Consider the following 144,179-nt stretch of genomic DNA (forward strand, 5'->3'; position numbering starts at 1 on the left):
GTAAGTTTATCAAACTGTAATAGAATGTTTAATAAATTACATTCGACTTTTATTTATGAATCCTAAAATATGCAAATGAAAACAAACTTACACGGAACCATGTTTTATTTCAAATTCTATATGAACTAATATTATGTGCGTTTTTTTTTTTGACACAAATAAACACCAAAAAGACATTATTTGATTGTAATGTAGATACGTCCTACATTTGAATAGTTTTAAAATTGCCGATTTCATCGCCATTACAGAATACCGCTACAATGTTAATTAACTATATTAATACAACATTTATTACAAATATTTCTAGAGTTATTACTATTCTCTAAACTACACATAAATTAATAACACATTTCATAATACTTGCAGCGCACGTCAGCTCCAAAACAACATGCGTATCTTTTATTTGTTTGGTAATAGATTAAGGAACAAAAATTACACAGAGAAAAATAATGACAACGCGATGTTCACTCGTGTTTTTCAAAGTGGTTTAATTATGAATTGAAGATTAACATTTATTGAGATTGTAATCAGGAATTTTAGTTAAGTAGTACACACTTGACAAACACGCGAGTCCATCTCGATTGGAGTGTAAATTAGATTATTTATTCCAGAACATACATTTGTTCTTTAATCAATTTATTAATGTGAACGATTTAATTAAACTCTCTTGTGATATATCGATCATAATTTCAAATAATAAGTGTTTGGAGCGTTTGATAACTTTGATATATGAGCAATAAAAGTATTGTCAATAGGAATTTTGCAATGTAAACAAACTTAAGCCTAAGAGTTAAAATGTCAAGGAGATTGTTATTATTAATTGTTGCGTTTCACTATTACGATAAAATAGTGAACTGACATTCACATGCAAATTAATTTTCATAGATTTTTCGAAAAAAATCCGCCAAAACTATTAATCATTTTCCCATAGTCTATTAAGATAAACCTAGTCTATGAAGTTAAAAAAAAAAACGCAGCGACGACGTCTACGAGTACATACACCAACATCTGTGACAATCTGTACAAATAATATTTAAAAAATCATACTAAAAAAAAAAGGTCGACATAAGAAAAATTACCTACAGAAAACAAATATGGACTCCCCAAAATATACAAGTCATCTAAACATCAATTAAAACATTATTATGAAATTGTTTATTTAATGTATAACGAACCTAAAAGAAAATTCACTTTGGATTCTACAAATACGGACATTAATAAGAGAATCTTATATTTAAATGTGTGGCTATTCGACAATAAGAATTGTATTATAATTATACAGAATTATGCAAATAAATATTATATCATTAAAGTGGAATAAGTAGACAGTTGGCCGGTAACGGGACGAAATCTTTGTTATGATAAAAGATAATGTTGTAAAGAAAATTTATATTTAACCAGCAAGAATATTAGACATAGATTACAATATATGTTGCTTAGATAATTCAAACTCGATCTGAACTGTTTCTATATATTTTTCGTTTTAAATCACAACCGTCTGTGAATAGAGCCACGCTCGTCGCTTACACTAAACAAATCTTACGCTACATACACGGTCACTCGATCACATTAACTGGCCTTAGCACTCTTCGTCTTTAGCATCTGAGTTGTTCGGAGTATTTCCTTCGTTGTCTTTGTCCTCTGAACTTTGAGTCTCATCTTTTTCCTCGATAGGGCCATGCTCGTTGCGAAGACTTGACCCTTCACAGTCGCCGGTCGGACGCAGCACGAGGTACATGAGCAAGTCGGACAGCGATATAATACCGATCACTTTGTCTTCCTCGTCTACAACTACCAAACGATGCACCTGGAGGTTACATTCATTTAATTAATCATTTAGCTCGGGTAACTTTTTAAATACATATTTAAATGGAATTTTTTTATAATATTGACATATCATATACTGTGTCAAATGCCTGTCTTCCGGAAGACTAAGAATATATCATATATTTTAAATATCTATCTGGTTGTACCATATTGCACAAGGGACATCTTATTTCCCGCGTTTAGTGGTGGAAATGTTAATACTTATTACAGTGTCTATGTCTGGGCAACGGTACATGCCATCAGGGGAGCCTATTGCCTACCTATTTCCAATAAATATATACAAAAAAATACCTCAGCGCGTACGATCCTTTCCATGACTTCGTATAACGTTTCATCGAGATTACATTTCTGAACTCCTTCGAACCATTCGTTACGATGTTCATTCGCTTTCTTCAGCGAAACGTCCAAGTTATTGTAAGTCTTCTCAGCGGCCAAATTCTAAAAAAACATCGTCATTATTATTAATTAAATTCCGCAATCTATACTTAAACTGCTGATAAACAGGCTTCAATCAGTTATTAAAAGTAAAACGTATTAGTGAAGCGAGTAAGTAAGTAAATAATAAAGCACACAATTAATATAGAATTAAAAGAGCTAATAGTTATAGCAGGTGTCATTTGTCTATTATATATTTCTATAAGTATTTGAAACGGGACATTTACCATGTTCTTTATTTTTATTTGGTGGTCTCGTGAACAAGACATTCGTAGATAATGTCGAACTATACTACACCAAATAAAAATAAAAAACATGTTAAATATCCCGTTTCAAATACTTATAGTAATAAAAATAACCATGTTGATTTAAAATCTTATTATATATTTATTTATATTTATCAGTTTTATTGCGTACAGTCATAAAAACACACACAAAATTGTGCAACTCGACATTTATTTCAACTAAACAGCGGTGGACGGGTCACATGATAAGAAACAAAAAAAAGATAAGTGGACCAAAGATATAACTGAATGGTATCTAAAACGATACAAAAGAAAGAAAGGAAGACAACGTCTCAGGTGGGAAAACGACATAAAAAGAATAGCAGGTTTTACATGGAGAAGAAAGACACAATATCGTACTTTGTGGCAAGCTTTAGGGGAGGCCTATGCTGGGAAGCAAGACAATCTTGGCGAAACTGGTGTCAAATATTAAAATTTAGTATTTAAGAAAGAAAAGTATTATGTAAGATTGTTAAATAAACGCTATTATTATTATAAACAGTGGTATTCCTTTCTTATTGTGAACTTACAATAACGTCAAATTTAGCATAAATATCCTTGAGGCGGCCTTCGGTGTCGATGAGGGGCAGAGCTGAAACTCGTCTGTTGACAAACTTCCTCAACGCTTCGATGATCGAAGTATCCTCGGTAGCTGTTTCTATGTCCTTCAAGGTCCCGATACGAACATCGCGCAACTTGCATTGCAAGTAGGACGGCTTTGGGAGCTCGTTTATCTGAAACAAACAATATATTCTTATTTAAACCTGGATGGATTACATGAGTTCCTAAATTATGTAACTTAATGGGACTATACTATAACTAAAAATATTGCCAATCTTCCGGCTTTTGATGGAATATGCCATTATTGATACCTAAGATGTAAAGTCCCGCGGTTGACGCCGAAGTTCACGTTCGCGTTTTATTTTATATTCGACCTAATTTATCGTCCTAACCCGCTCCGCAAATAGTGTATCCTTTATATTTAACGTATGTACTTTCTTATGACTGCTACTTCAAACGTATATTTTGAAATTAATTTGAAATTATCGGACGAAATATAGATACCCCGTGAAATTAATAAATTAAAATCTATTGAGTGACCTATAAAATCTTAAACTTCACCTTCTAATTGTAGTTAAAATGAATAATTATACAATTAAATGAAATATTATCTGATATTACAGGATATAAAAAAAAAAACACCTAGAAAATATTTTCAGCCTCGCGTCACTTACCCCTTGGACAACAATACGCTGACCATCTCATAAAGCTAAATTGCCAATCAGAGCTGGATCATATACAAATTAGATCGAGGGTCATATTCATTGTCTTGACTGTAGAGTGTACTTCGTCAATCTTGTCTTAGTCATTCACGAATAATTTACCTTCAGAATAGACAGACCGGACGATCTATTTGCGAGATGAGTGCAAAGCAGTTAGGCAATCTATTAAACTAATAATATTTTTTCAAATACTTGTGTATATAGGGTTGTTTCAGAACATCTTACAGTACATGTTCATAACACCGTTGTATATACAAAATAAAAACGCCACAAGCTTAAACGGGTTTTCTAATCGACACTTGGCAAAATCTTTCAGCGACGTGATTATAGATTTAAACATAACATAAGATATAGAACAAACCATACTTACATAAAGGAAAAGAAATCTGAGTATCCTTTTATGAGTGAGTATATAAAGAACGTTGCCGGTATCGGGGTCGATGACCGGCAGCCGATGTATGCGGTTCGTGATGAGCATCTTGATCGCGTCAAACAAGGAGGAATCGGGTCCGATAGACACCAGCGGCATTACGGATCCCTTCAGCACCTCTGTAAACATGAAATATAGAAAAATTAACACATCATCATTTTTATAAATGTAATTTACTTAATAGTGAATAAATTCAACGCCCAAACTAACGTTGTACCATACACAACTTTTTGTTTATGTAATATGTAGGCGGACCGACAAATGATCCACCTGATGTTAAGTGGTCACTACCGCCCTTAGACATTGGCGCTGTTAGAATATTAAAAATTCCTCACATCGCTCATTCGCCACCAACCTTGGGATCTGAGATACTGTGTGCCTGTAGTCACACTGACTCTCTCAGCCTTCAAACCGGAAAGCAACAATACCAAGTATCGCTGCTAGGCGGTTGAATAAATGATGAGTGGCTGGTACATACTAAGAAAGGCCCTACCACCAAGTGATCCGTATCTCAGCGCTTCACAACAAACAATCTAGTTTGTTCGGTGTTGTAAGTTTAAAAGCCTCGACAAATTTTACCTTTGTGTATTACAAATCTATACACCTTTTGATACTTATTGCAGATTTTTTTTCATATTAATACTAGCTTCTTCGCACGATTTCGCGTTGCTTACTTTTAGGTAACTGTGGGTATATTTCACTACAGAGTATATTTCACTACATATATTTCACTACACTGCGTATATTTCACTACAGAGTTGTAGATACTGAGATAAAAATAACCAACTCTTCAGCTTAATACTGAGTATAGATATTATCATGAAATTAAATAAATTAGTACTTTAACAAAACAATATGTGTTAAAAATAACACTATATCAGAAAGCTTGTCTAAGAAAGTTGGGACGGAATACTGATATGAAATAGATATAATATCAATCACAATAAGGTAACTACCGAACTAAATTCTTCTAGCTAATTTAAATAAATTATATATGATATTAAGTTTATTATGTATAACATGATGATTTAATCATAATAATTTATAGAAACTTAACATCACGAAAAATTACAACTTTTTCAATATATACATTTATTATATTTTAATATATGTTTCCACTTGCTCAAATTACAGCGATAAATCATTTTGATAAGTCACCTATTTCAGTATGTTGTACTCGCATCAATTTTATTGCAACGTTCGTGCTTTTGAATTAAAGAATAAAAATTTACTGCTTATAATTTATAATAATTATAAATAATCTACTTATTCTATAAGCACTATAATTACGATAACTTAATTGTACAAAGTTAGATAAATTGTATTGTTCGTGGTATAATTATAAGTGAGGCTAAGAGTTTCTTGTGTCATATTATTCTGAAGCTTTGCGCGAAATACTTTAATTTCACAAATTCAAAATGTATATTAAATTTATTCATGTAGACTCATAGAAGCACTTTTGAATCATCATTTTACAAGGTTCAATTCGACCATGTTGGGCAGACATGTTCGGATCCACGGACACAAATTAAAGTTATTGTTATTAAAATTTAAATGTAGATAAATAAAAATGTCTTATGTACAACATTACAGTTACGTACAAATGTAGTTAAAGAGGGTTGCTATCGCCATAAAAAATTTTTCTCTTGCAAATCTTAATAACTGTCATGAGTGTTTTGGAACATTTCTGCACAAATCCGTCCTATAATTGTATTCCTGCCACCTTTGATACATTAAAGATAAAATATCACGTATTAGTCGCTCGTGAGCAAATTTTATTATTTTGAAATAATGATTAAGCAAGTCATCCGCGGTCAATGCTCTAGTCCACGCAGCAAAATAATACGTTGTACCACAACGTATTAAGGAAAAACAAAGGTTAGGTGCAATCGATAATGCGATCCGAGCAAAATATTATTGCATAACAACTTACGTAATAATATGACCATTACATATTTATTGTTAACTTCTGTTCGAGAGTTGAGATAATATTTAACGTAAATTTAAGATCACGAGGCAAAATAAACATTCTTGTATTTAATTTACATTTAAATAGATAACATCGCGAGGCATATTTCGAAAATACTTCATTGGGAATTCTGTTGAAGTCAGAAATATTATATTATTTAGAGTTTACTCACCTAACTTCTATAGTAATAATATGAGCATGGACTATTCACCGTGGTATTAACAAACGTAATGTATAACCATTAGTAGGACTATAATATCAATGATTCCGTGAAGCTCTTAAGGGCATAGATTCGGGAAGTCTTGATGTTGCAGACGCATCGCATTGACGTCGCCGGTCGTCAGACAAATGTCGAGCATTCTTCTATATATCGTATTACGTTAGTGGGAGCGGAAGCGTTAGTAATAAGACCGTGCGATTACGCATTGCTAGTTTATTAAAAAAAGCGGCCAAGTACAAGTCGGACTCGCCCATGAAGGGTTCCGTAGCAGCAAGTAACAATATTTATGTTTATGAAATTTAATTTTTCATTTTTATATTTGAGTTGATTGAATGAAAAGTAAATTGCGGTTCACGATTTATGACGTATTAAAAAAAAACTACTTACTAGACATCGTTCAAAACATTTTTCTATTTTTTAATTTTGGTGGAGAAGTTTGCATGATAATGTACATTATATATATATATTTAGAACTCTATAAAGGGGATGGAAAGCTACAAATAGTTTAAAATTACAATAAATTAAAAAAGGAATTCTTAAATCGGTTACGATCTTTCGCCTCAACCTTGTTGAGTGTACAGCATAAAAATAATAATATGATAATTATTGCCATTACATATTTTGTGTTGCCACTTCTCTATATATAGTCACATAGATTTTTATTCTTTGATTACGCGATTAGAAAGCTGCATACAAGAAGTATTTAAAACATACGTCGCCACGTCTCCAGACGGTGCTCCTCCAGCTCATCCATGGTCACGTTGGGACTGGTGTAATACATTTGCAAGATCTTTATGAAGTCCGTGATCGTGAGCATGCCCACGAACCTCTGCCTCTGTGAATCCCATAGTGGCGCAGCGCGAACACCTGCGAACAAATATTCAATAACTGATTACTCTTTCTTACTTATATTAAAAAAAAAAAAAAAATCAGTACAAAAAGTTGCAATAATTTCATTTCCATAATTCTGCAAGCTTGTCTTCATAATGTTTTAAAAAATATATATTATTATTTGGAATGCGTTTTGAATGTGTGTTTATAAAATTGTCCAGTTAGTGTTTTAGACTCAGCGAAAAAAATATACCATACACGAACCGAATGGAAAAGCGATTGTGTAACAAATAACAATATACTGTGTTACGTAAATTAAAAGGCAAATGTATTTAAAAAAAAACAACGAATAACATTGTATCAATTCTTTCGTTCTATTGTATATTTTTTCGTTTGACATTAGGTATATATTTTTTTGTTGCTTTAAATAGCTTGACATCAAGAAAAGCGACAAATTTAAACTATTCAAATTATTAACATAAAACATTTGTTGGTAGAGTTCAATGACAGACACTTTTAGTTTGAATATTCAATAAAAATTATAATAGAGACGAATGAATACGTCGTTTAGCTAGTATTCAAGTTACGCACTTATTTTATCTCTTTCTGTAATTTATGATTTGACATTCGAAAGAAGAAGACGAAATATTGTTAAATTGACTACTATCTCGAATTTTATTTCGTGGTAGGGCTTTGTACCAGCCTGTCTGGACGCTCATCCCACCCACTCATCATATATTAAATATTTATTGTTAGTAGTGTTGTGTTTCGATTTGAAGGGTGATGAGCTAGTGTAACTTCAGACACGAGGGACTAATATCTTTGTTCCCATTGAAGGTGGCGCATTGGCGATGAAAAGAATGGTTAAAATTTGTTATGACGTCAGCGTGTATGGGCAGTGGTGACGATTCAGCATCAAGTGGCACTTTTGTCCGTCCAACGATATAATAAGAACAATTTTTTTTTTCCTAAGCCGATAATTTATTACTAACACGTTAACACAGTACCGAACATAATCGTAAACACGTACTAATTACTCAAACAAATAATTTGAACAGTGTTTTGTATAATAATACCAAGTGGCTTTAGTAGCTGAATAAAAAGTATATATATTTATATATATAAAGCTTAATGCAGAAATATATATATTTACTGCGATTTATATGACCGATAAAATAACATGACCATCCTTATATCAAATAATAAAAATGCAATCGTTAGGAAATAAATATACCCAATTAATATATTTGCGGAACTTCTCATTTTCTTTATAAATAAATGCACCCTTGCGAAGCCGGGGCGAGTCGCTAGTCTGATATCATTTATTTACATATCTGCGTGTCATTATTATCTTTAACAGAAACTCGTTTAAAATATAAATTATAACACTTAATTTAATTAAATTTTAATTAAATATTACGAATGAAATGAAGCCGTATAATTATTTAAATCAGTTAGTAATTAGGTTATCGGAATATAAATTATTTACTCTAAGAATTACGAATGTTACAATGTTGTTTTACTTGAGAAAAACAACAAAACAACATCGATGTTCGTAATGTATAATGTAAATAGTATGCTCGGAGACAAATATTGAACGTAAATATTATATAATATTTTGTAGTAGCGAAGGGTAATGGAGGCAAGGAAATATAGTTTAACCTTATCTTGCGTTACTTTTAATATTGAACCCGAACTAAACACTGAACAAGCCACCCCTTATATACTTATCATCCCGTTTCGATACGAAGACTGTGTTGTTTGTGTGTGTTGGTGTTATTACGAAAAAAAAGAGATAAAACTTCTTAGTACCCGTGATTGTTGGCGCATTGATGGTGTAAGAGGTAACGTATGAAACTAATGGAAAATATGATATTTTTTTCCATTGAAAGCACTAGAACTCGTCGAACAACTATGGTACAAAAACATATTGATTGACAAACAGAGGAGAAAAAGGTCCTGCGACTTTTTGTCTTTGCCTTTTTATATTTTGATATTAATTGGTTATGGTACAAAATTATATTGCATACCTGCTTAGTTTTATCAGAGCCAATGCAGACACCTGTTAAAATTGATCAGATTGTATTTATTTATCGTAATAAATGGCACAACGGTTTCCTATTGTCCTGCTCAAATGTCATATGTCATGGACCAACGAACGGATTAATATAGCGTAAAAACATTTTTCTTATCTGAATGTACAGAACGACGATCAAAATATCAATGTTGAATTTTATTATTAACGCTCTGTAGACTCAAATTTATGACATAAGTTATGTAATCACGACGCTTATCGATTCACACTATTCCAAGATAAAAATATTATCGTACTATTTCGTGTTATGTATACCTTAAACATTTGTGTTTTTAGTTAAAATATATACGTAGTTATAATATGTGTTGAGATAGTTAGATACAGTTCGATCGATCGCCATAAAAGCTGGCATACATATTTATCCACTTTATTATAACACACAATGGCAACACATCAACTTCAATACCGTTCAACCAATAGTCGTGATATTTTTTGCTAGATTTTATTTCTATTGTATAAAGTTACAAAGGGGTTTTCACTTGGCTCATATTAATGGAATTTAATCAGTCAACATATTTTGCATATTCGTTCATTCAATTGTAGGCGACATGACATTCGTAATCCCGTGGCATAATTTTAACTCGAAAAAAAAATTAATTGATTTGCGATAAATAAATAAATAAAAATCCACTAACTAATTCAATAGAAATACAGACCAAATAATAACTAATTCAATTGTTTACGTACGAAACGGTATTTGTGGTTGAAGTTGAATAATTATATTTTCATATATTTAGGATAAATATAATTTGTCTTATCCTTCCTTGCGTTTCCTAAACTTACTTTAAACACTTATTGAGAAACAATCAGTTTGTCCGTCTAACATGTAACTTGTAGATTCTACAGATCTACTATTAAATGTTCTTTTTATTTAAAACTTAATATTGATAATAATGCCTAAAATGCCTCATTAAGAAATCTATATTTTTTTAATGATTTATTAGACTAAGGCAAGACGATAAATGCCACTAATCTACGTGAAACAATATCAAAATAAAGTAGTTTTTTGCCAAAAAAATATATATTTATTAGATGTATTTGTTTACACGAAACGGGGACATACGGGCTTCGCTTAGAACATATAATATAAAGATGTAAATACTCGACACGGTTTTAATGAAATCTATCTAGATTTTTTTTTTAGATTATAATAATTTATTTCATAAAATTAACAATGTAATGTTGTATTCAGCCATTGCCAATCTCCACTGTAAAAAAAAAAGGACATAATCGCAATCATTTTAAAAAAAAAAAGTTTCCCCTTCCTTGAGACAAACACAAAATCAATTATGATCAATTAGTAGATATCAAATAAAATAAAGGGGATTATTATCACAAAATCATATTATTGCAACACCGTAAGAAACAATACCAACCATTAAAGAAGCAGTGGAGAATGCAATTTAAATATTTAAATAGAAAAGTAAAAAATGAAATCTTTAAACCAATAGAAATACCAGATTCTTTTACTATTTATCATATGTAAAAACTTCCAAGAAAATTGGCATAAGATTTAGGAGAACATAGGTTAAAATCATGTTCTATATTTGTATTTTCTTATACAAATTAATATTTATTCTTTTTAAGATACTTAGTCTATAAAGCCAACATATATCGTATAAAATAGTATGGAACGACGAACACCTTAAATTCCACGGGAACTGGCGTATTGTTTCTTACGGAGTCAGCGTACGATGAGATCGAATGAGAGCTGTGACAACATAAACCATAAGATAACTCGTTTTGTATACCTTTCGCATTGCTTCAAATATAATTCACAATTTGAAAATAAATTCGCTTTGTCATAATTTATATACAGCGTATAAAATACCATTTTATAAATAAGTAACACATTCGCAATAATACCATCGCTGATTCGAGCGTTTGTGTGCGTTTAGCTTTATTATTAAAGCTTAAAATAATTAACATTTCATTTAAATTTAAACGCAAGCAGAGATTCGAAATTTAATATTTGCCGAGTTTATTGATATAAAAAATAAATATATTGATGAAATTATACGCTTCAATGTTTAATTGAAGTATCCTTGACCTTAGGATATATATTAACCCGCCAATTTTTACTAAATAAAGTCTATATATTTCATTTAAAACTTAAATTAATTATACTTAAAATTTTAATATTAATTATGGCTCCTTAAATATGCATTAGTCAATTAAGGTTTAAAATGGTGACAAAATGGAAGAAATATGAGTGGGAATATGAATATTATTATATACGTATGAAATATATCAAAGAAAACTACAATAATTATTAATATATCGTGCTGTGACAATGTTCTTGACCGATGAAAATCCCCTAAAACTACAATTAATAAGATAAACCACAAGCAATTTGGCATGGCTGTTTAAGCACGGTTAGAAATCGATTGAAGACGTCTCGTGCCTTAGACGATCGATTAAAACCATCTACATCAACCATTCAAGTCGCAAATTTAGTATGAGAAGAAACTCCGCCCAAAAAAACATTCAATATATATGTCGCTGGTTGAACGGTGCCGTTTAATAAAATGGCTTTGCTTTTAATTAAAAGGTTAATTTAATTAGTTGGCTTACATATGCATTAGATGGACTATCAAAGTGTCACTACTTCGAGGATCGTACACGATTATCTTGATTTGTGAACAATCAACGTATTTAATTCGGCCACCTAATATTACGTGATCACCAACGCCCATAGACATTGTTGCTGTAAGAAATACTAACCGTTCCTCACATCGCCAATCCGCCACCAACCTTGGTAACTAAGATGTTATGTACATTATTAAAATATGTTCACCGCTTTGATTTCCACGCTTCCTTACAGTCATACTAAACGTACAAAAACCATCAAGGAAATAAAGCGAGAATAATTATACAGATCTGTCCCAAAGCGACCTTTATATGTTGCCAAATTTAAAGAGATTACAGAAGACCAATTTTACAGCCCAAAGTTATAGAGGTTACGTCGTCAGATTTTGATTTTGATTTGAAAAATAAATTCCATTCCTAACAAACTAAATTGATATTTAGCCCCGTTTTTTACATTTAGTACCGCTCTAATACATAGAAAATATGTGTACGTGTATAAATTGATCCGTCATTGTAGTAAAATTTATGCGAACGCTGTTCGAATATAACATCACATACGAATACCACTTAACTTCCCAAGAAAGATATCCTCTGTACAAACTTCTAGGAAATGAATAAAAGTTGTAAGTTGATTTTCATCTTCAACTCTTATTTTATTACACGTTTAAAAAGAATTAGGTTCCAAATAATATCTCATTGATTACCTCAAGTTTGTGTTAACTGATTCTGTAGATCAGATCATAGGAATGTACAAAATAAATTTAACTTTACTTAGACCTGATCTAAAAAAATATTTTCTTAAAAGAACTTGTACAAAAGTCTAGCATACGTCTCTCGCCTACTTTGTTATACCTATCGTATAAAACGATTATGTATATAGGTACTTGAGATTCTTAGATCCAGTTTCGAAGAATACGAATTCTCTGCTGAATAAAATACACCGACAGGTACATTTCAATTCATCTCTATCGTATTTGATGCCTCTATAAAGTATTACAAGTGCGGAGAATAAATATAAGCTTCTTATCAACTGAATATATATTAACATATATAAATATTTCCAACAATTGTATGTGTAAATATTTATCGCATCAATTTTTATAGTAAAATAAATTGATACGTCCGCAAAATATAAATAAACATCGCTCTGAAACGAATTTCTTAATATATATGACGTCAAGCTCGACCTATTTCAATACAGATCATACATTTCGTTAAACATTCGTAATCACAGTTCGTATCACTCGATAATTAATTTGGTGTATTTTAAATTTATTTCAAATCGCTTTTATTATTTTAAAAATTTTCGGTAAACGTATTTATGTCCATAAAAAACTTTAAACAAATTGCAACCTAAGGGATTAAGAACCGAAGTCGTTCTATCATAACAGTTTTCACTTACTATATAATAAATCATGTTACTATAAGTAACATTATTAATCCTTTCAACTAAAAAAATAACACGAACAGATTAAAACTTAAACACGACATGTTTTTAATGCATTAATCTTCATGAACCTTAATAAATGGCAAAGTCAAATAAATCATATCGCTTTGAAAAATCATAACATTAAGTCATACACATACCCACGCAATCGGGCCCGATTGCCGGCGATACGAAAAAGGTTCTACGAAAGTACGAACCTCTCATATAGTGACCCTGCAAGCTCACAAGATGTGGCTGTAGTTTTATAAATACTTTTAAGTAGTAGTAAGCTACAGTAAACATCACTTGGCGAACCAATAAACAAACAATGTTGCCAAACATTAAATCGCATTCGTATAAACAATCTGCATTAAATCTTACTGACCGTTATAAACTAGAGCGAAGAAAGCCTTCTTCACGAGCAGCTGGGTGTCGAAGACCACCAGTTTAGCGGACGTTGGGATGAGATCGTAGCATTTGTGGAACTTGAAAAACTTCACGAATATCTGCGACTCATCTTCCTCTGAAAAACGATAAATATAATAAACATAAGTAGAATGAAATAAAATAGTTACAAGTAAGCGTAAAATTATTTATTATTAAAACGTTTATTTAAATGCGATAAGGACAACCATGCCTTTAAGTTTTCCTTGTAGTTTTTTACGGCTTTAAATATATAACAATAACGATAATAATAATATTAAAATAAAATTGTAGTAATACATTTGTTTTCTTCTTTATCATCTTTAACAATAAATTGAAGACATCAATTTAATTGTAATAACATTTACTATACAGGTCATACAGACTTTACCATTATGAAAACCAATATGAAATATTCAAAATAAGATTTATGTATATATTCATTAGTATACAATTTATTCATAGTTTATACAGTTGTAATCTTGAATAAAGCAAAGAAAGATAAATATTGTAAAAATACTGTAAAAATGAAATTCGATAGCTTAGTTTTTTCCTCAATTTTAATGTCACGAGGAAGTTCAGGCCAGGAAATAACATCTTAGTTTACGACAGATGCCTACACAGAAAATACTCCAACAAACATGAACATAAACGTTATTTACATACGTAAGACATTTCAAAGAATAATTTTAATAACATTTTATTTATGCCAACTACTAAATATAATCGCAATTAAATTTTATGTAATTCAATATCACATAATTATTGAACATCGACTCAAATAACTTGCAGTAATATTTTAATGAAAATATACTAAAATTGCAATCCGTTTTATATTTGGATGTTTGATTCTCAATCAAACTGAAAGGATGAAAATGATAAAAAATACGGTAATGAAACATAATATAAAATACGGTAGTTACAGGATACATTTTCTTACATTTACATATTTTATTTTCCTAGAGAACTTTTAACTAATATTATTTTATTTATTTTTTTATTTCAATAAAGCAGATATTATGACACTAACGTTTATTTTGTATTTGTTTTGTTTACAGATAGATGATTAGTCTACGAAGCGTAATTCAAAAACATCCTACTTCCAACCCTTTCGTAAATATCGAAGTCAATTGTATAGCATATAAAACGTCAATCGATTTGGTAAACTGTAGGCTAAAATTTAAATTAACTTATTAAACTTATTATGGTTATATTAGGTTATATAAAAATAAATTTCTAGTGATATTCAATAAACTTCAAAGTTAACATTGGTTCAGTCAGACGAGCCTTCCCGCATTACCAATGTGTACTGAAGCGGACTTTTGTTCGCTTTGACAGCGATATACTCGACCTATTTTAATGATACTAATAATTTAAACAAAAATAGGAAACAGTATAATATTTTCATGGTACGTGTTTCAGAGTTATCGTAGACTACCTGATTACGATTTGATACTTTGAAATTAGAAGTAATTAGAATTAGACCGCTTGACTGAAAACATTTTAATTAAATTTATAATAAACAAATTTTAGTAATATTTTGATTAACATCTCGACAATTTTGAGTTAAGCTTCTCTAAACCCTCCCAAACATACAAATATCCCATATATATACAAATATCCAATATAATCCCAAATATACAACATATCCAAAAATCAGCCTTCTCGGTTCATTTGCATTTCCAAATGTATATAATAAACGGACTAACTGCAAATAAATACATCAAATTAATCGTTTTATGCGCTGATGAACCGTTTTATAAAAATATTTTACATCTACTTAGATATTAATAAAATATTTAATCAAACAACTCAATATGCCTATATTTAACATAAAGAGTAGACACTATTTTTTCCGACCCGACTTCACACGGATGCCATTTATTAATAAAGAAAACGATAAGATATAAATATACTTTATAACACTCGGAAATAATGTAGCTCTCTTGGTAGAAAATAAATCACTTGAGTTTTTTTTTAGAATTGAGTCATTTTTTCCGGGATAAGCCTCTCCACAAAATTTTAACTCTTAATAATATTAGTATAGATTTAAATGCTTTCATAATTTGTTACAATAAATGACTTAACTGCTTAACTGATCATTGTGGAGGGTACAGGGGACATAGAGTAACTAACACTCCAACTGAATAATTGGTAATTATAAAATTCATAGACAATGCAATGCAATATGAATCGCTTTACCGGTTAGTCGAAACGATTTATTACCTACTGGTTGAAGATTTGTTGTAGAAACGATCGCGTAACTCCAAACCAATTCAAATTAAATATGAACTCTAACAAGATACAGTAAAATAACATTGAAACCCTAAATATTCTTAGTGAAAACAAAATCCGTATCGAGAACTAACTTCTAATTAAAAAAAATCCTCAAAATTCTAGCGAACCACGACCAGCGTATTGTAGCATCAAAACAAAAAACGCAACTCACAAACTCATCAATATTTGTTTTGAGATTTAGATTACAAGTTTATAAAATCTATAAACAATTATTTTTCAATCCGACGAGCTTTTCACTATCGTAAAATTTCGTTCAGAAATTTTAATTGAACTAAACAAAAATCATCGTTAACGCTATATTCGACTTTGCCGTGCGGTAAATTAATTAATTTAATTTCTTTGTTATTCCGTTGCACCAACATTTTTTCAATTATTTCGTATTATCCTATCCCAAAAATAAAATACTAGACTAAAAATCTCACTGTTTTAACTTAATTGAACAAACAATGAATTTCAAAGAATATGTTTATAAATTAATTATAATTTACTTGTACTGCAAAATAAAAGCTCACAATCATGCTTTTTAAATTATTACTTCTACATGCGCGATTGAAGAAAAACATAGAAATATTAGTTTTTTTTATCAAATTGTTTATTACGTATAGTGCCGTCTATACCTTAATTATAAACCAGCTATTGACCTTGCAGTGATTATATACTCTCATATGGAATATCGCTTTTGTATCTTGTCAACAATGGTTAACCTAATGGAAGCACGTTTCCATAATAATACACCCTCGGAACGGTTTCTAACTAATACCCTTTACAGTGTACATAATCTTGTTCGTGAGACCACTAGCGTCAAATTATACCGCCAGAACAATGTCCTATAATAAGAATCACTAATGCAGATAACGAGTATTAGGTATCCATTATGTAAGGTGAATATTTGATACTAATACCTGCTAATCCGCAAGACACTAACGGAAACAGACAGAGTCGTTCAATATATATGGATTTTTTCTTTATACTTCTAGTAGGTAGATTCAGGATAAAAAAATCTATTCTAGCACATTAAAAGATAGTAGGAGGTAGTCGGGAAACTGATTTCGAATGACAACAGTCAAATCCGATGCACGAGTCTCTTACTTACTCCGTACTTGTACAGTTACATACACACCATAAAAAACATGTATACGCAAAGCCAAAACGCGCTATAATTCTATAAGTCGTCAACAAAAACATTAATCTGCTGCAAGCACCAAGTTGCGATTTATTTAGGTATGTGGAAAGGGACCATTCAATAAATAATGTCTTATATGGGTTAAAATTTAATTAATCAGTCAATCAATGGAGCTCAAAACACGAGCACTAACACGTTGGACAACTGTCAACAACTTGACAGATCCGTTAGTTAATTATCTTAAATGACTTTATAATGAGAACATTGGCATTGCTAATTGTAGAACAGCCCACAAAAATTCACTCGTACAAATCGTTACTTCATAAATTATAGCGTTGGTTCGTACATAAGTACCTAACAGTAAATTATGTGATAATGTGAAGCCAATTAGAATCACTCTTGATATATATATATTAAATAAAACTGTTTTTATTTTTGTTCTAGATTAAATTCTAAAATTCGAATTAATTTGACATTGAGTATAACTGTTAACAGCTAATAGATGATTGCTAAATGATTGATATATCCATTAATAGCTATATTAAATGTCAACAAAGAGGGAAAAATCATCGGTCAAGGTACTTAAAATATGAAACAAAAACTAGTTAGTTAACCATTGCTTATATGAAATACTATCTACTTTAAAAAATATAAAAATATTAGATGACAGCCGGCTTGCGTTGGACTAACTCTTATTTGTAAGATTATCAATAAAACAAGTATACATTTTTAAGCATTCGTTAGATGTTTTTTCAACTAGCTTTATGTTAAAAATGTGAAAAAGCTATCGTCATGTATTTGTAACGAAATAGTATAGATAAGTGCATATCCCGGCTTTATACGTTTAATACGTATAAGGATTATTATACCACGCTATTTTTTAAGTAATGATATATACGTAAAACCAATATATTCCTCTGTACTGTGATAATTCGTCGTAGACCACGTTACGCGGAATTTGAATAAGAGTTAATTTAAATATCTCGTTATACTTCTAAAGTTACTGGTTCGAATTTAAAGGTCAATATTTATGAACGCTTAAGATATACAAACGTTTAAAATGAATACTTTGGATAGTAGAGAGAGTAAAGTCAAGTCCGTGTTGTTACTTTTCTTACTTTTTTAAATTAAACTTATTTACGATGAGTTATATCTAATAAATAAAATATTATTAAATGTTGCTTATCAATAATATTAATTTTTCGTGAAAACAAACAATCATTTAACGTCAATAATATTAGTTTGATATGATCATAATTCACTTAAAATAAATGTACGTTAAAATAACTAACACTTTTAAATAAAGTAATATTTTTTTCAGCAAATTTCACCATTTTCCTTTGACTTACATCTACAGTAATAGCCCGCACCAAATTGGTTTAGTGTCTTCACACTCCAAAAAATTATAACGATAATTTGGTGTTGCTTTTAATGCGGCACGGACATTCTCGCCCGAGTCTCTCTCTTCAAGTGAGTTTTGTCATGCCAAAATTATCATGTAGGATATTCATAATTATATCTAATATAGCAACAAGGACTGTTTCTTTTTCAGGTAACTTTGCATATTAATTTTTGATTTTTTTATATTTGACATGGCTGTGTCATCCGTCAATAGTCCGTCCAGAAAAGCGGTGATATTCAAACCTTTTTCGATCTTGTTTTTAAGCACGCCACTTGTAAATCATGGCTTTACGCGGTGAGTTCTATAAGCGCCTTCCATTACATAGGATATTAGTGGATTTTCCTTCTTTGGTCAATAACTTTATCACAACGCGATGTTCAGTTATATTAATTTATTAGTCTTCTTTGGTTCGACGTTTTTGTTGAATAATTACATGGTTAACGGATGACGGTACAGAGTTACACATTTTAAATAAATTTTCAATTAAAATTCATGCCAAGCAAGTATCCTATCTCATATTTCTCCATCTCCATCTTTCATATTTTTTTATACGGAACCAATGAACATTACAATATCGACAAAAAATATATCTATTTTAAGTGAACGCTTAATGATAAAAAATTGAAAAGCTTTGGCATTTCGATAGGATTAATTACAATTACAGCTCACGATATTAGAATCGCGCGATGGTTTGTTTATTTATTTAATTCAATATCTAAACCAAGCTCATCGACGCTAAGGTCATAATAACGTCATCTAGAACCTCGTATGACGTAACATTAAATCTAGGTGATACATATCCGAGGAGAGGAAATAGTACAGCTAAAATTATTTATAGTTAGTTGGCTTATGAATCCATAAATTTGTGCACAAGGATAACCAAAGCAACAAACGTATTTATAATTATTTATTAGGTTGCAATGAACGTCTACATATTGCAATAATTTATTTATTACCTAAAAAAATCGTAGGTTAGTATTGAAAATAAACTTAAATGGTTTTTTAGTTAAGCAATGCACGATAACAAAATAAATCATGTAAACAGTATGAGACATCGGTCTCGAATTGCCCCAAAGATAATATAACACTGATCTGTCAAGGCGAAGTCTTGTCTCAGTGTGAAATTGTTTAAGAAGATATTTAATATTATTATTGATCTTCATTCGGTGTGTGCGTCGACCACCCATTATTACTGACATTTTGTCGCTTTGTTCTCCTTGCTATAAAAACTCTTTCATTTACCACTATTGTGTTAATTGCAAGAATATAGTCATTTTGGGACTTGTAAGTTATTTTTACTATTTAGTGATACTAATAAAAACAAACTAAAAACGTTTGCATTACTGAAGCTGAAAAACGTCAAGCCGCGCGTGTAAATGACAAGACGCAGACTAAGCGTGGGAGATGTAAACAAGCCGACACCTTTTAGTAACCAGTCGGCAAGAAACGCTTTCCACGCTCGGCCGACTGCCTCGAACTCTTTGATAAGTTCGATAGAGTAGACGGACTCCTCGTCGTCTTCGACGGCGAGAGCAGGATTGTCCGAGAAGTAGTGTAGGCGCAGCATGCGCAGGGCACGGGCGGCGCATCGCCCGCCGCCACTCGGTGCGGCCCGCCGCGCCTCCCACGGCTCACTGCTAATTATAATACACGAGTGCGCGGGCCACAGCCGATGCGCCTCACCGCGCCCGATACGCACTCGTTGCGAGTCGCGACGAACTTGAAACAAGCCACGCTTGCCACTCGGCGCGCCCGCATCGGCGTCCGCGCACTGCCACCGTTTGGCGTTCCACACCGGCCGGCCTACGCCCACCCCGCTGTACTGGGGAGACGCGACTACATCGTACCCGATACTCTACTACTCTTATGTGTATATTTCACTAAGCTAAATATAGTCTGCACCTGATCCAATTATATCACGAACTCAGTGTCAGTAACTTAATCTATAATAACAATCAAATTCACACACGAGTGTACATTCAGTGTAAATATAAACAATTTCATTTTTCAATGTATAAAATGGTATCTGTTTAAATATGTTAAGTTTGGTGTATTCGAACAAACAACAATTTAATCGTGAAAAGAGCACTAGGATGCACATGGCGTGCAGATTAAAATACAAAAACATTAAAATTTTATCTCAGAATAACTAGTGAAGTGCGAAGCATTCTCATTACATAGTTGAACATTGTACAAATTATAAATACTACTATTGCAAGTCGTATGACCGCATGGCCATAGCATATTTAAACGCAAGAATTGATCTTTGTTTAATGAATTATAACAGAGCATTTGTAGTTTTCGGTACGTACATTAATACGAAATTTGACACAAAAGTACGGTTAAGTACAAATGTGGCAAATAAGTGATTAATAAAATTAAAAAAGGATCTTCCTCCTTCCGGTAATGAGATTGCCGCCGAGGTTATATTAATTGTAATATCAGACACATGTATTAACCTTCAAAGACAAGAGTCGTGACATAACACGGTAACTGGTATTAGAACTACAGCCCCAAACGTGAAATTTATATATTTTATATTTACAACTTCTGTATTTAGGAACAATCTCATTAAAGCCACGTCTAATATTGATATTGCGACATTTATTTGAGTTTGTATACATTAAATATAAAAAGAATAATTTATATCAAACCTTTCAATAACAGTAACTGGTCTTGATGTACGATGTTATAACGCATCCTAAACAAAATAATAACAACAGTTGTAATATATCAAAGCCGAAGAACTGCCAGCAAGTTATACTAATAAAATTAACCACACACTATGGCGGAATAAATAATATATCGCGTTTATCGTATCACAGTAGTCGTAAACATTACACACAATCAAACTGTCAACATGACATTTTACAACAGATAATAAAAAAGGCCGTTTTCGTTTAAAAATACACATCACAATTCACACAGCGACAATTCTGTTTGTTTTGATAACAGTCGCTAAACTAAACTTATCATTTACTCGTAATGTATGTAGGCTTTTTTTTGTTTACTGACGTAACGTTGTCGGTTCGTCTTTTTTTTTCAGAGGCCACGTATATTATATCAATGCAAATTTTAATCGTCAACAAACAACAGATATTACTATTACTTGACGAATTAAAATTTCATTGTAATATATATTCATTGACTATAGATGATTTTTAAAAAGCAACTCATCAAATGTACCAATTTAAAACATTTAGCTTTAACCTTACCAATAATAAAAAATAAATAACGGATCTCTATATAGTAAAACATACATATAAATTCAAATTTAAAATAAATTATAATGATATCTGTGCACATTGGATAAAGTAATTATGAAATTAATAAAATTATCAATGATTTAATAAATAATGTTAGAACAAACAAAGCTTAGTAGATATTTTAAAATTCTTTTGAGTATATCCAAGACGTCCAAGACACATACGATACAATAGGAAACCGAAACGTGCATCTAAGCTTAAAAGCCGAGGCCTTGGAAACAAGTTCAAGAGATGAAGGTCTCGATCAAAGACCAGATTTTAATATGCAACAAAACACGTGAATTTATTTCACGTTCATTTTATTTACATAATGATAAATCTTTTTATATTATTTAGATTAACTAATAACATTTTTATTAATGGACTTCTTTATTACATGGTTCCGGAAATATAATTACGGATAAAGTGCAATTCTTGCATTATTTATGATATTCGATGCGATACAATGACTTCTCACGTAAATCTTCTAAATTTATAATGTATGGATTACCTTTTCCAGATTATTGGTTATAATATGTTTCAATCGATTACCATGATAATTGGAATATTGTACATGTACATGTTTCGCGTTTTATACCATCGACTTAGCTGGAACTCACCGATAGATGGTGTTGCGCGTTCACTTCTATACCGTTCAAACGATCGCCATGACTATCGGTACTATATTATACGTAATAAACAAATATTTCAAGTGTAATTGTAAAGGGCTGATATTTTAGAACTTTATATCTTGTTAATCAATTTTAGCATAACTTTGAACGGAGCTTTATATTTATAACAAAACACTTAAAATTAAGGTGTCTTATTTAAATTAAATTGTTCCGTTATAGTAAAAAAAACGATATTCGTCTTTCGAATTTCTTCGACAATTTATGGATTAATTTATTATTATTAACAATATATCTGCTCAATCATGAAATTGTATTATGACGTTGTAATAAAATAAACTTGACGAATATCATACAATTTATACTTTTTACTGTCTTTACTCTTAGTCGTCTTACGCTCACTGAGACATCTTGAAAGCAATAATAAAGGGGCGTGCCTTCGTGATTGGATAGGTCTATAACTACCCTTACAATTATCTAGTATCATTCTGTATATCATCTGTCCAGTTTTACTAATCAATTTTTATATGAATAACTGTTATAAATCTCAAGATATAGGGATGATACTGCAACTGAACTAATTTATTAGGATTAGACTTTTATATGGATATGAGAATAAAATCATGTAAAAAGTTAATAATTTCAGTTCTGTCAATTATATTTAAGAATGTGTATATTTATGCATACTTTAAATGTTATAATCATTTATTATAGTTAATGTCAGATACCACTTTTTGACATTTTACAGTCAGGTTCAGAAGTGAGTTTTGGATTTTTTCTTACATAACAGCTCAACATATCAAATTTAATTGCGGCGACAATTCTCAACCTATTCTAGCAAAATGCAAAGGAGATACTATATTATACAATATTTGTTCGCAAAGCCCACAGCCTCTTTAATCCCTCGGCCACGATTCGACACGAGCGGAGATTGGTCAGAAGTAGAACTAGTGCAGTTCCCCAGGCACAATAGTTAATAAAGTAATAGCATTTTTAACTTTACTTCTTTAAAGAAAATCTTACTAGAAAAACTCAAGATCTTTTAATCGTCCTACTACTAAGAGGCATTTACTGATAATAATCAAATTATTATCAGTAAATGGAACTTGATTTTTTTAGGACGAGAGAATGCGCCACCATAGGGTAACTGGTATCGACCATAGAATATCGAACTGTAAGAAACAAAAATCTATTCTTACGCCGTAATTTCGCAGCCAAACAAGAGATTTGTAGATATGATCTTTTAGTCTTTAATTTCACTGGGTCACTTATTATTATTATCACTGGGAACACGTATCGCTACAAGGTACATCAATTAGTCAAAACTAATAATAAGCTTATATTGACTTGTTATTAAAAATATATGAAATAATTCATGTGTATGACATAGTTTATTAATCAGTACAGATTTACAGATATCGTTGATAGGTTCGGATATTATTATATTTATTCTAAATATTTAATCTTACGTAATTTTTATCGAAATGCAATCGTACGTAGACATATGAACTGTTTATGCCTGATATCTGATATCAATAAAAGGCATGGTAGATTATTTATAAAATGCATTTGTGATTTTAAAATAAGTATGAAAGATAGTATATTATATTAGCATTACTTTATCGTGCATGTGTGCGCGTATAACAATTGGCATTGTCCGATTGCTTTTGTATTGTCTGCGCTTATAAATTTCTAATAAATCAAAAAAGTAATGTTAGTAATAAAAATTACCTACACATATGCAAACAAGTGTGTCAACCTCTTTCATTATTATTTATTTATACTGAGTCGCAATATAAAACAATTGAATGCGTTCTTATATTTTAAACCAATTCGTCTACATAGTATATATTATTTAATATGTGTTCGGGCATATTTTTTACTTTTATGGGTGATTTTGCATTGGACTCACTCTCCAAGGTTCATTTAGTTTTGATTCGAAGCATAAAATCAGATATTATTTGTAAGATGAATATCCAAACATTTCGCATCCCGATATTTGTACGCACTGTGTCACAAAGTCAAAACGCAACAAATATTAGCAACTGTACAAGATTCAACACAAGGGCACGAACGCTAGATGGGCGCGTAAATTAAATACATACAGACACAAGTATTCATTCTGTGCGAAGATTTAGAATGATTGTATGTCTCTATTTTTATAGTTTAGATTAGTGTATTTAAAAAGATAAAATATTATTACTTTTTGTGGTTGAAAAATATTATTGTTGTTTAGATTAACATCTCATCAATATCGTAATGCCATACCATTTCAACGTCACCGCTCGTCAAAGAACTATTTTCGTTTTTAAATCCGTTCGGTGACCGTCTCTGTATATAAATAACCACTTCCGTCAGCATTTTGCGCGCTATAGACAATCCTTACGGAAACCATTTATAAAGACAATAATTTAAAGTATAAAAAAAATGTCCAATTGAATTGTTTTTGTATTGTCTGCGCTTACAAACGAATAAATCGAAAAAGTAAAGTGATTAATAAAAATGACCTACAAATATGTCTAGTAAATTTGTTACACATTCTCTTTCATAATTATTCATTTACTAGCGCCCTTACCAGCCCCGGCTTCGCACGTGTGCAATGCTCATACGAAATATACTACAGAATATTTTACAACATTCACAGTTTTTTAGTCATTAGAATTTATTTCTATTGATGATTTAACACTGGGTTATCTATACAGAACTACGCTTGAATTAAATTAAAACTATTGAATTGTGACAACTTCCTAACTTCTGATAGGTACTAATATAATTACTCGGTAGATACGGCAATAACTTTTGATGGACCCAAACCAGGACCATATTCGAAACTAGGACTTTTTTGTGTCTGTGTGTCGTTTGGCTGTTGGCCCTACTGGCCTTAACAGCGTCACCGAGCGTGGGTGTGAGTAATCAGCCTTGAAATTTGAGCCCTCTCGGGCTCCAAATGACGTTCGTCCAGAGGGTGTCTCTTATGAGATCGCCCCTCGGCCCAGAACGTAATCGGTGGGGTGGGGAGAGCTTCAGCTTTTAACAGCTTTTGGATCCCAACATGGAAGCTGAAAGGTACACCTATTTAGGACAATTACTATCATTACTTATTAAATTTAATTTTTTACCATCATTCCTATTTTGTTTTGTTTTTTTGTAGATTCAGTTACTACTTAGGTAATGTACAGAATTATTTTTAATTTTAGGTTTTTTATTTTTTATACTTTTATAATTGTGCCGTGCCCTAAATAAACATTTCTTCTTTCTTCATTTCTTTCATATATACCGTTGCTAATTGTAAATAAAAAAAATTATGAAACTATGTTTCTATTTATTTTACTCCATGTTTATTTATTGTTTTTCTTTAATTATCTTTAATAACATTAATCAAAGTATGATTCTTTCTTTCTCATCTGCCGGACTAATACGGCCAGATTTTCTTTTCAGATATAGCTCAATGTGACAAAATAAGAAAGAAAATTGCGGTCTCAGCGCTTTCCAAGTTAATGCTGGAGTATTATAACGTATAAACTTCTATATGTATAATCATTTGTTAAATTAAACCTTATCAAAATAATATTATCATAATCGTAGATAAGCATTGTCTTTGAATTTGTCATATCGAACTTGTAGTTTTAGAAATATTAAGAGATGTTTAAATAATCGCGTGAACAAAGGCATATTACGACGTACATACGTATGCATTGCACAATATAAGCGATAATTTACTCGGTACGGGTAGCTAGTATTAAACAAAGGCAGGGATAAAAAAATAAAATAAAATTTATTTTTTTAAATCTATAGTTTTATCTAACCTGTGTTTGAAAAAAATATTAATCTGCACTCATTGATAAAGAACTAATATCTGTAATGTACAGACGGCATTAATGGATTAAAATTTTACGTAGGTATTTCGCTATTGTCATTACAAAGTAGACATAACTACAAATAAAAAAAAATATAATCCTGTCAGTACATTAATTTTTTTTAAAGAATATACGTAGAGTACGTAATAAAAACTCAAAAACTGTATTCGAACAAATCTTCTACATTAATTTTGGACGCACAGAATTTTCAAGCCCTGGAGTGAAAAATGGAATTACATTATATACATTATATTTACATTGTATACTTTTATCAAAATAAAGTTACTCACTGAACAAAATACCATTAATTAAATGAAGTTGTGTTTCTATAGAAATATACCAACGCGACACATGCCAGTCTGATGGGTACCATACGCTCACCATTCGGTAGAACGGTGAGTGGGCAGTGGTGGCTAAAATCACTTTCGTGTAATATACACCAAAGTGATGTACACCTTTCATGGGCAATGTTTATGGACGACGTTGATAAGTTTATATTTAATGATTATTAAATCATATCGTCGTCTTACCTTATATATACAGTAGAATCCGCTTATAATGACTCCGCCTATATTGATCAACCGTTTATAGTATGACTTTCCTTATAGTGACAGTTCGCTTATTATGACCTATTTTTAATAAATTGTGTCCGGTTATAGTGACCGACATGATTATTTACACCTTCGGTAATGTTCCCGGCGACGTTCGTCACCTGGCTCATTGTTTTTAATCTGAGTAAGTAATTGCCACTCAAAGGTCGTCTGCAGATTTGTTCATAGCAATATTGAAAATGATAATTTGACCATGGCTATGTCTTCTATACACAATAGTATTAGAGACTGTTATTAAAAAAAAATTAAAAAAAACAAAAACAGACAAAAATATGAAATATATTACGTGCAAAATATATATGTATATATATTCTATATATATATTTTTTTTTTTTCACAAAACGCTTTTATTACGTCCGGTTATTGTGACGTGATTGTCAATTCCCTTCGATGTCATTATAAACGGATTCTACTGTAAATATATATATATATATATATATATTCACGGAACAACATTAAACTTTAAACGTTCTCTATGACTATATCTTTAGGATTATACGGATTTCATACAAAGGTAATAAATTCCACTTTTACTATGTTACACTGGTAAAAGTTTTTGCAGGTCCTGCTGGGTGGACATCACCCACTCATGGATTATTCTTTGACGAAACATCAATACTGCATATTGCTGTTTTACGATTAAAGGGTGATTTAAGGGATGAAACAGTGTGGAGGGTCATAATATTTTGCTCATAATATGGAGCCATCTATCATCTATGGTCCATTCGTATCATCCTTTATAAAATGGTAGAAGTCTGGAGGCAGCCTTTCTATATATTCTATCTATCTAGCATGTCATCAAATTAGACAATGTTATTAAAATACGTACTACTCGGTACTTTCGCACTTACCTATATTTTCATTGAAATCTTACGAAACGTCGTAAGTTAAAACACTTTTTAAGACTATAATCTCATTGATAACCGTCAATCAATATACTTATTTTTAGTTATGTGATATTAAACATAATAAAAAATAGTTTTCGGGTTATGTACGCAGTAAAAAGTTATAGTACATAAAACTTTACCCACATTGTACGCTTCGAGTACAAATGGTTCTAGAAATAAACACAATAATGAACAAAGTATCGGACCTATAAAAGCAGTACTAGTTATGTAATTTGTGCACTAAACATTATACGTACTAAAAGTTTACATAATTTGAGTTGATTTCATTTTAAAATACAAAGGAAAAGTCTATACAAAAACTCACCTAGGTCAGAAAGGCTGACTTTTTCCAGGAACGGGTCAGCAACCGGCAACTGAAACAAAACAATTTTATAATCATTTGATATCAATAATTAAGTTGAATAAATAATAAATTCGTCGAAGTTAAAAAATAAAAAACTTATTCTAAAAAAATACCTCTAATCTATAATTTATTTAAAGGTGATTAATTATTTTATGTGTGTGTACAAGAAAAATACCATGACAAATTAAATAGCATGACCATAAAATAGAGTCTATTCGCCTTGTTTGCGTATATTGAACTCTGCGTTTGACTAACTAAACAATAGCTTTATTGATTTTGAAATATAAGACCCAAAAAAAGTCCCAAGATTTCAAATTTTAGCATGTTCACTATTTTATTATTAGTGATTCATTAAAAAATAGGGCTGCGTATAATTGTTTTAAAAACTTTTATATCACATTTAACAAATCGAATATATTGACATATTGATCGCGCATATTTACTGGATAGAATAAATTGACTCGTTCCTTGGTAAATCGATTTCGATGCATGGGTTAAGGTCAAGAAATGTATTAACTATCGCTGTATATTATAAGCGGTTTCGTAAGCGGCTTTGCTATTTATTTCATTGTTAAAAACGAAGTATATTTTTTATACAATCCACATATAAAGTGTTTCATGATTAAACACAATAACTTTTTTTCGCGAACCATAACATGTAATAATGGATTCCTTACATTATATTGCGATTGGTTTTATAAATGATGTATTGTAAAATCGAATTGTTTTAGTTCACTTAATATATAAGAATGTTCTTGAAATACATGACTAACCACCTTCGTACAATAATAGGCAACAATGACGACATACATATAAATAATCCGTTATAATGTACATATATGACATTGTATGTAGAATGATTCGTCGTCGCGACATAAGCAAAATAAATAATTATAACATCTCCCGTTGAATAAGTTTATCAATTAACTTTGACTTATAAACTGTGAAAGTTTTCCTCATAAATTATATTGAGCGGTTTGTTTACGTATAGAAAAACGATAGAGATTAAGACTGAATACCTATGTATATATAAATTATGAGTTAAACGGATTCCATATGACTGACTACAAAATAATTTAGATATGAATTTCATAAACATAGAGATAGTACACGATTTATTCATCACACGTAGTTTTAATTATATTGAATAGTAATTTCAAGATAAATTTAATTATGCAGTTTATCTATAAGTTATTAATCAATGAGAGCAAAGGATATGACGGTCATACCTATAAATTTAGGGGTAATTAGTTAAACAACAACAGACTTCTTTCGAATGTCATAATCATAAGAATCAAGAAATCAGTGTATACACTGTAGCATGTATTTGAAACATGGATAAAAATTTGTCCACGTCTTATAGATTCTAATTAAGATAATTTTAACTAGCATGATGTTGAACTTTATTATTACAGTCAGTTATCCGACTGCCCGTTTCGTAATTTTATAGTAGGTACATTGTTTACGTGTATTCTCAAGCTAAGGATTGAGCTTAGCTTAAGAAAACTATTTTTGCGGTATAAAATTCTCATAGATCAATCGTTTTGTACAAAATATTAATTATATATAAGAACCTTCCTCGTTGATCGCTCTTTCTATAAGTGAAAACCGCATCAAAATCCGTTCCAAAATTGGCGGAGTATCTCCGCAATAGACAGAAGGAAAAAAGCTACTTTGTTTATAAATATATGTAACATTTCCCTGTATCATAGTGTATTTTAACCAAACTAATTAAAAGAAAGTAAAATAATTATTACACCACACAGATTACAAAATACCTGCCAGTAAAATGAAAAAGAAATTGACTTTCTGGGGTTTCTTTGTATTTGTTTTTAATTAAAGTAAAATCCCCTTACACTATTTTAATCGTGAAATCGTAAATCAGAAACCAAAATACAAAGCATTGTTTCCACTCTTGCAATTTCACAAGCGACGCGCTGAAGAATTTGTACCTTGATATTGTATAACATTCGTGTAAAGTTTTAATGATTCTGGTAACTCACCCCCCTCGAATCTCTAAACAATATGGCTGCATGATGGGGATCAAGGAAGGCGTCAGATGCGCGGTGGCGCGCAGTGGGAACGTTGCCGAGTGATGAGCGACGCTTCTCCGCCTCTTGTGACGCTGCCCGCCGTAAATAAGCCCCTGTTTACATTAAAATAAAATTCACCTTAAATTATAAAACATAATATGTATTATACAATTATCATATTTACATTACAAAGGCCCCGGTCAGGATGGTTTTTTTTTTGGAGATATATTACACAAACAGACCAATTTAGGACGGAAAATTAAGGTACTGAATTAAAAAAATATATTAATTATATTAAAATATTTTTGCATAATGCTGATATTATCAGAACCTCGGAGAAAATATCGCATTAAATAGTAATTGTTTTGATTTATTTACTTATTCTGACATTCTGTTGCCTTAGGGATGTTTCGATTAGAATTGCGAATTACATTTATTATAATTTCGTATATCGATTAAATCGAATTACTGTCTATTACTTTGTATGATCTCTCTACAATATGAAAAGTTCGGTAGTCGATATAAGCTACGCATGTATTTTTGTACACTTTTTATTTATTATTATAAATAAATCATTACAAAAAGATAATAATTCTAGACTTATGCCTTGGTAAGAAGGTAAGCAATCGAAAAGACAAACGCTTTGACTAGAAATTACCGATTGCTCATTGCTCAGACAAAAATCACTTGAGACTTGTTTGAAGACTTATTTGCACATGGTTACAAGTAACGAGTCATTGTAAATTACCAACTTTTCTTATTGACCCTATTATTTTATTCTTCTACGTGGTATTATAAAATAATAATATTATTTTATGTAAAAAGTTGAAATGAAAGTCGAATAATGAATTTAATTTATTCGAATATGATAATATAACGAAAAAAAAATATTTTTGACGAAAAAAATGTAATCAATTCGATTTGCTGATTCAATCGATTATCAATGCTATTGTCTACGAAATACAAGGGAAAAATATCTGCGTCAAAGATATTTTAAGCATGTCTATTTATACGAAAAATATTCTTTATTCCAATTTACTACGCCGATAGACATCTGTTAAATACCACAATAAATTAATAATACAAATGTTGTTAATATTTTGCGAAGTTACGGAACCGTTAAAAAAAATAAACGCGTTTTGTGATTACATATTTAATCATTTTTATTGCTATAATGTGAATCGGGTGGTCTTGAGTGTGTCAAGTTAAGCTGGAAACTGTTTTTTTATCTATATTAAATAAACCGACATTTTTCAAAGGTAGTTATGAATTAATGAACACGTAATGAACAGATTTATTCAATACAAATATCATCTGTCTTTCATACCATTTCTCTCAACCTAGTTAATTTACGACAATCGTCTAAAAAAATGCCTCGTAAAAGCTGCCTTCGCGTAAGCAGTTTAAAATTCTAGTCGATCAAAAAGCTCGCCGTTATATGTCTACCTTTGCGAGGCCGTGGCGGGTTGCTATTAACGACAATTGTAAGCTTTGCGCCAAATAGGAAGTGCTGCCAACTTAATTCTGTGTCTTTGAACACATTTAATAAAAGAACTATGGAGAGAAATTTTAAAAGCTTTTATAGTATACTATAACAACCTAAAGTAACTACAATATATAACACTAGAGCATTATTTAAAGATATATTTTTGATTACTACGACTTGCGTATTATTAAAAATTTAGACTGTAAACGCACTATATTTTAGTTCTGTCAAGAAACTCAAGAAAAGGTATATAATTATAATTTGTAACATAATATATAATTAAATATCAATATTTGTCCTCTATCCATTTTCATACCACCGATTGTGATGAAACTTTGATAAATTGTATGGTTCATATCTTACAAATCAATATTTTGCCGTAATATATTTGTCTTTCAATATAAACGTTCTATGTAGATCCTTATTATATCCGTGCGAAGTCAGGATGTTTAGTAAGTATAAGATTTTGATATATGTTATACACAAATTTCTCGTCTAAACTTAATTCACAACATAAAAATAGTAAGAAAATGAAACACTCGTATTAAGGTGATTATGTAGTTAATTAACACAGCAGATGTCCAAATTGGATCAAGGTAATTTGAGGAGTAATTAAATTAACACAATGTCGTTTTTCCTCGATAGTCCGGCGAGGCATTTTTACAAACTTAAACCAAACTGAAAATATTATCTAAATATAATGTTGCTAATGTCACATTTGACACACGATCACGATCGAAATACTAGATATATATATAATAATACTCTCAAATATAAAAAGCCTAACGACATCTAAATCACAAATATCCATCGCTCGATATAAAGCGAATTCAAATACTTTAAAGATATAATTGGTTGGATTGGATAATCAAATAGTCTTCGAGTTTCCAAGCCGTTGGGTATCCCGCATGCACTTTAGACGACTCATGCGTTCTCAATAAATTGTTCATAATTAAATGCCTTGTGTATACCTACATAATATGATACACAAGGTAGGTAGCGTAGTTTTAGTTAGAACCACATATACAGTTGCTAGAATCTATTGTAAACTCTCTCTTGTTAACATTTTGATTTAGTTATATCGTAATTATACTATTTCCTCATTCCGTTAGTGAACTTATAAAATTTTTTCAACACGAAAAGTGATCCCTTGCTCGTTGTCTCATCAATATGATTATCAACATCACCATTCACTTGCCCTGTCTTCATTTGTAGTCGGTGCAACTAATTACTAGTTTTGCTTGAAATGGGATTTGTTAGACTTTACGCCAAGTCTCCTTGGAATTGCTTAAAGTGGCGGGTCGTTTACCCAAACTAATGGTCACGACGCCTTAATGCTTGATGGTACAATAATAAATAAGAGTTAATTAGCTCTAATAACATCAACTGCTTAACTGCTCGATACTACGTCTGAGACTTAACTAAAGCCCCTATGGTGCAATAGACCTTCAAAGAAAATGTTCATTGTTCCCAGTACATTATTTAAGTAATACAACAAAAAGTTAAAAAAGATAAGAGCTGGACCCACTCTCCTGTTGAGGAGGAGGAGAAGAATTGGAGCTTATTCCATCGCCGAGCACGAAATAAATAGTCAGTCAGATTGATGCCATTATTAAGCAGCTTAAGCGAGTTTCAACCTGCAATCTTCGGTTAAGATATATTTGTTCTCCTCGTCATCGATAACATACAGTGTCAAGGGCTAATAGTAAACACTTCGCTTAAAATTGAGTTTTAGGTGAACGAGATGGTTATAAATATTAATTAGAAGTCAGTTTTTCAGCAACGAAGCATTGTATGCATAATGACATGTCTCGTTAAATATGCAAATAAACCCGCACCCTTGTAAATTTCATGTTTCGACGAAGGTGAATGTTTCTTAATAAATAATATCAACCATTAAAAAAAGCTAAACGTTTTTAATATATCGAGTACTCACACAGTGATCATAATTCAATCGTTTTCGATAATTTGTTGAAAACTTATATATGAGTGCATGAAAACTAAATCGATAGTACACTATGAGATCATTATTAACTACCAAAATAAAAAAGATCGGTCGGCAACCAGAGGAGAAAATCTTTTTCGTCATAGATAAATAACACCAATTTAAATTCAAGATAAGTAATATGGTAATTTCGTTTATAACTACAACTAGTAAAAAACTAAATAAGTCATTAGTAATATATGCAACCGATTGAAAGATTAAACTTTATGCACTTAAAATACAAACATTGACGCGTCAACCCGTAGTTGCCACACACCAGTAATTTTTCTTTGTTTCATACGATACAGAAATCCTCTAAAACGTTCGACGTGACGGTATTCACGTATGAGTTTCTTTGCGTTATATTTTTCTTTTATCTACACTAAAATGGTAAATTTAAAACGACAAGAAGATAATAAATATTTTTTCAATAATAATAGCGTTTAATTTATTTAATAATAATAGTGTTATTATTTTAAACATTAACGATACTCGTAATTTTGAAGTATTCATATTCAAAAAGAATCGATTTATTTAAATTCATTATGATTACAAATATAAGGTGACTACGTATACATCATCAACTCTGATACTTAGTAATTAATTTTTATGTGTTTACGCCGACAGTAGAAATAATATACTATATTCCAATGACAGAAAGCGTAGATAAATAAACCTTAGATTTACATATTCCGTGCGATTTGCTAATAGGTTTAGCTATATTACGCACTACAAATAGTTCTTGATTAAATATATCTTTGTTTATAATACAATACCAATTAACTACTTACATCCACTTTAATTTTACTTCCAAGGTTCCGATAGCAAATAACGTAATCTTTTTCACGAATTATGGATGAGCACTATGGATTATTTTACATTTCCACCAATGATGTCATTTCAATTTAAGGTCAAAGTTGTTTATATACCTTCGCTTCTGCCATTGCAATTAGACATAGCTATAAAAATATAACGTAAAAATAAAATTAATTCAAATTAAGATTGATAAGAAATCATAAAATAGACTATTCGCCGTAGTTATAAAATAAAAAATACACCCAAAAGATACCTCAAATAATCGAACTCGTTACGCTTTTAAATGTGGTTAACGTGTTAAATACTAATAGCAGGCTTGATTATTATAGTCATATATTGATTAAAAATATAAATTTTTATTTATAGATTAAATTAAGAGTTTAGTCAAATTCTGTCATACTAAAAAAAGACAAAATAATAACTAATAATAATAGGAATTATTGAGTAAATCGATTTTATTATTCTGTTACTTTACAGCCTTCGCGGTTAAGGTAATTATAAAAGGAGTGATAACGAAATAGTAGTATAACGTTTTAATAGCTATTTCCCTAAATTGGCAATCACTTACTTTATAAGATAAGGAAGAAGTGAATAGATAAATCGATCTAATCAAAGCTAATGGTTTTTTGTTTTTTTTTTTTGTATACAATTGTAATCTTTTCCGCTCTATTTTATTTCAATGTCATTTAGATTAACATAATATAAATTTATTTAATTTAAATCAATGTGGTACGATACTATTTTCCACTGATAGCATATTGACTTCACAATAATGAATTTTCTGTTGGTGTGCGTTTTTGTCATCACTGTGATTAACAATAAACAAGGTGGTCTGTCTACGAAACTATAAAAACTACACAACATACATATTTCAGATACACGATTTAACATTTCCGTATACACTGGCAACTAGAGCGAGTTTACGCTGGACGCGATGCTTATGCTTAAACAAATATGACCTTAGGCGGTAAAATAGGACATCCTATTTGACATTAATAGATATAAGACTGACTATATTATATTCAAATCCACCTTTCCAATAAAGAGGCATTAAGATCATTTAAGAATAATACTCAAATTAACATGAATACATATTACCTTCTTGAAGTATTGTTTCAAATATTTGATATGTCGCTTCGCAATCCTCAAGTACGGACCTTCTTAAGCCCTTTTGAATGTGATCTCCATCTAATGACTTGGAACGTGAACGGAATTCATCCTTTTGAGCCGTTCGATCGCTGCTGGTCGTTGGGACAGCACACGATCCTCGTCGACCTTCACTTGATTCATGACGCCAATGCCCCACTTTTTTACTAAATGTCCTGATTAACTCTTGTATAGAGTGGTGTTTATGCCTGTGACCACTCACACTAGATCCCGAGCCTCGCCTTTCGCTGGAATATGGGTGATCTTTACTACCGGAAGTACTTTCCGCTAATTTCTGAGCGAAACTTTTATTGTCAAAGCGACTTTTAAAAGGTGTATGTGATAATTTTGTACTACTTATTTCACCATATTTCTCGCACTTACTGTACTCATTCTCTTGAATATCGTCCATGACTTCATTATAAAGAGGCGATACAAAATGACGATAATCCTGACGTGGTACTTGGTAGGCGTTTGTGCACGACTGATATCGTTCCTCATCAACTCGCTTCGCTTTCGGGTCGAAGGTGTGAGAATGGTGGTTATGATGTGGAGATGGTGATCCGTGCCCTTCCATAACATCGCGGAAATAACTTGAAAAATTAGGGTATCTATCTCGAGGGCTCGATGCTGATTCTAATGGACTACCTCGGAGACTTCGATGCGTACAACTCCCACGTCTATTGATAGGAATTGCCTTTGAAGAGTTCTCATTTACAGATGAGTGGGAATCAGTCGAGCTTAATGTAGAGCACCAACTCTCAAAACTGTCATCCTTCTCTATGGGAGGCGTAGATTCTCTCGAATTATGTTTATGAAGAAAATGTGATATCCCATGCATTTTTCAATTTTTATTTACATTAATTCCCACTTAAGTTTAGTTCGTAGTTTACTTATAATCAAATACTAAGATTGCGCTGTTCCAATCGAATTCTGGTTAAACCGCTATTAATAATAAAAAAAAAATTACAACTTGAAATCGTAATTCCTACAATTTAATTAAAATTACAAACGTTGAAGTTCATATATTTTGTAATTACTGCCAACACGACTAAGTAAACATTTTGTTGACCATAATCACTATGATATAAAAACGTTGCTTAAGCGATGTATTGTGCAATAAAAACGGAAATCAAACGATATTCGGATATTTTGTATATTTTTCAAAGTTAATAGCTTACTATCGGGAGTTTTAAGGGTTCGTGAGGCATTGAATGGAAACCGGTTTATTTTTACAATGTGAGCGTTCGAAGGTCAGCGTGTCCTATTTAGGGAGTGCATTCACGTGACAAAAGGGAAATACAGCTGGTCTTGAAAATAAATGTGGATGAAGTTATCCAAAAGACAAGACGCATGCGCGTATTAGGTCACCTTGAGATCAAATCTGGCGAAAACGAGGTCACTAGCCTAATAAGGCACAGTTTTGATCCTCTCATTTGATCTTCTATAACACTGTCATTGTTTAATAAGTTTATTAAAAGTAATAAACAATAATTGACTTTTTTTGCCGGGATCATGTGTGTAAAAGGGCAAAAGCGTTCTCACGGTTCTAGTTTTTATGAATATTTCTTTTCTTTATTAGAAAATACTTGCTAACGTAGTTTTCGTCAAAGTAAAGTAACTGCGCATTGAATATTAAATTTCATAGGGTTACATTTTACGCCACTTATTCAAGAATTATTCTTGTAAGCTGAGCTCTAGGAATATAATACTGAGTGACATTTACAAGCCCGTATAATTTTAGATTTATCAAAGAACCAATACCGAATTAATAATAATAATACTGTACAAAAAGTACGAAACAAGACTACAAATTTTCGACAAGAAAAAAAAGAAAATGCCCTTTGGTTTAATACATAATATTACTCGGACGAACATATTGATTCATTTTTTATTTAGGAATTTATACGTGCAAAAATTTAATTTTAAAATATTTGCTTGTGTGTCGAATAAATAGATCCAACCAATGAAAGAGTACGACTTTTCAATCTGATCAAATAAATAACCACAAGTGCTAAATTTACATTGACAATACACGAAACAAAGAAATATCCATCAGGCCGTAATATATAAAAATCGTTAATATTTCTAAAAAATTAAAAACAATTGATGGCTCAGATTTTTAAAGTAGAAACAAAATAAATATTTTGAACATTCATATACGAATATTCGACTTGACATAGCCTGCAATATTACGTCTTTTTTTTATTTGTCATATTCCATACGAGCTATATGAAAAGTTCATTTTTACATTCGATGTATATATAAACTAATTGAAATTTATTCGTTTAGAGAATAGCCCTACCTATTTAAATCAGTTATGAATTGAACCGTTTCCTTCGTGTTACAAGTGACAAGAATCGTTAACACAAGGTCAATCGAAATCATAAACAGCAAGGGCACCAAAATATGTGTAGTAATAAAATTATATATTATGTTTTATTTATCAAGGCTAATAAATATAGCGTGATATAAAGTTCATTAACTATTCCTTTTAAAAAATCTTAGATCTATAAGAAAATATGTTAAAAACCTAGATTATTACGATAACATTCCTTTAAATATTGTTCGTTTCATTGTTTTAAAAGTGAAATATATCTTCGGGGTTCTTAGGTCACGTTTATTTTTTTTATGAAATTGCATTCTCATTTCTCTGTCATTAGTAAACAAATAACTGCATTACTCTTAACTTTCTAAGACATGACAAATTGACTAAAACTATAATTTCTAGTGTTTTGTTTATTTTTCTGAACTTTTAAACAATCTTGAAAATACGTTTGAATATATTTGTATTGAACGCTTTAACTGTTGACTTAGTTTCCCGCCAAAACATGGCCTATTTATCCTGAGGAAAACCAAAGCATTTCCTTTATGGTGTGTTCATAATATAGGTTATTTTTGTTTAGTTTGTAAAATTACAAACAATATAGGTAGAAAGAAATATTGCTCTCTGCCCTTTGTAATTAAATGTTTACAAGCAATTTCTGATTTTATTACGTTTTATTAATATTCATGAATTCAGACGTGAAGATTATCTATTATCTATGTCACCTCTACATATAACAAACAGGTACTTTTTTAATATGCTCACAAAACGCAACTTAATATCTAAAAATTAGTTTACATTTTATTTAACTATTTAATTTTAAATGGAAATGATTAAGGTTTACCTTATGAATTTAACATAAATGCAAATTGATATACGTACAAAACTATTTGTTTACTACGGCATTGCGCCAAATGATCACGAAAACATACGTGCCATGTGCACGCTCTATGCCAAAACGTAAACAGAACACAATGATCAAGAATCGACCGAACAGCGCATCCGTAAATTTATAGTCTATCAAAGAAGAACTTAGCATAACACAAGACTCTATAGCGTTGTTGATTGCCTACAGTTTTATTATCGCTGCACAATGAGCGCGACACGTCACTCACTCGCGGCGGTCGTGGGTACACTAACTTAGAGTAAAATAAATAAGCAAAGAGAGTGGGCACGAGAGGACATAAAGAGGCGATAGGCGACTTTGGCCGCGTGACGAACACGCGACTAGAGTTTTGTGAATAACTAGATTTTCGAACACTTTTACATTTATTTAATGTATCTATAGGACTGTCGGGGATTAAATATACATTTTTTGTAAAAAATTACGCATTACATATCTTTCTAGACCATTTTACTTGAACCTCATATAGTATCTAATAATGAGTTTAAATTTCTTAACTAACAATAAAACATAAAAATTCACGGCATTATTAATCACAATTATTTCACTAAGAAATTATATGTGATGAGCAGTCATAAAAATTATAATAATTTAAGAGTACGTATTTTGTTTAATAAATGAAATGGTTATATGTTGCTCTATATTCATTATTTTTACCTTAAAATATTATTACCTTAATGGATTTTAATCCAACAGCCTTAAAAGCAAAAATGAAAATAAAACCTGAGTTAGGTATTTCTTTGAACACATATTTCGTACGAATACAAAACTGTATTATATTTTCAGAAATTCGTCGATGGCCGAGAATTGTGTCGGGCCCTCTGGGTGGGTGACTACCCACTGACAAACCTACTTTCATCGAATAATAATTTGTATTGGTGGCTTCCAGTGTGAAGGGTGAGTGAAGCTGTGTTATTAATGGCACAACATAACTTATAGGTAAACAAAACCGGTATGATAGGAGGTAAGCACAAATATGTATCAACAAGTGTGCAATTAGAAATAAAATTGTTCTAGAAGTTTCATTATTATATACGAAACTACTTTCATAATAAGCGAGGTATATCTAAACAATAACAATTGTATGTAGCATAATTTTGAAGTAAACTTGCACATATAGAAACATGATAAAAAATCGATTAGCTACTATACCTGATTAAGTATGAAAAAACATCAACACCACACCAGGCATAATGGATTTCAAGTTCGTTTAAAATTGTGAAAGTAATATAACATTTTGAAATATATCTTTTGAATACGCCAAGCTTTCGTGACCCTCCTACCAAGAAAATCACAAAATAGTAGCTGTTCCGCAGGAATATATTTTCTTCTCCGATTCAAATTCGAAATACGATATCCAATTTTATAGTCATTCAACTTTGTATATTATATATATATATATATATATATATATATATATATATATATATATATATATATATATATATAAATATTTCTCTCGTTTGTCTGAAGGAATGTAGGGCAATAAAATTAAGACTAACCATTAAATTGAGGTGTGTTACATAAATTATTAACTAAAACGAAACGAATTAGCTGGTGTAGATATAGGGACGTATAAAATTTATTTGTTTTTAGATAAATCCAACTATGAATAGTATATACATATATTGTAACTATATTTATTAAGCAGAGGTAGTCAGTGGAATGATATTATGGGTTCAAACAATGGATGGCCTATCACAACCAAATTTTTATGTTCTGAATTTATTTCAGCATTCATCCCGTGTTCGTCAATGAAGGAAATCATTGCAAGAAGCCTAAGCAAACCCGTAGACCTGTCAGAAGAAGAGGAAGCCTTAACACAATAGTAAGAACTTTCCAGTTTATCCGCCCTCGCACTCATATTAATAGATCTTTTTTTTTAAATTAAGTATTAATAGTAACTCAAATTATATAAATAACCATAAAGTATACTATATATAAGAAATATTGTCAGTAACTACTGCATTATGTAAATTTACGCGCAACAAGTTGTGTACTTCTAAAGAAACACGAGATAGCTATTAATGTGCAGATTAACGTCTGCAGGACGTCTATATGAAGCTAACCTTTGACATCGAACACGCGAGTACGGAATAAATACATTATTACATTTGAAAGTGCAATAAACGTATCTACTTCATGAACAAATATAGACAAAAGATTCGTGTAAACTAAATCAACTTTTCCTAACAAAATAAGGAACATACAAAAAATAACCTACTTTCGATTTGACTTACTTTGTATAATAAAGACAATGCCAAATGTAGAAATATTAAAAATAATTAACGATAGTTTCAGTTTTGGTTAGTGAATTAAAAAATGAATTAATGTTGTGAACATTAGAACAAACTAAGTCTCAGTATACTTTCACTATTTTGAACGAATCTCTTCCGTAATCAATATAAATACTAAATAGTAGTATCTGACCGACTCTTTGGCTTAGGATCCGACTTCGCCACCTTTAGCCAAACATTTAGAAAGAAGATTTCTAGTAAGTGCAGAAATTGTACGAACTTTTAATTAACAAGTTCTTAAAAAGGCAAAAGGCAACAATATTTTGTAATGAACTTCACTTAAGAGGGTCTGAATGTAAGTATATTGTTTTTTTTTCTAATACACAGCATAAAAAGAAAGAAAAAAAATCGTATTATACAAAATTAATACATAGTACGTACGATTCCTAGAAGCTGCTTCGTATTCCTTTATAATTGAAATTTGATACACCATTTCTATATTTCTACATTCACCAGGGTTTTTTCTTCATTTTGTAATGTCTAAGAATATTTTAAGAAATATCTCGTTTTTCATTTCCAACTGAGGCCATAAAATCAAAAACCGTCGGTAAACAACGCCGTGGAACCTGGATGTTTTTAAACGCGTCTTCACTTTTTTCCAGGATAACCTGTACCGAGTTAAGCTATTCACCGCAAAAACAACTTTTATTTAATTGCCTGTATTTTTCGTATATCTTTAAAACCTATGGTTTTTCGAAAATCAGACCCTCAATGTGATCTAATGATAACTTAAATTATTGTAACTTGTTGTTGGTAAATCGCAGTATTATTTGTTTTTAACCTATTTATTTTCATTTGTTTAATTATGTAAAAATATGCTAAATTCTAGGAAGACTTTATTTTCGCTTCTAGTTATACATTACAGAGAAAAACCAAAACATATCGCGGTTGTTAAATTACTTTTACATAAAGAAACATAATAATGGACATTATTGCGTGTTATTATTTTTGACAAGTTGTAAGTTGTGAGATGACTTTAATCATCTCACCTCTGTTTATATATTCACGATAAACTAAAACAAAATAATAACATTATTTTTTTTTTAACTTATATATACGTATACACTTCTCCCCTTCGGCTTGCGCCGATGTTTGTAGCGAAATTAATCGGTTCGGCTTAGGCCAGAAATTAAAAAGTTATAATGTAGTTTTGTGTTTTAGTAATAAATATGCAATATTAGACATAAATACAGTTCGGAGAGCAATTTTTTTATAGAATAAATTTAGTTTTAGAAGAGATTCTAAAGGTGTTTTAATAACTAATGGATAGTAACGCAAAATTAGGTACAATAACCGGTTCGTATCCCACAGTTGAACAAACGCCTTCCCCCTCTTAAGAAGATAGTTTTTGAAGCTTATTTAAGTACGCTGCACTGAAGCGTTGATTGGTGGAAACACGTGTGACAGCTTTAATCACGCATGTTTTCCTTTAGCGCCGATCACGCGATTTACCATTAAAAAAATTAAACACATGGAATCAGTGATTCATGACTAACTGCGGAATTGTATTCACATATTCAAGTTGACATTCACATGTTCTAATCAGTGAGCCACCTCGGCTCCTAAGCTAATAATAAATGATATATATAATTAATTTCACGAACGCGATAACATTCTTATATAGGTACAAAGGGTTATATTGAAAATAATATTCGAAATAGGACCATCAAATAATTATATAAGACAAGTCGACGGCCACGTTTAATAAACTAATAGTTCGTAGTTTAGTTTCAAGAGTAAGTGGATATGTAATTAATCTCGTGCTTTTTAACGCCTGTAAAGCCGTTAGTCTTGCGCCTGATCCCACTTCGGTCACATCGGACTTTGAAGAGATAGGTACTAGAGAACGCACTTGTCATTCCACGCCTACTTATTCATGATAATATTTGATTCAAACTTGGCTTAGCTACTTCGACTAAAATCGGTCAGAAATACATAAATATTTTGCAAATTTAACAATTTTTTTAGCCCTGACTTATATTAAAAATAATAATTATCGTCCTATGTCTGTTTTTCCACCTGTTTTTACGAAGAAATAACTCCACTTTTTGTTCTAATATATGGTAAGCAAAATTAAAAAAATATGTATAGCTATGTAATACGTGCAAAAAAAAATTGTGCTTTTATGACTTACCTGAAGCATAATGGTGTTGCTGAGCTATCGCCCTCTGAAATGATATAAAACGATAAAATAAATTAAGAGAAAAAAAAAATAAAAAAAGCTGGTGATATGACAATGATGATGATAAAATAAAAAGTCTTAGCATGAAAATAATGTGCAATTTATCAATCTATTGAAACGCGTTGCCGACATAAAATAGATGTAACCGTGAACAATGAATAAAAAATATTCGTATATAAATAATCGTGCGAAGTACAGCATCAAATAAATTGGTACTCAAATATGTGTCCTGAACTCTAATATATAATGAAATAAAAAATAAACTAAACGACAACAATAAAATATATTATTTCCCCGACGTCGCTTCCGATGATTTAAGAATGTAAATAATGGTTACAAGGAAAAAAAAATAATAGTTAGTTGATAATAAACATGATATGAAAACGACATTTTAATATATGTATTTATACCTACCTACTACGTTTCATCGAGTCAACAGTATAAGGATTTATTGCATTATAAATACTTGTTATCTTATAAGTGCCAAAGTTTGTGTGTGGATGCTCGTTTTTAAATCACACTCGAACGGAACGAATTCTATTAAAATTATTGTATAGACGTCCGTCTCTTTTATTTTATTTCTTCACATATAAATGGGGCAGGTGATGTTACTTTAATAAGAGAAATACCCTAAATATATTTTTTATTTATTACAACATCACAAACACAAATATCTTTATATACCTAGTATAAATATTTTTTATATAAAATACCTCACATTACAACAAAACCTTACAAAATTGCGTAGCACTAATGTGCGATTACTAGATACTTTTACATAAGCTCGCTAAACGATCGTGAAAAACTAATCTTCATGATAACAAACCAAGTCGTTTTAAATATTATTAATATTATTATATTTCATAAAAACTATTTTACATAGAATAAATATCTAATAGACTTTTGGTAAATTTCTAAATATCTCTGAGACACGACCAATTAAGGTGCGAATTAAAAGCCTTCTCAGTCACATCTTATCATTACATAACTAATATTATATTATCCCTTAATGTAGTTCAATTCTAATTAATTACACTCTATCAAAGGGCCTTCAGAAATCTTTAAATTTCTTGAAATTAATAACCAGCATCTTGTACTATAAAACATTTCATCATTATCATTTCATAAATTGAAAGTTTGCGGCCTACACAGGCCGCGAACTCTTTCAATTTATTCGTATTCGATATCGTATATTGAAAAATATAATCTTCATTTTATTTAATATGACGTTGATACTAATTTCACAAGTCCTTTACTTTCATATAAAAAATAGAATATCGGAATATTCGTAATGACGTCATTAAATGTAATAAAGTTTTTTGTTTTTTTTAATAATAAGTGTATTACAAGTATTGTGTGTTCTTTTTTATTACCACCTTGGAGTTTTATGACTCGGAAACAGAAAAAAGATAAATATAAAAGGTCAAGGTTACCTAACTCCGAAAGTCGGACTATAGTATTTTTTTCTGCTCTAACAATCTATCGAAAGGAATGTCGAGAACTACAGATTAATTACTGAAGTTGTTAGTAGCTATCGCGTAGCCTCGATACAATAGCCGTACATACAAATGTTAGAACAATTTTATTATGTCTGCTCGGCTTGTACAATCTTAGTCGTATTATTATGATAATTTTACTAAGATCTATATCAATCGGACATTGAACTTTCATTAACAATAGTGTATAAATATAAATCAGATATAGACTTTAATTTTCGTTTTAATGATAACAATTGTTACCCGACTTAAACAAAAATGTGGAATCCGAAGAATGTCTATCCAATACAATGTGGTTGTTGTGGCAATTTATAGTCTAGATATTTGTAAAGCTGCACTAATTCTTTATATGAACTTTCATACATTTATGTTATAAAATAATGTAGCTTTTACAGGATAATTTCGATTAGTAGTTTCAAATACATAGTAGGAACAAAATGCCTCGGACGTTAACAATTAAAAAACATTTTCTAAATGTTTAATAATAATTGTTGATATTTACAGAAAATTTCGTTAGACCTAAATTAAGTAAGTACTTTCGTAAGCTTGGGTTGAGAGAATCAATTCTAAGATTCTATTAACAGATTTGATATTTGTATTTCTATACGAGTCGTTTGTCTCTTTTCTGAGACTCATTGGTGACACATTGATGGCTGAGCCACTGTGGCAGAATGTCACACAAGTTTATAAATTAATTACGAGCCTATTTTCGAGAGTATTAAATTATTTAAAATAGTTTATATATTTATTATTACAATATCAAAAACGAATAGGAATTGTTATATCTATACGATTGAAACATTCAGCTGAGCTAGGACACGTATTAGGCCTTTCGGAACAATTTTAGTTGTTATTACCTACATATCAGTTTATAGCTGCAAGATAACGGTGATTGGATACGTTCTTCATAATCATGTAATAATTCTTTTAGTTAAATCTTCTAGAAGAAAATATCATAAGCCGACTCATACAATTGTGATTAACTAACTATATAAATAAACCAAGTATATTGAAATTATGACCTGTCTATCATAATTTCCTTCATTGTTATAATTAAAAATGTATCGAACTATTCATTACATTTATTACAGTGTAAAAAAGGAATTAATTATAAAAATGTATTATTATTTCCTATAAAAGTAGCAGTAGTATTATAGTACTTTGTATTTTCACATGTGTACTTTAACATTAAATTTTTTGTTTTATTTGCATAGAAAGCAATTCAAAAGACTCTTTGCTATGTACAACTCTCATCAAGCCGCAAAATCTTTCTCTTTATAAGCTTTTGTTCTAAAACTTTTGAATGAACCAGCAAACATAATTCAAACTATAAAATTAAAAACTGTTTTTTTTCTTCAACTATTATAAGTAGACTTAATTAATAAAAGTACTTATTAAAAGTAAGTTTCCATACTGACTAGCATGTAAATACAAAAAATAAAAACACTAAATGTTTTTTTTTTATCATTAACCTCAAGGATAGGAGGCCTTAGCCCAGCAGTTACGACCGGCGCATGTGGCAATTGTATTATGTCTATAATGAGTAACTAAGTAAGCAAGTATTACGAGCAACTGTCAAAACCAAACAGACAATTAGAACAATTGGTTCACGTATTTCGAGAACAAAATTAATGAATTTTCGCATTGGACATTTATTAATTAGTCTGTTTATTCATTGCTAACGTCATGGCTTTGTCTTTGGCTCAAATGGAAATTAGTTGGTTTAAATTTTATAAGAAGATTTTCTACCTTGTAGTTTAGAATGAAATATTTAATTAAAAATTAACGTGGTCATTGCAAAAAGTAGCTGTTTTTAAAGTAAGAATTCTTCTCTTATATTTGACCTAAAGAGTTACGCAATAGAAACATCACAAAGCATATCTAATGATGGATGTAAGCATAATGCAATATTGCTGTAGACGTATCTAAACATCTTCAAACTTTTATCGTGACTACGAAATATTTTATCATATTTATTTTATATTTAAACTCGATAATGTAAGTATTACACAGAAAACCTAAATAACGCAATCGGTTCTGTTCTTATTTAAATACATTTGCTTATTATATACAGATACAGTTTACACGATTGCTTTCATTTACACCTAAATCAAAATCAGCGAAATCATTGTCTTATTATCTTTTACTGCGTCTTAGCTTTCTTCTTAAACAAACATAATAATTACAACATATACACGTGAGAAAAATATGTTATGAAATATTATACATGTGATTATATTGAATCTACTATTTCAAAGCAAAATTGTAACAAGTTATAGAAAAATTACATTGCAACTTAATATTCTAATGCACGCGACTCTGCTTACATCGACATATCGTTTTTCCGCCATTCCTATTCCTGGGTGTTTTTACATCTTAAATATATACTGTATTTTCTTAGATTACTATGTATATACACATTACATTAACAGCCTGTAAATTTCCCACTGCTGGGCTAAGGCCTGCTCTCCCTTTGGGGAGAAGGTTTGGAGCAAATTCCACCACGCTGCTCCAATGCCGGTTGGTGGAATACACATGTCGCAGAATTTCGTTGAAATTAGACACACGCAGGTTTCTTCACGATGTTTTCCTTCACCGCCGAGCACGAGATGAATTATAATCACAATATAAGCACATGAAAATTCAGTGGTGCTTGCCTGGGTTTGAACCCGAAATCATCGATTACGATGCACGCGTTCGAGCCACTGTGCCATCTCGGTTGATAACTGTATACCCAGCGTTTTTTATCTTTTAAGTGAGTTTAGCAATACTTTAAATGAAATTGGTTCCGCGATATTAAAAATTTTATGCATCCGAGAGCAATATCGTCAGATTATCGCTAAATTCATTACACAACGTATACATATCTGTATGTATGCGACAGGCCGTGGTTTATTAAAATGTATATCCAGGTGACATGACATTATGACGGGAACCGAAAAATAAATAAATAAGTTAAGTTAAATGGATTAAACATGGACGATGAGTTTTTTTAAACTTAATCGTGAATTGAATGTATACAGATAATTAAAATGGTCTCTTTGTAATGTAATAACAATAGTTTTTTACTAAATGCATGTGACATGATATACGGTATTCATAATAAAAATCTATCTCCAACATTCTGTGTTTGCTTGTCGTTCTGTCTGTTCCACAGCTAATCTCACTACTGGATCGACTTTACTCGCATGTTTGAAATGCTTGTTAAAAGCAAAAAAGTTAATAAAAATAATAACTTAGCTGTCCAAACAAATAAAACCCATGAATTTGTAAACAATATTAATAATAAATATATCCTAATACTAATTTTTAACAACGGATATTTTAAATGATGTTACAGATTTTTCTTAATTCGCTTTTCCTTTAATACATCAGACTGAGTCGAGATAACTCGGAAAGCACTACGATTGGTTTGACACAATTTATACGGAAATACGCAATTACCTTAATCGAAATCGATTTCAATATTTCGCAGAATCTTTGTACGTTTTCTGCATCTCTTTACTACGCCCATGCAACACACGTCTCAAGATGTTTTTATGTTCCTAAACACAAATTAAGCATATAAAAGAAATATTGGCCATCAAATTTTATCCAACAGACCACACTAGCTTACCCTTGTCTTATTTATATATCAATATAATAATATAGTTAATGTGTCGTAATGTAATGCCATACATTACGTACGTAAACAATTTTTCACCGTCTTTAAACATGATTTTTTTTCTATATTATTATATATATTTTCATATTTATCTCTATAATATAATAAACTTTCAAAGCCGACTCATGAAACTTTGTGAGATAGTGTTTTTTTTTTTTTTTGTTGTTAAGACTTTTAATTTATTATTATTATATTATATGTTCCTAAATATATTACACGCATAATAAACTGAAAAGTTTTTAGTCAAGTCATTATATACAAAAAACTACCGAGAAGAGAACAGAGAAGGCTGATTTTTGGTTATATTGTAGGGAAAAAAAAGATTACATGAAATTGTCGACCTCGGTTTCCTATGTGCGTACGCCGCCATCTTGAAAAAAGGGTTGAATTTCGTTTTTTGCGATAACTCGACTGTGCGTCGTGATACAAGAATTAAGATATGATTTCGTTTCTTCATTTACGTTCCACAATTTAGGTCCTATACATTTTTAATCTACCGGGCATAACTACTTTTAAGGACTGATTCGTTTTATTTATTTACTCATACAGATTTTCAGAGAATCTTTAAAGCTTATTCCACTACGCTGCTCCTATACTGGATGACAATCAAAAACTATTAAAGTACAATACATTATTATATAAGTACTTCTCCTTTTTAAGTGATACGACCGAAAATTCTTGGCTCATTGCCATTTTGGGCTCAGAGTGAGTCTGAGCTAGTTAACACCGAATGATTTTTTTTTATTTATAACGTTATAAATGCGATACATCAATGTTGTATCAAACATCAAAGTTGTTTAAAAACCTATTTGCTTTTCAAACAGGCGAATTTTAAATCGCGTATACGTCGCGAAAGCGTGTCCGCGCATATGATTACGATATTCACAGAAATGCTAAAATAAAATAGCGCAGTTTATTTACTAGCTTTAGAAGAATAGAGTCGATTTTTCTATCAATCATTTCGGATCTATGTACAAAGTTATTAATGAATAAGGCCATATATTTTTATCGTCATTTAAAATTTGAAAAAAGTAGACAAAGCATTATCTATAACTTTCCGCTACACAACGTTTAGTATGGTAAGTTTACTTACCTTACAATACTAAAAATGGTAAGTACATGAGCATGATTTATTTTATAGAACCTATTCATGGATAATTAGGAAATTCTTCTAAGACACCTACGAAATTAGACAGGTATAACAAATTTAAAAACAAAATACATAAATTTATAATAAATAACATACTAAAATTCCAGATTATCAAAGACGGAAGATATTTCAGAAATTTATAAAAAAATAATTACATTAAAAACACACAAACAATAATAAATTGATAACGTACACAATGTTGTTATATTGTTATAGCATATATGAGGATGAATACACCTAATTACTTTAGATAATGAACTTAAAACAAACGTGACAGTATGCTAATCTTTACCGAAGGCCTTGCTTCGAGTATACTTAACCTATTAATATAATGTGTACATATGTTATGACAAATATGCAATATAACTACCATTGTATTACAATGGCTGCACATAGCATTGTTGCACATGGAAAACTAGACAACAGAAGTCTCGCATTGAGTGTCCATACAAGTACTTGTAAAGCAATGCCATAAAATAAGAATAAAACTCGTTCTATCACTCCTAACAGACGAATCAAGGCTTTAATAAACACACGTCTCATGTTTTTATGGATTGTTTTTATTTTTATAGAAAGAGGTTTTATTAGAAAATAGTTTTAATATGATTTTAATATTCGAATGTATTGGACACATAAAAAAATAGTTACTCTATTTTTATTTCACTGTTGTAAGTTTTCAACAACAGGAATAACAGTCTAATTTACTTTCATACTGGGCTCATCGAAAATAGTCTAAACAAGATTGTAGGGTATACAATAGATCCAAAAGACATTCTCTATTGCAACACAATATAGGAAAACAACTAAAATACTGCACAAAATAATAACAATTTGTTATAAATAACGCCAGCGGAGTTTAAAGGGTTGGTTGTCAGGTATTATTCGCACAATATATTTATAAATTATAACTCATGTGTTATTCTGAAGTATAAGCTACATTTTTGTTAAGTTTCATTAAAATCCATTCATTAGATTGCGTAAAAAAGCAACAATCATCCATACATACTATCTTTCGCATTTATAATATTAGTAATGATTCATTTATGTCAATCCTTTTTTGTCATTGCGAACCAATATGGCACATAGGCATTTGTTCTAAAATTACTTATTTTTTAATCTATAAATTTTGAATTAATATATCATTGTACAATAAGATCTGTACTATGAATAAATCTATATGAATAACATTAAGAATTTAATAATTTATATGTATAATATTTTATTCTATACACGCTATTCGTTTAAAAACTAGTCGACATTTAGTAAATTCTCCTACTTCAAAGGTTATTTTTGATTGATAAGCAAAATCCTGGGCTCATTCATCCATCAAGATAATTTAAAAATAAGATAAAATACTATCCTTCATTTTGATTCTTTCATACTTTGATAACATTGAATAATGATAGCACTCAAGATTTCAATGACGACGGCATTTTTCCGTCAACCAGTAACTTCGTTTTAAATATTGTACAATGCGTATATCACATAATACAAACGTGACATACGTAAACTCAATAAAAGAAATAAAAATAATTTCAACCCGAGTTTTTTTTATTACAAAGTTATTAATTAGGCTAAGGTATACGTGTTTTTTTTGCCACTAAACAAACTTCAATTTATCGTTAAAATAATCAGATTAATTAGCCTGTTACTTTGTATCCATATACAGTTGACAAAAATGCGTGTATTGAACAACAGTTCCACGCGTAGAAATAATAAACCATATAAATATTACAACTTTATAAACAAAAAAAAATCTAAAATTTGTTATCAATTATTTTTGGTAAGAAATACATTCCGTATACTAGTAAAAGTCTATTTGAATATTATATATTCTAATTAATCTATGGGAAAAATAAAAGTGATGTAAAAGAATATAATACTAATAAAAAAATATTTTAGTTGTAACTTTACTTATTAATTGCTAAATATTAACCTAATTACGCTATTGAGTAGTATCATGTGAGGTATATCAATAATATGATAATCACTGTAATACTAACTAATTATTTCAACCTGTTTTATACTACTAATGATAAAGCAATGCACCTTTGATATGATATATAAATGTTACTTCGCAATAAATAATTTTATATGACATGTTTTGGTCTAGTTGCAATTTTAATAAGTGTTTAATTTTATCCTATATTTCGCGAAATATTTTTATGTTAATTTAAATAAGTTACGAGTCATTGTTTAAAAAATATCGTATATAAAATTGTATCATAACGAAAAGCAAATCACGCACAATTAACAATTTTCACAATTCGCTACAAAATAATTCACTTAGATATTTTAAAACGATTTTATTTAGTCCATTGACTTTACTTTTTGAATAAAGATTCTACTACACTCATCATTTTCTGTTATACCTGCAGTGGCTGCTGCGACTGGTGAGGTTGCTGCTCCTGTTGTTGTTGGTGATAATGCGCTACGAGCCTGACGCCACTTAACTCTAAGGAACGCGGATCTAGAGAACGACTACGCGGTTTTTCTGAATAAAACACGTCCTCATCTCGCTTCCCCTTTTTCCATCTAAAGTAATTTGCCATCGCCCATTCGCGCACTCACATGTTTTTCGTTAACGCTAATGGACGTATCGAAGTAAACTACACATTTTCGTTAAAGTAACGAGGTTATAACGCGAAGGCATCTCTTTTGGTACTGAGCGATAACGTTGTTGTCACGAGACGATCTTTTGTTATGCAACGCGAAGTCGGCGCACACGCCTCGACATCTGATCTTTGGTTCCGATGCGGAACTGTGGAGTATACTGCTTGCGAGACTATCAGATCACCCTTAATACAAAGACCCCCCGCACCACCGAGACTCTTGCGTACAATACAGTTACATACATTTCAACACACAGTCATCGAACTCGCTTTACTCATTTTATTCAACAACAAGCTAACCGCTCCGACGTTGCGCATGTTTTTTTTCGTATAGATTTATTAAACTATCAAAAAAATATATTAGAGCATTTTAAGCGCGATACGTCTGATTACTACCAAAAATCTAGTCTAGAAAAATGATTTATATAATTATATGTAAATGATTTAAATAATGGAAATTTTTTTCGTCTTATTGTGTTAATAATTAATTAATATTGTGTGAATGACAATTTGAACGGATCGATAAGATCACGTTGAATATTCAGGAAGTGTAGCGTCAACCTTAAAATGAAACTTAATACGAAGGTAGTCAAAATTTGCGTTGATAGTCGGTCATTCATAAGATTACTTAATGTAACTTTTATCATTACTTACTATTATGTAATAATAATACATGTGTTTTGTTCTATTTTAATAGAATATGCTTAGTAAATTATAAATATTCAGTAATTCATAAATAAATTATAATAAAACTCTTGGATTACCAATGCAAATTATTAAAATAAGTATCTCGCCAAGAGACCGCTCCCGTTAACATACGTAACCTACACGATACAAAATTTATAATAATTATTTAATCGTACTCCGTCCGTTTTTGTTTTTAATTTATTTAAAAACTATGATTTATTAAGAAAGAATACCGAAACTTATCTTTAAACACGTGATCGATCGATGTGTGCTGTCGCGTTCTATACACGTTAATAACAGCCACAAAAATCTCACACAAAATTTTGTTATATAGACTGACTGACATTTTATTATCATAATTTCTGTATATTTGAATATGGAACCATAAAAAATACATATAGACATACTATAAATTGAAAGATATTATTCAACTAGTTCAATATATCTTGAAACTGAAATTACAGCTGTTTTTTTTTAAACACATTCGTCTTTACAAATAGAATTAAACCTTGAATAAGTATGTGTATGTTTTCAACTAATTTCGATAAGTTAGATTTAGAGAGTGGGATCTGACTTCAATTCAACGACGTATTAATAGATTTATTTATACACAGATGCTCTTTTTTTAACTATGGACTTTATATTTCGTGTATTGTAAACGGTTTTATTGACGATACAAAACACAAACAAATTTATTTGCGATAAAAAAACATAACTATTCATTGTATTTAAAATGTATATTAATAACATTTTAAAGGTTTGTTTATTAAATCACAAAACAAGGAAAATTTTACGTACTAATATTTTTTATAGCATTGATTAGATTACTTGATGGTAAATGGTCACCAATACCTGTAGACATTGGCGCCGAAAAAATGTTTAACACTTCCTTACAACACCAAAGCACCACCAACCATAAGAACTAAGATATTATGTTCCTTCTTCCTGTAGTCAAATTATCTTCAAATTATACGTATAATAATAAATATTATTACGACGAAAAATTAAAAAAAGATGTTTTAATAATCAAAGGGCCGTGCTTTAAAGTGGTTGAGTTGGAGTGAATTTAGAAAAAGCTATTATGAAACACTCCTCGAGAATATAAAGGTCAGCATCGTTGCATAAAATATTGAGTTTAAAATAATTCAATTGGAAAAAAATAGTCCATCGGTAGATACGGAGATCGTCAAAACTCTTTTAAGATTATATAGTGGTAAGAATTTTCGTAATTAATTAAATTAACCATTTATTATTTTATTATATTACACAAATTATAATTCTACTCAAATATTAATTGACAAATCAAATACATAATATATATATTTATAGTGAATCCAAGTGAATAGTTGATTATAACATGAGTAAATATTACCATATCAATAAAGTACATACTTGAAATAATCTACAAACAACCACATTTAACAAATTATACAATGCAGGCTAAAACAATGATACCATGGTTTTGTAAAAAAATTTAGGTCACGTTTTTTTAATCAAAATAAAAAAAGGTATAATCATTATTCGTCTTAATCACTTTTAGTCAATATAGTTGGTTTGCAATTTAATTTAGGTGTATTTGTGTATTATAGAAGAACGCACAGGAACAATAAGGCGGTCTCTCAAACAAATACAATAAGGCGGTCAACGAGAGCATTCGTTCGTAACTTGATATATTAAAATAAAATATAAATGAACGAAGACATACAATAATCACAAACGCAGGAGGTTCCGCAAATAAATTGTCTATCGACAGTTCCAGCTTACCAAATAGAGTTAGGTACGCCTTGCAAGATATAAACTCAGATTCTTGTCAAGACTCACTTTTGCGTTTAAATATTTGACAATTTCTGTGTTTGCAAATGAAAATGCAATACTTCTAAAAGTCAACGATTATACAATATCATAGATTATTGTGAGGTAATTACAGAAAATTGTCACCAACTTATGCCTTAACACAAAATTTATCAACCCTTTGGAAAAATGCAGATAACGTATACGATATCCGCTTCTTCACATTCGGCTACCAAAATCGGTCGTATTTCAGTCCTTGGCTTACCAACCCCGTCAAACCAGTCGTGGTGTACCATCATATATTTTTAAATAAAGATAATTGTAATTTAACAATAAACAGACACCTGAGGTACGTAATTATAGGTAATTAACTAAACTTATTCCTAATAGCCTAATACACTGCATATCACTGTTTATTATACAAACGCTTTTATCATTCACAAGATCAGTTGTTTAGCAGCCAGCGGTTTAGTTGTTGTTAAAATATTAGGTCCTTGAAAAATCTATGAAAATGCAATTTTATATAAGAGAAGCATAAGATGCGCTATTTATGCCTGTGCAATACAAATCCTGGGAATCAACTCTGTGCAACCAGTGTGACGGACGCTTTCGATTTTCACACATTATTAACTTTTCATCACAAGTGATAATCCGATTTAGAATCCCCTGATTTGTGTGCCCTTCAAAAGGTTTAAGGCATCGATGCGATTTTGGTGTTGTGTTTTGTTGAATTAAATTGAAACGGTAAAAGAGCTGTTTTTTTCTTCAGGAATTGACGTGAACGTATCAGTAACGTTTTATGACTGACGCTATTTGAACGCTAATTCCAACGTGGTTTGAGATGAATCTTTTCAGACTATAGCTTTCATTTCATCTTTATCGACTGTCGTTTGCAACCGCCGATTGTTGAGTTTACAGTAGTATCAGATAAAAGCGTTATATTTTGGTTTGTTATCAAAAACGTAGTCGACATTCGCGTTCAGTACATGGTCCACAAGTATTAAATTTGCGTGTTATTTCATTCTTCATCGTGTTAGGTGCCACGACGAAGCATGTTTACAAAAATAAAGCGCAGTTTCACTTTTTCCATGGTCACAAAAAAGGAAATTAAAAAAGAAAAAAGGAAATAGGTAATCAATAACAACAGATTTTTTAAAAGAAGTAACAACCATAACAAAAAACATATTTTAAAATTCTGCGTAGAAAAATAAAGATATCTTCACACTATATCACCATTTCGTAGGTAAAGTACCTAATACTGAGCGTAATGAAAAACCCACCACATGAATAAGCAGAAACGCTTGAATAAGGTTTATTGCCCTTCACCGACCGCCACCTAAATACGATACTCACCGCTCTCCTCTTTTCAGCGTTCTCCAGCGGCACAGTTTGTCCAGGAATGGAGGCTCGGCCACGGAAGATGTCCATTACTTTAGCCATCGCACTCGGACGGCGTGATGTTGATGCGGTTACAGTGTGGTAGTACTGTATAACATAACATAATGATATAATATTTTATAGCATAAATATATATATGTCTTTTATTATCCTCGCACAACATTAAATCTCAAAATCATGATACTTTTAGAGTAAAGAAAATGGCATTAAAAACGAAAATACAGAATATAGTCGAGTTAAATAAAAACTGGTATAAAATATCTAATAAAATATGTCCAGAAATTACGATATCAAAGTTTTATGTAGACTCTTATTCGTATAGCTAGGAATACATTATGTTGGAACTTGAAACTACCCATTGCCTAATAAAATCCCAAAGTCTATTATTAATTTTATATATAAAACATCTTTACTAGCTTTTAATGAGAAAATTTTCAATGAATATATTGGGTCAACACTGGCCATAGAAATTGTAGCTGTAGGAAATATAACGTATATTAAATACGTTCTCCAAACAGGAATATGTAGTATGTATTCCTGTTTGGCGATACAACATCTGATAAATAGGTGTTACCTATCCAGATGAGCTAAACGAAACCGTACACCAAGTAAACTCTACAAAAACACAGCCCGAGTGACAAAACAAAACTCTGTGCGTATTTTATTGTATTTGATTTTTCTACATATAAATTTCTAGATGCTTTTCAAATCAAACGTACTAGTAAAAAATCATTTTAGTTTCCCAATTTGTCTACAATACTAGCTCTGTTACAGGAAAATAGCCTCTTTTTCTATACTTACATAAGTACTTTTTCCGATAAAATGAATAATTAAATGTAAACGCGATTATTTATATATATATATATATATTGTATGTGTATTGTGTATATAATCATTCGTATATCAATATATAAATAATCACGATCCATTGTTCCGATAACAACTTCAAAACATTACTTTTTTTATTTAAATTTTTACTCAGTATCCAATATATTCTCTCGATTTTATAATGTATTATATAAAACCGAGTTAATTACTCTAGTGTCGCTGCCAGGATGCGGATGAGCTGAGCCGTCCTTCGTTTTCACGGCAGGTGCACCCGACGAGCTCGGCGAGGCCTCCGGTTTATCAGACTTTACAGATTCCTTACTAGCTGTACCCGATTTTGTCATAATCTGAAAGAGAAATAATATTTTATATAAACCACTGAAACGTAAATACATTAATTAATATCAAATCCCACATATTGTACTTTATTCCGGAAATATATACGTTTAATTCTGAAACTCTCAATATTACAAAACATTTTCAGCATCATTAAATGATTCAATCAATGATTAACAATGATTCCGGATCAGGATAAAACATGTAATTTTTACTATTGGTTATCTACTTTTGTAGAACGATCGCAAAGCCAAATTACGAAAAAAAATTAGTTATTTCTGATAGCAGATCATTCATAGAAATATTTTAGACAATCTTCATTAAAGCTTGAAACGATTATGAATGAATGGAATAAGTATTAACAAATTAATATTATTATTAATTGCTTTATAGCAACGGCTTATTTTGAAAAAAGAACAAGGATAATTTTATTATATTTCTTTATTTAATAAATTTCAGTCCATCCGTCATTTGATCGCGTCTTGAGCGGCATTATTAAGTTTTAACACCGAAAGATCGTGCGAAGAATTTTAAATTTTTAAACAGCTATTTTTATCCAGGGTTTAATCACAGCTTTTAACTATAACCTCATTAACTCGGTAAAATTCCGCAATTCCTATTTTCTTGGCTTCAAAGCAGAAGATGGCGTTGCGCGCTAATAACTACGCAGGTGTTTATTGGCAAGCGATCCGTTTAAATCGCACATAGTAAACCGAATGTAGCTTTGTTACAATAATAACACTGCTCCATAAGATTTACTGTTGTTTTTCATTTCCTGAAACTAGCGAACACCCAAAATATCGAACCTAAGATTAGATTGAATTAAACCTGCACAATAACACTCAGTTTGTGTATATTTTGCCCGGTTTTAGGGTTCCGCGGTCATATTTACACTTTTAGGTTCTTTCTGTCGGTCTCTCATATAGTCGTTTTTATGTGTCTACCCTTACTAAGTTAATGAAAATATATTGTTAAGGTTTAATTAGTTAAGATTTTAATCTTTACTTAGACATTGCCGTAATGATTATTTTATATTTAGGAAGCTTACTGAGGTTTCAGTCTCATTGCGCATTTTAATATTCTGTACGGTACATTGAATAGAAAAAGCTGCTGTACTATGAACACTACGATTAAATTGTATATATGAATATATGTGTGTGAATTCTAAATACCTCAAAAAATATGTATTTTATACTTCGACACACATTACGGATACACAATTTACGGATTGATCTTTTAACCATTGGTTAATTTTTTTGAATTCACGTCATTCTGCATTAATTAACAGTTATCATATTCCAACAAATACAAATTACCTGAACCGCGGCTTTAACCTGTTGCATGATCGATGGTTGTTTCTTGGCATCTCCACGTGGACGAGACTTGAAAATATCGAACAAGGCTGGCCTGCGACTCACCCCGGAGGTTCCTAACAAACATTTTTTATATCAAATGTCAGATATTTTGTTCTCGCGCCAAGCTTATTGTTTTACATAGATAATAAATGTATGTCATGAAAGTACAGTTTATACCTTCTTAGTCATATAACACTTACCATGTATTGTTTGTTGATACATAGGATGAGCTTGACCATCGTCAGCTGAACCTCGGCGCTTACGTTCCCCGACAGACTGCGAACTTCGTGTGATCGCTGCATCCAGACGTTGATCTACAATTGATAAAATATTTACATTAACACTCAGGCTATTACTAGATACCGTTTTATTTGAATAATCGATTTCTCCATATCTCGAAGTAGTTCGTATTACATTAGTTGCATTTTGATTTCAAATTAAACATCCCATCTTAATATTATATTACTGTGTATAGTTTAATTGTAATAATACTACATAGTTATCTCAAAACGATTTAATATTAATACTTTATATTCATCCTGATAAGTTTTAATCTTTTGTGTGCTTATAAATAAATGAATACATAAGATATTGTTTCTGATAATAAATTTCTGTTTTCAAGATAACTTTTATCAAAGCGATTTGTTTAATGATTTTTTCATTAGATTCCTCATCATATATTATAATTGAAATCATAATTTATTAGAAGCAATTTATAAAGACGAACATTTATTCATATTATTCAACGATACGAAAACAGATAACGCAAATATTAAATAATGTCATTAATCTTATATAAAAATTAAAAAGTGTAACCGACACGTTTAGTGTCTAATCGCATACCGAACAATACGCAAGCGTGTTATAATTACACGCTTGAATTAAAAAAAAAACCTCTACGTACATATATATATATAAACTAATTTCATTTTTGTCGACCTAAATAAATAATCAGATATGATTTTTACTTTCGTAACTCTGACATTTCATATTATGAAAACAATATGACCATCACGTTAAAATAATTAATACAATAATTTGAAAGTATATACTAATATATGATAAATACATAAAAAACAATACGACGAATACTAAAATAAATACAGTGCTGCTGATGTAATGGCAACGTTGTTTATTTTATGCAGAGAAACGCTATGCATTATTCATTTGCATCGCGATTTGTCAAGGCAAATTCCAATCTTATTAAGTGTAAATAATAAATAAACTTTAAATTACGTAATGCTAATTAAAATCTTAATTATTCACTAACAATGTAACTGAAATAGTAATAAAACTTTAATATTTATATCATAATTTTAAACAAAAGTATAGAAAATAGTTCCACGTATGTGAAATATTTTTAATGTGACCGAAACGCATTAGCTCAGCGAACATTTACAAGTAGTTACATTAATTTTAAGCTGATAAATTCTTCAATATCCAGGATTAACATAAAATTCATGTATGAAAAATTCATCAAATTGTAACGTATTGATTGAATCGTGCAAATTTTTGCAAACCTTTAATTCGAATCGATCAAATCCAAGTTTTCTAATGCAAAAATTAGTCATTCCATGCCAGAATACGGTAGTCCATTCCATTATTAAATTTACAGAATACAAACTCTTACATATGTACCTTCAAACTCAATTCCATATTTTAAGATTCCCTAAATGCTTTAGATAACGTCGTAGGGCAAATTCATATAATAAAACTTATGACACATAATCATATATATATATATATACAATTTTATATTCATTTCTATGTATTCAGTGCCCGCTTAACTTTTTTTGGTGAGGGATATGTGCAATGAACAAAAAAAAAGTGTTTAAGAATATTTTTAATGTATTTTAAGATATAACGGTAAATCGGGTAATTTTTTGTCATAAGTTAAACATTGACATCGCCATCGTCAAGTCCCAGATAAAAAAAAATATAAATTGCAAATCTTGCCGACGACAATATCAAATCACACTTTTGGGATAAAGCTCAAGCTAGTATACTCGCCCTAAAAACGTCATTTTTGTAACCTTTTTATTTAAAAGGCTTTAAAAAAAAGATCAGTCTGATCTAATCTATGATGACTTGTTACAGACTAAAACTAAGGATATATAAAAAAATATAAACCTCTTTTTTGTCGTCTTTCGTCACTACTCCTTCGTACTTCTTTATCCTTTGTAGGTTTTTTTGGTAACTCTTTTTCTTTGCGTGCGGTTTGTGATCCCCATGTTCCAGAGCGTTCTCGTACTTTTTCCGGCTGCGGTTCCGGCTTTTTTTCTTCGATTTTTTGTGAAGTAGATTCAACTTTCGCCACCAGCTTGTCCTCTTTAACAACCTGTAAATTATTATTATTAGCATATTAGTTAATATGTTTCCCATATTTCACCTGCCTCTTATGTAGATGTTTAAACCACAGATATATATAGGTATAGCTATCTTTTGTCCATATACAGGTAGATAACACAAATTCACTATGAGTGCAAACATACAAAATTTGCTTCAAGAATAGGCGAATAAAAATAAATTACTATTAAACAAAAATTGTTTTCTGACAATTTTACATAGTAATTACCTAACTAGTTAAGAAAGTAAATTCGGTTTGATTCATTGTTCATTACAGCATTGATTTAACGCAATTAATGTTGTTTATTTTATTAACACGCAATGAAAATGAGTGCAATTTATAAATTGCAGTCATTTTCATCGTCGTGCATACATGCATAAGCGGTATGATGATTTTATCATTCTTCTTTTAAATGTAGCAAATAGTGCTACTCGCTGTGTTATCATACTGTAAGTAATCGTAAATGTTGATATAGTAGCAGAGGAATGATAATTTTTAGGATGCTTTTATTTTGCCACATTGTTCCATTGATATAATTTAAATAGAAAATAATCGTTTGTTTAGACATTTTATAAGAATTTCCCATGGATTTCCAACAAAATATAATATGAATTGTTAAAAAAAACCGGTCCAGGAACTAGAAATAAATAGAACGGAAGTGTAGCGTTCGCAACACTAAATTTCTCTTGTGTCTATTGAATGGTCTGAAAAAGTAGTACACTTGATATTCAAACAGCTGCAAAGAACAGTATATATATCTGTGGTACAGACTGTTCTTAATAAGTATACAATTTTTGATACGTGAACTTACTTGTTTAGCATCTGCCCTTTTGACCCAAATTTCCTCGGAACTGGGGAGAACTCCGTCCACTGTAGATCTTATTTCTATTAAACTACTATCAAAATAATTTTTGTCACGATGGAGATTCTGTCCTGTGAAAATAGTCCTTACACTCGGCCTTTGCTCTTCAGCTCCCTTTGTTCCAAAATGCACTGTGTGCGCATTATTAACTTGATTACGAAGTGCTTGCCTGACAATAGGCGACATCTGCTCCGTTTTTGTAACCAAGAATTTATGTTTCGCTCCCATAACAGTGCGTTTTTCAGAATCATCATCATCTGAAACATTCGCTGCGTCGCCAGAATGCACTGTTTCGTCAGCTTTTATGATCATATCTTCCTTATCTTTCTGGTTTGAAAGAGAATCGCTTATGGCTAAATAAGTGGTTTCTAAATTTGTGAGTAAAGAACCATTCGATTGTTTCGCACAATCTTTCTTTTCGTCATCTTCATCTTCTTCGCGACATTGTGATAATCTGCGTCTTTCAGTAAATGAAAATGGTGATGTAGAGTTAGAATTACGACTGGATAAATTATTACAATGATTCATAAAATAATGTTGAAAGAAACTATCAGTTTCAGGCGTGTCATTGTCACCTTGAATAATGTCTTTTAAAGCAGCTAAAGAAGTTATAGTGTTGTAATTAAGAGCGTTTACTAATTCTTCACTATCCGTGGAATTTCCAGATTCGGACTCACTATCTTCTTTATTTGCATTTTGTTGATCTTCGTCTGTAGTCATTTCGGCCTTTTCAGGCGCCATTTTTTTCTTCTTCTCATTTTTACGATCTCTCTTTTTTGATTTCTCTTTCGAATCCATTGAACAGAACCAAAGTTAATGTCGGCTACTTTTTTTACATTAGCAATTAATCACATATAGTCACATGGTAAATCTTCTCGTCCTTCACAATTTATGTGATTTCGTAACAAATTTCACAGTATTGTTCAGCGAACTTATGACGTTACGGGAAAAAAATTTTTAGAAAAACATTTTACAATTCAAAAATAAATGATTTGATTATGGTCATGATCTCCTCGCCAAATATACTCTAATATTTTATAGTATGTAGGTCCCTCCTCATCTCTTCTTTTAAGTAATCTACAAAATTAAGAAATTAAAATGACAAAAAAGATAGGATATAAAATGCGCTTATAGTCAAAACCAACGCTTAGTTTAGATACCAGTTACAATAGAAATACTTTACTATGGTTTTGGCACCACAAAATAGTAATTGCAAAAAGCTCTAGTTCACCGTGCCAAATTTCAAATCAATATCACTTGTTATTACTAATAGCTTCGACTGAAGCAAGTGAACGAATGGACAACCAAAACAGACGAACAAACGCTACAATTTCAACAAGACGAGATAATATTCTACCTGTAGATGAATGCATAAATAGGCATTGTACAAAAAATTTGATAAAATGATTCGAATTGTTTATAAAACCTTAGTTTCCATAGTCTGTTGTTATCAAGAAATGTAATATTTAAATATAAATTATCAACATGTATTTTTAAAAAAATCTATATGTTTATTTCGGTATGATTTTTTAAGTTACATTACATTTATTTTAATAAATAAAATCGATTATCGAAAAACGTATCCCACAAAGGTCGAACTAACGTCACATGATACGACATGCGTGACCCATAACAACTGAAACATTACTATATTACGTGTATGTTAATATTTAATACATATTCATGAGATAAGGCCGGCGACGGAAATAACGAGATTGTCCAACAATATTAAAATGAGTCCTAGTTTAATAACTACTTAACACCTAAGTACAAATATACATATATATGTGTCATCAAATGTGCACGACCAGTGTTACCATTTATACCGCATCATTCGTTATATACATATCTACATATTTCATCTTCACATTTCGTAATCGTCTATTGACTATTAATTCTAACAGTGACCAGAATAGTACACTTAAGATTAATGAATGGTAAATTAGCAAGGACGGTTTTATCGGCAACGGTCGGTACTATGGTCGACTGACAAACAAACATCTGCACGACGCATACCGATACACACTTAATGAGAATAGGTCAAGTTGTTTATCGTAGATTGTAATAAACATATCACAAATTAAACGAAGTGAAGACATCATTTACATCACGCATTCTCGTTTATACATATTTAAAATAACTCAATTAGACTCGTTACGTGTTTTCCGAAATTGTTTACAAGTTTAAATTTTTATATTGGCAAAAATTGTAAGCGTTATCTCTGATGTCTCTTAATTAGATCTAAAATTAAAATTGAGTAGCGTTTGTCTTAACAATGATTAATTTTATACAATGACATAAATACATTTTATAAGAATAAAAGGCTCAAATGCCTAACCTTACTTAAAATACCTAGGCTGACTAGGTTACGACCGGTCGATCGAAAAAATAATTTGAAATTAAAAAAAAATACTCAATTAATCTCAATTTGTCAAGAAATAACGTTTAAATAATTCATCCTTGTATTCATGGATTCGTACGTTCAAGTCATGTAAATAATTTTATGATTCTAATATAATAATTGTAAATGGAAAATCCTACGAATAAATATTATCTTTAAAATATAAAAAACAAATCGGAAAGCATTTTTTTTAATGCACAATATATTGCTACAGAAAGTTTATGAGTGTTATTTGTATAGTATAGGTACCCACAAAATTTTAATATTACGTAATTATTTAATATTTTCTTTGCTATCAATGTTGTACATATTACTAAGATAATTTATAAAGCAAATCGATCGCTAGTGATTTAGGTAAATTCTGTATAGTAGCAGTACATAGAAACATACTGCCAAAACATCGATGACATCACTTTCCATAAATAGTTGGATAGTCGTTCGTAAATAGATTTACATGAGCCCAATATCAATTCAATCACTTGTTACATTACTCAATAAGATTTCTTAACGTCTCTGAATACGGAAAAGATTATAATTAAGTGTAACTCATAATCAGATATCTTAACGTGATATAAGTATATCAATTACTATATGATAACATTTCTTCGATAACACTGATATTTTATTAAAATAACTTACCACTTTCAACTTGTACGTTCTATATTGGTTTCATATTCGTAACGTATGGTATTATGTGAAATGTTATAATAGGAAAATACACATTTTACATCTCTTTATACAGTATATTATATTAGTATAGTACTACTACCCACATTTTCAAATATGCACACATTAATTTTTTTCTTTTAAAAAACGTTTTATTTTTAAATCATATTTGTGTCCTGTTTATAATAAACTAAGGAACTGAAAGTACAAACCAATGTCTTCACATAAAGAGAATTAACATACAGGAACTACTTAGATCTTTACCTAAATATAGAAAATCCAAGTTATGAGTTATTATACATTGAATATTTTTTAAACCATAATTAGTAGATTTTTTATTATAATTATTTTTTTATTGTCAACTAAATTTTGAGAAAAACATTATGAATTGGCATGTTTCGAATATATATTTGTTTCACATATTATTTTGAATTTTCTTATTGATTATGCACAATAATCACTAACGCACGCGAATAAATGCAATCATTACATTGATGGGGAGACGAAGAAAAGGTACAGAACTGTTTGCCTATTTATATATAGATCTAAGCGCTAATCTCTATGTTGGAGATGTGGGACAGACATTATTCAATAGATAGAGTAGTGAATAAAGGTACAACCCGCTTCCATATGTGCATATTAAAGCTATGAAAATATATAGTCTTGAAGTTTATTAATCAAGGCAAAGTTTGAGATAAACAGTTTGACGAGTTATTAAAAAAATATTGAACTTACAGATTAAAAAAAATATATATTATAAATACACATGTAAAAAATTAAAAAACATGGCATTCCATTAATTTAGTGGCTTATGATTCATATCTCAGCCATCTCAATGGAATATAGTAAGGGAGTGAAATAACTACAACAAAATTAATGAATAAAATGGACTTCATCTTTGTAGAAATTGTTCATATTGAGAGACAAAATTTTAAAAACTATATACAATACACTTCTTTGGGGTAGACCTGACAAATAGAAATCAATATATTTTAAACAACCACGGCTATTAGATTTCTTGATAACTTTTCTATTGCAGCCTTATGCTTGCTAAATATTTGCATATATTGAATACATTATAGAAACCAAGTTTTAACCTCAATAAACCTCATAATATATTACTATAACTGCTGATCAAAATATTAAAAAAGTATTTTTTAACTTGAATCCAAAAGAAAACAACTATTTTATTTCATTTTCTGAAATTTATAAAAAGTATGTGACATATTTTTATTTTAATGAAAATCTGTTTTGAATATGCTATCTTGTAAGATAATATATGTAATTTCATTTTATATGTGATTTACACATATAAAAGCTCCATTTTCTTGAGTAGTCTGTGGTAAACTAACGAAAGAAGTAAACAAATTATCGGTCTTTTTTAAATGAGTGTATGATACGAAATAGCTAGACTACAATTTTAAAATATCAAAACCTAACCATGTTAGTAATAAATAATTATGCAATATTACTTATGTTAGTAAATAATGTCTATCCTAGTTCCTCGAATGAAATAATTTAGTAATCAAACAGATATAATATACTTAAAATATAATAAATAAATATCAAAATTTTAGCATATATAACTCCCTTATATGGCCTGTATACTTAACTTATTAAATTTTAATTTAAATCATCACATTTAATTCAACTTATATAGTATATATATTAAATATTTTATGTCAGGGATTATGGTGATAATCGATGACCACTAAGCCATATACTTTGTTAACCCTCTCGTTATATATTTTGAGCAAAAAGTTTATCTAGATTTATATAATTACACACATTTGCAACACTTTTTATTGTCATATTAGACAAAAACATAAGGATGCTTGTGTTCACAAAAATTAAACTAATGAGTTTATGACACTAAGTTAATTTATATGATGTCATTTTATAATAACTCTGTTTAAGTTTTTAAAAAAATTTACATTTTAATAACTCACCTTCACCTATGTTAATGCTAGTCAGTTTTAATATTTAAAAACCCAAACTGCAAACCTCACACAGTGTAGAATAATTGGCTTCTATTACTTTATGGCTCCCTACTACATGCCATTGTCATTACCATAGCCTTGACCCTCGCACGTCTATAAAAACCTGTCTTATTTTTGGCCCTCTTGCCACCTGGTGATACATTTAGCAATCACTGCTTTCTTTTGAGCTTAGGTCTAAGCTAGTTATTAAAATCATTAACTTACTTCATTGCAGAGAATGAAACTTCTTAATTATTTTTTTAATTGGAGGTAGTTGTATATTACTGTATATTGTATTTAAAAATTAAAGCCTTTTACCAAATATCATGATTAAAAATAAGATTTTAGGTTATTATACAGAAAATTAGCAATGTTATAATTGATTTAAACAATTTTATGCATTATTTTTTTTTTTAAAATGTTAAAAAATATTACATAATTGTAATGAGATTGTATTTCTAATTACTTTAAAAAATGGACAGAAAATTTTTAATAATATTGAATCATTAGAAGAGTATTTTTATGTACCTATTCATTGTTATAATATTTTAATGAAAACTTAAGTATTTAATTGAGAGAAATTGGCGATGACGAATTGATTTATCTATGTAACAAGTTAACTATTTCAATATTTGCACAAATTTAGGTATTAAAGTCATACGAACTACTAGAGCTATAAAGTGGCTGGGATTAAAATATTAACGAAGGAGACATGACCATTGAAGAACAAACCATAAAAACATCAACATCAATCACAAAATTTAAGACACGGATGCACATTAACTGGTTGACCACTTTTTCACTCACTATATAAAAATATTTTAAACTTGTATGACAGTTTGATGTGTACAATAATAAAATTAAAATATGGGTAAAACAGTCACTACTTCAAAACGATTCATTTCACTTGACAATTGTGATTATATTTTGTGATTTGACTTGAGTTATGATGTGACGTTTGATTTTAGTCACTGTGACGTGATAATTCTATTTTATCTTTTCAAAGATTTTAATGCGACTTCTTTTTTAATTTATATTAATAATATAATATTTATTTAACTTGTAGTACTTCATAATTGCATATGAAATTATTTATTATAATTTGGAAAAGGGTAGAACAATATGTCTTTGTAAAATTAAGTTATTATAAGAAATTATTACTTATTCGATTTTAACATTTACTTATTTGACTTATTGTCATCATATGAGATAACTTTAATTAAATTTAATTAAATTAATTCTCGAAAAAATCATGTTACTAATTGTGAAAACCTAATTTTCTTGTGTGAAACGGAATGCGAATATTTTATGTGCCACCAGCTCCAGCTTTAAAAAGATAGAACTGGAAGTTGAAAAATAAGTTATAGAAAAGAGTTACATCATTTTAGCTTATTTAATCTGAAATTATAAGGTTTAGTCAGACAAAACTAAAACTGGTATCGATTTGTCACTATGGATTATTTCATTTTTTTCAGTATTATTAACTAGATATCTCCCACGGTTTCGGTAGCGTTTTAGAGGTTGGTCGTCAAGTGTTAGGAATCATAAAAAAAAAATTTAACCTTTCCTGAGAAAAAGACCTTTCTTCATCCCAAATTTCATCAAATTCGGTCCAGTGGTTTAGCCGTGAAGCGTGCCTTAGACAATAGGTCAATTTCAGACCAATAAACATATCCCACGGTAACCATATCTACATATTTCCAGGATAAAATGTAACATAAGTACCTATGTGTTGTTCCTGACTGTGCCAAATTTCATCCAGAAACGTTCTAGCATGATGAAGTAAGATACATCGATCCATCCAAACTTTCGCATTTACAATATTAGTAGCATAAGATAGAAGATATGTGAGGTTTTTATTTTATAGTTTTAATCGAGTTTCCACATTTTATCTGTATTTGGTAAAAAAAAAAAAACACAAAAACAAAAATTTGACAGATTGTCCACTTGTATACTTACAAAGATGATTTTTTAAAATCATTGATGAACAGTACATGGCCGAAATAAAAGGGTTAATAAGAATACTTACTTTTTTATATTCATGTGTAAATTCACCACAAAGTTACTGCATAGTTTTATTTTTATTTTCTTTTATTATATATGATAAACAGTTAAAAAAAATCAATACAGTAAATTATCACATATGATTAACAAAGAGTAAACATATAATAATATTAGTATCACAAATAGTAAATTAAAAATATATAACACCAATTTATGAAACCACAAATAATAAACAAATAAGAACTGGCCCGAGGCTATTAGAATACATTGGTAATCATAAAATATTAGGAATGCAAGGTGATCTTAGTATCGATAACAAGATGTCTTAATACCTACATACACACATTCCAGACACATCGATAACATTAATATTTGGTAGATTGTGGACAAATAATATAGGTATGTCCTTTATTTTTTTCGAAAACTCTACTACCTACAGACGGACAGACAGTAAACAGACTCTAAAAATATCAGTTTGCATAACGCAAGTCTGTCGACTAATTAAATCTTATATGAGCGATATCGATGATATTATATTAACTATATTTACGAGGAAATGCTACTAGCATCCTTGTCAGCAGGGCGTATTTCCACCGTCACGCGGACATGATTTGTGCAGTGCCATTTAAATTATGATTTGTATTTAATGGATATAAATGCGTATTCAAGTCCTTAATGCTAATCATAAAAAGTAAAAAAAAAAAATTAATATTACCATAATAAATAAACAAAATATGATAGTACGTAACCGCTGAACCACCTAATTTTTATTAAATTAACAGTATTTTTAAAGTGTCTATAGCTACAATTTATTTTTATAAATATTATGATCAATTTTTGATCTGGTCTGTACAACAGAAAATAAAATAGAGCAGATGGAGGGAGCGGATCATTAAAATGCTGCCACTAAAACAAGTAGTATCAGAAATATCTTGTGGGCATTATATAACAATTCCTGTCAGTTTATATACAAATAATGTCGCCTTATGTGTACAAATATTCAATGGATTATTTTTAGACAGGTACCTGTATTTCTTGTAAAATACGGTATTATTTTTTACAAGTTACATATTGTTGTAAACAATAAATAGAGTATATTTGTTCCACGCGCTCTATCTGCTTTTATATTGCTTTTTTTATTTTATAATCTGAGATTGAATGCAAAATTAATCTAAACAAACGTGTCTTAATTTTAATCGTACAATATACATATATTATAATAGCTCCATAAAGTAACTTAATTAATATAATTTATAAATAATGTAGGTAGTAAATGACCAGAATCAATTCTGGATTTTACAATTTAATCAGTCTTTTTTCCAAAGGGACAAATTATATATAAGCCTCAATTTTTGCAAAATATAATTTAAAAAAAAACTTATTTTAACAAACAAACAAAATATATTTAAATTTATATAAAGTACTGACCAGAGATGCCTCATATTTATAAATTATGACACCATTTTTTGAACAATTTTTATACAAGACATTGGGTCTTTATTAGAATTACAGCCTTCAGTTTCATTTAAATAGTATCCTGTAAATACTATTAAAGTAAGTACCTACAAACACAAAATTAACAAAGAGTATACACTAGACATACAATAGTAAACTTCCAGTGATCTTATAAGATGTTTATAAGTACAAATATACACAAAGAAAATGGTGCGGTTAATTTAATTATTAAAGAAAATAAATTATATTTACAGTCTCAACCTTTAAATTACAAAAAAAATGTTATATAATTTAAGTGTTAATTTACTTAATGATAAATATCTACCATTCAAAATGTGTAGTTTTAAAAATGTACGATTGTTAAGATATTATATTTAAGCACGTATACTACTACATACTTATAATAAGTATTTTCTTAGGGTTAATAATACAATATTAAGATTATTTTTTCTTATCATAATATGTGATGTGCATTGTTTTTCCTTACCATATATTTAGGATACTAATCAGACATTTTTATCTCTTTTATTCATATTTTTTAACAATTAAAGACAACAATATTGAAATAACGATACAAAATTAAAGTGATATTGATTATAAATAAAGTATGATAAATAAGGAACTTTAAAGTTACCTGTGCTTTACATTCATAATCCCATTCAACACTTACTAAATTATCATACAACTCAAGAAACCTGTCGAACGGACAAATTTTACCACAGGAAGGTATGTTCAGAACATATGGTTCGACAATTTCAGTTGAATTCCTATACAACATTTGTATAAAATATTCCATAGTAGAGTCATCTGAAAAAAAAATTAAATGCATTTAATTATTAACTTGCTTAAACCTACACATTATTTTTCATGCTGAATTTCAGTTTGATGTCTATTAAATATTTAATATATTTTTAATATCTTAAGAAATATTTTGCTTCATTTTCTTGAACATGTTTTTAGATTTATTTCAATCAGCAATTTGCTTGTCAGTTTGTTTGATGTTTAGGTATATTTATCATTATGCTTATTATGATCGTAGTGTCGGTTCAGACAATTTACCGCTATTTAGAAGTTTATTGATACACTACTAGTACAAGATAATTTTAAAGTAGACTGCTTTCTCAGTATATCGCATTTATTTTTAAGCATATATTCATATCACAATATAAACTGTACAATATGTAACTTTCAGAAAGCTAGTTACATAGCAGGGGTATAAATTGATAAAAAAAATGAAAGAAAAAATAATTAACAATTCAAGTTGTATTGTATTAGTACCTAGTACTAAAGTTTTGGTATTTTGTTTTGTTAGTAATCATAGTAGTCGCAAACTTTAGTTTGGAAACTTCACCAAACTTATTTATATAAACATTACATAATAACATTGTAATGTTGATATAACAACTCATGACGTTGATCGACGGTGACGTTATCAGGGACAGCAGATATCGTGTGGGCAGAAAAGTGACATTCAACTTCGACCGAAATAAATGAGAAAGACCAGCTCTTTTGTTATCTATGTCTATACTTTTTTGACATAACGATTTTAATATACAAACAAAAAAAATTTTATCGATAAACAATATACTCATTATTAATAATTTAGATTACATAGGATACATTCATGTAATTAAAAAGCCATCGGTTTAAAGGATTTTTTTTATTATATACAAAAAAAGAAACAAAACAAAGTTAACTATGAAATATCTGATTTTTTTAATAAAAATATATCTATGAACAAACAAAAAAAAACGAAAAGAAATGAAATCATATTTATTGATTTTCCCTTAAAAATTACGTACATCCACCATTGTTTCTAATGACTTAAATGCTCATATCTTATATGTATATATTTATCTATAAGAACTTCTTCAATCTCCAGTTCTTTCATTGTTTGTTCCATTTTTCCCTTTAAACCTCATACATTTTCGATTGGCTTTAAAATGCAGGCCATACTCATGATACTTGCAGTATTGTCACACGGCATTGTTATGTAAAAACACAATTATAGGAGCTTTTTGTTCTGGACTATATCTGGACATTTTGCAGGTTGGAAACACACTCATCCAATAGATTTTCATAATACATCGTATACACAGCTATCTTGATTATTCTGGGTGGAAAACTAATGAGTTCTTTAAAGCCTTTTAAAAAAATCCTGTCTATATTAATGTGGCAAGATGCATAATCAGCTACAGTATAAGTTTTTGCATTTGCATATTGTTAATCCATTACTAGTTTAATATATCAGTTTGGCAACATGGAAATATCTTTTCTTCAATAAAAACCACAATCGTCAAGTCATAATTCAAATATTTTCTTGAAGAGTAAAAAGTTATGATTTTTTGTTGAGGCAATCATTTTTATGGGCAATTTGTGACGCAATTCTTAGTGCCTCCGTGAAAGGGCCTCATAGTGTCCTATATATATGGGATGCCACCCATTGATTTACCTTTCCAAGATCGAACATTGCTATTCTGATAGAGCTTGGTTGTTTCCCCATTGGTCCCCCACGATCATCTTCAGCACTGAATCTTTTAATCCAATGATCAACTGTTTACCCAGTCACATTTAACAGCTGTGACACCTTGTGAGCTCCTTCTCCTTGTTGGTCTATATCCAACTATCCAATTATAAATATTAAGCTGCAAGCATATTTACTTAATTTAATAATTTGGCAAATTTCTTATCTGTTATTCACACATTGTTGATCTTCAGAATTGAAAATACAGAAATATGATGCTAACCTTTATGCAAAAGATGATATTTCCTTTGATAAGACATTTAAATGTCTTTTCTAGACATTTAACCCATATTTTATACAGAAATTTATATTGATTTTAAACCTTCTACCTTATTGTGTTTTTAGTATTCCTTGAATAAATTAAGGTCGGTTACATATTAAAATTTGTGTACCTAATACAATACAACCTAGAAAATTATTAACACAAAATATTTAAAAAAAAAACATGCAATATATCTTGTACTTAGATAACAGAGTTATTAGTTAGATATTGCTTTCCCTAAGCCCAATTTTAATCATTTCACACTATATATTGTTTATTTAATATGATTGGAAAATAAATATTTTTATGGATTAATAAAAAAAAAAAAAATTGATCATTATTACCTTGCAAGAGCTCAAAAAATATAGTGGATGTATAAACAGGGCAGTTGCCATCAAACACCCCCATAGCAGAAAGTATATTTCCAATCTGAAAGTCATGTGCACTGTATATTGACAGCTTCAGTGGATCAGGTTTCTTTTTTAATACCACCGTGTTTGCTTCTGTCATTATCTCCTTCAGCAAAGGTCCAACCATCAAACGTGCCATCAGTGGTGTAGCTGTGGCTGTTGCAAAACTGAAATCAATAGAATATGTATATTTAATCTATTCAATATGACATTTACATATTCTTGCACATTTTTTTTATTTACCTGTAACATGCTGGTTCTCGTAATTTGTTTGGATACACAGATTGAGTCCAATTTGGAAGAGTAAAGTTGTATAAACTTTCAATGAAGAGTACATTATAAACGTAATTAATATCTAAATAGTCATTAATTTTCTTGCCAGTACAGGCCGTCAAATAACTGAAAAAAAAGAATACAAGAGATAGTACTATATTTTTGTTTTCCAATGAGTTTTGTAAACAATTAGTTGCCGTCTACAGCTTCGACCTCGTGTGAGAAGAGAGTGCATGTAGGTGGGTAAAATAAAAAGTTACCTACGTGTTATTTTCCATATTATTATTAAAATTAGTGTTTTTATTTATTTACAGTGTAATTAATAATCAGAGACAAATTTTCTTGTATAATGTTAATTTTAATTGACATTGATTAGCATTTCACTCTGTAAATAAGTAATACAGTTATGTATTGTGATGTTGATTGATGTTTGGCTTCTTTATCCATTATTGACCAATTAAATCATATTAGACACTGACTGCACTTAAACAATCCCATATTTTAACCACACATTTACCCCCATTATACATTAATGCAATACTTACTCCATTAGTTCTTGATACTGACTTAGTCTTTCTTTATAAGGTGTTGAATGAATATACTCATTTTTCTCTTTAGTATAATGCAGACACATTTTTTTCATTGCTAACACTCCATCGTCTTCTTCTGGTATTGTGTGTACAGGTATTGGCTGCCAAATTAAATCTGTATCCCATATAGAAGTACCTGATGGGGGGTACATTCCTATAAAAGAAAAATCCTATCAAATTATTATAACCGATAAGAAACTTAAAATGCTTATCAAACATTTTAAAACTTGTAAATGTCCCCACAACTGGGCTAAGGGTTTCTGCCCCAACGTTTCATACTTATTACACCACAAAACTTCAATGAAGATTGATAGATTCCCAATGGTGTTTTAATATTAATGTTTAATCAATACTAATAACTAGGTGTTTTGTAAAGTTTAGCACCCTCAGTGTCAAATTTCTCTATCCAGTATTATGCCTTCTTTTAAGTCTGTGAACCTCTATGGACTATTGGACTGATAAGCTATTGGAATGCTAAGATGTAGCACTGGATGTAAAAATTAGAAAATGAATAAATGATAGATACTTGTGGCTGAATTTCAACAGACGTATACAGATTTTGCTCACAATGTATTTCTTCACTGTGGTACATAAGATGAATTACAAATGCAATGTTCGAACCTAGAACCTTCTTTCAAGCACTGAGAAACACCGTTCAAAAGTAACTATTATAGAAAGCAATCTGCTTTCTGACTTTTTAAATTTTTCCCCTTTCCTTGGAAGAGAACATTTATTACTCCAAGATCTCATCTCAAATCAAGTTTTCATGTGTAATTTGTGCTAATAATTCATCTCAAAATCAGGATGAAGAAAAAGAGGAAAATCTGCATGTGATAGATTAAATTACCCAACATAGTAACTACACCAACAATTATACATATATGTCACTATATAGCAGAATTTATATCCTTCTTACCATTATGAAAGGAATGTAGTGGAATAAATTCTTAACATTCTCTCGAGGAGTCTAAAAAGAGTAAGGGTCTTAGAGGAGTATAACATTAACTGGCTTTAATCTAATTTAAAAATCACACCAATTCAATCTTGTTACTAATGTACATACTAAGAATAAATAGAGTATACAGTATATTAGTTAGTAATAGTAGTTAGATTTATATGATAAAATTTATTTTAATAAAAATTAATATCATACATTGCAGCTGTAGTAACTCTAATAATTAGTAGTAACAAATCTTTAATTTAGTAATATATATCAAATTAACATTTAAATATGTACTCGGTGGTTCATTGGTTCGGTGGTTCATTCCTCTAGCTCATTGAGGTATGTACCACACATTCATCATACATTCTACTGCGAAAAAGCAATAGTGTATATTGTTATTTTTCAGTTTGAAGAGTGAGTAAGTCAGTGTAACTACAGACACAGTACATAACATCTTAGTTCCCAAGGTTGGTGCATGGATTATTTGCCACTTACAATGTGGTGGTCAATTTGCCAGTCCTACTAATATGACATAAAAAAACATCTATTGTTTAGTAGTATCTCACCTGCTAAATTGGCCTGAGCTGATATGAGAGTGCGATCAACATCTGTGGATCTTATATATATTTCGGAGGAATCAAATTTTTCAGAGATTAAGTGCTGAAAACAACAAAGAAACAATAAGTTCAACATATTCTTACGATACCACATCTTCACATTGTTGTTGATATACCACCATATAAAACCTTACCGAGTATCGTTTTCTTAGCCACTTTCCAAGAGCATAATGTTGTCTTTTGCCTACATTAGTAAGTTGCCCAAATTTAACAGGCCAGAGGGATTCATTTTGCCAGGGATCGGTTGGATAAAGATTAGCAGGAGTTCTTTCGCCATGTCGATAAATAACGGCTGCATACTTCACCGTTTTTTCACCAAAAGTTACAGTAAGGGACAACATTAAAATCACTAGTACAAGCATCATTATTTTATTTTGAATCTGAGATTGGTGAACAATTTATTTAAAAAATATTTACCAAATATTCATATAAAAATAATGCAATAAAATAAAAGCAAGTGTTTATGACTAATGTTATTCAACGATAATTCAAATGACTGATTTTAATGCTAACGCAAACGCTTAACGCATCAGCTTAATGCAGCCTAACTAATTAGTAATTACTTAGACTAAGGGTTATTAATATTTGCAATTAGTTATTGACGCTTCTATGTTCCGAAGTTCCGAAGTTCGGAATCCGAACCGAACTGCGCACGCAGTGCTGACTGCGCACAAGTGCGCAACTGCGCGGTGCGCAGTAACGAATAACGATATGACAGTTTTACCAACCAAAAATACAGAAGCAAAAAAAAATTAAAGTATATTTCAAGAAATAGTCAGTAGAAATACAGTAATGTTCTGAAAAATTGAAGAACTAACTTCTATTATTCTTTTTAAATAAAAATATTTAATCATAAATGTCTTACGTTTATGATTAAATAGTGTGCTTATTAGCAGAGCCGGATTTAGGGGATCCGGAAAAAGAGAGGTTCACAAGTTTTTTTTTAAACTTTAATATATTCACGAATAAATAACATAGACATAATATTTTTTATAAATTTTATTCTATTTATGTGCACAATTATGTTTTCTGAAAACAATTGTTTAATGTATTTGTAAAATAATTATGGACCTCCAGACCACTAAATGCGAACATGAATATCAAATATATTTTTTTCATTTTCGTTGAGAAATAATATGAGGCCAGACCGACTCCCACATTTATCATTAATTCTTGTGTTTATCAATATCTTAATATTTTTTTGGTATTGGTAAAAATTGTTATTTTGTTATAAACTTTCTTTCATGTAATCTTATTGTGTACCGTGTATGATATCCATTAATGACATGTCTCTGATATTTTTCTTCATACAATGTCACGCCGAAGCCCTTATGCTTCTAGCTACGCCACTGACAACACTGATAAAATTTTATATTATGATTTTTGGGCATAAGTAAATCTTATAATGTCGATTTCGGTAATATCGTATTAACAATGACCCTCCTATTTTTTTCATGGGAAAATTATACACAAATTATTTAATTTAATTGGTCAAATTTAATGAAAAATTAAGATCATATTGTATACCTAAAAACAGGGGTTTTTAAAACAATAATAATAATAAAAAAAGAAATTAAAATAAAAAAAGAATAAGAGGCGCGAAATAAAAGGCACAATTAGAATACGATTTTATATTCTTGTAATTGTGTATATTCATTACAAAGTCACTGCTTAGTTTTCTTATGAGTACCTATGACATTATTTATCTTTTACATACAATATTGATTTAGTTCATGTTGTAATAGTAAATATATATAGTTCGATAGCTTCCGTACGGCAAAAATATTAAGCCTTTTTTTTTAAATAAGATGACAACTTTTAATTTACCAGATGCAAAACTGGATTTTACAATTTAGTCAGTCTTTTTTCATGAGAAAAATTATACGCCTCATTTAAAAAAATAAAATAAAAAAATATATCTTAACTAACAAAATATATACTTATCTAAAGATTTACAAAATAATGACCAGAGTTTCCTCATTGAGTCCAATATTGATAATTGATGACCTTCTTTTCAGGCTTTCAATATTTAAAATATTATGTCTTTATTAAAATTACAGCTTAGGTTTCATTTTAATAGTCTTCTATGAATGCTATTAAGGTAAGTACAAAATTAACACAGAACATACACTAGACACACATACAATAGTAAACTTCCAGTGGACTTATACTAAGGTTACATTTCATTATTTTTCTCGGGTACGGGTGCTGTACAGTTGTATACACTTGTGTATGCAAATTGAACTCTAGAAGACACAAAAGAAAAAATATATATTTATAAAATTGACATTATGTTCTCATCTACATTTTAATATAATTAGTAGCCGTTGTAAATAGATGAATGAAAATAAAATATTAATAAATATAAATAAAAAAAAAAGAAACAATTACCTTCGTTTTGTAGTTATTGTTGAAAAATGTATTTTGTGAACTACATATATAAAAGCAAATAATCCCAAAAAAAAACACGCTCCTATCAAGGGTGATATCTGCGAAACACAATTGAAATTGAAAATTATATCATGCATAAAAATATAGTTAACTTACAATCATTATTTATACAAAAAATAATTAATAAACTAAAGAAAATGGTGAGTATGATTAATAAGTGTATAATCTTAACAGTAACTATATATTTACAATGTCTTAACTAAAATATAAATAAGAAAGTATAACTAACACATTTCGAATAGTTCTTTAAATTAGTCCTAATGAGTGTTTAATTAATTAGCATTAAATCTATACTAAACATACATATATCTCATTGCTGCACTTAGAAAGGTTCATTAAATAAGGGCTACCACACAAATATCATAGCCTTGTGTTGTGGAAATCAATGCAGCATATTGTAAACATTCATGAAACAACCCATAGTTTTTTCTATGCCACACATATGGTAGATATGTAAATGTGAAATCTTAATCAATTAATTATCATTATAAGATGCTTATGATCCTTTAATTAAAACCGAGAGGAAACTTACTAAAACCAATAAAGCTAAGGAGCACCATGTGTGGCCGTTAAACATCTTTAAGTGCAGCAATAAGCGTCAATTTATAAAATGATGATATACAACTACGATTAAAACTATGAAGTTTAAATTTTTTTAATGGTCAATATATTATAGCATTGAACTTACTAATAGCAAATTTTTAATTTTCTTATGCTTAATAGAAGATGGTTATTTTTAGTTTTTCAAATATTATTCCTATTTAATCACATTATGTTATAAGCATCATTTGCCCTTTACTATATAGTTATAATTCTAATCAGACAATTTAATCTTTTTTTATTAATATAATTTATCTATTATAGACAATAATCTTGAAAATACGAAAGTAAGATATCATGATGTTGATTATGAATAAAGCATTATATAAAACGGACTTCAAAGTTACCTGTTTTGTACATTCATAATTCCAATCAACAGTTATTAAATTATCATACAACTTAAGAAATCTTTCAAATGAGCAAATTTCACCACAGTGTGGTATGTTCAGAACATATGGTTCGACAATTTCAGTTGAATTCCTATACAACATTTGTATAAAATACTCCATAGTAGTGTTATCTGAAATAAAATTAATTATATATTATTATGTTGCAAAATACATATTTTTATTATGTCATTTGGTACTTGGTTGTAGGATTTATAGGTAGTATACTCTAGCTTTATAAAATTAGAAAGAGTTTGTAGTTTAAATTTATTTTTTTAAATCAAATATAATAATACTGCATATTATGTAAATAGTATGACACAGTTTAAGTTTAAATCATGAAATGTATATTTAAGGTATTAAGTATCATTAGTATTATTTTTTTCTAAGCAAAATGCTTATCACAGCATACAAAATATATTAATACTATTTGATATGATTCGAAATATAATATATTTACAGAATTATGGGAAGATCATAATGTCTCATCATTACCTTGCAAGAGCTCAAAAAATATAGTGGAAGTATAAACAGGGCAGTTGCCATCAAACACCCCCATAGCAGAAAGTATATTTCCAATCTGAAAGTCATGTGCACTGTATATTGACAGCTTCAGTGGATCAGGTTTCTTTTTGAATACCACTGTGTTTGCTTTTGTCACTATCTCTTTCAGTAAAGGCCCAACCATTAAGCGTGCCATCAGTGGTGTAGCTGTTGCTGTTGCAAAACTGGAATTAACAGAATATGAATTTTTAATATTATTATTTAAAAAGTAATTTATAAATTCTTCCAGATATTTTTTATTTACCTGTAACATGCTGGTTCTCGTAATTTGTTTGGATACACAGATTGAGTCCAATTTGGAAGAGTAAAGTTGTATAAACTTTCAATATAAAGTACATTATAAACATCATTAATATCTAAGTAGTCCTTAATTTTCTTGCCAGTATAGGCTGTCAAATAACTGAAAAAAAATATATGTAAAAGATACGAAAACACTTGTTTCCTTTAAATATTTCCTTCTGTTTTTAAATATTTTTATATACTTATTACAAAACAGAAGAAAATGGTGTTATAGTAATTAACACAGTTGCAAATTTTGTGGTTATTTTAATTTAGAACATGAATTTCAGAAATATTTTGAAAGATATACTGACAGCAAGTTTCTGTATTTGTGCCTGCCCGCATCTTATTTCATTATCAGATGTAATAGTAGTATAGTTTTGAGAATTAATGATTCCAATCAGCAAGTACAATTTGACACTCAGTTCTAAAAGATCAGACCAGTTTCCTTATCTCTCATGTATTAGTAATAAATTACTAAACTTGCATTCCTAACTCTATAACTTTATTTATTAAGACTGCACCTGAATATGTCTTTGGATTCATATAGGCCCTAAAGTCTGGGTGATTCTGAAGGGCATAAAGCCTTTGGGTCAACTTTTATCCATTGTCATTCTGGAACTCGTTTAGTAAAAATTAATAAAATAAGGGTTTTAAAAACTTTGAATAATATAAAAAAAAATGAATTAATGACAAAATATTTTTTGTTAAGTGATGAATATGATGATTTTAATATTAGATATTGTATTAAAAATATGTTTTATTACATACCTTATAATAAAAGTAACACAAAATGTGTTATCTATATACATATACATAGAAAAATGTTTTTCTCAATTATGTATTTTTTCATGGTGAAGGTTATTATTGTACCCACTTTATTGTAACTCGCTATGCAAAATCGCTGCAGCACATAAACTTCTTTACCATTAATCACATCGCCATGACAATTGGTATGCAATTGTGTTAAGAATATTGTAGCGCAAGTTGTATCAGATAATTACACAAACATATTTAAAGAGGCATTGCAACACATTATTCTGCAGGGCATTAGTTAGTAATATTTAAAAAGCAAAATTCGAAGTCATTGACTTGATATTGTCAGTTTTTAAGAAAATGAATACAATACTTACTCCATTAATCCTTGATATTTACTGAGTCTTTCTTTATAAGGTGTTGAATGAATATACTTTTCTTTCTCTTTTGTATATCGCATACATTTCTTTTTCATTGCCAACACTTCATCATCTTTTTCTGGTCTTGTGTGAACTGGTATAGGCTGCCAAATTAAATCTGTATCCCATATAGAAGTACCTTTTGGAGGGTACATTCCTATAAAAACATATAAAACTATTAAGAATAATTACACAAATAGGTAACAAAAAATAGATGTTTTCCTTCACTGCAGGTGCTTAAGATGAATTATAAAAACAAATTATGAATTTCCAAATTTAGTGGTACTTGTTCAGTTTTGAATGTGATATCTTCAATTAAAGTTCTCATGTATCTAAAAAACTGAGCCATCTCTCAACAGTCACTCTTCTGGTAAATTATAAATACAAAAGAGCCCAGGCGGTTTGATATTGAGATCAAATCAATCAAGTTTATACTAATTTACATAAATAAAATAAGTAGGTATTGTATACAATATAATTGGTAGTTAACAGTTTTATAGCAAAAAAATATATTGAAATATTTGTAGGAATCACTAATTTATAAAGTTCTTGTTTTACTTAAAATACATCTATTGTTTAGTAGTATCTCACCCGCTAAATTGGCCTGAGCTGACATTAGTGTGCGATCAACATCTGTTGATCTAATGTATATTTCAGAAGGGTCAAATTTTTCAGAAATAACATGCTGAAAAGAACAAAAAAAAAGGATATGTAGAGAATATTCTTGCGATAACATATCTTCAAATTATGGTTTTCAAAACAACATACCGAGTATCGTTTTCTAAGCCACTTTCCAAGAGCATAATGTTGTCTTTTGCCTACATTCGTAAGTTGCCCAAATTTAACAGGCCAGAGGGATTCATTTCGCCAGGGATCGGTTGGATAAAGATTAACAGGAGTTCTATCACCATGTCGATAAATAACAGCTGCATACTTCACCGTTTTTTCACCAAATGTTACAGTAAGAGAAAACATTAAAAACGCTAACACAAGCATTTTTTAGTTTTATTGTCTTGATAATAAGGGAACTAATTGAATCCTAACATTAAAAAATATTTAAGAAATAAAATGACGTATTAATAGAAGAATTAGAAGAATAATGCAGTATAGCAAAACAAAGTGACCTACGTATTAAAATACAAAGCCACTGGCACAAACTAAAAAAATAATGACTGATGCTATCATGCTAACGCAGATAACTATATAATTACTAAAATTGAGAATTATTGATATTTCCACTGGATAGGCTCGCCCCCAATAAAAAAAACGATAATATGTGAATTATTAAATTATCGTTTTTATGGCAGCCTAATGTCCTCCTATTCGCTTCCTCCTTTCTCAATCCTCAGTCTTACTCTGTCTTTCATTAATAGTCACAATTCATGAATTCACAATATCATGTTGGTGTTATGGAGTTTGTTTATATTACTATTTATTTTGTTTCATGCGTTTATATTTTTCTTCGCTTTTTTTTTGTTTACATAATTATTAGAACTTGTAATTGCTGTGATAATTATTTTTCGGTTTTGTTGACGTTATATTATGATTGGATTTCGATTAACTAAAATAAGTCAGTAATTTTGAAATATTTTTTATGGATTTTGACAAAAAATATTCGATTGAGTATTTAATAAATAGATACTCACCGATATACATAGCCATACCTAAATTGCTACATCACTTACTTCAATTTCGTTTCGCATGTTGGTTAAAGATAGATTGTCAGATTGATAGTTAGCTTCTTGCGGTTGGCAATGTATTTACAGCTGATGTTAAAAATGGGTTATTTCTAATTAATTGATGGTGATGACTGATAACCCCTTTCTTAAAACATAGTATTCATTAATATGCTCCTAGCCTCCTAGATTTTAAACTAAAATAACGTCTAAAGTATTCAATATTTTGGCGTGCATTTTTGTATTAAATTCTAAACGAAAGAGAGAATTCGATGTCAAATTTAGAAGTTTATTTGGTGATGAGAAGAGACAATTTAACACAATAGTAGATATCGAACGACATAACAATGATAAATGCAATATAAAGAAACCATCTAATCATCGGAATATAACATAATATGTAAAAATTAAATTTATTTTATCAATACGATTATTTAATAAATATAACATCAGCTAAAAAAAAAGGAAACCTACAGCGCCAATATGGAACTTTGTAAAAAAACAGCGTAACAAAAATAATTGAAATGAGAAACATCTGATCTGATTGCAATTTACTGACATAGTATATGCATATTATATGAATAGTATTATTAACTTTATAATTACTTTTGCATTTACTTTGTCTTTTAAATACCTAAAATATAAAAGACAACTTCTAGATTTTAGGTAAGGTTCATTAAAACAGCGCAATTTTTTTTAACAGTATTGAATGTTTATAATTAATAGTTTTAGTTTCAAATAGAACTAAAGACTAGATTAAGCAAGGAAACGTAATTATGTTTCCGTTTATGGATCTTTATATCTAGCAATAGTCAGTCATCATGATTAGGTACACTACCATCTTCCTTGATATATTCTGTTCTCCATACCTTTAATGTTTTCGTGAATTTTTCTCGCTTTAGTCCTTTTCACATTTCACAGAATCAACGAGAATTATTTTTATTAATTAGTCAATATGGGAATGCAAAAAAATATAATTTTATACAGTTTATTAAAATTATTACTGCAATTAAGCTATTGATTACTAAAAAATGTTCCACGACCCATTCTTATTTCAAACAAGCTCTTCGGCTCGAATCATAGATTTTTCAAAATTACCGTCTTTCTGACTTTCTTCTTATCTCAAAGAAAATAATGATGATTTCTTTGATCTTTGCATTCGATAAATTCCGGCTTTATCACATTAGTTTTTGGAACGGAGCCCGTCTTTACCTTTATAGTTGTTAATTTAATGTAAAGTGGAGGTAGTAAAATTTTAGAGTATTCAACTATCGCCTCTTCATTACTTTTAGTTCCAAGGCTTAATTTGCGCTCGCAGGCTTCAATCTTTTGAAATTTATTTGGTATAATGTAGCCTACATACATACACTTCTACAATCTTATTCAAGTAGGAGGCAAGGTATTTTTATTGGCCTAGAAGCAAACTCGATATTTAGGTAAGTATTTAGATCATTACATATAGTACATTATTTTTTTTTTATTTTTCTATATCCCAGATATTTATTAACCTTTTTTTTTAATTATTAAACGTTGACTTATCTCTAAAATATTATTTAAGCTTATTATGTAGACATTTTAGTGATCTTTAAATCTGTCATAATAAAATTGTGTCTGTGTAGTTCCGGCAGACTTTGCTACTAAGATTCCGAACCGAGACTTCAGACTAAGCATTAAAATTTGCATAATGTATATGTAGGTATATAGGTGCTTTTCTATAAGAATTTATTATTATTTCTATATGAATGATACTAGACATCTAAATATAATCAAATCATCAGACAGAAGTAGATTTTGTACATAAAAAAAATCGTTTGGAATTTAATAGTTTACTAAAAGTTTAATGATTTAAATCATTATTCAAAATCTTTGTTTTCCGAAAAAGTCTTTACTATTACTCTAGTCTAGGTACATTTTAAATAAGAAAGGAAATGTGTAGGTAATTGAAGATATTTTTATTATTGTTCATAGGTAATATAATATTTTAAATTTATAAACAAAATTGAAATTTCTGAAATCGTTCCTCGAACTAATGCTAATGTTATTTTGTGGAGAAATATATAGTTACGACATTCGGTAAATTAATAGAGATTTCTATCAGTATTTAAAACGGGATATTTACCATGTTTTTATTTTTATTTGGTGGAGCTCGATATTTCGACATTATCTACGAATGTCTTGTTCACGAGAGTCTCGTGAACCAAGGTAAATATCCCGTTTTAAATACTGATAGTAATAAAAATAACCATGTTAATTTAAAATCTTAAATAGAGATTTCAGTGTCAAAAAGTATCGAATTTACAGTATGTTAATAAAAACTAGACCTAGTTATTACGCGAATCTCGCCAGACCTCAACTTTCTTCAGTTTATTTATAAAGTGTTTGTATCAAAAAAAGTTTGTAGTAAAATCGCATCTACGTTGAGCGTTTAAGTTGAGCACAAAGTAAATGTTGCAGATGTTGCGAGAGATTTCTAGCTTCTTCAATAATGCTGTACTCGTCCGTGACGCGCCACGTGGAAAGCGAAAGTAATTTGAACATATACATGGCATTTACAGAATATACCGCACGCAAGTCTTTGTTTGATTCCTTTTGTTAAATAATGTTACTGAAATAAAAATAAAAAGTATCGGCTATTAGTCAGGTTTCGATGATATTTATTACACCGAGTCTAAATTAAACGGTTGAACTTCTCGTTTAAAACAGTACCTACCAACAGACAATATACCTATAGCAGACAGTTGTTTTTTTTATTATCATTGAGTGTATGTATGTAGATTCCCAAAATGATAGTTTTGTAACATTAAGATGCAAAATTGACATAAATCCGTTAAAAAAATTAAAAAGCGCTTTTGTCTTAGAATGATATCTCACATGTTTTAGAAAACATAATAATATATATATTTATATATTGTCTGTCGAGTTTATTGTTAAAGACATGTCTGAAAAGGTTGACAAAAATTATTAAATATTCAGATTGTCCTGCTCCTAAAACTAACTAAACTGAGTAGTTGTATTTTAACACCAATAATTATATATTCGTTTTTAACTTTTAGATTTAAGATTTGTCAATATCTGTTATTGTTTTCCAGTTTTCCGAAATATTGACAAATAAGGCTGGGAGTTTGAAATAAAGGTTTTCGGATGAAAATGTTTATTTCTGTAGTATTTTCGTAGTTGTCTCTACCTCCAATTTCTGCTCTTTGTGCCTATATTTATGTTACAGTAACATCAAGGAAACCTTGCTTCTTTTCTATTTCTATCTTTCCTTCTTTTTATAGAGCTGTATATATTCGTCAAAACTGCAAGAGTAAGCTCAATTTCCATGATATAGAAAATTCCCCATTCCCCGCTCTTTGATTTTTCAAACTTTTTGAATTTAATAATACTAATATTATGGATGCCGAAATTACTCGTTCATACTTTTTTCATGGCCAAACTATTGAAACAAAATTGATGAAATTTGGTTTTAAGTCACCTTGAACTAGAAGGATACAGGCTACATTTTTATGCTTAATGTCTGACGACCAACATCTAAAACGTGAGCGAAGCCGCGGGAGACAACTAGTGTATAACTACCGGTGGAATCGTAACGAATAATTCTGATAATTTACTAATATTCTCCAGCTTGTATGTAAGAAGCGCCGGTACTTTAACCGTAGTTTTAATAGTAAGTAGTCTTCATTATGTGTAGTCGCAGGTAATTAAGTCAGTGGCTGGTTATCAGTTTGCCACTCAAACCTCTATACTACCCCTAGAATTCGAACTACGTATTTTTTTCTCGATATCGATGGCGCGGTTAATTTTAATTATTTTCCATTTTAAAAGAAGACTTTCTATATTATCAACAAAAGTTTTAATTTGCGTGAAAAAATTTACTAATTTATCAACTATGGATTATTACAGCATATATGCCAAGTAGCTGCGAAAACGGGTCGAATTGAGTCGAGTTTTTGACAGGAAATATCAGTGGCGGTAAAAAGCGCAAGTATTGCATGACGGGAAACAACGAAATCTAGCCGCAGCCAGAAAGGAACGATTTACTCACTCGATAGACTACTAACGACTATCGGAACACATAATTATACTTATTTTAATTAAGTATGAATTCTATAATAAGAACTAAATTAAAAGAAATGTAAATTAAAGTAAAATTTCTAATAAACAACATTACAACATCATCAACAGCTTGTAAATTTCCCACTGTTGGGCTAAGGCCTCTTCTAGCTTTGAGGAGAAGATGAATACATGTGGCAGAATTTCGTTGAAATTAGATACATGCAGTTATCCTCACGATGTTTTCCATCACCGCAGAGCACGTGATGAATTATAAACACAAATTAAGCACATTAAAATTCAATGGTGCTCGCCCGGGATTGAACCCGCAATCATCGAATAAGATGCACGCTTTCTAACCACTTGCCAATCTCGGCTGTTTCTAATAAAACTTCGCTTAAAATTATTTCGTGATCGATTGTTGTCCGTTTGTGTACCTGATTACGTGTACGTACTAGCAAACCTTCTAAAGTTTATATTAAGTTCTAATTCGCTTATGATAGTGATAAAAATTTTGCGTTTTTGGGAGTGCTTATCTGCAAGGTATTGCTGCCTGAAAATAAAGTCTAAATAAAAATAAAAATGGTTAATAATTTAACATACAAATCTCTGCTTTTATAATATGTTGTTTTATTAAAATGTAATTAAATAGACATTTTCAATGTAAGGCATTATTACGAACTTCTGAACTTATTGAAAGTTGTCAGCTGAGTGGGCACGTCCTACTTCCTCATAGCCAATCTATGATTCGTTTATTGCCTAAATATTCAAGTTTATCTTACAAAGGTCAAAATTGCTTAAATTTATTTTAAGACATTATATTTTAAGAATATTTCATCACAACGAGTAAGGGAAGACAAATTATTATAATTGAATTAACGTGTATAAAAAAATTATAATTTTTCTTAGATTGTAGTAATTTCCATTGTCAAAATAAAAAAGAAACACTTTTTGATTTTACTTCTATTGAAATATTTGATAGAAATATATTATTATTAATAAAATAGATTATTTTCCAGCCTAAATTCATAAAATACTGATGATCGTTACTATTTGACCTGAAACGGTAACAACAGGATTTGCTTCGTACGAAACAAGTAGTAGTTACTTTGCTAGTGGTATGTGGGCAATGCTCGGCATGCGTCACAGCACGTGTGCTACTCCGAATATAAATTAGGCTAGTGGTGTTGGGGCGGCGGGCGGCTGCACCAACTCCAAACGCCGGAGGTGTCGGTGTTGGAACGGCAGATCAAGCGTGGCCTCCGATCGTTGTGGACCTGCTCACAATCGCTCTACAGAGAAAGGATCGACTCGAGTGCTTCTTGCGACATCCGTGCCCGACAAAATAAACATGAGGATACTACCCCTGTGAGTACATTTTCTACGTATTTATTTTTTAATAAAATCCTATTATTATATATATTATTTTCATATACAGTATACCTGTATTGCCCGCTTTGCGATTGCACTTGCGATTTCAAAATATTGTAATAAATTGTTTTTAATGAATTGGTGAGTAAAATTCACAATAAACAATTACACTTCATTAAAAATACTAAACTATATATATAACGATCAGGTAGGTTTTGAAAGTCAAACGGTCCCTACAGCTTAGCGATAAAATGTACAATATAACTTTTAATCATTAAAACTAGTGAGAGGTATGCAAACGAAGGTCTGCTTATTATAGGCAACAAAATAACGTGTTAAACAAGTAGGTATTGTTAAGAATCGAATACAATTGACATGTTAATAAATATTTGTATATATGTAAGTATCGAGCCTTTCTAATGACGAATGTTAGTCTTCGAAGTCATCTCAGGAGTTTTGTCCATGATAGTAATTCATAGTCAATCTAGAAACTATTGTTCTTATATTTCACATTGTGATAAAAAAACAGTGTTCCTTTTTTTAAATCATTTGTTTTTAATTCATATTTTTAAGGCCTGTTTTATGTTATATCGGCATCATATCCGTATTTTTATTCAGATGAATAGGTATTCTAGGTCGAATGAGCTTATCAGATATGTTTTCAGTTAGCATTCTCTTCTGTTCGGCGTAAGATCAAGTTAGTTGAATAATACAGTCACGACCGTAATGCTAATGCAACAGTAGAAAAATGTTTCTGATTCCTCGTTTCATAATACGTGACTTATAAACCTCATTATATGCTATGGGTTGACCTAGTGTACCAAACCAATTATTTTTTTAAATCAATGAGGCAAATCTACGAACCGGTTGCCGAATCAGTCAGTCTCACATTAAAAGTAGCGCTCGGAAGCAATAATTAGATTTTACAATAAATTATATAAAGTAAGTACATCCATGGTATAACAAGGGAATTTTCAGACCACCATGTCTTTTTTAATACGTGTCGCAGTCATCCAACACATCTGTATAATGTAGTAACATTATGCAGATGATTGGATGGATGACGAGAGCAGTCTGCATTTTTCATGTAGCATGAACTGGCTTTTAACCTTTCAACTGGTGTCCTCATTTTAATAAAAGCACCGCATAAGTAGCTTTATTGAATCGCGGTTGCTAATTTGATTAAATCTTATTCTTTACAGAATAATACATAAATTAGCAAATCATTATTGAAAAAATTTAGATGATTTCTCGTCGACCCGTAAGACCATTGTAGACGAGTATTTGTTTTATGTGTTACTTGTAACAAACGATGAGACTTTCATTTCGGATAAAGAGTAGATAAACATTTATAACATGCAGCGAGTATCCGTATCCGAGTTCACGAGATCGCTTATGTAAACGCGCTTGATTTGTTCGAAAGTACGCCTTTAAAATTGTTTAGATCTAACGCAATAGATTATTATCTTCAAGTGTTGTGAAACATAAGAAAACTCTTTTAAAATTATAACTTTAATTGAAATTTGCCTCTTTTCTATAAAACAATAACCTTTATCTTTGATACCAGAAAAAAGATTCATTTAAAACAAAAATTGTCGTTAGAGTTATAAAATTATTCAGCAGAAACATTTTTCAGAACAATTATTTTTATTTACATAAACATTATACAAAATATTTTTTATGTTATTTTTATATTGAAATAAAAATAAATAAAAGTATGTACGTATAATATGTATATTGAAAGTTTACCTATGAAATAAATAAATAAACAAACACCAACAATCCTATGTAACAAACTACCAGCCGTGAATGTGGTTACTTCCAGTTGGTGGCCTCAATTAATAAAGATTATGTATTAAAATAAAGACACAATTCACTTTATGTTATACTTTAATATAATTTTTTCATACAATTATATGTGAAAACAACTGATGAAAAATGTAATGATTAAATTATACAGATATGTATAAACCTTTGCTAAACGAACTTTCCTTAATGACTGAATTTCAACGCACAGCTTAAACAGAAATAGAAAAAGTCTTGAAAATTGAAGACGACCTTACTTTTGTAATGTAGAATCGAAATTTGTGGCATTCACATTTTAAGGGGACATCCTCTCAATCTACAACGTCAACCAATCGATCCAATCAAAGTTTAGTTTTGAGGCCTATATTGTCCTAGATCAACTATTTTATTGTTCATAAAATTTTTATTGTGAAATAAATATAATATATTCAAAAGTTTTAGAACACCAAGGCAGACAACGAGGGGTAGCGACGGTTTATTAATTGAGTCATTATTTAGCAGTACTGACCATTAAATTCAAATATATCATATCGTATATTGAGCAATTACATCGTTTCGATTAAAAGAAATTACAAAAACAAAATTGTAATTTCTTTGTGCATATAATTGTCGAACTCGAAATCCACAACTCGCGCAAGCGCAACACTGTGGGAAGGTTCACGTGCATGGTACTTCACACGAATGTCTCAATTTATTCGATAACATCATATTGCAGTAGATTTCATAGAAGACAATAAGCTTGAGAAATTTAACAAATCTTTTGAAATCCTCTAAGACGATTATCTAGAACCAATGTTTCGTAAAAAATATTTTAGAAATTTAGAAAATCCTACTTATAACCAAATGTGCGTAACGCAGCTGATTCGTTATACTTAGGTAGTGGACACTGCAGCGAGTCGGCTACCGCATTGCACCGCGATCGCGAGGTCACTCCAATGCTTACCATTTCTGGTTTTGCGAATGACCTTGACTTGAATTTTTGGGTTGGTGTTACACCTTAGTATCACTTGAACACATACTACGATATATGGGTGTATAGATGTCGCACGTATAGAAAGTTCAACTTTTCACTATGTGACTTGAATCTGTAACAAAAGCGATTTCCAAATTTACAATGCATATGTCATGAAAGAAGTTGAATACGTTGTCTATAACGAGTAGTTACAATTTCGACTTTGATGAATAAAACATATTTTATTGTATTCACGTAGATATTTTAGGATTTATTATGTGCCCATGTTAGAATACGAATTGAGTGATTTCCCTTGTTTTAACGTTGACTCGTCTTTTATATAAAATGGAGAAAGTTATGGGAGATCGCGATAACACAATCGGAAGCGGATGCGGAAATTGCTTAACTCAGTCAGATGCGACCCTGCGAAGAGACCTGTTACTCAACTATCATAAAACAACAAGTTGACCTTTAGTTGTCAACGGCTGGAGGCTTTTACGCACTCACGTCCCATGCGCGGGTTCGAAGCGCCGACATACCAACCCACCTCCATGCGACATTCACCGAACCTCTTATTACAAACTCGTAGTTCGATTTGACATTTAAAACCATTTCGATATTTAGCACACATCTCAACGGAATCAACTCAAAGAATGTTTTACTAGGAAGAATACATTTGATACATTAAAAAAAAAATGTCGAAATCCTTGACCTTATACAGCAATAAAAATAATCTTGTTTGTCATTTACGTGGATAAATTAAAGAAATCAGAAATCATTTGCAAAATTCACAAATTAACTAATCTATCTATATGCATCTATGTATGACGTATCAACATTTTACATTGCACTATGTATCCTTTATACTAAATGTTTAGCGACTACATTAAAAGGTTGAATATACAAGGACAAAATTGCAAAACTCGGATCAAGTTTTATCTTATAGTCGATTAATATACCTATAGTCTTATTTGTGAGTTAAATTGCTAAATAAAATATTCAACCTACGTAGCCGATTCAATAAGATGTACATGTATAAAAATAATTCAATACATGAATTGAATAATAGAATTACGAGTATGAAGATGACATTTTGATCTTAACGTCTTTCAGCTAGCTAAGTGCAATATTCACTTTTACTTTGTGTGTAACATCGACATTTCGCAATCACCAGGTTAACGGTTCGTATGTGAATATTAAAATAAAAAAAAATCCTCTTCTCTTTTTGAAGAGATGATTTAATGCTTATTGTACCAAGTTGTTCCCATATTGATTGGTGGATATAAACGTGGCATTTTTTGCTTTCCTTACGATTTACAGACGAGAGCAAGACGATTCAAAGTACGAATTAAGCACATCAAAATTCACTCCCGTTGGATTGAAACCGCAATCATCGTTTAAATTTTTACATTTAAGTATTTTAGTAAATAAATAATTAGGCCTTCAATATATTTTTTTACCCATTAACTATAAATAATATATAATATATAATAATAACTATATATAATTATTCCTTTATATTATATATTTCTAGAATATAGTCTACTAGACAATCTACGTTTACAATGACCTAAGAGCTGTCGCATGTCTATGCTGATTGATTGAATCTTCGTAACTCAAAAAGGCAATAACGGCCTGTATATTCAATGATATAAGGATGTCTATTGAACAACGTTTCCTTTTTATAAACTTTTCATCAAAAGTTATAATTGAATGTAACACTTTCTATTGATTACATGATTTCACATCTGAACAGGTTGATACATCAGCTTGTCTGTTAAATAACGCGTTGCCATTTAAAGATGGATTAAACAATTTATTACATTCTTATAGTAGGGTCAAAAATGTTAAATTTTATTTGTGATATCATTAAAATTAATTTACAATAAGAGACATTCCTATCACATAATATCACTAATTAAGATAATAATCGTTATGATTTGTTATGTACATATATGACCGTCAAAATATTTCTCTGAATAGTTTGTTTAATAGAAGAAATACTAGGTATGGAAAGTAATGATTACCCACATTTCAAAGAAATTTAGACGAAGTTCTTTCTCTCTTTATCAGGTCATCGTCATCCTTTTTATAAATTGTGAAAAACATGTTAAGTATTAATAAAAATCTTAAATTTACAGGATTGTGTTCATAGCCTGCTTGCTGTATCAGACGGCGGCGCGACCACAGGATGATTCTGAGCCTCGATCCGCGTCCAACCGTGGTTTATTGAAGAGAGGTCTGGTTAGCAAGGCCAAAACCACTACCACCACGGCAGCACCACAGGTTAAAAACTTTGCCCATATTTTTTTTTGTAATTTGAAAATCTTATTAGTTATTATTGAAACGTTCATGTTTTTTATATATATGACTTTCGAAGGTGTGATCTTAGTGTTTTTTTTTATTTGTCTGTTTAAATGCTCTAAGAATATAAATTACAAGTAGACAAATGATTATTAAATTTAGATACATAAACAAATAAAGTTTTTAATGATTTTAATACCGAAGTAAAGTTCAAATTATTAAAATTGTGAAACAAATAACATTTTAAAAATCATTTTTCGAATACTGTTTTGGAGCGAATTTGGAAACTTGTATATACTAATTATTATTTTCGACGAGTCTTTATAAAATAAAATATAAACTTCCAAGATTACATACGCCATATCAATGCAACAACTTGACATTGGAGTAGTAAAAGGTGTGGAGATAGGCCATACTCAAGGACTAGGTAAATTGCCATTACTTTTATAGAAATACTAAGAAGTAACGTAATCATTTCCTGTTCACTGTAAGATACATTAAATGTATATAAATAGGTTTTATTAAAATATTAATAGGACATTGTTTTTAATCTGTTGCAACCTATAATTAAGTTTTATTTGTCAAGTTCACAATTAGTAAGAAACAACAGTACATACCTCACCACATTGACTTATTTTGGACGAGCAACACAACTGAGGCATAATTTTTAAGGGCATTGGCAATCCACAAAATATTTTTGCAAGATGTCATTCAATAATCATTTAGTTCAAGGCGAGTTTGACTGGTGTTCGATGGACGGGTCGCCTTCGCAGCGACCTCAACATGGGTTCCTTTTCCTCGGTGGCATTTCTACATGCGCCTTAATAACGCACTTGTATTGATTGAACTGGTTCTCGATGGAAATATTGCGACCGCTATTGGAATGTATGCAACCTCTTTGTGGGCTGTGACGTATTCAACGCGAAATGAAGGCATGCGCTGAACAATGATAACTTTTAACATTCGAAGGTCTTCTAGGAACGTATTCATGTAATTTTTAATATTGTTTTTGTAGGTATGACGAGTCATTTAACGATTGTTTCTAGAATAGGCTCTACGTAAGATTGGTAAATGTTAAATAAAATAAACATCGTTAGTTATTATAATTTAATAAATTTATTTACTATCAAGCTAATATTTAGGACAAAACGACGCAGCCGTATTGAATTTATTGTAACTTTACACAGCTTATGAAACTTTCCGGGTTACCGCAAACAAGCAATCCTCATTTTATAGCTCCACTAGCGGTTCCACGCAGCGTTGCTATCATCGTATTTTAATATTTTATACAATGTTATATATTCAAATGAAAATGTCCGATGCCTAAGCAAATTTAATTTGGTGAGAATCAACCGAGAGTTTTAAGGAAATACAAGTCAGAAGCAGTTGTTGATATTAAAGAAAAAGAACATAAAACGACACATTCTAAATTAAAATTACATTATTTTTCAGGAAGAAGAAGAATACGAGGATGAAGCTGAATACCCAGAAGGTGAAGCTCAGGAACCCTCCACGGAGACACCACCTTCCTCCACAGAAGGCAAAAAGTTAGTCGGAAACGGCATTCGTCCTTTCCGAAGTAACACTGATTTATTAGAAGCCTTGAAGAGACGACGTGCCCAAGTTGCGGAAGGTACAGTTACATACAAACGCATTCGCATAATTATCTGGTAATATTTAAATTATGTAATGGAACCAGTGTACAGTAATATATCAAAACCTATCCGGTGATTTTCATATAATCACAATATGATTAATTGCAAGTCGTTCCAAATGCCCTCTAATATTAAGGATTATTTTTTTGTTTTAAAATAATCCTGTATTAAAATCAACTTGACTGCCTTGCACTGTACCTTGAGACATACGCTCTAAATTATAACGAAGCGGAATTCTCGTATGACATCAATCATTTATCTATTTATCTTTTCAGCTAAAAATCAAGGTAACTCCGCTCCTTCCGTAGCGCAGCCTCTATCCGACGGTCAAACGGAAGCCCCTGTCAAAGCTAACTTCAGTAAGAGTACAAATATTGTTATTGCTCATTGATTGTCCTTTATTTAGAACAGAAACATTTCCACGGTATCATTCTTATTAATCAATGATTTTGTTAAATCTCAATTCATTTGATGATTGAAAAAAAACAAAAAAACATTTTTTTTAAACGTTACACAATTGAGTTTCATGTTTTGTTTAATTCATCAGGCAAAAAGCGGTTCAACACAGCGACGAGAGAGACAAAGACCGATGAAGCTCCCGCACCAGCACCTGCCAAGCCCAGCAGAGGTCGTTTTGGAAGGCGTACGTATCATAAAACCTTATAGCCATAATTCCATCAATTGTATTTTATTTATTCCATGTAGTAAATTGAAAATTTTGTCTGTCTGTTCGGGGATAATAATCACTGTTGAGTCTTTATTACATAAAAATCGGTTTAACTGTTTCGATGTTCGATATTTCATGCTTATCTATATTTTATATAAAATGAAGTTTGTTGTCTGTGATTTCAAAAATTTTTTTCAAGTTAATAAGTGTATATATTAGTTAATATTACTAATATAGTATTTTCGCCACAACCAAATAAAAGCTATTACGTTTACATACCTAACACAAAATTCGGAACATAATCGTTTATACAATAATTTATTTATTTTATATGAATATATAAGTAATTAATGTGTAAAATAATTAACCTGATATTTTTCTTGCGCAGTAGAATAAAAAAAAAAAAAATCGAATACTTCGTCGGAACGTATTTTATATTTTAAAAAGTTGCTTAACCTTAATGCTGGTTATTATTATGTAAATATTTCCTTCATGGTCCCCTGCGCCTAACACGTGTTTAATAAAATCACTGTTCGAAATAATGTTGCATTATTTAGGTTAAAAACCGTTCTAGAAGAAAATAAATTGGCATATTGACCGTGGCGAGTGTTGAAAATAAAACTATTAAGCAATTATAAATTGCAATATAAATAACCATAACCGAATAATTTCACCACATCATTAAAAAAAAACTATTTCTTTATCTAGCAATAAGTACATTCGGAGCAACAAGTTCTTCAAATAACTTAAAATACTTTACTAAATATAAACAATATAGAACACTAGTCATCATCAGTCATAATAAAAAATATGTTTGGTGTAATTAGTAACATGCATTGTTATTGACGGAGTTCATTTAAATGTATATCAGATAAGCTATTATCGTAATCGTAATCTCGAAATATAAACGAAAAAAAAATTAGTTTAAATTATTTTTTATTTATATAACTTGCAGCATCATCAAAGTCTATCCAGGAAGTTGAGCCTGAAGAACAGAATGACACCACTCCCCCAGCAAGGACTGGCAGGACATTCAGAAGGGGAGGCAATTAGATCTTCCATTTATCCCTACTATCCCCCCCATATTCCATCCTAATCCGCCCAAACCTCCTCAAAATTAGTGATATCACTGCCATCAGATATTCTGGTCTGAACTCATCAGCTCCGATGAATGAAGAAATGATTTATATCTACTATTTGTAAATTATGTATAAGTAATTATAATAAATAATTTTAATTTTTTATTATTTTTTTTTAAACGAACCTGTGACTATCGATATTTGGACATAATAAAGAAAACCAGTTGTTGATTTTAAACGTGATTTGGTGCAATAATTTACAAGTTGTTAAGTAAATTAATGTTTTTGCCCCACCCAATTACGTTCTATTATTTATTACTAACTTTGGTTGGATGATAGGTTTTTCTAAGCACAACAAGTTACTTAGGAGTCTTGTAATATAAATGGAAGTAAGTACTATCTTACGTCCTCTTACAACGGCTACAGACGTAAAATACATTTTTTTAATTTTCCCTTAAATTTGGGAATGAAGAATTGTTTGAGAGTACTTCAATTTTGAAAGGGATGGTAGTTATTAGCGATGAAATATGGTAGGGCCACCATATAGACCCCTATACGGTTTGTCATACGTTGTCACTGAAATGTCAACTGTCGTTGAAATATGAAAATTAAAATTTGGGCTTCACGGCAGCAAAATTAGGGTTTTTTTAGATTTGGGCTAAAATAGGTAGTGGATGAAACTCAGTAAACTAAATACTTTTAAATTTTCGAGATAGTAATTTGTGAATTGATTTATTTAAGTAAGTATCTAAGTAGATAATTAAGATTAATGTGATTTTAAGGTATTTGTCAAATTTAAATGTAAGTTCGTATGAGGTTTCTTTCGAGTTTAATGGTAATAATTTGAACCATTACAAGTATTTAAATTCTTTATTTAAATAAATTTGTTAAATAAAGACAAAGAATTAAATACCTCAGTATTGGAAAAATGAAACCACTGTCCACTAAATGATAAAATAGCCGATTGCAACGCATTTTCGTCACAAAGTGTATTCCACGCAGTTGAAGCCGCGTGGTTCAGGTAGTAATAATATAAATAAATTTGTATAGGTAACCTATCCTACATAGATGCTACATCGCACCTGAATATGATGTATATATTATTTGAAATATCTTACAAAATATAATTATTTATAAGATTAAGGGGACTACATGAGCTAAATGCAAGTTTTATAATGCAAAAAAGTATATGATCCAATGCAGTAAACCAAATGAAAAAAATATATGATAATCTTCAGGATACATGCTAAGTATTTGTTATTTTGAAAACATGATGTAATTAATTTGGTACGATAGAAAAAAATCACAAAGTTACCTCTAAAAAGATCTTTTAATCAATAATAACTATACTTATATACGTTCCATAATTCTGGTTTTTTGTCAGATTATTCTACAAGCAATATACTATTTAACCTCGGTTTCACTTTTTTAGTAAAATCAATAGATTTTTTTTAAATCCGATATTCTTATTTTCGAACAAAATGCGTACGCATGTGTGCGTAAACGCCGTGTACAGACAATGCCGGCCGAGGCCTGATGCTATACAGACGTGTCGATCTTTTCGCCGCATCATTCATTACGTTACGAGATATTTTTTTGTAATTTTAATTGTAAATTCATTGTTTCATGTTTTCTTATAATAAATTTTATTCTTTCTTGTAAATAAATATATTAAGTTAAAATAGTGTAATAGTAATTAGGCATTTGATTTTTAATAATATTTTTTGTTATAAATTTTAATTGTGTAAATATGGGAAATAAAGTGAAACGCGTAAGGAAAACTAAAAAACGTTTATATAAATCAAGCGCCGAACATACATATGAACGATATTAAAAGGTAAGAGTATTTAATTAGTAAACATATTTTTTTTTATATAAATTTTGAATATTGAAAACATCTATTAGAAAAATGTGCAATCAGTTCGCATATAATCAGATTTTTCGAGCAATTCTTAATAATTACGATAGAGTATTTGGTTAAAGGAAGGAAAACATCAATTGACTTTCATGGGGATCAAGTGACTACATTCGATCCCCATGAACTCGAAACATTTTTTTTCATTATAACTACTATGACATATTAAGATACATATTTTTTAAATACATAATTTTATAATTAATAAAAATGTAATTACTAACATATATTTATTTTTTACAGAATAAAGAAAGTCGAAAACAATAACACGGAAGCTATTTATATTGCGTAAGAGTTTAATTTTATCGATTGTTTATAATAAGAATTAAAGTTATGTATGAACTAATTTTAATAATAATAAAAAAAAGTAAAGTCGTAACAAAAAAAATGTAATTGTTGTGAACCAGAGAACTAGAATATTTAGAAGTGTCATTTGTACGTAATTCATAAATTTAATTTTTTTTGTAACGTCCGCCATATTTGATTGAATATAGCAGCAATTCACGAATCGTGCATTGTATAATTCTAATATCCTATCTATTTTTATGAGATTTATGATTAAACCTATTATGATTAACCTTTCATTCTAAATGATTCAACCAAACCGAATTGACAACATTTTTTTCTAGTAAATATTTAGATTTTTTTTTTAAATTTAATATATATTTTTTCTTTATGAACCAATATTAATAAAACGAACAAATACTACGCTATATGTTACCCCACGGTCACTACACTACAGATTTCGAACACTTACGATTTTATTATATAAATAGATCATTAAACTTTTATAAAATGTTAAAAATTGGTATGTTTCAATATTTAGTATAAGAACTAATTGTGGTATAATAATATAAATAATAGAAAAAAAAGGTTAAAACTAACTGTCTATTTTATTGTATACAAAATATAAATAAAAATATTGTAAGTTTAATTGAATCAGTTTTATTTCATAATCATTTGTTAACTAACATCGAAAGAAATAAAAATAATTCTGTTGTCCTATCTATTTTTTATGAGATTTATGATTGATCTTACGTCGCTCGGTTTGGCGCCATCTATTAGAATATTTGGGCGTAATCTCGTTACCTCGCTTAACCCTTAGTACACGGGCTTGCCGTTTTTGTCGATTTTGTAAGTGTGTGCGTGCGATTCTCAAGGGCACTTAGCTCTTGTAGTCCTCTTAAGCAACAAAATGTCTACTTAGCCCTACCCATTTATTATAGGTACGCCTTAATTTCTTAACGTTCTCTGACGTCTAATTTATCTTATTTATTTACACACTAAAAATTCGTATTCATGCAAAAGATCATATTCAATTCAATTCAATATTATGAAAAAAATATATATAACTGAAAAATTTAAATGTTTTTCTTATAAATTTTATGGATTCGTTTTTCCAGAATATTTTATATTTTTTTAAAGTCATATATTTTCACTCTACGCTTTCCCAAAAGTAGTTTTTAGGCCTGAATTACATTTATCATCATCGATACTCGTTTAACTAGATGTTCTTAGATACAAACCTCTCGCATCGTAAGTAAAAGGCTGTGGTGGCTTTCACATTCTTTCAGCTACAAAAGGATGCTATCGTTTTATATGGCTTATCTAATTACAGTCGCAGCTGATCTCATGTAGTTAAGCATCCGTTCACATGCATTCCTATTAAGCATCCATATCAAATATGTATATTCATATCCGTTAATGGTCGTAAGCATCCCTTTACATTTGTCATTTGTCATTTATTATCTGTACACATTTGAATAGAGCTATATGACGCATCTAAAATATACATACATGCGAAATGTGAATTAATGCATACACAAATAAACGAATCAACCTTTTAATATTATATACTAAAATCATTAAAATTATTTGTTTCTACGTATTTTTTTTTTAATGTTAGAAACTTTTTTTACTCTTGAATACTCTAGGGTATAAATTATATTTATACCATTTTTTTTGTAAAACTTAGAAAAAAAAAATATTTTTTTATGTTTAAAAACTAAGATTATATTTTAGACTAAAAATATATATTTTATTTTAAATGCACGTAGCAACAATATATTTAAGTATACTCTACAGAGGTATCACCGAACAAATATAGAATATCAGTTGACCAAAATAGTAGAAAAAGGTATTGCTCTGTCTTTGCCTATGTATAGACTATTTGAGTATAAAAATTAGCGTAGTGAGGTAAAATGTATCATATATCTTATATTATAATAACAAGTAACCATAACATTAGTCGCTATATATAGTTTATTATTGTATATTAAAACTGTTATTTTCCTTAATTTATAAGTTGACGTAATTATAATACTCGTAACAGATAAGTTATTATAATAACAAACTACAATCTATTTTTCACTTATTTTATTGTACAAGTAGAGAGAATTACAATAGGTTTTATAAATATGTCATGTAAACGATAACATGATTCGAGTTTATTTTGGAAGTACTCTTGTAACTTCAGCGAGTGGTGTTGTGTAAGTTCCGGGCTTCACCAAGTTCACTAGTTGTTCGGCGATCTCAAGCCCTACGCGAATCTGGGCCTCTTTTGTAGACGCTCCTGTAATATTTTATTGTCACATTTAAAAATAAATCATACTAGTTAAGGCTATTAAATGTCATTACATATGGCATGGCACAAGGCTTGATATTTTTCATGGATTATTTTACAATTTTTGAAATTCATTAATTAATTTATATTTAAAAAAAAATAATTAAATTTCTATTAAGATTAATTTGTTCAATATAATAAGAATTTACCAAGATGCGGAGAAGCAATCACAGCTGGATGTTGAATGATTTCTAAAGTCAAAGGATCCGTGGGTGGTTCCTGTTCGAATACATCGAGAGCTGCACCGCTAACCTGTCAAAACATATATAATACATTTAGTTAGCGTACATAACAAATTAATTAAGGAATATAGACACTATAATTTCGTGCATGATGGAAATGCATTTTAAATTTAAAGGCATGTTACTGTTAAGATAATCTCTTTCATATAAAGTTGGTAGGTAGGTTGACGGGAAAATCGGTCACTTGATAGTAAGTGGTCACCATCGCTTATAAATAGTGGCACCGTAAGAAATAATAACTATTCCTTACAACATCCTAGTGCAGGCAACTAAACTATACACTCGCACTGTTTGACTATAGAATATGTGATATAGTAATAGTGATATAGTGGGTGGTACCTCAAAATCAAATCTTATTTGAATCAACATAAGACGTTTTAGTGTCGTTTATAGTGTTAGTTTAGTGTGTAGTTTTAGTAATTTACTGTAAAAAGTTTTTCTCTTTAAGCATTGCATTTACCATAAACATAGCTACTGTGTATGAAAAGAAAAATAAATAACAGCTTTTATAGGTACAATAATCGATAATCGTAAAACAATTTGAGAACATTAAGTCAGATTTTTATTACTTATTAATTAAAAAGGGAACAATCATGACTTCTAAATATTATTTGAGGTTATGAATAATCTCGTAGTGAAATAATAAATTTGTTTGAAATTAGAATAAATATTTAAATATTATTACCTGACCAGATTTAAGTGCTTCGTAGAAATCACGCTCGTTGATCAGACCACCTCGACCTACATTAATAATTTTAACGCCTTTCTTGCATCGACTCAAGACACTAGCGTTGATAAAGTCTGTAAAATAATAGACAAATTGTATAGAATTATGTTCAAATATAACATGATATTTGTAATTTTGTTGCGTGCATTTGATTGCATTTAAAACATTACGATTTTACGATATTTAACATTTTGGAAGGTTGACTCGAAAATGGGTAACCTAATAGTAAGTTACAACCGTTCTAGACGTTGGCATTTTGAGAAACATTAACAACGCCTTTTAAAAAAAAGAAGAATTTTAGAAATGCCCCAAATTAATGAAGGAATTACTAATATTCCTATTTACCCCTCCTTTTAAGTTCATCACTTGTGTTAGGAGTGGGGACGACAATAGCCCAAGAGGTCGGGATCGATCCTGCGACTTTTTACACCGCTAGGCAATGCAGGCGATCCCTTGCATCGTCAATGCGCCATCATACTTGAGAACTAAGATTTTATATCCCTTGTGCCTGCAATTATTCTGGTTTACTGACCCTTCCAACCGGAACACAACAATACCAAGTGTTTCATTTTGGCAATAAAATATGACAATGATGTACCTACCCAGAGCATCTTACAAAGCCCTAGGCTGAAGGCTCTGCAGCGACACAACTTCGGGGAGGAATACATTTAAACGCGAATAATATCTTTTATCGAATCGAATAGTACAAAAAAGAAAAAGTACTGCAAATTTGCAACGCAAGCCAGGCATTTTATATAATTCTATTTCTGCTTCATGTTTTTCAGGATTTAAATCAATATAACATAAGTTCTCGTAACATATATCATATATCTTGTTAGTAGAAATCTATTTTTATATATATCTATTATTCAAGGAAAAATTATTGAGCTATTTAAGATAATTTTGACTTAACAACAAGGATTTTTTAGATAATTGATAAGGAAAAAAAATAAAGTCCCTATCTTAATAACAGAGATACCATTGTAATCATTGATAAGCATGAACAAACATTTACAACTTAAAAGAAACATGTTTCCTTATTATCACTTTGGTATATAAATTAAATTAATTTTAAGTACTAATACTGAATAGTTTGCAAGCTAATATAAATAATTTAAATGTTTTATTTTAAGCTAAGTACAGAAAACAGACCTACGTATCTACTTACCATAAGCGTACTATAATAAAATTCTAAAATAGTTTCCTGAATATTGATTACTAAGTAATTATTTAATGTATGACTGAATTTCAGCAACGACATATGAGACACGTATAGAATGAGCGCAAATACAGGAGCACCTCCTTCCTACCTAAGACCTACTATTGATAATTTGGATTTGATAGTTAAATTATAAAATATTGTTTAATTATTTATTTAATAAGATTGACTTACTTCTCGTGGAGTCAATGAGTGGAGTGTGTAGGGTGATGTAATCAGCAAGGGGCCAAATTTCGTCCAGCTCCATCTTTGTGGTGTTGAACTGTGCGCATTGCTCAGCTGTCACGAATGGGTCGAAGCCGATGGTCTAGAGAAATAAATAATTCGTGTTCGTGAGCTAATAAAATAAACTACGACGTATATTTAATTTTCCCCAAATTTAGATATTTAATTAAAATTTACATACATTTGAAAGAAAAAATAGTACATTTCGCATTGTGTCTCAGTTAATATTTCACGCCTCATAATATGATTTTATAAATATCTATGTACCTTCATCCCGAAAGCATTCATTCGGATTGCAACTTCCCGGCCGACCCTGCCAAGTCCTAAAATGGCCAAAGTTTTGCCATTTAACTCTGTGCCAGTGTGCTGTGTACGCTCCCAACGACCAGCTCTGAGCGCCGAAGCTGCAGGAACTATGTGTCTCGCCAAAGCCAGTGTTAAGCCGCAAGTCAACTCGCATGCACTCATGGCATTCGCACCCGGAGCACTAAAACGTTTAATGTTGAAAAATAAATAATGCCAGCATAATTTTATTTTTTGGGTGATTTTCATCAGTATATATTATTTTTAGTATAAATTATTTTGAACCGCTGTATTGTTAACATGTAATATACAAGCTAGGAAATATTATTGGCAATAACAAATGTGTATAATATATATATTCAGATAAATCGTGTCTTATAGTAATATTAATTTATGGTCACACTAATGCTATTCCAAACGATTTAAGCGGCCACATGTTCTTATGATAAGAGTGCATTGACTGCAACATGTGAAGGTTATCTTTCAATGTAAATAGTATTGATCTAAAAAATAAGTATGTGTAAACAAGATATTGAAAAAAAATCGCTTTGCATGTTTTTTTGTTTTAGTAAGCTAATAACAAGCGGAAAGATTTAGAATAAAATCAACGCACTGCTTTAAGAATAATTCTTATAAAAAATAGCACACAAATAATCACAAGAGCAGAAATAGCAATAAATAATAAATTGTCTTATGTAATTTATATATTTTTCAAAATTAAGTAAATGTCTTACTTAATAACACCAATTCCTTTCTGACCCGCAGCTGCAACGTCAATATTATCAACCCCAGCACCCGCTCGGCCCACGACCTTCAGCTTAGAACCCGCATCTAACACTTCTTTCGTCACTTGTGTCGCGGAACGTACAACCAGAGCTTCATGGTTCTGCAGAAAATATTGTTAATACAAATATCGTTCTAAGCCGAAAACTATTGTTAGAAAAATAATAAAACCAGTCAGTTTATATGAATGAGAGTTTATTGTAGTACAAGAAATGTGACTGTTCAGAATCTCGCTTTAAATCCAAAATAAAATTATTTACGTAATTTTGTCTTGATAGGGCTTTGGGAAAGAGAGCCTGGTATGTACGTGATCCATTTGCTAGTCTGTTTAAGGTAAACTGTATTTGAATAAAAATACTCACGGGTATTTCCTTTAATAGTTCCTCTTTTGTTATTTTTGCTTTCGTCGTCACTTTGATGTTGTGCGAATTGAGAATTTCGGCGCAATTTGCACCAACTCCATCAACTATCAAAACTGATTTGATATCGAGACCCATACTTGTTTCAATCTGTGAATGTAAAATTCAGTTTAAAAAATAACACCAGTAATAACAATAAAAAATAAAAGTATTTGCAACGTGTAGTTGTAGTTTGTTATCAAATTTTAGTTCTTACATCAGAGGTTATAAAACTTCCGATAAGCGTATCTGAGCAAGAGGATCTTAAGAATCGTTAACCAGTTATTCGTGTTTCTTGTAGAAAGTGAAAGCAATTTCATTTTGCTCTTGCACTGTTGCAAACTATATGTATGTGTGATATAAACTTATTAAAGTTTGACTTTAAACAATGAAGTATGCTAAGATTTAAATATTAATGAAATGATTATATTCAGGTATTGGAGGCCAGTAAATTCAAAAAAAAAACAACACCGACATTCAATAAAAGTCCAATAGAGAAGGAAAACGTGTATTCGCTATTAAATTAAACGGTAGGTACTTGCTCAGGAGTATTATTCATGAATGTAAATCATGTACACCCTCAAACACAAACGCTTTATGAGAAATTTACTAAACATTATCATTTATCTGTATGATGTAATTGAAACTGTTAATAAGTCTGAATTAATTAAGCGGTCTAAAAAAAATAGATGTACTTACTATATTGAGATAATACGTAAACAGTGCTCACCGTAGCGTGGTGCGTTAACGACTGACGATATAATGGGTCAATTTGGATGTGCGAAGTCGTCAGGCAACTCAAATTATCTCAGCAGACTACAACAGAGCACGTTTGTATATTGGCTATGGGAGCACTGGACTAAACGCTTCATAAATGATTGGAATTCATCATATCACCTAATGTATCGTATATGTTATATTGCATCATATAAATGTATTTATTATTTATTGATATATTTATTACAATGTTTTAAACGTACTTACAGAATTTCGTCCAACACTGAATCCGATGTTCTATATATTTTGTGGTCGCCTTATTATTTAAATAATTTGTAATTGTAAATAGTTTTTAGGTCGCGGTTTAATAACATTTTAATTGTTTCATTTGTATTCAGATTTATTTTAACTCCGTATAACAAGTTATAAAATATCTTATTTGAAAATATTGATATCATATAACTTTGCACTATACATATACTACGTATTTCTGATTACGTTTTCGTTTAATGTTTTAATTGCCTTCCTAATAATTTATTGTAAAACAAAACAACAATCTTTGAAAACTAAATTTATGAATGAAATGCCAAGAAAGTATACAAATAATAAAAAACTATGGTATTTGTAACATAAGCATACTGTTTTATTAGGAAATAAAAACTGAGTAGATAATATTTCTTATCGTTGAAGTTGCAAGCAATGGTTGGCAAGCATAGATTTACGGGATGTGATTGGATTATGCGTAACATATGTGGGATAGGTATTATTAAGTAATTGTGAAGCTATGTTTAAATCGTTTTGAAATCTGTTTCTTTGTAGTAAAGATTATGTCAATCGAAAAAAACATCAAAATAGTTTTTCAAATAGTGGTTATATAATACAACATAAAACGAAAACAAATACTGTCAAGAATAGTATTCAAACACTCGCTATATACTAACTTAAAATTTAAGCGAAATAATGTATGCCCTTTTGGCACAACTGTAAGTCATGAAATTAAAGAGTGTGTTTAAAAAATAGTGTGGCATACCATTTGCTTAAGTCTACCTCTTTTAGTAGGTCCAGGTATGTTATTAAAAAAAAACAAGCGTCCTAACATAGAAATAATATTTATCATATTTGAACAAAAGTTTCGCGTTTGCTCAAAAGAATATCTCTGCTGCTCTCTAACCAATAATAAGTCTCGTACGTATCGACCAGTCTCGACTTATAATTTAAATATATACATGACTTACGAGCTATAATAATCTTGAGGAAAAAATGCACTTTGTTATTACAATATAAATTAGTATATACACGAATAAGCCCCAATACGATCTCGCGATAGCAAAATAATGTTTACGTTCTGTTTATTTGACCTGCAAGTAACCCGTCTGTTGTAATTTTCTTATGCCATAGGTAATAAGTAATAAATGAAGTCGTAAATAGAATTATCTTGATTGTACAACCAGAGTTTTGTTTCACGCAAAGAAATAATATTATTAATATAAACTAACTATAAACAAAAACTGTCAAATTTTATTAAATTACAAATAACGTTACAATATACAAAATGTACGCACGTTATTAAATATATAATAAAATTTTCCTATTTATTGGATATTTAGAATACAATGGGTTTTTAAAAATAGTTATAAAAAAGGACTGCTTTCGCTATTTAAATCATGAATACTAAAGTATTTAATTTAGTATCGTTAAATATACAATCTGAAAATCATTTACAAAAACCATCATACGTTATGATGGCATTGTGCAAGCCCGTTGGGTACCTACCCAAAGGACCTGAAAGTTAACTAGCTTCCACTCATTTTTTTCTGGAGAAACGAATTACGTGTTTCTCCCACCTGCGTTATGTGAGACTACGGTACAGAGGAGGCACAAGGGCGCACTAGTACACCGTGATTCCCACAAATAACTAGCGGTACCCTCTGCGTGTCTTCGGTAGGCACTACGGAATTGCTTTCGCATATCGCACTCATATTATGAAAGCAATAAACACCAAATATATAGTACGGCGTTCCACTAGCTCGTCTGTGTGGATACCACCCACTTATCAGTATTTCTACCGCCAAACAGCCACATACAATTGTCTGCGTTCATTTTGCTGCTGGAGTAAGTGCAAATACGAGGTATATAATATCTTAAACTCTGGTTAGCGAGGTATTGTTAGTGTTTGAAGGCAAGTATGTTTGTAAGTATGTTTGGCTTTTAAATTAGCTAGCACATTTGCGCGCTGCTAATTTAAAGTGATAAATAAATATGTATCTATATATTTACGAATGCAATTAAACCCTCATCTGCCGATTAATCAGTTCACTCCTCTGATTGTGTTAAAAAAATCGAGCATATAATATGTATTTGGTCTCGTACTTAGGCCACGATAATATATTCATTTTTTTGTTTTTTTATTTTTATTTTTATAGAAAAGGTATAATAAAACGAATTAAAACATATCTTAATATTTAGTTTATTATCACACTTACGACAGATACAAAACATATCACGATGGCACTAACTATCAGTGCATTAGCAGACGTTTCTAGTCAAATCGATGAGTGTTGACGGAACGAATTTTATTAACAACTTTCTTATTTAGCCCTATAACATTTTGACCACTTAATATAATAAATAAAGACAATTGATTATATACCGTTGTGTATCAAATTGTAATATTCATTAGTTATAAGTATTATGCGTATATTTATTTTATAACAATCCACACTGAGATATTTAATTCATTATGTGATAAAATTTCGTACATAATGATTTTACATATCTACAATACTTAAAATCAATGTATACATATGTATCGAAAGTATGCTTTTATGGTAGTATAACGTATGTGGTATTTTATTCATTGATATTTAAACTAAGCTCGAAAATTAAACAAGACCAAACATTTTTAACAGAGTTAGCTAAATAAAGAAATAATATTTCCTACAAAGGTAAAAAATATTTAGTATGAAGATTATTATTAGTGATAAATATTTCCAATACAATTTAATTTATTTTATTTCTTAGTTAAGTCATTTACGAGATACCTGGTCAAATTAAGTAGCACCGCTGCTCGTTGTTGTATGTTGAATTCTTTAAAAATTTACCTATTTAAATATACTAGCAGAAGTTAAATAGAATGTCATTTTTAAAATGGATTAAAAAGAAGGGCATTCTTAAAGAAAACTGTATCCCTAGTCTTATATGGATACCTACTTTGGCGATTAGGATATGTCCACGTGAAATGGATTTCGATGGTTAGTAATTTGGTTTATGAGACGACAAAATGCGGCTTGCTTTGAAAATCAAACCCTGGACATAAACCTACTCATAATAAAATTTACTTCTAATATGTACATAATGCAAATATTTTAGGATACCGAAAGAAAGTTCTTAATCAAACGTTAAGGTGTCGAAAACACTATAAAACAATTTAAACATCATAAACTATACATCTAATTATACGTAATTATACAACTATTACTGAAAAAAAAGAAGTAAGAGTAATCTCTAGGCAGTTAGGGGAGTAATTTGACTAAACGACAGGCTCTAAATGTGTCACCGAGGAATCAAACCAGAAACGATTTCGTCGTTTACATTATCTTTCTTGGTATAAGAAATCTGCTGATTATTTATTTATTACAATATAAATATACACCATACTATCAAAAGTGATACATAAAGACCTAATCTAGTCAGTTTTTTATTGTTACTTGCTTTACCAGCCGCAAAATGTGTGAAACGTTTAAATATACAAATTTACGACCAATCAAGGAAAGTAACAAGTTACGTTAGATGAAATTTGTTTTCAGGTTTTCAAAGGAAAAGTAACTATCGGTGGCGTTAAACGGAATAAACGACAATTGAGATTTTACACATGAGTTCCTCGGTGAGCGCCGTCATAGAATAGCTGGTTATTTTGGACGAGAACTTAGTTGTGGAACCTAGCGCCTCGTACTGGGCGGACTGGCCGAGTGCCGATACCAGCTGCACGCCTCCTGGCGATTAGTGCGTCGAGTCCACGCAGTTGTGGCGCTGGCGTGCTCTCCGTTGGCTGTGCTTCTGTTTCCGCCTCGGCCTCGCTCTTTTCTGCACTAGTGGATTCCTCTGTAGTCTCTGTTGACTTCTTTGGCGCCTCCGTAGTAGCCTGTTGGTAATAATAGAATGGTCGGTTTGCAGATGATTATTTTGTAAGTATTGTGTAGTATGTATTGTCGATAATTTGTGTAATAGAGATAAGATATATTAATACTATCAGAATGGGGCGTAGTGATATCAATAAGATTATATTTGGCACTTATGATAGATACAAAAGTAACATCGAAATCAACTATCACTTTCATTGGTATGATAGGATATTTATATGTTACTTCACGAAACATTACCTCGGTGGAAGGTAATCTCTTCTTTAAAAGTGGGTTAGGACGACGAGGCGGCGGGGTAACTGCAACGCGGGGCTTTGGCGATGGTGACACTTGTAAGCGGTTGCGCAGTTTTAACACGCCACGAGGTTGCTCGGGAGCCGGCGAGGGCGAGGCACTCTATAGCCATTCAACACATCAATAATGTATTATAAATAAATAAAGTTGTACACTCGGGCAAATGAGACAAATGACTCAAACGAATGTTGCAATTCATTAAAGAAACAGCATTTATCGATCAAATTTTGATAAAATAATTTATTTCTAGCCTAAATAAACAGGTATATTTCCGTCATTACATCGTATTATTTCAATATTCTATAATATCTATGAAAAGTTAAACAATTTTAAGATCATAATTTTTTATAGATATTTTAACTTATTTATTAAAAATGCTGTCATACTGCAAATGATTTTTCTGTAGATATTTACAGTGAGTTAGTAGATTAGAAATCTACATAAAATTACGTAATAGATTTTACTTGTGTCTTGTGTGTTTTTGCAGTGTTCGTAAGGTAAGCACGCGGACCTACAGGCTTCAATTATCTCACATACTGCTTTCGCATAATAAGCAATATCCCAAAAAAATAAAAACACATACGGATACCACATATCCAATGTAAGTCCTACAACTTACAATATATCATAATTAGAAAGTTCCATATCAACAGAAACATAGTTGATGCGTAAATTGTGCACAAACAAAATTTACCTAATTGTAACATTCATTAATTATAAGTATTATGCGTATATTTATTTTTTAACATCCAACACTTGAATTGTAAGTTCATCTTGATAAAAATAGTTTTTTTTTTAATGTAATTTTAGTAAATAACAACTGTTATTCGTTGTCTGGTCTATATACATATATCAAATTTAAATAGAATACTACTCATACTGATTAGAACGAAGATTTCATTCAATTTTAATAAAACAACAATAAAATTGAATAAAAATGAATTAATTACGTAAATTATTATTAAGACGGTACGTAATAATATTCTTGTATCAGGAAAGTCGTCCACGTTATATCACTTCAAAATAACAATTTCTTATTTTTACAATAAAATGACTTGTCTAAATATTCGATTTATTATTTTAACATTCCTCAATTGAACTTATTACTCAAATAACCTTGATTTACTTTCAATTATTTGCTTATAGACTGCTTTAAATAGTACGTGTTATCAAAAATTGATTTGACCGATCTTTCACTACACGATGACGTTACTAAACACTTAAGTGATGTAGTTACGAGATTGTATAACCAGTGTGATGCTCGACAAACCAAGCTCTAATTTATAAAATATTACATCAGACAATAGTATTACGAAATACTATATTATGCGAAATAATTTTGACTATATCACTTCTTTATATGACTATCTTAATAAAATTAAAACTAAACTATCTTGATTAATATACGATTGTTTTTTCTTTTAAAAATTTTAAATCTTTATTAAATTATAAAATTATTTGTTTACGAATAAAAATGTGTTCTGTTGAATTTGAAATTACTAAAACTTTGAATATACAAATAGTTTGTACGAAAATATTTTTATGGTCTTGCCTCATTTTCAGCTTCAGTAACCGGAGCTTCTGGTGCGGAAGTCTCAGCAGGAGCTTCAGATGCGGCCTCTGTTGGTGCTGCGCTTGTTAAACCAGGCCTCAAACGGGGATTAGGTCTTATGTTAAGCCTAGGCCCAGGTCGGAGTGAAACTGGCCTTACACCAGGTTTACGGCTATAATATGAAAATATTAATTTTATTTTCTATATAAGGAAATTTAATTGTTTAAAAACTTCTTTATTATTTGAAAGTAAAAATACAAAACTGATTACTTTTAAGCTAATTAGCGTAAACCTTAAGGCGTTGACTCACCCAATAGTTCTAGAAGGAGTTGGAGTTGTCTCCACAACTTCACCAGAAGCCGTGCTTTGGCTTGAAGCGGGAGCTGTGGTTTCTGTTACTTCAGCAGACGAAGCTGATGCGGTAGTCGATGAAGCAACTCGCCTCAGACCAGGGCGAAGACGCGCTCTTTATATTATATTAAAAAAAATATAATTTTACATGACAGAATTTAAAGTGATTTCCAAGATTTTATATTTTTTTAATTAATTTTTCATTTAGCAGACAAGTGAATAAAACAATCCTTGTAGGCTATTTAAGAAGATAAATCGTATCGTGGTGTAATATTAACAATCTTGTTCTACTGTTCTACAGGGTATAATTTATTGGTAGCTTGTATTGAGAGTAAATGTTACTACAATACTATATTGACATTATAGTTTTGAAGTATCGAGTCAGTAGTAAAATACACATGTAAACCTTGTACTAAATACATTTATTTATGCGATATACGAACCTTGGTGCCGACGACTCACTGGCAACACTGGCGGCGTCTTGCACTGGAGGAGGAGTTGTGCTCGGTCGAGTGCGGCCTGCAAATAGACCGCGGCGCCCGAACGCCTGCTAACAAAACAAGAAAACATAGCATCATTCGTTCATATTACCCCTTACTTATTCGCCTACCATTTGCAGTTATGTAATTTATTTAAAACATTAATATTAGAATTTGATGATGACGAAAGGTTTATGTTCTTCGTTTTTTTCCGCATTCACGCAAAACTACTTATCTAATTCATCTATATGAACGCTTATGTTCCATAACTTAATAGTTATGAAACATAAGCGAACATAAATAGACTATGATATGCAGGTTTATATGTAGTTTTATGATCAGTTCGTGTATCTAAATTGTTGAAGAAACAATTCACGGTCTGCAGCATGTGTACCAAAACTTTTATAGACATATCAGTCTTCTGTAAGGTACGAAAAATTATTTTAAATGTATGAAACTGCTACTATTTTCAGTGTTACCAAGCGTTAAAATCTCAATCCAAAATTAAATGTTTTTATCTGATCAATCTACAATAGTTTACCCGTAATGTGACGTGAGTGAAAGGGTACTTAGCACGCTAAATCGCTATGAATTTTGAATGTGAGTTAATACACAGTCAATTCTATATCAACTATCATATCGACAACACATTAAAGCGTATCTGCAAATCGTAATACTTATACGAGTATGTAATATGATTTAAAGATGGAGCGAGTGATTATCCGTATAAGGTATGCCAGGGATTTGCAATAAAAAGTTACTTTATTATTATTACCTTTGTAATACAAATTTAAATGATACAACAGCGTTTAAATATATATGTTAAGTGAATCTATATAACTTTGTTGTTAATAATGAAATCAGTGATCGATTATTTATTAATCAATTATTATTTGAATGTAAAATAATGCTTTTGACGACAAAAGGAATATACGTCTACTAATATATCAGAGATTTTTTTTGAATTAACAGTGAGCAATTTAACAATAAAATTATAAACTTGTAGTAAGATTTGATTGTAAGTGATATCGTCAAATTCTTAAGATTAAGATTTAAGATAATAAAAATAATAAATATTTTAAAACACGATTCGACTTTAAATAAAGAGCCTTTTATGTTACGTCATAGGAGACGCTAGTTGTCCGCTAATCGGATCAATAAAAATATATGATACGTCAGATTGCAATAATAAAAAATAATTAGAACATAACCTTACCTAAATAATAAAACCCAAGCTAAAATAATAATTTATTGTAAACTAAAAAATATTCTATCGTAACTATTTTCAATTTAATTTAATCTATTTTATTTGTTCTATATTTGGCCGATTAGATGCTTCGTTAAAAAAAAGGAGTTCATAATAAATAGACTAACATATATATAGGTAAGTGTGTTATTTTCTACACACGTACATATAAAAAGAGATGAAAGAAACGATACAATACAATACGGTTATGATATGTATGTTAATTATGTATGAACATGTTAGTTGAACGATTATTAAGCACATGATAGTATCTTTGAGGTATCAAATAAGTATTAAAAAAGGAAGATTATTAAAAGTAAACATATTCGCATTGCGGGCAATCGCTTAAGCGTGTCGCTTTACATAATTATAACTAATTGCTCAATCAAAAAATGTAAAAAGCAAATAGATGCAAACCTTTGGTTGTGCTGGTTTTTCAACTGGTGCTGCAGAAGTGGAAGTTTCAACAACGGCGGCAGCTGTTGTTTTCCGGATTCCGTTGGGTTTACCGAACCGACCTGTCAACAAACGCTCACTTACTGTATGTGTTGTAATACGCTAAATAATATTTTTATGGTATCAACACATTGAAGTGACAATTTTTGGGCATTCTTTAATTACATTTTGTTCGGCTTATATTTTAAATAGCAACAACTTTAGAACACATTTATCTTTCGATACGGCCGATCACCTCAATGTGTAGGCACCGTTGCTATTGCCTGCATAAAATATTAACTGGCTATAGAGTAGTGGAATGACATTCCTTAATACTTTTGCAACTGTTTTAAGTACTTACATATAATACAAATTTCGCAAATATCGCATAGCAAGCGCAGTAGAAAAATGTTTATAATAATAAATAATAGTAAAAAAAAAATCGCTTTTGCATATCTTAAGTAAAACATTATATAGAAAAAAATAGGATACAATATATGCACAAACATTAACAACATGTGGTGAAAAAATAAAATTATGAAAAGAATACATGTATTCTGAAACATTCCAATCGTTCAGATGAGACGGCTAAAAACAACAGCTATTTGTTTACCTCGTGCTCTTGTAGATGTTTCCTGTGGCCCTTCTGTCGCTGCACTTGTTGATACACTGCTTGGAGCACGTGATCTAGCTCCCGGACGACCTTTAAATCTTGAAGGACGCGTGGGTGCAGCTGTGGTAGTCGTTGTTGTGGGAGCTGGTGTAGTGGTCGTTGTCGTCGTAGTGGTCGTGGTTGTTGTTGTTGTTGTAGCTGCAGGCGTGGTCTCTTCTTCTGTTGTACTGACAATTTCCGTTGTCCAAGCGTCTTCATCGATAGTAGTTGACGCATCAAAGTTCATTAAATCACCAGCTGGGCTTATTTCGTTGTTTAAATTCTCGCCGGCCAAATATGCGTACAAGTCTAATGCGACCTTTTCCATGGCAGTCATGGTAGTGTATTCAGTGGTTTCCTGTTCGTATGTTGTTGTTTGTTTATAATCTGGCGGTAGTTTAGAATCGTCTAGTATTTCTTGGAATCTAATTCCGCTTAAAAGACTGTGACCTTCTCTTTGTGATTCTTTAGTGTGCGAGGGTTCGTTCGAATCAGAGACATCCTCTGATGTTTCAGTCGTAGTTTTACTTTCTGATGAATATCTTGTGGGTTGTTCTTTATGAGGCGCAGGAATATCACCTGAATGAGTTTTAAAACTGTCAAGGTCTACTAGTTCAGAACTGGGCCGCCTGAAAAAATAAATACATTTATTTTATTAATTTCAAATACACTTTATACGATTTGGTGTTTTCTTTATTTTTGATGCAAATATTACGTAAGAAAGTAAACCACAGACATCAAGATAGATTAAAATAAAATTAGAAAGAAATAAGAAATGAAGAAAATTAAAAACAAGAATATTAACAACTATTTACTATTTTACTTTAACGCTTTTTTATCCAATATGAAATATAAAAAGAAATGTTTTATTTACATAATCAACATCCCAAACACCATTATGAGTAATTCTCGATCCAAGCTTAAATACCTTTTTTAAATATAATTAGACCATGCAGCCAATAATAAAAGTAGCAGTAGAGAGTACAGATATTGAAGATCAATAAAAATTCTAGTAACACTAGACAATACCTGATATGAGCTCGAGTTCTACTTCTAGTTTGACCAATTGACTCATCGGCAACATTGTCAACCTGTGAGCGACCACGATGCCTTATTGTTTCGGAGGATACCTCAGGAACGTATGTTGTAGAGCTCGCAGTCGCGAAGTTGCGACCACGAGGAGGAAATCGTGTACTCGACGGTAGCCTGATAAGAAAAATTATTGTATTGTACGTACACTTTTTTTTTCTTATCCGAGTGCTTTCTTCATAGTGCAGTGTTTCCATATGGACTCGTGCGCCAAGAAGCATGTGATGTTAAATGACTATTACGTACATTTCTGCTACTATAACCTCTATTACTTTTGTGCTGCTACTACTAAAAACTACTGCTACTACTGCACCATTAAGCTGTAATTATACTATTACTAATTTAGAATGAATAATTGAACTAACCTTTCTTCTCGTGATTCATCTTCAACTGGGGCGGGTGTAATATTACGACCGCGAGAGCGAGTTCTGGCTGGTGTCGGATTAACTTCATTGTGGACTTCAGGCGTTGTGGTTGTCGTTGCACTTGATCTATCAATAGTACTATACTTGCTCTTTGGTTTGTTTTCCTTTGCTATCTGATTTTCAGTTTCAACCTTTTGCGGACCATCGTGAGAGTTTGAGACAGCTGCTTCAGTTGCAGATGGGGCTTTGTCCTTATTCTCCTTTTTACTGTCTTCATCCTCGTCATAATAGTAATAAATATATTCATATTCATAATCTTGGCCATTTGGGCCCTTTTTCACTTGAATCCGTGAATGTTGTTTTTGTTCAGAACCAGCTGTTTCCAACTTAACATTAGAGGAAAGTAAACCGCTGTTAATGTCGTCAATTGTATCAAAATTAATAGGAATATAGTCATATGCTTTAGCGGGAGACGGCGCTGAAGTTGTCAATACTGGTTTCTGAGTAGTTGTACCATCATTGTTGCTCAACTTTCCTGATTCTGACATAGCCTCTAAAGCGACTGCCATTTTAGGGTTTATATCGCGTTCTTTGATATTTTCCTTTATTTTAATATCTTCTAACTTTGAAAATGGTATATCGACTTCTATCGATTCTGTAGCTTTAATTTTTTGGCTCTTTTTTAAGGAAGCTTTTTTATCTTCTTCAATTGATATAATACCCTCAGACGGATATTTGGTTTTTCCACTATGTAACTTTTTAAATATTTTTTCGCCTTCATCTGGTTTCGTTAGTCTATGGTTGGGATGTTTTTCAGGAATCTTATGCGATGTTTCAAAATTCCTTAAGGGAGTTTGCTGCCCAGAACTTACTAGAACATATTCTTCACCAGGCCGTGGTTCGGTTATAATATCAACTTCACCAAAAGCCAAACAGAAGACCGAAATTAGAAAAAATCTGTAACAATGGAAAATACATTTATTAATAATTTAAAGGCCGCCGTTGATTCAAGGTTTTTATTGTTGCATGCAAAGCTTGGTGCTTTGTTAAACGTGACTCAGTAAGACGACATCTGGCTATTGCGTCTACGAAACCAGTGTATGCATGCTAACCGACTCAAGGAACTATGATTCATTTAAATATTTCGTCATTCCTATTTTGTGTGAACTTAAAGTTTATCATACGTAAGGTAAGATGTAATAATAATAGAACTCAATAACGTGTCACTAAGAAATAATGTGAATATATGGTGGAAGACGACAAAACATTGTAGTCATTACATCAAGAGCAAATGAGTATAGCTGTGAGAATTTTATCAAATCAGACCGTGGGTGTAAGCATTGCGCATTCTAATACAACGCAAATCGATGGAGTAACAGCATTATAATCACTTTCGCCGCAAATACACTCTCACGCATTTTATAAGTTGCGTTCGTGAAAGATTTAACTATTATTAATTTACTTGTACGACTTAAAATTGTATCTAAATAATATAAAGATATAATATAAAGATTTTAATATAGAAGAATATGATTATCATTTGAAAATAAAAAAGGAACTATCCGTTGAATAAAGAACGTTCACTCCCGGTAACGTATAATTAAATAAGGGTAATGATTCATATCGCGTCGCCTGCAAATTACTGTAGTCGGAAGGCGATCGTTTCCGTAATTCAACTTCTTATTAACTACATTAAGCGAAATCCTTCAAAATTAAACGCTTTTATATCTATTTTAGTATGTTGATATTATATTTTTGGCACTTTCAATTGTATAGACGGTAGAGTTTTTTTATTATAATGAATAACTAAACTTCAATAATTCCGTACACAAGTCTTATGAGACCGGTATACAATAAGTACCGGTTCAATTTCACTAGATGTAAGGTCGAACCGAGCGCAAGGCTAGGTGAGCGTATCCAATTAAAGTACCCACTAGACCACCTTAAGAAGACCTATAAAGATATATTGATTGGTCTTTTCATATTGAGACAACAAATGTCCTTAAAGAAGCAACGAGCGTTCAAATTATTTTTGTCGCAACTTCCAATGTGACCTATCAATGAAATATTTATAAATGCTAACTTCTAATAACCATAAATGCAACAGGAGGTCACTTAGTTGTAATGTAATTTGGCTCTTGTTTAAATGTTTCTAAGTAATTATATAGTTATTGACTTTCATGTTTTATTTATTACTGATCAAGTTTTATCTCAAATTCTCGGTCGATGACGAAAGTGTTCTGCTTAAAATGATTATTTTCCGCATTACATACTTTGCTTAAATATTACGAGAATTGAATTTAAAAATAAAATCGAGCAATAATATTTCTTACCGTACAATCTAACCTGTTTTAGTTTTGCATGTTTTTGTTATAAATTCAAATATAAACGTAAGTTTATATTAAGTATAATAAAATGATCATGAGAAATTATAAAACATATTGAAGCGTAGATAAAATAGGTCTATTAGAACTAATTATGCCTAAATAAAAAATATTTATAATTAAAACAATATATTATAAAACTGGTATAAATAATACCAGGATAGAACTTTAAAACAATAATTATATGAATTATTAATAATCCTTGACATTCTAAAATATTCTCCTTCAAGAAATCAAATAGAAATTAGATCAATAAATAAATCTTGGTATATAAAGACATTGTTATTTTTGAAAGTGTTATTAATGATTTATTTAAAATAATTAAGAACACAAAATAATAAAATACATCTCTACAATAATTTAATTGAATATCATTCTTCGTAATCATCACCGATTCTATTGTACATCTTTTCACCAGCTTTCTTATTAATTCTGAGATATTTATTATAAACAGGCCTATAAAAATAAGCTTTGTAATCTTGTCTTTCGTTCATTTTTTTTAGGACAGCTACTTCTAAAGCGCGTAGTTTCAATTTTTGTTGTTCCTCGTCTATGTAATGCATAAACTTTTCATAGTCCTGTTGAGGATTATTATGTATATAACGAGCAATAAATCTGGTTATTGGATGTCTGTAGTATTCCCAGTGCGCTGGATTACAATCTTTTGGAATCGGCGTCAATTGGGCGGGTCCAATAAAAACATTTGCATAGAAAATGATCGCACCAACTGGAATCAATCCCAACATTAAGTAATAATGAAACATATCTTTACATTTATGCCATTGCCACCTCGAAGGTTGCAGAGCCATCGTTTTGTGTCGATACTTTTGACTTTCATCACATGATAATCTTACGTTCGGTACATTTAGTATTTTTGTTTTAAAGCTATTTAATATTTCTCTATTGTTAATAAGCCTCAAAATGCTCCATGAAGCCATTTTTGACATTTGAAGCTTGACAGTAGAAGACAGCAATGTCTAATGGCCATCAATTTAAATAAAAAATGACATGTCAGTAAACAAAAAGTTATCATATGTGTTGTATGGGAAACTGATTATCGGACTTTTTGTGTAATGATCATTGATATTATCAATATATTTAAAAAGAATTGTAATGAAGGTACAAGTTTAAAGATAATATCGCTATCAGCACGGAACAATTCAATTAGCGATATAATTTAAGGAGAAGGAAAAGATTTCTAAATTTTATTGAAGGTATGAAATTAAATGTAAAGTTATTGAACAATTTAAAAAATTCTGGGTTTACCCTTTTCCAATTCTGTTCAGATGGGACCTTTTGGAATGGAATGCCTTGTGATATGAACCGACGTTGTACATTTCTGTTAGTACACATAGCTAGCGACGCTATTGGAGATATTTATTTTTCTGATAAAGAGTAAGATGGTCTACCACTTGAAAATTAAAGCCATGTCATATTTGACTTAGTTTGAAGAATTGTATAAATATTATTTTTATGCACTAATCATGTGCTTATTTACTAAAACGATAAACTCATCAAAATATACCTCATACTCTTAATGTTTTTGCTTTTTATTTTACTATCCTCCTTTTTACAAAGAAATTATTATTATTTATCTACTCATTGCGAATAGTTGTTTGTAATATTTTACTATTTTCAACCAAAATTAGACCTTGCAACTGCGTTTCATCCCACGGTCTAATTTCTAAACTGTTTACTTGGTTTGCAACAATTTTGTAAACTGACTATGAATTTTTAACATTGTCTTGAACGTTAATTTAATTAGTTACTCAGTTGGCTATTACTTTATTCAGAGTTTAAGAGTGGTTACAACAATACGACAACACTGAGCGTTGCAAGTTATGTCATTGTTACAAGCGCCGTCGACCATGAAACGGCCGATTTTAGATACGAAAATTTTAAACAAATACTAGCATTGAACGAGAGACAATAGCTGACTGAATAACGAATTTAATATCGCATTTTATTATAACATGAGCAGCTATTAATAAAATAAATAGTAATATGCGAAATGACCTTTGAAATTATAGAAGTTATATTCATTATAGAATCAGAACAAATTATATTACTTTAAAAATTACATCATAGGAATTATATATGAATTATTTAGTAACGGAGTATGGTATAAGTCAATTCTATTCTCAAAACACGTTTCACAAGTATTCGCTCGCAATGTATGCCAAAACTAAAGATGTTACGACGAATTATGAAATCAATAGAATAACCTTTAACCGAATACCAACACATTGAAATCGTATGCAAAGTTGACATTTAATTTTGTGACAAAATATAAGAACAGGTTAGGCGACTATCAAAAGTTGGTGATGTGTTTTGTGAAAAACAGCAATTGTACTTCGTGGGAGTCCAGTCGGGAAGTCGGTCAAGGACTTCATTCATTTCCCACACGGCACATTATGTTTTTATACCTGAATGATAAATAACCGGCTAATGAGTACCGATAAGGTGAAATATTTTTTACTATTGATAGTTTTAAAGTTGGAAAACAAGCTACTTATTCGGAATATAAACTGATCATCATAAGGACTACAAAAAATTTAACACACGTAAAAACGTTTAAATAAAGATACTATATAAGGAAACCCAGGAAGCGACTGAATACAAAGCATTCCTGAAATAAACTATGTTCAATTTGGGCTGTACGTACGTTTACTAAAACATAATTTCATATTGCACTATATTCTTATAGAACGTTTTTCAAAGCTAAAACTAAATAAGGTCGAAGCGAACTAACTTGAATTAAAATATACATACGATCCCTTTTCTAAAACTTAAACAAAATCCATCAGCAACTATAACATCTATCTAAAGTGATTAGCAAAAAGATAAATTCATAATTGCCAAAACAAATACTTATAAAATCTATGAAGATGTTCTTATTTTAAAAATTTTAAGCAGTGCGTAATTCAATTGACATTATGTTTGGTGGTGCTCGTAGTCTTATATTCAGCGGTCGACGTCCCCTCTGACTCAACAACGACATACCATATCAGTGATTTAGCCTGAGACGGATTCAGATTGTTTACGATAATATTGTACCCGACGTGTTACATCATAAAAGCGTTTTTAAAATAAAACTATTCTGTAATAATATTTTAAATATATTTTTAAGAACTCAACATTATCTTTTCCAAAATAAACTATAACCCGGACTTCAGGCAAGGTTATTTATGAAATTAACTTAACAACAGTCGTAATCGTTTTCAAATATTACCTAATACAAGACCAATACCAAATTTAATTTATCTGTCGTGATTTTGTCCTTGTATTCGATTTTGTTCTTGACAGAACTCGACTTAAATAAAATCAGAATATTCAGAAACTATCATAACCTGTACTTATAAAAATGTTACGCAAGAAATAAATCTGTTTTTGAAGTCTTTGAATATTAAATAAAAAAAACAATTCACATGAGTTTTATTCAGAGATCTTTTAAAAGAAGTTTTGAATTGTTGGTTGTTAGTTCGGAACGTAAATATTACTGATAAGAAACGCTAAATACGGTTAATTACTCTGATTCACAAATAAAATTACAAACATGAACTTCACAAAATTAATACATCCTGCATGAAAATCTTTTTATTAATCTACTAGGTGTTCCGCACGGTTTCACGTTAAACGTAACTTCTCCGTTAGCGTCGGTCGGAACATAATTTGGTTTATAAACATTTTCGATAAAAAGGACAATTAAGTTTTTTAAAATCGGATTGACAGATACTGATACTGAGATACGCGCGATTAAATAAACAAAAAACAAATTCTTCAGCTTTACAATATACTATAGATAATCATAATCTTGGACAAATTGAGAAAACGTTGTCGCAGTATTTCCTAATTTTAACATTTGCACAGTCACCTTTCGGGTAATAAAGACATGTCACTGGCTTAAACGAGTTCCTTACAAGTGCATGATATTGCTTTAAAAATATTATCACGGCGCCAAAAACAGAAAAAATGTAACTCAGAGAAACCCGGACACGAGTTTATTTAATCTATCCGGATGTCGATCTTACATAAGCCTCTGTGCTGAATACTGGTTAGCATCTTTAAACATCACGAACACATTCTTCATCCTGTTTACTACTTCATTTTCCTTAATAAAATCTTCCAATCATAAAGTTATCATTTTTTGAAATGATAATTGCTATAATTTTTCGTATCTCAAACTCTACTAATTAAATATGACACAATCTTGCATATCTGCTGTGTGTATTTAGATAAAGCTATTAGAGAAAATGTTTAATTTTAAAAATGAATCTTATGCTAAACTGTTTACTTAAAATATGTAATCAGTCAATCTAAGTTTTAACAATAGAGTAATCTTTTTATACTTGTCGTGGAAGACTGTAATTACTGTAACCGTTACGTTGAACCCATTTTGTGTTCATTCAATCGTGCACAAACACACTAGTAAAGTAATAATTCAAATGTATTTTATATGCCGTTTCTTAATTCTTGTGTGTGATTAAATAACACGCAGCGTTAATTATTAATTAGAAAACATCCGCTTTCAATGCGCTGAACTTGGTATAAAAGTGATCGTACATAATTACGACTACCATGTCTTACGACTTGATACTAGAAAGTTATATTGTAAAATAATATTAAGCGACTGCTCGGATCAACTCTTAGCATGTGGCAAAGTGTAAGTCATATCAAGAAACTTAAATATTATTGAGTTGTTCTTACTCAATGGTCAGTTGTCGCAATCCCTATAAAACTCGTTGATTTTATACATGTTGGAAACTAAGGTATAAAGCAATCAGTCAATTTTGTGAAATCCTAATATTATATATACAATAATATAGAATTGTAATTTAATTTAAAAACGTGAAGGTCAACAGGCATTGTGTCATCTGAAGATCACCGCTACTCATATACATTGGAATTGTAAGAAATATTAAGCATCCTTACGCCAATGCGCTATTAGATGTGTTGTTACTTGTGCTCGTAATAACAGGGGCTCACTTACCCTTTAATTTGCAACCCCGATAAAATAAATAAACGACGACCTCCATAGTCGAGTAGTGTGTACACCGGTTTTCATGGGTACGCCACTCCGAGGTCCTGGGTTCGATTCCCGGCCGAGTCGATGTAGAAAAAGTTCATTAGTTTTCTACGTTGTCTTGGGTCTGGGTGTTTGTGGTACCGTCGTTACTTCTGATTTCCATAACACAAGTGCTTTAGCTACTTACATTGGGATCAGAGTAATGTATGTGATGTTGTCCAATATTTATTATTATTATTATTATTATAATAAATCAATACACAATCTTAAATACATTTATTATAATATAAGAATAAAGTACAAGAATTGGTCAGACAAGCGAATGCTTATTCCGTTCGTGTTCGGTAGATAACATCTCAGGAACGTCTTTCTTTGCTTTCCCAGCGCCGGTACGTAATATGAGTAGGTTACAATTCCACGACCACAACATCGACTACTGACTATAACTTCCTGCATCATCTATTCACGTGATTTGAACGTGGAGTGCAGTGATGCAGGCGACAGTAAATGTAGATATTGTAAATCTGTATCGTGAGACAAGGTCTGGTCTGTCATACCTCGAGCTCCGAGGTCGCCGGTGAACGTACGGGGGCAAATATGTAAGCGTAGCCAATTGCCCGATTGTTTTTGTCTCTCTCAGTCATGCATGCGTGTGAAACAGATAGATGAATGGAGATAGTAGTTTCTTAAGAAATGGCATTTGATTTTTACATTTCGACTTTAATTGCAACTTAAGTGTTGCGCAAAAGAAATATTTATTAAAATTATAATAAAATTTCGCGTGCAATAATTCAGCTATTATAAATTAATAAAATAGTAAGTGCCAATGGTCTTTGCACATAAAAATTATGACAAAATACAATTAAAAGTGGTACAACAAATGATATTATAATTTCCTTATGAATTAAATATCTTATTAAGCGACCTTCAAGTATAAGTAAATTTATGGATCCAATATTATTTTGCGATTGAAAATTGAATAAACTTCCGATATTCCGTATCTGATACAAGAATTTCTATCATAATTTTCACCGTGTAAAAAAAAATATCTCTCTATCAAACGTCTGTTTTAATTTTTTGTTGATGGTTTCGCGATCGATTGTTGATTATTATCTGGTACCGACAAAAAAAAATAAAAACTGATTTTAGTTAACATATGATCAATATTGTTTGCCATATATTATTGCTCATCAATAAAAGTTGTAGAGGGACAATAATTCAGTAAGTTTTATTCGTTACGCATTACGGTGTTACGGTTCATCAACCCTGGGCTCAACTAAATTGTAGTCACGTTGCAATTAAAACGTTGCGCGTGATCAGAACTCTAACAAACTCATGCTATAGACTAAAAACAATTGTAAATAAATGTAATATTATGACACTAAGGCATATTTCGTAAAATTTCTTAATATCATATTATTAAATATGAATTATTTTTATATAATACATATTAATGCAAGCTAAAGAAAAATTATGATTGTTTATTAAATAATAATTGTAGTTACAGCCTATTATTCAACAAGCGTGACGATGAAATAAATGTAAGACAGCAAACAATGAGCACTTGTTTGAACAATGAAAACTAAGTATCATGATCAAGAGACGAGATTGTTTTAACTTCAGCAGTTATGGAACTTAAGCTCACTTATAAAGCACTACATATGGACTGCTTATTTACTGCTTTCCAAAAATCGAGCTCCATTCGCGTGCGCAGCAAAGTGTAAATAAAAATAAATATTAGCTGTTTTTCTACAGTTTCGTCCACCTGGAAATAACTGGCTTTGCTTCGAGGGTAGTTTACTAAGTTAATGTAGCTTTAATAAGAATTATATGTAAGTTCAATCCAAATAAATCCATAAGGCTTTAGTTTAGGGATAATATCATAATTTGTATATAATAAATGTGATGTCGTTATATCGTAGTAAGCACTTGATCGTATCTTTTAAATAGAGAATAATATATAATGTTTCATTTGTAAGTACTGCAAGTACTTTAAACGTCTCTGGCATTACTGTGAGCCTAACGAAGAATGTAGCGTGGAGTAGGCAACCTTGTACCGATATCATTTACATAGTGGTCTTTTAAACGTCTCTATTGAATAAATTCACACAAAATGTTAAAAGACTTGTATAATGTATTTTTCGAGTTGTAATTATTATCTACTATTAATGATGTTTTGTAAAATAAATTGAATAAATAAATAGCATATAATAATAACAATCTGTTTGATAATGTAGAAGCCGTAGCATGGAAACGCGGCGTATATAACGGTTGGTAAGTTAACGCAAATCGTCGTCGAGTTGTGCGCATGCGTCGAATCTCAAAGCTCAGTGAATATCCACGGCACGCACATAGCGTCTACGCCTGACATGAAAATATTGCAGGCGGACTTCGTTGGAATACGTAAACGAAATAGTTATATGAAACATTTTGAAATAAAGAACGTACTTTATTATAGAAGAGTATGTATCTTGTTACTCAGTATGATTGTTAATAAGTTATTTAGTTTAATATAATTGTGAAAATATTAATGTTTATTGTAATTTTCTCTCAAAGTGTTCCCTGGACCCTAGAAGAGCCGCTAAAAAGTAAGCTCAAGGTTGTTTTTTTGCTAAATGCTTCCCCGAGCAGAAATTCAACTTTTACCACAATGCCGACATAAAACATGTTTCGTAAACAGGAACTGCTCATGCGTAAGAACTGCGACAATATGCCGCACCCTTGTAAAACTTCATCGAATTCAGCTAGAAATATGACACGTCATATAAAAATAAATATATTTTTTAACTTATCACACATAATGGAAATTTGATTTGAATGATTACGAATTTAAATTACATAATTAATTAATTAATTCTTCAATTATTTAATAAATAATCTTAACATAGATTAAGTTTTTAAAATATAAAGTATACAGGAACGCGAACAATATTTCACTGAGTAAACCGGTAAGCTGCCGCTTAATACGTTAGCGTTAAGTATTAGCAAGCAACTTTTGATCGAAATCTTTGTTTGCAAACGAATTGCATAACATTAGTTGCAGACCATGGGCCTATACCGAGCCAAGGTCGAAAAACGGTACCAATCATGCGAAGACTTTCAGTTTCAGAGAGTTTATCGAATAGGCTGATACAATGTAACGAAACGGATACGAGTTATTGCAAAAATGAATTAGAAGCAGCAGTTTGTTTATTATTAATTAAATACTGAAGAAGAGAATTCGAATTCTTATAGTGAAACAAATAACATTATGTTTTATTCATCTGTTATCTCACAATAAATTCCTCTAAAGGTCATCGGCTCGAAAGTGAAACTTGTTGATGCCGAAAGTGATGAACACAAAACATTAAGATACATATTGCGATGCGTTCTCAGTCGCTGCCGGCCCGGGAATGAACCCGGACCTGCTTATTGTCGCTGATGCAATAGTTTATCCAATGTCAGTTTTATTATGAGGCATCTCCGTCTGCTCTCACCGTGTGATGTGGGTGTGACGAAATATTTTAATACAATAGTGAAGATTTACGTAATGACTGATGTCGAGTCGATATAACAAACTCTAAAACAAAACTAAATAGACTATCCTAGTTGGAACTTTAAAGTAGTTACTGAATATTCATCAAAATAAACAAGTCCAAATTTACGCTTTGACCGTATTTAAATCAATCAAAACAACTCCAACGGCTTAATTTGTAATTTAATGAAATATCAAACGACCTCAGGAATTTGCCAAATAAAGAACTTAGTAGGTATTCTAAGCTTGCGGAAGGTCATTCAGGTTGAATATTATTAAGTAGTTTCCAGTTTATCGCAAAGTTGATATATAAATTGCCTACTGTCGGCGACACGTGCATGACAAGATATTAATAGTTATATCCTCTATTGCTATAGCGATGCTTTCACAATTAATCACATTATATAAACTGTCAGTTATGAAACGTTTTACATTATTTGTTTTTAACATTTAGATATTTTAAAGAAAGACTTCAACGAACGCGGAGCCGTGCATAACTGCTCTGAAGAAAAATGATACGGATCATCGATAGTTCTATTTGTAAGATTCATTTTAATTTAAAATGAAAATACAATAATTGGCTATGTATTCAGATAGACACCATATTGGCATTTTTCCTTTTTTTAAGATGTATATATATATAGCTCAACGTCGCTTTATAAACATATATTGAAATAATAAGTATTAAAAAAAAAGAATATCACACATGAAATACGAATAGTCTAATTAACTTTATTTTTAAATTTATTTACAAATAAATGTTGTTTAATAATATATCACTAGAATACACTGACTTTACTTTTAAATTGAAGTAGGAAATGAATACGTTTCCTTGGAGATATTTATAAATAGAGTGTTGAAGGCGCGACCGAGAATGCTAGGTCATGCCTTCTGAGATCCATAAAATAATGAAAAAACTCCAACCGATAAGGTTTATTTAAAAAGAAAATCCTGCAGTAATTTATCGCTACGAGCTTGACCGCGCTGAAACTAGTGAGTTGCGAAAATATTACTTGGGAGCCAGCAGACCATTATAGTTTTAAAACAGGTTCGATGATGCTAGTCGTGGCGGATCGTTGAATAGGTCATAATAATCAAGCTGTAGTGGAGTCAACAACAAGTTTGGTAGTTGCGTAAGCATGGACGGATTAGCGGGTGTCGATGGGTCGTGACCTGCCACGTTGTCGCCGCCACCAGTTGCCCTTGACATATCGCTCCACTAGATGTAGAAAGTGCAAAGAATCAAACTCGCCCGCACTCCAAATCATTACCGAATTCAATTACGCCCGTATTGTATTTAAACTTACATTCAAACTAAATCACTTGGCTCGGCAAATAAAGACATACTAACTAGTTTGGTTGTATATACTTCATTTTCTATCATTAATATTTTTTATGAAAAATTAACGAGTGCAACAAAACATTGTCTAGTTTAGTAAATAAATAGTTACGCAAGGCAAAATTAGTCACAGAATTATGAGAGATCAATGGTATGCGATGACTTCACGTTTATAGCTAACTATGCGAGAAGCGAAAGCGCTTGTGGGCTGGAAGGCTGTGGCGTGTAGCATCTGCGGGCGCGCTGGTGGCGGCGCTCGCAGATGCGACATGTTTGGCTGGGATCACACAACTAATTGCACTTTCGCAACTATTAGCTTGTAATTTAATTTATACGATACAACACATACAACAAACTATTTAAACATTTACAATAATTACCTAGGAAATCTTATAGATCGAGTGACATCGCTTTGACAAGCGAAGTTCAACAAAGATAAGCAAGTGCAACAAATTATAAAATTGGTCAATATTAAACTCGTTGATGTGTCTTAAACACGAAACAATAAAATTGTAGAGTTTGAGACCTATGTATTATAAATAGAAACAATAATAATACGAAGATGGTAAGTTTTTCACGCGCGGTCGTGCAAATACGTGTTAAAAGCGAAAGTGAAGGTCAGATGAAGACGAGATGCGATGCTGCGAGAGCGGATGAGACCGGTCCGAGCGCGACTCTTACGCGTAAAACGTCTGAAACTTGCGACACCGGTGTGATCCGGGGAAACTTGTGTGACTGTAGGATATCCGTGAGCAAATGGACTGATGATCACTATTATATCGCTTTTCAAGTTTCTTTATATAAAATTATTATAGACCGTTAGAAACACGTATTACTATATATGTATAGAGAAAAAAAAACGTATTAGTAGTTGAGCATGATTAAATAATTGTCTAACACACTTTATGCACATAAATATAATTAAATAAGTAATAACCTAGGTGCTGTTTTCATTTACTAAGTATAATATTATGATATAATGAATATGTTTATTTTGTTCTAATATGACATATCTATAATATATTATAATTTCATATCATTCATCATTATAGATATCCGAATTTCTGAAAGACAGGTATAATATAACTATTTAGCTAACTATAAAAATATAAACATATTGATTTTAGTGTATCTATTGCTGTATTATGTATTTTACTAGTTTTTCGTTTATAAGTGACGTTGTCTCCGCTTACTTCGATCGTAAACGTGATATAAATATCTATTACAACTTTCTTTTTACTTCTTAGTGTTACGTACGCCCGAATCTGTATCGCAGAGAAATTCCAATATATACTGATTTGTATTCAAAAAGAGAGGGACCGAATCACGCATAGGCGATGACAAAATGGTAAACTAAGTTTCGTTTTAACAGCGAAAGTGAAACAATGAACACGAAGAAATGACGACATGTGTCCGTAAGTGTGAATTGACTGTTATGTCCGTTCTATGGAAATTATCGCGAAATGATTGTTTTATTTTGCTCTGCAGCTATCTAATTCATATTTTGTTGTATTTTTGCCATTCTACACAATAAATAGGCAGTTCATGGGTATTTATGTAACGAAAAATACGAAGGGATTGGTTTTAAATACAAGGCCAAGTAATATAATATTCATTTTAATATTGACAATTCAAAATACCTTTTACTTATGTTTTACACTATCAGTTTATTAAGATTTGTACGAGGTTCAATACTGTAGGTATATTTGTATTAATATTTAGAAGCAATTATTTATATAGTAAAGCTTTTAACCGACAACATCCACACCGGAACTGAAATCAACTTGATGAATACTAATGATTGTAGCGGGAATTTAACCGGAAAGCGCTAGACCGAACTTATGAATGGTTAACATATAGTCGATATCATAATATGTGAAAATCAGTTATGTTATCTCGAATGTTAACATGAAAGGATTTTTAGTTTTATTATAAATAGTTTGTTATAATGGTATAATTTTACTTTATTTATTAACAGAAGAACGTCATTAATAAAATAAATTATTAAGTAAGTTAATAATTCTTAATATTTCTTGGTATTCATCATGTATGACGTTAGTGACTTGGTTGGGTGACTGTTGCTAAATACATGGTAAATAATAAAATCTACGTTGTTTTATGAGTATTGCATCATTAATTATATTTTATCTTCTTACTAAACGTGTCAATACATACTAATTAGCTCTTTAAGTAAATTACGAAGGTTATTGTGTCACAATTATAGAAATATTAAGTAATATGCTCAACAATGTCAAACACGGATGACGGATGAACCTACCGCCGTTCACCACATTCCAACTCAAACAAACGATTGATAATTGCATGCGCGTTGAAACATACATTCTTATTTTATCATTAGAAATATAGCGCTGATTGTATTGAACATTTACAACCTTGAATAGACATTATTTTATATATATTGAAAGTACTTTAGGTCGACAGCTACCTTAGAAAAGGTTCGTAATGAACGTTGCGGCCGAGGAAGTTTCCCGCGAAGGAAAGCTCCTACAATGGTGCCGCAAATTTGCGGTGACCGCAAAATTATTATATTTAATAATAAAACAGCGTGCTCTTTGGTTGTTGGAGAGTATGAGTATGAAAATATGGAAAGCGCACCTGGGCGCTCGCTAAGGAGACATTGTGCGCGCTTAGTCGTGCATATTTTAAAAGCAATATTTCGCAGCCTTCATTGAGAAACACGCGCCCTCATTCGTGATGTCAGTTACTTGGCGTTAAGCAACCAACACCTGATTTCCACACAAGAAATCAGATCATATTATTTTCGCCATATCGGCGATACGAGATGCCTCACACCCCGACGAATAGCGCTAAGTTACGTAAAGCTCTACCCGGTGGTCGCGCGCTTCACCTATGCAAACATTCGATGAAAGTGACAATGTGCGCAGACGGGTTTTGATACGCTATTTTTAACATAATTAAAATCCGTTAGAAAGTTATGATGCAAAAATAACTATTACGAAATAGTCACATAACAACCATTTATTGATATAATTAAAAAAAATGACGAACACGTTTAAACAATTGAAATTATCAATTAAATTAATCTACTCACAGCACTATCCTGGAGTCCATGACGAGGATCAGCTGCTTAGAGCTGCGAGCGCGAGTTGCGTGCGAAAAACTTGTGCGAAGCGCACGGCCCGGCTCACTCGGGCTGCTGGCTGCAACAGAAACCTCACGTCAGCACACGCGCCTTTCCCAAACGACACACAGTTGCGACAGTGAAGCTCAATGAGGAAGCTGAATCGCACATTTAAATGCAACATTAATGTCAGAGAGCGTTTAAATGCCAATAGCGGCGACCTTTCGGTTTTGAACTAGGTTGTGCAAGCGAGGATCGCCGGTCGTGTGAGAAAGGCGAGTGCGTGAGGGGACGACTGAGTTCGGAGGGAGAAGGGACGCACCGGGGATTAGACTGGGGCGTAACACCGATGGCGACGCGCTGCCGAACGGCGACTAACCTCGTCGCCGCGTGCGCGGCTCTTACTTATAGCCGCGCGCCCACATCCACTGCGCCTGCTGCCCCCTATCACCAATTCAACTCACCACCATACCAACCACCCTGTCACCACCAAATAACCCTACACCACGTCTTTATGTTAGCTTTAATTATATTATATATATATAATTTAATTTTTGTATAATTTTATGTGGTTAGCACACCCATATGGGTGTGCTAACCACATAAAATTATACAATAACAAATTCGGATGTTAAGTAACATATTTCAGCCTTTTTTTAATATTCCGATTATTGTATGTTAAAACGATTAAGTAAATAAGAAATATTGTGTTTCCTACTTATTATATTTGACATAATATGTATTCAAATTTATTATGTTAAGTATAGTTAAGTTAAGTTAAGACTTATACATAATTTAATTTACTTAAGTTGTTTTACGGATCTCTAAGCCCAAGCTACAAGTCATCGATTTGAGGGCATTCCAAGAGTTTCCATTATTTAGCTCTATAAAGTGGTTAAGTACTCAATCATTATTCACGTGGAACCAAATAAAAGTTTGTTAAACAGCATTTGTTGACAAAATATTTAGAAGTTGTAAAACAACGATTGCGTCCTTAATTCGTTAAACTATTTTTTTTCAAACCTTAACATATCATCCTTATACTTCACTTTTAAAACGCCTAATACATATCCAAAATTATTCGACGGTAATGGACTCGCTGAAATCAACACCTAGATATAAATAAATCAAAAATGGGCCTAGACAACCTTGCGTCAAGAAAAAAAAAGAGTGAATTAAAAATATTATAAGATGCTATAGCTATAATAGAAAATCGATATTGAAATTCTCTAATTAATTAATCGTATCGAAATATAACGCATATTCCCCATTTAATGAAAGTGCTTTGAGGAAACATTTATACAATTTTTTTTTAAATATTGCTGTTTTTAATTCTATTCTTAGTAAACCTTTGAGTATTTCAGCAATTAAAAATTTATGAATTTGTTAATAATTCTCTCAAACTGATTCAGTATTAAATTTTGAACCATTCTTATTTAATTTAGCGTGTAATGATGGCCGACATATAGGCTGCCTATAAAGGCCCCATAAAAAACCTATAATTAAAAAAAAATGAAAGTAAACTATATAAATATATTCATAACGAAATGTTATGATATCGCCATATTATATGACATTAGAGAACACAATACATCCGCAGGCAATGCCCGTGGCCCAGTGCGCCACTTGCGCCAGGCTTTGACCCGCAAACTCAGATCATATTATAGGTCATGTAAATCAATTCCACTAACTATTTCTTACTAAATTAAATTACTACTGGTAACAGAATGCAATACGTAATCACATCATCATTTGACATTTTTAGAAAATTATCAAAAATATATTTAAGAATAAATAAATGTTCTAGCAATTTTAAATAAGGAATCATTAATCATTACGTTGTTTTTTATTAATTACTTGAGGCATTTTTAAAAATATGCTGAAACAATTATTCTTAATATAATGTCAGTAGTCAGTTAGAAGTTTGAGCAATACGTCTATACGAAAGACATCAACGCCTGACGCAAAGCAGACACGCAGAGAAGTAAATATTGTAAGAACTCGCCAAACAAAACATTCATGTGAGATCTAATCGAAGTCTAAAGGTCACATCTCACATGTGTAATCAAATTATTATTTTTTAGGTAATAGTCCCCAAAAATATTAATAGTATTTATGTAAATTAGTTTTAAATTGAATTATTATGTATTAATTATTATATATATATTTTTCTTTATTCTGTGTAATTTTAGGGCCATCATCATTTTATAGAGTGAAAAATTCAATTCAATTCAAATGGAGTATTTTAATCTAATAGAACGAATCTATTTAGGAAGGATAATATTTTGCTAGATTCAAATTACAATTAAATACCTATTTCAATTAATTATAATAATATCAAATCATACAAAAACTAATGAAAATATTTGACAAAATTCGTACATGTACTGTCAAATATTTTGTTTGTGCGACATTCCATTCGAGGTACAGGTACGTGAACATCGAATTGTCGTATATCTTCTATAAAGAAAAATATAAGAAATATAAAAAAAGGAAAATAAACATTCAAATATTTTTTTATAAAATAATAAAATTCTAGTCATGAATCTTAAATTTGAAGTTCAAAATAATACAAATAAACAATTTGTATAAAAGTCCTATACAACAAAAAAAATTGACATAAAAATACCTTAAATATATTCAAGATTAGTGCTTTTGAGGATAAACAAATTAATAAAATTTTGAAGTTTGATTCTGTGAACCAATAAACATTTTTTTAAATGAAATTATAGACGTCACAGCTTAGTCATTAATTTTAACAAAGCGCTTTAAAGACATTTTTTGTCCTTGCTTTCGTTACCATTTATCTGATTCATTTCAGTACAATTTATCCTGATCACAATGGCAAGCCCCATTCATATTTAATTAGAAATATGATAAGGTAAAATCTATATAGAAATTTAAAAAAATATACCTATTATCGTCTTATAATTAAATTGTTTTTCTCTTACGATATACGTGGCTATGCAGCGATAGCTTAATAATTATATATATTTAAAAAAGGCACTGATTCGATAAGGACAAAAGTCTAGACACAAAATCAAACAATTTTACATAACATTATTACCTGTAATTTGTGGTCATATGGGGCGTACTCAAATAATAACACAACTGACTATAATATTAGTAGTAAGAGTATAATATGTTCCAGTTTGAAGGTTGAATGACGCAGTGTAATTTTAGGCATCAGGGATTTTACTCATTATGTTGGTGACGCGATTTAAGGATTTTTCAATATTTCTTAAACTTGGTATGGTAAGTGATGGTGGTAAGTGTTATACAGTGTATATAGTGGTATAAATAATAATAATAACATAATAAAAATATAAACAATATAAATCAATATGTATTTTTGATGAAACTCTGCATACTGAAAGCAGTTGGTGGTAGGGCCCGTCTAGGTAGGTACCACCCACTCATCAGATATTCCACCGCCAAACAACGGTACTCAGTATTGTTGTGTTCAGGTTTGAAGGGTAAGTGAGCCAGTGTAACTACAGTTTAATACAATGCTTAATATTTCTTACAGCGCCATTGTCTATGGGCGGTGATGACCACTTACCATCAGGTGGTCCATACACTCGCACGCCAACCAATACCGTAATTAAGTTACCCTATGAGCATATTAATGTATTTTGGGAAATAATTTGGTCACATCGGCAAATGAGCCACTTGAATATAAACTAGTTTCTTAAGAAATATAAATTACTTATATCAGCAACATGCTGCAAATCCAGGAAACTAAGATGTAATGGATCTCTGTAATTACAATGGCTCTCTCACCTTTTAAACAGGAAAACGCAAACATAAGTATTGCAATATAACTAACTGGTCATCTTATATATGCCTAAATACAGAAACATTTTTTTTTAAAAAACTTTCGTTTTTACACATCTTACTTTTAGAGTAGAAATTTAACACATTGGTTTTTTAGATATTACATAATAAATTATTTTTAACATTTAAACAAGGCAAATTTTGTCTGCTTTATTTTCTGAGATACGTCTCGCTTACGATCAGTATGTAGTCTTCAAATATTAATTAACGACTTTATTTTAAAAATTAATGAACCTCCACTAACAATTATACAATATTAAATTGAATCCTAAAACACAATGCAGGTCATTTATATCCGTAAGGAACAAAAATAGATCCCTGTAAGACTCACATTGACTCGCATAAGACTCACATTAACTGGAGCTGAATTCGATTGCTCAGGTGCGCAATCTGTCGTTTGATCGTCTTTACCAATGCCACAATGAAGCGACTGTAGCAATTTCCGTAATTAATTATTTGGTTTAATGTATACTAACTGCTTAATCCACCAAGATTTTCCAATGTTGTTTGGTAGATACTTACCACACCTGTGATGATAATTTTATTTGACACATGCAGGGTTTTGCATGTCTCACCAACTACGTGATGATTTAAAAACACAGTGTAACATAACACACGATGACTCAGTGGTTATTCCAGTCTCTGCTCTTCTTTGTATCTTGTATCTTGGAAGCAAAGCAATCAACCTTGATGGATGGATAGAATAATTATTAATATTAAGACGTATACATATAATACGAAGCAGAAGTCATAATATAAAACACATTTCAAATGTTACCTAATTTAAAATGAGTAAAGGTCGTATAATGAGATAATTAACTCATTAAAAATATTATAAAATTGCCTAATTAATTTGTCTTTTACATCTGTCGTTTCCTAAAAGAGCATCCCTCGGTCAATCTATAACAAATGTCGTCTATTTAAATGAAAGGAATGCATCAAAAGTCAAGGACATGTCGCGATATCAAGTTGAACGAGTTTCCATCACCTTAATTTCGAACGCTGACACATATATATAAATATATTCTTGTTTTAATTTTGGAATGAAATGAAATGTACGTAAAAGTAAAGATTACTGAACTGTGTAAAATAATCAGTAATTTGCTATAATATTATTATTTAAACATCATAAAATAAATGTATTAATTACGTACAATGTACATATGTAATTGTATTTAACTAACATTACTGTATTTTTAGATGTTGAAAAAGAGTAACTATTGTATTTCTTGCCGGTTCTCCTCGGTAGAATCTACATTCCGAACCGGTGGTAGCTTTTCTTAATATAGTTTGTTAAATGACGATTCAAAAGTGCTTGTAAAAGCCTACTTGAATAAAGTATATTTTGATTTTGAATTATATTTTTAACTTCATGAGGAGGAAAATATAATTATCTTTCAACCGAAACTACGTACAATGGTTTTGTACGATTAACCCAATCAATCAAATTAAATCAAATTTTTCTTGTTCAAGCAAACTTTACGGTATAGCGTTTATGAGTCGTTAGTATTTTGCTTCTATCACCGTTTCGGAAAGCGAAAAGAAACGGCAAGAAACTCGCGTAGTCGCTCTCTTATAAGAAATCACATTTACAATGTGGTTAGTATTCACAATGCTATAGCTTACTATCTACATGATGCCTGATGTATGAACTGATTCGATTAAAGCATTTAATTTTAAATTTATAGGCTAATATATCTGTAGAATATGATTTTTTCGTCATGCAACCTTTTTACCGATGTTTACGTAACGCTTTCTTTGTACAGGTTCTTTTACCGAATTTCACAAAAATCTCAGTACCACTATATTCAAAATATATATAAGTGTATAGTTTAATATATGTAGGTCATACACAGTTTATACACGCCATTGAAATCGTATAACTTGCGTTTTAGTTATATATGTGGCACGATTTCATCGAACACATGCAGGTTTCCTCACGATACTTTTAAAATTAATCTCGTGCTCTGCATTTACTGCAGAGCACGAGATTAATTTTAAAAACAAAATAAAACTATAATTTACAGTTTCATAATTAAAAGCAGTGTCAAGATATTTCCTCAATCGATAATTCGATAAATTTTGTTTGATCAAATATTTAAATCACGCTTTAAATACTTACTATAAACTTTGCTTACTAGGATTACACAATTAATATTTCTTATATTAATTTATATGAGCCGAGATGGCCTATGAGCCGAGATGGCCTAGTGGTTAGAACGCGTGCATCTTAACCGATGATTTCGGGTTCAAACCCAGGCAGGCACCACTGAAATTTCATGTGCTTAATTTGTGTTTATAATTCATCTCGTGCTCGGCGGTGAAGGAAAACATCGTGAGGAAACCTGCATGTGTCTAATTTCAACGAAATTCTGCCACATGTGTATTCCGCCAACCCGCATTGGAGCAGCGTGGTGGAATATGCTCCAAACCTTCTCCTCAAAGGGAGAGGAGGCCTTTATCCCAGCAGTGGGACATTTACGGGCTGCTAATGCTAAAAAAAAATATTAATTGATAACACTTACAGGCTATAATATGAGGTATCACAACAGTAAAGGATAAATAAAATACCAGTTTGATTTTAATAAGTATATTTAATGAATATTACAACATAGCTATTATTATAGATAATGAAATATTCAAAAATTGTCATTCCCTTGTAAGAAAATAATGATGAATTATTGTATGATTTAAATTTGAAATCCCTTTAAAATAACTACTTATATTTATTTTAACAAAACGAGACGAAAATATAATTATGTTATCACAATATACTTACAAAACTAATACTACATAAATTGAACTAAATATTTACAAAGGTTATAAAAGGTCAGCGTTGAGAATTATTTATTGCAAGTCTCAACTAAAATTTACTAAAAATCGAGTTCGTCAATACAAACGTATAGTTCGTATTAAAATAACACAGTTACGGTCTAGCAGCTGCATTGTACAAAATATACGAAGACTTTTAACCAGTCCGCGTTGAGGACGAGGCAGTTTAAAACTAAGTGAACACATTTTACCATTCCTTTCGTAAAATAAAGGTTTCATTTCAAAGCGACATTAATAAAACCTTCATTTACAAATTCGATACTAGTAACTTATTATGTATTATATACTAGAAAAAGAAGACGAGATTACAATGAATGATGTACCAAGTATATGAATATCTAAAGTTTAACTCTATAAACGAGAAACGAGGAATTAATTAACTTTTATAAATCAATATTTACAATACTGTATTGTTCCCTTTCAGAGATGTATTAGGAAAGCAGGAATTCGAAACGTAATTTTCATTGAAAAAAAAAAATATAAAAAAACTTAAAGAGAACAAAAGTATTTGGTTTTTTTTCAAATTGACAGCCCTTTTAGGGATAAATTATTTAAACAACGTTGTCTTCTTACAAACATCAAATCAATAATGTCAGAAAGAGAGAAATTAGTGTTTCTAAGCTGAGTTAGTGATTTATTTTAATTGTTAGAAATTAATCAAATCGTAAAAGTGTTAAGTATAAATGGATTAATTAAATATTATTAAATTCATTATGTTTGTTCATTAACATTAAAACAAGGAGTGTTTTCTATTTTGTTTTACAATGACATTACATTGCCGACAACGTTCTCAATTACGATTTTTTTTATAAATGTCAAATAAAAAAATATATTTTAGAATATGAGTATGTCTGAACACGAATAATGAAACAATCAATAATTAAATTACACACTAAACAGATTCATATGTAGGTACCTAAAAAGATGTTCATTAATTTAGGAGCTAGTTTTGTGGTATCAATCATTAGTCATTAATATTTAAAATTTTGTAAGACTATGACCTAAAAGACGACTATTATTAATATATATAAGCATACAAAATCAATTTGTTTAAACAACGGTTCTACCCAGTAACTGGCTAAGATCGCGCCGTTTATATATCTTAAATGGAAGCTTATTATTTCATTAGGATATATAGCGAAGACATACTATTTACACGCATGATACACCATTAAATGTATAACCCTTTACATTTAACTTAAGTAAATCTGTTACTGTGCGTAACAGACGCAGTCGACTCTGACTCGAAAATATTTTGCATTTCATTACACGTAATTATCACAAAATCACAAAGGTTATTTCGCATTTGTCCTAAATTTTGATAACCCCGTAATATGTATAACTTACAATAATGACGACCCCAATAGCTTCAACTTATGGCAGAAACAGAAGACTATTTAAATAGAATAGAATACCGTATATATAAAACAATACCGGATAAAATAATTAATTTAACGATGGCACGTATTGTATAATATATTAGGGACAGTTTACACACACCTAAAACCATCATAAAATACGCATAAAACTGTTGTCACACAAATGTGCATCTAGCGTTACTCGTAGTCTACTTATATTTGAATATACGCGATTAATTATTTTTTTTGACAAATTCGGACATATGAAATATTTAATATGAGCTTACTTGTCTAAAATATTCACAACGATATTCCAAAAAAAGTTTTAAGGCTACTTTTATGTGACTAACTTACAACTTTACCTCTTTATCGTTTAGACAATAATGCTACACTAAAGTCAAATTCAAAGCATTACCGGTCGTTATTCGATGGCGTACCTGTACTATGTTACTCGGGTGAATTGAACGTGTAAAGTTCGCGTACCTGGTGCACATGCTGAGATAAAAAACTGTAACCCAACATCTAAATAAAGTACTTTAGTTAGTTATAATTTTTAGTTGTTTATACCCTAAATGAGTTTCCAAATCGTATATTTCTGTTGGAGTTTATAATACACAGTATTAGTAATATTTTCGTTAAAATTTTAGTTAACAAGTTACAGAATTTCGACCTCACCAAATGTGTTGGACTAGCTAATCAGTAATTGGTTTAAAAAACGTGAAAGCGATTGTATATTTTTTTATATCTATCGAGATCATATCGAAAAATAAACCATTTTTTTTATATTTTATTATGATAAAACGAAACAATATTCGCGCGTATAACGATTAAACTTATTTCCTTCACTTACCTAACTTATAATACATCGACGAGTAGGTTAGTTACAACACTTTTGATCACATTTTTCTCTCACTATTGGTGTCATTTTAAAAGCCATATATAAATAGAACTTGGTTATTATTGCTTAAAACGTTATTTGTTAAAGTATTCTGAGTATGGAGAAGTTCTGCTTAATGGTCATCTGCAGCACCTGCGAATAACTGCTATATTTAGATAAAAACTATTTCTTCTATATTGTGTAAGAACTGCGAGATTCACGAATAGAATTAATATCTATCTCACTAGTGTTGGACATTTTAATCATAATAAAAATGTCATCAAAATGTGTTGTTATCGTAATTATACATATATTTAAGACGAAGAATACAAGTATCATTTAGTATTTAATAGTACATTTCGTTTCATTTTTCATTTGTTTATAGATTCCATATTTCATAAAATAAGTAACATAATGTAAAGCAATTCAGACGTGCCGAGATCCCTGACACACCTGACATCAATTGTCAAAATAGCACTACCATGTAATAATTGTACAACTGGACCTATTCTACAACAGTTCATATCGCAGAATAAAACAAGAACTAACCCAAAAAAAAAATATACATATACCGTGACTAACAATCGATCTTAACAATTCCTTTGCAAAAGCTAATACACTGCGCTTAACTATAAGAAATAACAACACATAGGTAACTATTGTAATAAAAACACGCCTCGATATAATATTACGAATCGAGAACGCTTAACCAAAAACAAAACTACGCAATATTATTCGTAATGTGAATCAATTAGACGATAAATTATTATTATGTTTTCTTCCGATAATTACTATTACATATAAAAAAAAATACATTACAGTAAAAGCGAAATATAAATAGTAATAACCATAAGTACTAGGAAGTAATCAATATATAAAGTGAAACTAAATTTTCGTTTACATTTAAAATGTAAATCTGATAATTAGTTGACGGCGACATAAAATATTTCCTGTTTAGAAGGTATGCCATTGAGTTATAAGAGGCTCTTGTTTTACTAAAAGAAAGTAGACCAAAAATATACTTAACGAATTCTGATTTTCTTTTCTATAGAATTATATAACATAACATCCAAGAAAAGGATTCCATACTCGTAACGAATCATGGAAATATTTGTGTTTCTATCGGTTTTTTACGTTTCCACAAAATTTGTTAATTATAAACTTTTACCTTAGCAAATAGGATTATTAATATCTGTTAAATCATTAATTTAAAGAGGGCGATCGAGGTAAAGTTTCCGACAATACCTACATTCTAATAATAAATCTTAATCGGGAAAACTACTACTTATTAATTATATTGATCCATAAGTTGACTAAAAAACGTGAAAAATATTTTTGTTTTTTTCTTTTTTTCTTAATGTGAATTCCTGAATATTTTACAAAAAGTAATTTTAGAACGGTTTCAGGACTCTTAATTACAATTTATAGCACTAGATATTCATTTATTATGGAGACAATCAGAATAATTAGACATTTTTTGTAAATGTAATAATTCTCAACTCATAATTAATTCATTGAAAGTTGTAAAACATGATATCGCTAAAACAAGCAACTTTTTCATTAAATTTTATTATGCCTACATGATTAATTATATTACGGTAAACGTTCGAACAATTTTGAAATGTCTTAACTAGTGTTGACCCATTATAACATTGGGTTTCTTAAGTATAGGAAGCTCCGACTGAACTAAACCAGTTCATAAGACCTCTGATTTATATGAATTCATAAATTAAGAAAGGTCAAAAACTGATGACTGGATCGTAATTATACATGTCAACCAGGATATAAATGTTGATAGATATGCAAATATAATTCCTATTACTTGAAAGATATGTAACGTAACATAATTATTCTATTGAATAATAATTTTATTTTCTTTCTTAGTTATTTTAAAAGATCAATCGTAGATGTAGACGTGACAATGATCTAAACTAAAATGTAATGACAGATTTTTTTTCAAATATCTCTTATAAAGCGGATTTATCCTATCCTTATTTTAGGATATTTTAAAAGGTTTTTTTTTTAAACATTGAAAATATCCGATTATTACGTACTACTATTATTATATATCATCAATTTGTTTTCAAAGTCTAGCAAATCTTACTGATTTGTATTTTGAATATATTAAAATACAAGTTTACCCTCTCTGTTTCCGCCGTTGTAAGGGCAAAGTGTACGTGTACGAAATTATGTGAGTAAGTCACGACAGGTTTTATTCGATGAATATCCTACGTGCTATATTAAAATCTATTGCATACGATGACTAATTTTATAAGAAAATGTATATGTCATTTAAAAAATAAGTATATATTAGTAAAATACAATATCATTGTTGTGTTATTACTATCACCAAATTTAAATATCTTAAAATATATACTAGGTTCGACAATTTAAATATAGTACCAATTTTATTTTTATTTGACATTTAAATCTTGGTCTGAGTGCGGCGCTACTTGTGTTTAATCTACAATTGTGGAGATAATTGAGAGTCGCATATAACTGTAGAATATTCAATCATTAAAAAATATAACAAGTGTATAAGCTAGCTGTTCACTGATTGCGAAAAAACAACCTATAGAACGCACATATCAATCATAGTCCGTTAAATTATATAATTTTCAATCACAAGACACTCATTTGTAGTATTAAGTGACTCTGGACCGAAAACAATAAGTACCATACATTTTTTTATTAATCAACGCCCCCGTGGAATAAACCACGAACATTTAAAAATCTCAATTTGAAATTATTTATCATCAATTATCAATTACAAATCAAAATTTTACAGAAATAATCATTCTGTGTTTTTTAAGTATATCTTCTCGAGAAATTGGTTATGACAACGTTGATTTGTTAAAGCAAAAGTTAATTTTATGAATAATAACTACAGAATACATGTTACACATTTATGTAACATTTTAACAGAAAACGTTTCTTACGTTAGTTACCTTTTAAAATAAATTTCGTTTTATACGAGACCACAATTCATTTGAACGGTTAATAACGAACCTTTTCACTCTATTTGTAACAACAATTAGGACTTCTATAATAAAACAAAATAATGTTGAAAACATTTTTCAAATCA

The 144,179-nt window shown here is 30.4% G+C and overlaps 6 protein-coding genes across 12 annotated transcripts in view; 1 reads left to right on the plus strand and 5 right to left on the minus strand.

The window, feature by feature from the left end:
• Positions 1–354: 354 nt before the first annotated feature.
• Positions 355–67,887, minus strand: LOC125076212. Of its 3 annotated transcripts, none has more exons than XM_047688272.1 (16): positions 67,722–67,887; positions 61,878–62,859; positions 60,850–61,057; positions 58,920–59,033; positions 58,681–58,793; positions 57,238–57,375; positions 56,156–56,287; positions 43,355–43,388; positions 30,232–30,374; positions 28,190–28,238; positions 13,775–13,912; positions 7,163–7,315; positions 4,200–4,378; positions 3,077–3,280; positions 2,119–2,265; positions 355–1,807 (listed from the first exon to the last, which is right to left on the minus strand). In XM_047688272.1, exons 2-16 carry the CDS (start codon positions 62,724–62,726, stop codon positions 1,580–1,582), a joined length of 2,829 nt encoding a protein of 942 aa, XP_047544228.1. In that variant the 5' UTR covers positions 62,727–62,859; positions 67,722–67,887; the 3' UTR covers positions 355–1,579. The 3 variants fall into 3 exon arrangements, with proteins under 3 accessions (XP_047544228.1, XP_047544225.1, XP_047544227.1); XM_047688269.1 differs by having other exon boundaries at positions 67,707–67,887; XM_047688271.1 differs by having other exon boundaries at positions 67,782–67,886.
• A 3,069-nt stretch (positions 67,888–70,956) lies between these two features.
• Positions 70,957–83,132, minus strand: LOC125076332. Its single transcript, XM_047688451.1, has 14 exons — positions 82,276–83,132; positions 82,099–82,192; positions 81,466–81,664; positions 80,298–80,453; positions 79,985–80,217; positions 79,451–79,623; positions 78,444–78,541; positions 78,232–78,298; positions 76,187–76,441; positions 76,002–76,095; positions 74,448–74,646; positions 73,873–74,028; positions 73,564–73,796; positions 70,957–71,240 (listed from the first exon to the last, which is right to left on the minus strand). Exons 1-14 carry the CDS (start codon positions 82,501–82,503, stop codon positions 70,972–70,974), a joined length of 2,454 nt encoding a protein of 817 aa, XP_047544407.1. The 5' UTR covers positions 82,504–83,132; the 3' UTR covers positions 70,957–70,971.
• Positions 83,133–88,438: 5,306 nt separating this feature from the next.
• LOC125075953 lies at positions 88,439–97,200 on the plus strand. Its single transcript, XM_047687838.1, has 6 exons — positions 88,439–88,604; positions 93,507–93,651; positions 95,122–95,302; positions 95,600–95,683; positions 95,872–95,967; positions 96,947–97,200. The coding sequence occupies exons 1-6, from the start codon at positions 88,588–88,590 to the stop codon at positions 97,042–97,044; spliced, it is 621 nt and encodes a 206-aa protein (XP_047543794.1). The 5' UTR covers positions 88,439–88,587; the 3' UTR covers positions 97,045–97,200.
• A 4,146-nt stretch (positions 97,201–101,346) lies between these two features.
• LOC125075816 (D-3-phosphoglycerate dehydrogenase) lies at positions 101,347–106,360 on the minus strand. 2 transcript variants are annotated; one of them, XM_047687588.1, is made up of 8 exons: positions 106,205–106,360; positions 105,470–105,616; positions 105,059–105,210; positions 104,289–104,508; positions 103,971–104,103; positions 102,536–102,651; positions 101,758–101,860; positions 101,347–101,557 (listed from the first exon to the last, which is right to left on the minus strand). In XM_047687588.1, the coding sequence occupies exons 2-8, from the start codon at positions 105,602–105,604 to the stop codon at positions 101,433–101,435; spliced, it is 984 nt and encodes a 327-aa protein (XP_047543544.1). In that variant the 5' UTR covers positions 105,605–105,616; positions 106,205–106,360; the 3' UTR covers positions 101,347–101,432. The 2 variants fall into 2 exon arrangements, with proteins under 2 accessions (XP_047543544.1, XP_047543545.1); XM_047687589.1 differs by having other exon boundaries at positions 106,236–106,358.
• A 3,466-nt stretch (positions 106,361–109,826) lies between these two features.
• LOC125075868 (mucin-5AC-like) lies at positions 109,827–132,559 on the minus strand. Of its 4 annotated transcripts, none has more exons than XM_047687689.1 (11): positions 132,513–132,559; positions 132,161–132,269; positions 116,825–117,781; positions 116,400–116,576; positions 115,332–115,999; positions 114,701–114,801; positions 113,002–113,105; positions 112,518–112,673; positions 112,208–112,379; positions 110,602–110,757; positions 109,827–110,363 (listed from the first exon to the last, which is right to left on the minus strand). In XM_047687689.1, exons 2-11 carry the CDS (start codon positions 132,178–132,180, stop codon positions 110,148–110,150), a joined length of 2,727 nt encoding a protein of 908 aa, XP_047543645.1. In that variant the 5' UTR covers positions 132,181–132,269; positions 132,513–132,559; the 3' UTR covers positions 109,827–110,147. The 4 variants fall into 4 exon arrangements, with proteins under 4 accessions (XP_047543645.1, XP_047543642.1, XP_047543643.1 ...); XM_047687686.1 differs by having other exon boundaries at positions 113,002–113,108; XM_047687687.1 differs by having other exon boundaries at positions 113,002–113,108; positions 132,412–132,526.
• A 6,129-nt stretch (positions 132,560–138,688) lies between these two features.
• LOC125075761 (autophagy-related protein 9A) overlaps positions 138,689–144,179 on the minus strand; it is a 21,290-nt gene continuing 15,799 nt past the window's right edge. Inside the window, exon 15 of the mRNA XM_047687484.1 lies at positions 138,689–144,179. This exon is cut by the window's right edge and continues 3,238 nt beyond it. The gene's annotated coding sequence lies outside the window, so the exon portion shown is untranslated.

The sequence above is a fragment of the Vanessa atalanta genome, chromosome Z, assembly GCF_905147765.1.
Source record: "Vanessa atalanta chromosome Z, ilVanAtal1.2, whole genome shotgun sequence".
NCBI classification, from domain to species: domain Eukaryota; kingdom Metazoa; phylum Arthropoda; class Insecta; order Lepidoptera; family Nymphalidae; genus Vanessa; species Vanessa atalanta.

What these genes read in the sequence shown, in the direction of transcription:
- LOC125075868 (XM_047687686.1), bottom strand. Translation starts at nt 132,180, where the DNA reads ATGGACTCCAGGATAGTGCT. An exon ending in AGTGAGTCGTCGGCACCAAG is followed by an intron (nt 112,674 to 113,001) that starts GTTCGTATATCG and finishes TATAATATAAAG; the next exon opens with AGCGCGTCTTCGCCCTGGTC. An exon ending in AGAGATTACCTTCCACCGAG is followed by an intron (nt 110,364 to 110,601) that starts GTAATGTTTCGT and finishes TATTACCAACAG; the next exon opens with GCTACTACGGAGGCGCCAAA.
- LOC125076332 (XM_047688451.1), bottom strand. Translation starts at nt 82,503, where the DNA reads ATGCTTGTGTTAGCGTTTTTAATGTTTTCTCTTACTGTAACATTTGGT. An exon ending in CGAGAACCAGCATGTTACAG is followed by an intron (nt 80,218 to 80,297) that starts GTAAATAAAAAA and finishes TGTTAATTCCAG; the next exon opens with TTTTGCAACAGCAACAGCTA. An exon ending in ATTATGAATGTACAAAACAG is followed by an intron (nt 78,542 to 79,450) that starts GTAACTTTGAAG and finishes TGTGTTTCGCAG; the next exon opens with ATATCACCCTTGATAGGAGC.
- LOC125075816 (XM_047687588.1), bottom strand. Translation starts at nt 105,604, where the DNA reads ATGGGTCTCGATATCAAATCAGTTTTGATAGTTGATGGAGTTGGTGCA. An exon ending in AAAGGAATTGGTGTTATTAA is followed by an intron (nt 104,509 to 105,058) that starts GTAAGACATTTA and finishes TAAACGTTTTAG; the next exon opens with TGCTCCGGGTGCGAATGCCA. An exon ending in TGAATGCTTTCGGGATGAAG is followed by an intron (nt 104,104 to 104,288) that starts GTACATAGATAT and finishes TTATTTCTCTAG; the next exon opens with ACCATCGGCTTCGACCCATT.
- LOC125075953 (XM_047687838.1), top strand. An exon ending in CCACCACGGCAGCACCACAG is followed by an intron (nt 93,652 to 95,121) that starts GTTAAAAACTTT and finishes ATTATTTTTCAG; the next exon opens with GAAGAAGAAGAATACGAGGA. An exon ending in ACGTGCCCAAGTTGCGGAAG is followed by an intron (nt 95,303 to 95,599) that starts GTACAGTTACAT and finishes TTATCTTTTCAG; the next exon opens with CTAAAAATCAAGGTAACTCC.
- LOC125076212 (XM_047688272.1), bottom strand. Translation starts at nt 62,726, where the DNA reads ATGGATTCGAAAGAGAAATCAAAAAAGAGAGATCGTAAAAATGAGAAG. An exon ending in GTATCAACAAACAATACATG is followed by an intron (nt 58,794 to 58,919) that starts GTAAGTGTTATA and finishes AATGTTTGTTAG; the next exon opens with GAACCTCCGGGGTGAGTCGC. An exon ending in GCAACACCATTATGCTTCAG is followed by an intron (nt 30,375 to 43,354) that starts GTAAGTCATAAA and finishes TAATGTAAACAG; the next exon opens with GGGCTTATTTACGGCGGGCA.